This window comes from Equus quagga, chromosome 3 (genome assembly GCF_021613505.1).
Source record: "Equus quagga isolate Etosha38 chromosome 3, UCLA_HA_Equagga_1.0, whole genome shotgun sequence".
NCBI lineage: Eukaryota > Metazoa > Chordata > Mammalia > Perissodactyla > Equidae > Equus > Equus quagga.
Genome location: NC_060269.1, coordinates 96181745 through 96325923, shown reverse-complemented (window position 1 = coordinate 96325923; position 144179 = coordinate 96181745). Strand labels below are relative to the sequence as shown.

General features: G+C 40.9%; 4 protein-coding genes across 8 annotated transcripts; all 4 read right to left on the bottom strand.

Moving 5' to 3' along the window:
• Positions 1 to 3122: 3122 nt before the first annotated feature.
• On the bottom strand, positions 3123 to 28685 carry PPEF2 (protein phosphatase with EF-hand domain 2). The gene is made up of 16 exons (XM_046657429.1): positions 28631 to 28685; positions 24531 to 24658; positions 24321 to 24378; positions 23235 to 23410; positions 21827 to 21941; positions 20808 to 20854; positions 19852 to 20018; positions 18939 to 18975; positions 18697 to 18846; positions 14059 to 14445; positions 11872 to 12057; positions 10389 to 10531; positions 7810 to 7916; positions 6730 to 6893; positions 5891 to 5978; positions 3123 to 3373 (listed from the first exon to the last, which is right to left on the bottom strand). Exons 1-16 carry the CDS (start codon positions 28683 to 28685, stop codon positions 3123 to 3125), a joined length of 2259 nt encoding a protein of 752 aa, XP_046513385.1.
• Positions 28686 to 46290: 17605 nt separating this feature from the next.
• NAAA (N-acylethanolamine acid amidase) lies at positions 46291 to 67643 on the bottom strand. Of its 3 annotated transcripts, none has more exons than XM_046657134.1 (11): positions 67372 to 67639; positions 66538 to 66702; positions 63383 to 63509; positions 59254 to 59344; positions 55659 to 55735; positions 52689 to 52861; positions 52478 to 52540; positions 51652 to 51718; positions 51220 to 51248; positions 47644 to 47721; positions 46291 to 46782 (listed from the first exon to the last, which is right to left on the bottom strand). In XM_046657134.1, the coding sequence occupies exons 1-10, from the start codon at positions 67572 to 67574 to the stop codon at positions 47646 to 47648; spliced, it is 1071 nt and encodes a 356-aa protein (XP_046513090.1). In that variant the 5' UTR covers positions 67575 to 67639; the 3' UTR covers positions 46291 to 46782; positions 47644 to 47645. The 3 variants fall into 3 exon arrangements, with proteins under 3 accessions (XP_046513090.1, XP_046513089.1, XP_046513091.1); XM_046657133.1 differs by having other exon boundaries at positions 46291 to 46975; positions 67372 to 67638; XM_046657135.1 differs by lacking the exon at positions 52478 to 52540 and having other exon boundaries at positions 46291 to 46975; positions 67372 to 67643.
• A 10533-nt stretch (positions 67644 to 78176) lies between these two features.
• On the bottom strand, positions 78177 to 106607 carry SDAD1 (SDA1 domain containing 1). Of its 3 annotated transcripts, none has more exons than XM_046656966.1 (22): positions 106432 to 106607; positions 99868 to 99972; positions 99310 to 99408; positions 96633 to 96743; positions 95024 to 95095; positions 94793 to 94893; positions 93756 to 93813; positions 93040 to 93114; positions 91483 to 91584; positions 90328 to 90397; positions 89254 to 89357; positions 87197 to 87254; positions 86030 to 86088; positions 85340 to 85416; positions 84479 to 84576; positions 84300 to 84376; positions 83574 to 83703; positions 82021 to 82115; positions 81697 to 81887; positions 81506 to 81590; positions 80509 to 80670; positions 78177 to 79035 (listed from the first exon to the last, which is right to left on the bottom strand). In XM_046656966.1, the coding sequence occupies exons 1-22, from the start codon at positions 106519 to 106521 to the stop codon at positions 78988 to 78990; spliced, it is 2067 nt and encodes a 688-aa protein (XP_046512922.1). In that variant the 5' UTR covers positions 106522 to 106607; the 3' UTR covers positions 78177 to 78987. The 3 variants fall into 3 exon arrangements, with proteins under 3 accessions (XP_046512922.1, XP_046512923.1, XP_046512924.1); XM_046656967.1 differs by having other exon boundaries at positions 82021 to 82112; XM_046656968.1 differs by having other exon boundaries at positions 99310 to 99477; positions 106432 to 106450.
• A 12707-nt stretch (positions 106608 to 119314) lies between these two features.
• Positions 119315 to 125341, bottom strand: CXCL9 (C-X-C motif chemokine ligand 9). Its single transcript, XM_046656770.1, has 4 exons — positions 125221 to 125341; positions 123973 to 124099; positions 122632 to 122716; positions 119315 to 121519 (listed from the first exon to the last, which is right to left on the bottom strand). The coding sequence occupies exons 1-4, from the start codon at positions 125282 to 125284 to the stop codon at positions 121415 to 121417; spliced, it is 381 nt and encodes a 126-aa protein (XP_046512726.1). The 5' UTR covers positions 125285 to 125341; the 3' UTR covers positions 119315 to 121414.
• Between the last annotated feature and the right edge of the window lie 18838 nt (positions 125342 to 144179).

Here is a 144179-nt window from a genome sequence, read left to right as displayed (position 1 = left end):
TCAGCAGTACTCGAGCCTGGCTGCACATTAGAATCACCCGGGGAGATTTCAAACCTATCAATAGCACGGTCTCTCACCCAGAGATTTTGATTTAATTGGTCTGGAGTGGGGCCACAAGCTTCCTATGTTTTAAAGGCTCCCCAGATGATTTTAATTAGCAGTTAAGCCTAAATCACCGGATCAGAGGCATGATTTTGCTATTTCTTCCTAGCACAAATTTTAAATTCCTTTTAAATTAAAACTGCCTTGAAGCCAATGCCCTATTAATTCACTATGCTAATTGATGAAGGAATTTTCTCTGAGCCTCGAGTGTGTGCATAGGACTTGCCCACGGCAGGACACTGAGCCTGAAGGGTGTCAGAGAGCAAACAGTGAGGCCCCGTGAAGAACAAGCAACCAGAGCGACCGCTTCACAGAAAACTGGTCAGAGTGAGCAGAACAGCCTGGTGTGAATTTGTGACTGTGCTATTTAGTCTCAAGACGGGAACTGCGAGTTCAGCAATCAACCCCCCAAGCTCCACTACAACCAACCAATCCTGAATCGACGAGCCAAGGACTTGTTTAGATTGACCCCTCACCTTGCCTGGTGAAACTTTGTGGCTTTTGCCTTTATAAGCCTCACCCTTGCCTTTGGTTGGAGAGAGACGGTCGTCAGGGGCTGCTCTCGGTAACATATCCTGATACATGAGTAAATCCCCAGGGCACTAACTTGTTGTCTCAGAACAGTCGTCTTATTCTTTTGAAGCCCCAGAAGATATTTTCCCTTTAATCACAATGAAGTGGAGGATGTAGTGAAAACAACAAGCACTTTATTTGCTGAGTTCGAGCTGTTTGCACAGGATATGGCAGACAGATACAAACATGAATTCACTAGCATCCTTGCTCTCTCAGTTACTAAGTCAGGCAACATTAAACCCATGGGTCACATGTTTTCATAAGACATCTTGACTCTTCTCTGGATTGAACCCACTGGTGGAAATCCAGACTTTTCTGGAGTAGTGGAATATGAAAGTAAAGTTTTCCAAGAAGCCTAGTGTGTTCATTTTGTATGCCTTGGAACAAATGACCACAAACAGTGGCTTAAAACAACCCGCATTTATTATCTTACAGTTTTCCTGGGTGAAGAGTCTGGGCACAGCTGTCCTGGGTCCTCAGCTCAGGATTCCGCAGGCCTGTGGCTGGGTGTTGGCTGGGCTGCATTCTCGTCCAGAAGCCCAACTACATCTCAGAGAATCTGCTTCCAAGCTAACTCAGGTTGTTGCAAAATTTATTTCCTTGTAGCTGCATGATTGAAAGGCCTGCCTTTTGAGCCATCAGGTGAAGCTGTCTATAGATCCTACGGGCCACCCAAAGTTCCTTGCCATGTGCATTCCCTCAGCATGGCTGCTGGCTTCGTCAAGCCTGCAAGGAGAATCTCTTGTTCCAGTCGACTAACATGGAATTCGATATAATGTGATATAATCACAGGAGGAACACGCCATCACCTTTGCCATATTCTTTTGGTTCAAAGCAAGTCACAGATCCTGCCTGCTCTCACAGGGAGGTGGCCACACGAAGGCGTGAACACCAAGAGGCGGGAAATCACCGGGGGTGGGGGCACTTTAGGGTCTGTTTGCCACACAAGAAAAGAGGGGAGGAACCAGGGATTGTCTGTAGTCAAACCAACAGAAGATATAGTCATGGCAAAACTGGAAAACACTGGAAGGAGCCAGGGATCATGGGTTCTGGCCCTGGCTGGGTTATTAACCAGATCATATACCCAGTTAGTTTTCTGGACCTCAATTTCCTTACTTTACAAATAAAATGAGGTAGGGGAGATAATAATCAAAGAAATGCATATTAAAATAGCATGGAAGCACCATTGTTTACCTTTAGCAAAAATTAGAAATGATTGCACTCAAACTCGTGAGTTTATGGCGAAATTCGTATGCTCAGTTCTGAAAAGCAAATTGCCATAAAAAATATTCAGCCCTGTGATGGTTAATTCTATGTGTCAACTTGGTCATGGAGTGCCCAGATATTTGGTTAAGCGTTATTTCTGGGTGTGTCTGTGAGGGCGTCTCTGGATGAGATTGGTGTTTGATCAGTGGACTGAGTGAAGCAGACTGCCCCCTCAATGTGAGTGGGCCTCACCCAATCCACTGAAGGCCTTCATAGACCAAAAACCTGAGGAAGAAAGAATTCTCTGTCTCTGCTTCCCTGTCTTTGAGCTGGGACATCATCTTCTCCTGCCTTTGGACTCAGACTCAGACTGGAACGACGGCATCGGCTCTCCTGGGTCTCCAGCTTGCTACTAAAGATCTTGGGCCTTTTAGCTTCCACAGTCATGTGAGCCAGTTCCGTAATCCTGTTCCTGGGATTTTATCCTTAGAAAATGTATGATTTACAAGATTTGTGTAAAACGAGCTACATGCACAAAGTTATTAACCACAGCGTTATCTATAATAATGAAACACTGGAAATAATATACATGTTTAACAATTGGAGAATGGCTGAATAGACTATACTGCATCCATTTGAAAGAAAATTATGCAGGCATTAAACTAATAATCATGAAGACTGTGTAGCAACACAGGAAAGTGTTTACAATTAGATGTGAATTCATTAAAAACAAGCAGAACATTAAATTATACAAACACTACTATAGTTATAACAAGAAAAAGTAAACAATGAAAAGAATTCATATGTTTGGGTGATGAGATTACAGAAACAATTTTTGATAATTTTCTTTTACTAATATGACATTTTAAAAACAATAAAATAAAAGATACAAAATGAAAACAATAAGGGGGTTGAATTATCAGTGATTCATAACTGGGGTAGAATTCAGAATTAAAAAATACTTATACCTGGGTCCTACCTTGTGAAAATCCTGAGATGGGTCTGGGATGTCTATATATTTAAAAATACACACACATACAAACACACGCACACACATACACACACACACACACACACTAACCCCACGCCATACCCGCAAATACACAGGTGATTCTGAAGCATACTGGTAGGCAAACTCTCAGCATAAAGAACCACAGATCTATGGAGAATAAAGGAGATATTCCAGCGACAAGCTTGGCATTGCTTATGAGGCACCTTGGGCGGTGGAGACCAGGCTGTTGTTAGTGTGCATCTGGCCTGCTGTAGCCACTGTTAGCATTTGTGGCTTGTGGGCACTCTGAGGCATTGCCCTCTGAGCAGGATTGCTCCACAAGGCGGAAGGCCTCCAGGAACTCATTGATGTCAATGTGGCCATCCTTGTTGAAGTCAATGCTCCGAGCAAGGTCACAGATACAGTCATCCGTGATGTCAATCTTCATATGAGAGCTGAACAGTTTCCAAGTCTGTCTGAACTCGTCCAGTGAAATGAACCCTTACCAGAGAGAGGAAGTCATTTCAGTGAGTCAGTGTTTTCAACGTTCATTTCCTCTGACATTCTTGCAAGGACACCCGCTCCCTGCTGTTACACAGACAGACACCCAAGGCCCAGTACCTAGTTTAAGTCCCCAAGGGAATGGCACAAAACCACTGGATCACTAGTGGTTTCCAACTGGGAGCAATTTTGTTCCTCTCCCTCTAGGGGACATTTAGCAATGGCTGGAGACGTTTTTTGATTGTCATGACTGGGGTGGGGGAGGGGTGTTACTGGCATCTATTAGGTAAAAGCCAAGGATGTTGCTAAATGTCCTATAATGCATAGGATGGACCCCAAAACAAAGAATTATTCAGGCCAAAATGTCAATAGTGCCACTGCTGAGAAATCCTGCATTAAATCATCCCAAACATACACTAACATATTCTGCTTATAAGAAGCCTTTGGACCTATACATGTACAGTGAATTGATTTTTACAAGGGTTCCAAGACCATTCAATGGGAAAAGAATAGTGTTTTCAACAGATGGTAGGGGACGACTGGATAGCCCCATGCAGAACAATGACTAGACCCCTCCCTTGCACTATAAACAAAAATTAGTTCAACACGGATCAGAGACCTAACTGTAAGAGCTAGAACTATAAAACTCTCAGAAGTCTGTGTCTACAGGTATAAATTTTTGTGGTCTTGGATTACATAACTTTTTTTAGCTACGACACCAAAAGCACAAACAACAAAAGAAAAAAGATAAAATGGAATTTTTTTAATTAAAAACTTTTGTGCATCTAAGGACACTACCAAGAAAGTGAAAAGACAATCCATAAAATCAGAGAAAATATTTGCAAAACATAAATCTGATAATGGTCTAGTATCCAGAATATATAAAGAACACTTACAACTCAACAGTAAAAAGACAACCCAATTAAAAGATGGGCAAAGGGTTTGGATAGACATTTCTCCAAAGAAGATATAAAAATTTCTAATAAGCACATGAAAAGATTCTTAACATCATTAGTTATTAAGGAAATGCAAATCAAAACCATGATGAGATACTTCATAACCAGAAGGATGGCTGTAAAAAAAAAAAAAAAACGGAAAATAAACAAGTTTCGGTGAGGATGTGGAGAAATTGGAACCCTCATACACTGTTGATAGGAATGTAAAATGGTATAGGCACAGTTTGGCTGTTCCTCAAAAGTTAAACATAGTTTTACCATATGATCCAGCAGTTGCACTCCTACAAATACATCCAAGAGAACTGAAAACATGTGTTCACACAAAAAGTTGTATGTGAATGTTCATAGCAGCATTATTCTTTTTTTTTTTTAAAGATTGGCACCTGAGCTAACATCTCTTGTCAATCTTCTTTTTTCTTTCTTCTCCCGAAAGCCTCCCAGTATATAGTTGTATACTCTAGTTGTAGGTCCTTCTGTCTGTGCTGTGTGGGACGCCACCCCAACACGGCTTGATTAGGGGGGCCAGGTCCACACCCAGGATCTGAACCAGCGAAACCCTGGGCCACCGAATTGGGGTGCACGCACTTAACCTCTCGGCCACAGGGCTGGCCCCAGCATTATTCATAATAGTCAAAAAGTGGAAACAATCCATATGTCTATGAACTAATGAATGGATAAACAAATGTGGTACAACCACACAAAGGAATGTTATCCACTATAACAAGGAACAAAGAACTGATACTTGCTACAACTAGGATGAACCTTGAGAACATTCTGCTAAGTGAAAGAAGCCAGATATCAAAGGCCATAGATTGTATGATTCCATTTATATGAAATGTCCAGAATCGGCAAATCCACAGAGACAGAAAGCAGATTAATGGTTGCCAGGAGCTCGTGGAGAAGGGACAGGGACTGGGGAGTGACTGCTAACGGGTATGGGTTTCTTTTTAAGGTGATGAAAGTGTTCTAAAATTAGATAGTGATGATGGTTACACAACCTTGTGAATATACTAAAACCCATGAACGGAATGAACATTTTAAATGAGTAAACTATATGGTATGTGAATTATACCTCAAGAAAATAAAACAGTAGTAACATTGAAAAAGGCCTTTGGACCTTTGGGGGAACAGGTTGAGGGTATATAGACCTTTCTGCAATTTTTTTGTAACTTCTTGTGACTCTATAATTATTTCAAAATAACAGGATTTTTTAAAGATACTTCGGGAGGGAAACTGAAAGCGCCTTTCTGTCCTAGGCATTCTTCGTTACTTTGTATCTATCTCTGATAGACCCATACAGAATATCACATCTACTAACAACTCTTCTTCCTGGAGGAAGTTCTCATTCAGCTTGTCTTCACTCTTCTCCGCCCATCCCTCTTCTACACAGACTGCTGGTTTGCTTCAGTCCTTCTAGTGTCTGCCAGTTATAAGCATTGCCATTACTGACTTTGCTCCTAAAGTGCTTGAGTAGCGAGCTAAGTAATGAGGGAGGAGACTAAAGGGTGGGAGGTAAATACTTGTTGTGTGTCGAAAGTTATAGGATAACGAGCGCCTTTACCTGAATGATCGCTGTCTATGATCCTAAAAATGGTCTCCAGGTTGGATCGGTTTCGATACAGTGTTTCCAGCAAACTTGACTGTATGTTCTGCAAGAAAAAACTCACTTTGCTTCTATATCTTATATTTAGGCTTGTTCTAATATATACTTAACACACAATCAACCCCAAAGATAAGACACTCTTGAAAAAACCTGAAGATGTTTACCATCTTTCCACCCCCAACCCCATTCAACGTACCAAATAATCTAATGGTTTAAGAAGTATCTAGCCCGTGATGAAAACGTTCTAAAACTGACCATAGCGATGGTTGCACATATCTGCGAATATGCTAAAAACCATTGAATTGTATACTTTAAATGGGTGAATTATATGGTATGTGAATTATATTGCAATAAAGCTGTTTTTTAAAAAAAGTACTTAGCCCAAAGCTTCACATACGTTATACATTCAATAAATATTTCTTGAATAAATACTTGTTTACATGGAGCAAGAAGCTTGGTGTCAATGAAGCCGGACAGACCTGGGTTTGAAGCCCAGTTCTATAACTTAGAAGCTCTGTGATTCCAGGGAGGCTGCTTAACCTCTGTGAGCAGTGTCCTCATGGGTATAATGGTGCTGATGATACCTATCTCTTGGGGTGGTTTTGAGGACAAACTGAAACAACGTATTTAAATCACTTAACACAAAGTCTGGCACATAAAAACTCAACAAATAGTTGTTCCCTTCTCTCACCCTTCCCTTTTGGGTTCTCAATATTTGGTTGTTTCTGATTCAAAGTTCTCCATAAGGGACTTCATGGTCCACAATCTGCTCTCACCCACCATTTTCACACCATTACCTCGTGGCTCAGTTGTTCTTTGGCTAAGTCCTCCAGCCAGGACTTGTACTCCAGCATGTTATCTGTTGAGCTGTTCACCAGCTGTGGCCTTAGCATCCGCCATGGTAGTCCCAGATGCAACACGGACTCCACGGCGGCTGCCCAGTCACTCAGGGCGATCAAACCTACAGGAAAGAGCTCACTTGTTGACTTGCCACCTGTAAGTCTAGTTTCCTGCCCAACAGTGCATACCTTCTTATCCTGACATTCTTCTCACCATCTGTAGGCAATAGAAATAATGGGCACTGTCACTATTTTCCTTGGTCACAGTAGAGCTGGCTGGAAAATAGGGTTGCCAGATAAAATACAGGATACCCAGTTAAATTTGAATTTCACACAGACCATGAAGTATAAGCATGTCCCAATTATTGCATGGGACATACTTACACTTAAAAATTATTTGTTGTCTGTCTACTACTCAAATTTAATTAGGCATCGTGTTTTTATTTGCTAAACCTGGCAATACTATTGGAAATCACACAAGACTCATTAAAAAATCACGAAACATTATACATATACAGCATTGGTTGTTTAGATGTGTATGAAAAATTGTTACTATGATTTTATGACTGTTACTGCTATTTTTTAATAGAGCTACATGTAGTCAACGTCCATTAGACATTCCATTGAATTGAGAAAAGACAAAATTTCTAGCTTGAAGAGTAGAACACAGAACAGATAAGCACACACTCAACAACAAGAAGCCAAATCAATGGTCTTTTGCTCATCTTGGCTATACTCTTGTAACCTGCCCCACCTGTTGCTTTTTGCTTAGTTCTGGCCTTGTCATTCTTCCCTTGATTCCATTTCTTCTCACCATCTCCATCTATAGTTACCAAGTTCATATTCTGTTAAAAGCTTGGAATTTAAAAGTTTAGAAAAGATTACTGGGACGTTAAGTTGAATAAAATGGAAGAAGTAATCAAAGAGGTCTTTGGGTCATTCATTCATTCAACAAATATTTATTTGCTAACTATTGTGAGGCAGAGATTTTTCGGCTAGCTTCCTTCCTCTATGAATATTTTACTTAATTAGTCTTACCAGTTTTATCTTTATCATGCTTCTTAAATTCACCGAGAAGATCTGAGGAATGAGCAAATAACTTTCCCCGCAGAGCTCTCAGGGCTGACTCCTCGACTCTGCTAATCCTGGGACAGGGGACGAAAAGGAATGTTTTAAAAAATTAGTAGAGAAGAAATAGTCATGGGTTTTTACTACATTTCTCCTCCCTCTTTCTTAATGTCTCAACCTCCCAAGAGCTCAGTTTTTGACAGAAGAGCTCCGTCTTTTCTCTCTCCCCACTGGCTCCCGACTTTTCCCTGTTGTGCACAAATGGGATCTGTTTGGGGAACGCTGCTGTCCTTCCCAGTGTAGGATAGTGGTTAGAGCAGACATTCTAGAGAATGACCACGAGTGCAATAAAGTGATCTAACTGCACTGTATCTCAATTTCCCCATCTGCAGAATAGGGATAAAAACAGTCCCTACCTCATAGGATTGTTGTGAAGATTAAATAAGTGAAGTCATGTAAAGCACTTAGAAGAAAGCCTGGAACTTAGAAAGCACTCAACAAATGGGATCTGTTATCATAATCATATGCTTTCCTTGTAATTTACTATTATGTTAAACAGTCACAAGGCAAGATCTATATATAACAAAATAACACTAATTTAGTTTTCTCGTTCTTATTGCATCAATAGAGTAATGCTGGCCACAGCACTTGGCCCAAAGTAAGCGTTTGATAAATATCAGTAGTTGAATGAACAAGTATGTAAAAAGAGATAGGAGGCAAATATGTACTTTGTTCTGTCTCATTGAGGAACCAGCCATTCTATAAATAATGACCAGATAACCTATCTTGCCAAGGGCTAAAAGCAAAAGAAGAACAACAACAAAAACACCACCATTTTAATCACATTTGATGAAAATATTCCTTGCAGTTTAAGGTTTTTAGCATAACAGTCCTTCCATGGGCACCCTAGACTCCTCAGATAGTGTGAACTGCCTAAAACTCACCCCAAGTTTCATAGGTATGTGACTATACATGCTTTTTCTGGAGTTTATTGTTTTATCAGAGGCTAAAAGAAGTGTGGGACCCCCCAAAAACTTTAAGAACCACTGGTTCGGCAAAGCATTTAAACTATTTACTGGTAAATTGTAGTCGTTGATCGTTATCACACAGGGATGCAGTCTGGCGACACTCTTGGGAGCTCTCTGGGTGTGCAAGGCTCTCAGTCCCAACGTCAAGCAGCACATATTGAGCGCTTACTACATGCAGAGCTCTGCGTGGATCATCTCATTAACCCTCCAACACCCACGGAGGTGGGTATGACTATTATGCCCATAACAGAGTAAGTAACTAACCCAAGGTCACATAGCTAAAAAGGGGTGGGGCCAGGAATCAGTCTTGACAGGTAGACTCCAGTCTGGCTAAACTATTATTGGAAGATGTGGATTTAAACCAAAATTAAATGGGTTCTGCACGAAGGTTCCTCTAAGAAAAACACGTGATCCTGAGTTTATAGATGTTGAGACGTCAGTTGTGGTTGGTTGGAGACACTCCTCTCTTATTCGTTCTCCACTGTGCTCCAGATAGTTGAGGTTGTTGGACGAGCGACTTCTGTGTAAATTAGGTGATGCTATTCTTGCTTTAATGCAACCCATGAATATTCCCAAGCGCTGAGTGCTCTTTAATTACGTTATTAAAACATGTTATTTATAGGATTCCCTACAGTGACTCCTTTTGTAGTGACAACACCTAAATCACATAGAATCACTGCATTTGTACTAACTTCGTTTTGATTTCTAATTTAGCTCATCTGATAATTAAATAAGCTTGTTCATAGCACTACAACTGTATCTGTGAGCAGCTTATATATCCTGGGGCCATCTTCTCGATAGGAGGCAGTATCGCATAGTCATTAAGTCTGTGAGCTCTGAAATAAGACTGCCCATGTCAAGGCCAACCTTCATCACTTCTTAGCTGTGTGACCGTGAGCCAGCTGATTTAACTCTGTTCCTAATGATCTCATCTATAAAACTGAAATTAGTAACACGATGTATTTCATAAGTTCATTGTGAGACACTATAGATAAATTTTTTGTAACAACACTTAGTGTGTAGTAAGCTCTCAGCTAAGGTCAGAATTGTCTCAACAGAAGCCATTTTATTATTATACGCTTCCTTCCCAGGAAGAAAGGGGCATTGTTAACCAATGTGCCCACTGAAATCCCTCTGCCAAATCCCCAGAAAGTGAAAGAACCTTCCGCTGTGGTGTATGGGGTAACATAAACCCTGTAAGGATGAGAGAAAACAGAAGAGTGACCCTGAAAAGACTTAGTGGCCTCATATATAGACTTTACTGAAAACACACCCACTGAGAATAATTCCTGCAGGAAACAAATTAGTTGTTTTCATTAATGATGAGTAGGTAGAGATTTTAGAGTGGAGGGGAAGGAAGAGACCCCTGCTATAATGTATATTCTAGAGCTCACTGCTGACGTAGCTAAATTCTGAATTCTCACTTAGAATTTGGGTAAACGTCATGACATTTCACACTTCAAAGGTTCTATAAATACAATAATTCCATTTTTTGGAAAATCGTTCATTGAAAAATCTTGCCTTTGTCTCATGGTTAGCATGTGGGTTGCCTTGTTAGCTTGATACTGCACAATGTGTGGGGTCAGGGCCGGCCCCAGTTTGACATAGGCCCCTCGGTTACTGCCAACTTCATAATAGTTGGAGGCAGAGAAGATGGTTAACACCTAAATCAAAACAGAAGAGAGAGACAAGCCTTCAGGTTCACTGATGAACTCTTCACCCTCAATCTTATAGGGCCCCACCCGATTTCAGTGGCTGCTATTCCTCCTTGACCTCACCTACGGATGTTTTTTAAAAGTTACTGATGCTAGTAGGGCAGGAGTTGTGACTCAAGTTGTAAAAACTTGAATTCTGATAGGATATCCACCACAGGTTTTCTTCACATTTTTTTTTTTTTAAAGATTTTATTTTTTCCCTTTTTCTCCCCAAAGCCCCGCAGTACATAGTTGTATATTCTTCGTTGTGGGTCCTTCTAGTTGCGGCATGTGGGATGCTGCCTCAGCGTGGTTTGATGAGCAGTGCCATGTCCGCGCCCAGGATTCGAACCAACGAAACACTGGGCCGCCTGCAGCGGAGCGCGCGCACTTAACCACTCGGCCACGGGGTCAGCCCCTTTCTTCACATTTTTATCCCAAGTAAAAATAGCAGGGGTCATAGAAAACACTTGATTTGCTTCAACCTAGAGGCAAGCTAGGTCTAATAAACTGGGATGACCATTATAACTCGCGGGCACATCAGTTATTAAAGCTGGTGTGAGCTCTCAAAGCAGTTTCCTACAGAGCGTTGTACCTCCTGAGATGCTCTGTGAAAAAAGCTTCCCTTGTCAACACGTTGGGAAACGCTAGACACTGCAGCTTACCTTGGCAATTTATAATGAATGTAGGAAGTTAAAGGTTCTCAGAAGTCCTACAATAAGGAAACTTGTATAACTGTTTAACAAAACATTCTCACATTAGTTGGTCTCGATCTTTTTTTTGCCTGGAAATCTATTACTCTCCTGTAGAGTTAGTGTTCCTGGGACTACTCTCACCCTAGTGGCATTAAGCTAGGCAAACATTGTAGGATTTGGAGATGCCCAAAGATTAGTCTGGACATTAATTATGCTCCTGGGAAGACAAACGGTCCTGAATCCCTGCCTGGGGCACAGTGCAGAAATCTTGTTACCCTGTAGTGTTGTTTGTGACATGTGACAGCAAGTAATGTGACTTAAAGACTAGAGATGTGGCTGAGAAAACACTAGACCATATTTCCATCCATGACATGGGACCATATCTGCCCCTCACTCTCCTCTCAGGGTATTGGTGAGCTGTGGCCTCGATCAAATTTTGAGTTTTAAAGAGGCTATAAAAGTCAAGGATTAATGACTATAAAGGACCCAGTTGCTATGAGCAAGTGGACAGCAAATCCAAGGCACAGTGGACCATGAGAAGCCGAGCGCCTTAGCCCATCCAGGCCTGGAGGAGCAAGACAGACCACTCTGTGCTACCGCGGACAGTCCACCCACCTTGCGGCTGTGGCAGAATTCATAGCCCTCGGGTTTGCACTCGTGTGAGCGGATCAGGAACTGCAGGTTGTATTTCTGTAGCAACTGTTCTGTCACATTAGGCCCAAAATAACAGCCTCCTCCTCGAACAGTGTTGGCCTTGCAGCCCTCCTGGGCCATGGGATCACTCCACAATATATCTACAACCTGGAGAGACCAAGAGATGGTTTCTTTCCTAAAAACTAGACAGATATTCAGTCAGAGTCATTCCTATGGAAAGAAGAGGAAGATGAGGAGGAGGAGGAGCAGAAGAGGAAAAAGACTAAAATATTTGAATAAAAACAAGTGAATAAATTTCCATACAATCAATATTTGACATACATTTGTATTTATATAAATTATATATATAAAATATATAATTTATATTATTATATTTTATATCCTGAGGTTCCAGAATTTTTTTACTCACAAAATGAGCACGTGTAAGTGCATATTGTTTGACAAGGATATATCCGCTTTCTTGAAAATAAATCTTACATGAAAGCTCAATATATAAAACAGATAAAAAGGGGCTGGCCCAGTGGTGTAGAGATTAAGTTTGCACTCTCTGCTTTGGCGGCCCTGGGTTCGCTGCTTCAGATCCTGGGCCTGGACCTACACATCACTCTTCAAGCCATGCTGTGGCAGGCATCCCACATACAAAATGGAGGAAGATTGACATGGATGTTAGCTTAGGGCCAATCTTCCTCAAGCAAAAAGAGGAAGATCAGCAACAGATGTTAGCTCAGAGCCAATCTTCCTCATGAAAAAAAAAGGGAGCTGCTCTGGTAGAAGCTTTGATCACAGCCAGTTCTCTGCAGTCAGTGCCAGTGCTCCTGGACATTTGCCCAAAGAGAAGGCCAAAGATAGTCTCTCATGCAGATTCACAAGCCCCAGATGTGGTCCTGGGAAAGTGCAATCAGGCATTCTATTTCTTAAAGTAATTTCAGAAATTTTTGAAGAATTTTCAGAGAAGCTGAACAATTTTTCTAGCAATTAACATTTTACTCTACTGTTACTACTCAGGAAAACACTGACTGCCAGTCTTACACAACTCATCTGAAAAAAGTGGGTGTTTTTTGGTTGTTGACACCTAATACTTTCTAAATGTACTTTTAAGGCAAAAAATGAATTTGATTTGTAAATATCAGCACATTATTATCGAGTCATGTTTTGTAAAAGGAGAGACTTGCGTTTTAAACTGTCAAGTCTAAGCTGATGTTGAAGCCCAGATGGATAACTCGGAGAATGGAACCGGAGCTCCCCGTCTACCTCTCTGAGGTTTCCAGCCTCAGAGTCAGCTGCAAACCCGCGTCTGCCTCTCCACCCACCATCCAATCAATCAGCAAGTTCTGCTAATTTTAGCACTTAAATAATTCTGAATTCCTTTTCTTTATTGGATGAACCATAAGAAATTGCCATTTTTACAGGTCAAAATGGTCGAATACCAACAAGTTCACGTAGTTCTATTAACACTACTATACAAGATCACCATAATCATCTCCCAGTCGGATTACAACCGTCATTTAAGGGGTCCCCCTGCCACAGCTTTGCCCCCATGAAGTGTGCCCTCCATTTGGCACGTGCTGTGGGTCCCTACTGGGTACCCAGTCTCCTGCTTCTTCCCTGTGAACAGAACTCTGACTCCATGTTGGAGGTGGCAATGTGCCTGGCTAAATACTTGCTTTCCCAGTCTCCCTTGCAGCTAGGTGGGCCATGTGACACAGTTCTGGAGATTCTGGGAAAGCCTTTAGTTGCCTGATAACAGAGGGGGACAGAAGCTGCTGGACGTAGCCCTTTCGGCCTTGAGTTACAGCAGCCATCTTTTCGAAGCATTAAAACAAACAAAAAACAAAACATATAATAGCATCCCATAAATAGTGCCTTACCGTCTTACCCCAATGATGCCAGGTCACTAAATCAATTTATTCAGGCAATAGAGCCTACCTGCTATATCTTCCCATCCTTTATACAACTCTAAAATTTACGTCATTAGGCAAATACTAATATCTTTCTGGGGAGCTCTAACCCCAGGGAGAGAGAGAAAGGGGTCCAAAAAAAAATACCCTGAATTTATATAGAAGGAGGAGATTTGATGTGTTTTTCTAAAATTCTTGGTCCCTCCTGATGGTGGCACATTCTAGGGAGCCGCACCTGGCCACAACCCACCTGCCGCCACTCCTCCTGAGTGGGCTGCAGCAGCTCCCCAGCTTCTGAGTCTGCTTCTGATGAGAAGAGCAGGGGTTCCTCCTTTTTCTCCTTGATCACTGGGAAGCCTGCTTGCTGCCGGCACCGCTCCAGCTCCAGGTCCACAGAGCGCCGCACCTGCCGGGAGAGCTCCTGGGGGTTCGGGGGGATGCTGCAGGGGACACTGGAGGAGCGGCTGTCTTTGTGGGCCTTGTGGGAGCCAAGGCGAAGGGGCGAAGACGGGAGAGAGTGGCTTTGGGGGAGAAACCACGGGGAGGGTCTCCCTGCAGAGCCAGTCTGGTTGGCTTTTCCCTTCTCTGCCTGCTTCTCATTCTCCTTTCTCGTTTTGCACCTCATGGCGGAAACAATCTGAAAATGTCCAGAAAAGACACAGATGCTAGGATGAAACTGGGGGTCCTTTCTGAGTCGCATTTTGGCATCCAGGTCAGTGCTTCTCACACAGGGGTCCACAGACAAGGGCTGGTCTGTGAACAGTTTGCTCCTGGCCCACCACAAGACAAGCACAGAACGTGACAGTAAGCCTTTAGAGACCTGGATAGCAATTGGATATTGCTATGACATTCAAGCACGTGACCCGTGGGCTTGCATTCTTTGTTTGTATTTCATTTTTCTAGTAATTCATAATCTTGTACTTTACAAAAATGTTGGTCTGTGACAATATGGAAATTTATGACACCTCGTCCTTCACCACAGGTAATTTGAGAAATACTGAGCTAGGTCGTTGTCACCTCTTGGAGCCTGGTGATTTTAGGCCAAGATGGGAAAGGGCACTTCTCTCTCAGGAAAGGGAGCCTTCATTGACTTTTCTGTTGTTCCACAGATGCTAAAGCAAAGGAGAAGAAATGCACCCTGTGGTTGAGAAGTACTGGAATAGGAAAAACTTGACGCTTGCTGGGGGAGAGGCAGCCCTGAATGGTGTTTTGCAGGCAGTGCGATCTTACCTGTTATCTTCCCTGTTGAGGAAGGGCGGAGAGGAGAAGGAGCATCTCTTTTCAGCCTGGACTTAATCAGGAAGATACACTTCTTTGCCAAAAGGACTGAGTATGGTCCCTCTCACTGACTCAGGGTCATTGTGGTAGGACCAGGCTAAGAACATAGACACAAGCAGAAAAAATTCTGATCACAGGCAAGAGAGGGGTCAGGTCACAGAGCAGAGCTGTGGCGTCGAGCAAAAAGAGAGAGCAGGCATTCCTGGCATGCCTGAGTGCCACAGTGAAAACAGAGATGTGATGTCCACAAGGATAACAATGATAAAAGTGTCCAGTTCACAAAGGGAACTCTGTGCAACCGCATAACCAAAGAACGAGAACTTTCTGCAAATAGACACAAGGACCTTCAGGAAAGCCATGTCCCTTGTGGACTGGCTTTAGGACAAGAACAAAGAAAGACACTCAGAGAGGGTCAGCAGGGCCTGAATGATGTTTGAAGAGGAATCCAGATGGAACAGAATAGAACAGACGTTTACTCTAACTTTGGACAAGCACCGCTGACTTCCCAGGTGGTTCCGGACCTGGGCATAGAGCAGGAAAGGGCACAAAATGTGAAGGGAGTCCTAACCAGCTCCTTCTCTCCTCCGGGCCAGCTCACAGGCAGGGCTAGACCATCAGTTCCAGCCCTTTCCAGCCTCAGGGAACTTTCTTTTAAGGATGTCATCTGCTCCAAGACGCATCCCTAACTTTGATCCTTAAGGAGACTATTAGTGTTAATACGTATTGAGGTCCTTCCAAATAGGTGCTATTCTGGGCACTTCACAAGAATTAATTGATTAGCCCTCATTCTCCGGTGAGAATGCACCCCCATTTATAGCATGGATACGAAAACTGAGGCACGAGATACTAAAACTGCGCCAGGCCGGATTCCAGAGCCCTCGCTCCTCTGTGTTTCCCTCCCAAGCGGTCCCTGGACTGGGCAAATGGCTACGTCACCCTTCCCCAGAGCTTTGCAAACCAGCTGTTGGGAAGTTAGCCTTTGCTAAGCTACAGAAAATAAACTGCTCTTCAGCATTCTTTCCAAAGTTTCTACTTCTCCTACATTTGAGTAATTCAACGTGACTCTTCCCATGAGAGAGTCTGCTCTGTGATGACTTGCAGTCTCTACCTCCAGACATTGATACGGCGGAACCGAATGTTTGAGGTGAAAAAAAATCAAGTGACAGACATGTGGCACTGACAGAGGAAACACTAAGAGCTGGTTTTAGGTCCCTGGGTCCCCTCCCTCTCCATCAAGAACATGAAAGGAGTGAGAGTGTGGAGAAGTACAGGGGGTTTTATAACGAGGATTTTTGGAGGGAGCTGTTGAAAATGCTGCCGCTCTCCCTCCTCTGCCTCCGCTCAGGAGTGATCCTTCTTCCCTTCCAACACTGGGTCTCGGGGTGTGCAGGGACACATAACTTGTCTTTTAGTCACCAGATCATAAGGAGCCTTAGCCAGACCTGACAGCTAGGCCTTGAATCCAGAAACCTTGGACTTTGAACTGGATGCAATCCTTGAATGAGGCTTGAGTGTAAACTCCATTGGGGTGGGGATGAGCATGGTTGTACGGGAAGGAGGGTGTGCATGGAAATTTGGGGAGCCACAGGGGCAGACTAAGGCAGAGTCTTGCTACCCCAACATCTGTCTATTCTTCTTCCTTAGTAAGAAAAACATAGATTCTTACAGCTACCACCTGGAATGAAGATTACACTTTCCACCCTGCTTTTCAGCTGTGTTCACATATGACAAAGTTTGAACAGAAATTTTGTGTACAACCTAATGTCTGTAAAGGAAGGAAAACTGCCTTTCTTCTGCTCTCTAATTTATGCTAACTAGAATGTGGTCATGATGGCTGGAGATAAAGTAGCCATTTTGGGCCATGATGCAATATGGTGGAGCAACAAGAGAGCAGGAACCTGGGTCCCTAATGACTTTGTGGCGTTTCTGTACCAGCCCTGGACTGCTTGTTTCCAGCTTTTATTTATACAACAAAGAAGTAAGCATTAAGCCATTCTTATTTGAAGTTTTCTGCCACTTCAGCCAAATGTAGTTAATGCTATTTCCACTTATTGAGTGCAAATTTTGTAAGGCACATGCACATATACTTTCATTTAATCCTCAAAACATCTATGATATAGTTATTCATATCCTTATTTTATAGATGTAGAAACTGAGGTTACAATAAGTTAACTAATTTGTTCAATGTCACATAACTATAAGTAGCAGAACCAGAATTTTTATCCATTTCTATCTGACTTCATAGGCCATGAGTTAACCGCTCACCACACCTACTCAGGGAAAAAAGGACATACTTCCACACTCCAAAATCTGTGTGGCAGAGACTACCATTCCCCCAAATCTGTCTTCCCGTCTCTGTCATAGGAATGGAAACCCCAACTTTTGTGCTGGGCACTTGGCCAACCAGAAAGAAGACTGCATTTCCATCCTTCCTTCCAGTGAGTTGTAGTAATGTAACTATATTCTGAACAACTGGATGAGAGCAGAAGAGATGTATGCAAATTCTTCACTGTGTCTTTAACGGGCAGGAATATTTTTCTTCCCTTCCTGCCTCTATCCTAATGCTTGGAATACAGAGGTGGTGGCAAGGCGTGTTGGGCTACGCAGTTGAGGACATGGGAATGACGCCCCAAGGATGGCAGGGTAACAAGACATAAGAAGCCTTGGTCCCTGGACACCCTAGCAAAACAAAGCTGCCATACCAGCCAAGAACTGCATGTTGCAAGATTCAAACCCAGGTCTGTCTGATTCTGAAGCCATGCTGTTTCATTTATGTCTCATATAACATAGGCTTTTATATCAATTAGAGTTGCCCAAAGTAGACTGGTTTGTGTGGTAATGAGGTCCCTGTCTTTGGAACTGCTCAGCAAATGTTGTCAAGGATGTTGTAGTAGGGGTTCCTGTGTGTGACGGATAATTGGAGTATAGACACCATCATACACCGTTCAAGTGTAAGAGTCTATGATTAAAAGAAAATAGAGTCTTTGCTTTCTAGATTTCTATTCCAAAATGACATGGAAAATAGAGACTTATTAATATTGGAGTATAATACATTCTGTCTCTCCCACTCCACCTCTTCCTGCTGGCTATTGTAAATTCCTTTAGGGCAGCCACCATCTCTGGTTATCTTAGTATCTCTCCTAGCACTTTCCTTGCACAAGCACTTAAAACTAAGTTGTTGAGTTTAATTGAAATTGATCTTCATCTTTGCATCTGCCAATAGCATCCTCCCTGCATGAAGTAGGCACTCAATGCACATTTGTTGTCTTTAATTGAAGATGATCTGAATTATCTGGGAAATAGAGTCTCTTCAGGTGACAGTGATTGAGGGGTACTGAGAATTATCTATATCAGGAATGGCAGGTAGACAGCACTAACTGCCACTCCCCACTATCATGTCTATGGCAACATCACTAACTGATCACAGCATACTCGCTCCCTGAGCCCAGCTATGGATTCTCAATCCTTCTCCTATTACTGGTTTAATGGCTTTACTTAACAGCCCTTTTTAGTCAACTGCAATCAGCATGCAAGATGACATTTATTTTATGTTGGCAGTGAAACTGGGCATGATGGTGAAATTTGCACTGTCTCATTACTCAGTCAGTACCTTGTGCCTGTCTAGTTTAGACAAAAGCTCCAGGTCAGTCTTGTCTGACACTCCACCGTGAAGAATCAGGACTTTCTCATCAACCAGAGTGGCCAGCGGAAGCCAACAGAAAACATCTTGCAGTACTTTTAGTATTTTCTTGCCATGTGTCTAAAAAGTGATATTAACAAGATACTAAGTTTCAAATGATACACTCAACTTATCTGAATTAAGAGAAATTTTTGCTTATAAAGGCAGCCCACCTTATATTTATGCATCACTTCCTTGGTGAAGCCATAACTAGATTTAGAAGCAAAAAAGATATTAAATTTAGTGACAATAGTTATAGCATAATTGCTTTTTTATAAAAATGAGACTGTAGAATAATCACTAAAATGTTTATAATTATAACATTATCTCTGGGTAGAGAAATTATGGGATATTTTAATTTTCTTCCTTTATTAATTTGCATTTCTTTCTTTTTCTATAGTGAAACTTTATTGTTTATATGATAAAGAGTACAGAGGGGCCGGCCCAGTGGCATAGTGGTTAACTTCAGCGCACTCTGCTTCAGCAACCCAGGGTCGCACGCAGATTTAGATCCTGGGTGCAGTCCTACACACAGCTCATTAAGCCATGCTGTGGCAGCGACTCACATGCGAAATAGAGGAAAGCTTGGCACAGATGTTAGCTTACGGCCAATCTCCCTCAACAAAAAAAATCCAGTATGGATATATGAAAAAAAATTTAATGGTTTTATTAGATAGCAGGATAATGTGTAAATTTTTTTTTAAAGATTTTATTTTTCCTTTTTCTCCTCAAAGCCCCTTGGTACATACTTGTGTATTTTTAGTTGTGGGTCCTTCTAGTTGTGCTATGTGGGATGCCACCTCAGCATGGCCTGATGAGCGGTGCCATGTCCGCGCCCAGGATTCGAACCAGCGAAACCCTGGGCCATTGAAGCGGAGCACGCGAACTCAACCACTCAGCCATGGGGCCAGCCCCATGTGTAAATTTTTTAAAAACCTTTTTAAATGTTATATATTGTGTATTCTACTTTATAAAATTGGAAAGCTACTTTAAAAAGGCATCTAACAAATAAGAAGCTCTGACAAAATAACTTTCTACAATTGCAACAAGTAAACATCAAAGCCCCATGCATGTTTTGGTTTGTACCGTAAGTTCACCATATGGTCCTCATGGTTGCCTCGGTTAAGATGGAACTCTTTTGGGTAAACCAACATGAAGGCAAAAAGAACCATCAGGATCTCTAATGAATCCTTGCCTCGATCCACAAAGTCACCATTGAACACGTAGGCCCGCTCTGGTGACGGGAGGCCATTCTTCCCAACAAGGAGGCAAGTCCAAGAAGAGGCACCGAAGGGAGAGAACAGGAAATTAGGTCAAACCAATGTGCATTTGACAGTCACATCAGATCTAACACCAATTCTGTGCTTTCTGGCTCTCCTCCAAAAGTGAAATGTCAGTAAAAGATGGAAATATTTTCCATTGGTCTTATATTTCCTTTCCAGCCAGGCTGAGGTTATGACATGCTCATCAAAATGAATGTGTTATACAAAGCCAAAGCGTTGCCATGTGGCATGCACAAAGGGCACTGAACTTGTGATCCAAAGGCCAGTTTTAAGTTCTGGCCACACTGTCTTTAACTACCAATAATAACAATAGCTGCCATGGATTCCTCGAGATTAAATGTGACAATACATGGGAAAATGCTTTGGGAAGTGCAGTGTACATATAAAGCAGTACTACATTAATAGAATATTCTTATATGTTGTATATGCTCTACATTTTATAACCAAAAATGAGCATGAAAATAACTTTCCGTTGCTTTGATAATAAACTATTATTTTATTTGGAAAAAAGAAAATCAATTGCTAAATAATGGTTCCTTCTCTTTATTAACCTAAGACTTTTGAAAACAATTTACAGAAATGTACTAGAGTATAATGCAATGCTGGCTTTTATATTATGTACTTGCTACATAGTAGCAGATATTATTTAAAAATAATATTTTTAAAATCCAAGCAACGTTTAAGCATTTATTTAATAGATACTCTACTTGAACATCTAAATTAAGCCTCAGAACAAGAACTTAATTGGAACATTCATACCTTATAAAATATAAATATTAAGTCATCCAACTGGCCATGTAAATCTCCTAACAAAGACAGAAAAAGAGTATCAGTCTCAATTGGTCCTTACCGTTGTTTCTCATTTTACTATAAAAGGAAAATACCCTGAAAAATCTGAGTATGTAAAGAAACTTAGGGTGACTTATTTTTCCATATGTAACATAGGGATAAATATTAATTTCTCTTGTTGCAGGGATAGTTAATATTGAAAGAAGCACAATATTTTTCCTGCACAATTATCATAAATAGCAAATGACTTCTATTTTTACTGAAGCAAAGATGGAAGAGAATAGTGCAAGGTTGCAAACTCAGATGAGAACTGAGGCCTTACAGGCCAATGTTAGGAGATTTTTTCAAGAGAAGTTGGCAATCTGGATTTTAATACAAAATCCTCTGACTTTCAAATGTTGGAAACTAATTTTAAAAGTTAAGGACATTTCAGGGCAGATGAGACCATCTGCTGGCTGCATGCAGCCCTGGAATTGCCAGTTTACAATCCCTGCCTCCCCTAAGTTAAGGGTGCGATGTCAGTCTAGAAGGGATATTTAAATATCACTGAAAACATAATGAGATGGGAAAAAAATCATCATTAACAGGATTTCTTTCTGGGAGAAGGATACATGTGGACAGAAGGAATAATTCACTAGGAATTGGGGCCTGCTCAAGTAACATTAAATGTCTTCTAATAAGGGAGGGTCTGGCCATTTGTAAGGATTTTGTTCTGAATGGAGGGCATGGGTTTGGGGTCAGACATGAATTGCTTGGGAAAAGAAAGCAGAGGCTGGGCCCTCTTGCCCCACAGTTCTTCACTGCCCCACCTCGACTTTAACTTTAAGCGAATGTGGAGCGAATATGTAGATCCTGTCAGTGTGAAGAGATGAACTTGGCCTGCCGCGTTGCCCTACTGTCTCCGCCCAGCCCCGCCTTTTCTCCTCCCCTATCACAGGCCGAGTTTTCTTTGTGTCTAGCATGTAAGGCCGCTTCTGACTGGCTCTTACCACACACGGTGATCTCCTCGCTGTAACAGGTGGAGACCCGGTTGATGTTTGGCAGTTGCACCAGATATTTCCTGGTTTCATGCAAAAGATTCAAGACATAGCGAGCGTGGAGCTGCTACTAGGAGGAAGAGGAGGGAGCGAACAAAGCAACACTGATGTTCGTGCGGGAAGATGGGCCTCATCTTTACTGCTAACGACCCCAATCACCCAAGACCCCAAAAGTGACCCCAGTAAACTGCCCCTGGGACCCTGGGCACAGATCCTTTCTTTTTTACCCATCTTCTGCCCTTGTTTCTGCTTTTCATCATCCCCTAAATATCAGACTAATTTTCTCTTTCCTAGCTACTCTATGAAAGCCTTCCTTGCCTTTGGCCTGGGAGAAACACACCATTGTCTCAGTGAAGGATGAATAAGTGCATGCATGTTGATGGTACTGAGTGATGCTGACATTACTGGGAACATCATCTAAACTCCTCCTGCAGTGAATTATCTTCATTGAAAGAGGGGAAAGATTGGCATCTGACCACTTCTTGCCACTTCTGCCTCTACCACCAGGGTTTCAAGCCACTATCATCTTTTGCCTGGACTATTGCAGTAGTCTCTGGATGGTCTCCCTGCTTCTGCCCTTGCTCCTTACTCTCTGTTCAGCAACCAGAATGATTATTTTAAAAAGCAAGCAAGATTATTTTATAACATTCCTGTGCTCAATGTTGAATATCTCCCATCTCTTTCAGAAGAATAAAAATCCACCCCACTCCCTCTCTGCCTCCATCTCCTAATGCTCTTCCCCAGGCTCCCTCCTCTCCAGCCATAACGGCCTTCCAGAGCTCCCTGAGCCATCCAGGCAAGGTCCTTTCCATTTGTTCCCTCTGCCTGGAATGCTCTCCCCAGATGTCCACACGGTGCATTCCCTCACCACCCTCCACCTTTGCTCGGAAATCACCTGTTCAGTGAGCCCTTCACAGACCACTGTGTAAAACTGCCATCTCTCCCACCTAGAACTTAGCTCATTCTTTTCCTCAGCTCTCATCACCTTCAAATAAACTACAACATTTACTTATTTACTGTCTGTCTCTTGCCTAGACTGTCAGCCCCTTGAGGGCAGGGTCTGTATCTATCTCGTTCACTACTATATCCCCAGTGTCCAGAACAATGCCCGCACAGAGCGCTGCTCAATAATTATCTGCGGGATGGATGAACAAAGAGAGACGACATGATTAGGAGGGGAAATTTTCAAAGCATAAAAACTGGCTGATTGACCACAAGGTCCTGGCTAAGGAAATGGGGTGTGGACTCTCTCTAGTGGACTCATGACATGAAGACCTTAAATCTGGGGCCATGCCTGCTCTGAGGAGTCTGCTCTCCCCCGACACGTTCCGGGAGACCCAGGCTCCATGGGTGAGCGTACCTGTTTCAGTCTGAAGGCTTCCAGCAGGGCAGTTGCATGGTCAGGAAGCAGCGGGAATGAGAGGCGTGGCCCCGTGTAACTGTCCGGCACCTCTATGCAGTCATAGTCCCTGAACCCCTCCATCTCGGAGTCCTGGGGGAGTCTCTCCTCAGTGAACATGCGGCTCAGGAAGTCCCCTAGTCAGGACAGAAAGGGTGGGCGGCTCACATCCCACCTGCAGTCCACGGGCCACCCGGAATTCTCTCCCTGGACTGTGCTTCAGGTGGGACCTGGCCAGTCTGGCATCAGCTCCAACCCCAGAGAGGAGACAGGAAAGGGAAGTGACGACAGATGAGGATGAGCAGGAGGAAAAGGTTATGTTTTTACATCCATTCCATTTTACTTTTATTTTAGAAGATTAACTTAGAAAGCATAGAATTTAGGGGCCTAGCTTTGTAAGCCAGAGGAAGGGAAAAGCCACAGTGGAAGAAAAGTCCACGGGCATTTCTGCTGTGCTTAGTGAGAGCAGCAGATGCCTCCGTCTTCCAGTGCCCTTCAGCGACTGCCAACTGCCTGCCTGCGCTCTCAGCCTGAGGGCTTTCTTCCTGGTCAGTCCGCAGAGGGCCTGCCGCAGGCCAGAGATGCTGTGGAATTGACAACCCTGCTCACGGGCCCTCCCCGCAGGCTTCGACCAATGACTCTAGGGGCTGACACATGAAGACTCCAGTTCCCTCTACCGCCGGGTGGGATCATTCCCAGGTGTGCATTTTGCACTATTTCCCAGGCTCATTGAGTTATTGGCTTAGTAGCCCACCCTTTGTTGGCTGCCCTCCCTCTCCTGAATCCCTAGCCCTCTCCCCACCCTTCCCTGCCCTACAGTGTTTCCTGTATTTAACTAATAAATTCCTTGCGCTCAAATTCTTGTCTCCAGGCGTGCTTCCAGGAGAACCAGGATAAAATTCCGCTCTGCCATGTATTTGTCAGCCTCCTCACTCACTCCCTGGCTGTCACCGGATTCCTGTTTTCACGCCCTGTGGCTCTTCCACCTCACCCAGACATCTATGACCCTGAGACAGGAGGATGTGCTACGTGGCAGTTCATACTCACTCTCATTGTGACTGCTGGGGGTGAAGTGATCCATAAGGTAGCTGAAGAAATCGTGGAGCTGCAGAAGAACCCAAGACTTGGCTTTAGAGATGAGTGAAAAGAGAAACCAGGGGTGGTCCAGATCAGCTGTACCTTGTGGGCACCTGGGCCTTGCTGCCCAGAAGCTGGAAGGCAGAGCTGGAGGTGGCTCCACCCCACAGCCCACCGTACCTTGACCTGGTCTTGCTGCCCAGCATACTCTATGGACTGGAAGATGCTCCAGGTGCACCGCCGCCTCATCTCCAGGCGTGCCATGTAGCGCCGGTACCATCTCTGGATCAGGGCCGCTGCCTTGAAGGCTGTGACACAGATGGTGAAGCAAGCCTGTGAGCTGGGACTCCCTTGGCCTGTGGAGAGGTGGGGGTGCCTCTCCACCTGCAACATGGGATAAAATGGTGGGGAAAGGACTGCCCACAGGAAGGATTTGCATTACTGCTGGCCGAGGTGCTCTTTTCCTCATTTCCGTCCCCCATCCCACTCCCATTCTGATCTGGTGGTTATACTGATATCACTGGAGGTTTATTGGAATTCCCACTTATTGATGAAAACATCTATATGTGTAGAGATGCAAAGGTTGACTGCCAGGATTCTGAGAAGAAGATGTAACCTGGAGGGACTGCAAGGATGCAGCCCCCTTGGACAGTGGCTTAAGGCAGGGGCGTGGCAGGGAGAACAGTCATGCGCTGCATAACAAAGTTTCAGTCAATGAGGGTTTGCATATATGATGGTGGTCCCATCAGACTAGTACCATATAGCCTAGGTGTGTAGGAGGTTCTGCCATCTGGGTTTGTGTAAGTACACTTTATGATGTTCACACAAGGACAAAATCACCTAATGATGCGTTTCTCAGAACATATCTCTATCTTTAAAAGCGACGCGTGACCGTATAACAATAGACTGTGTCAGGAGAGCTGGGTTCTAGGCCTTGAGCTGCCTTGACCACAATGTGGTCAGGCAAGTCGCCTTCCTGGGCCTCAATGTCCTCATCTGGAAAGAGGGATGAACCAGATGATGACTGGGGAAAACAAACAATAGACAAACACACAAACTACTACTATAATGTCAGGTGATGATAACTTCCTGCTGGGCCCCCACATTCGTGATATCCCCATGGACTTTAAGTGGTAGCCTCATCACAATACTTCCATGACTGCGCTATCAAATCCAGCCTTTGGGCTTTTCCTTTTGCCAGGACCCACTCTAGGTGAGCGGGTACCACAGGATGGCATGGGTGGGTTTACTTCTTCACAGGAGCTTTAGGACCTGTGGTCAGGTACTGCTACCAGAGAAGAGGACAGCTGTCCGCATAAATAACTAGATTCTTCTTAAGTTCCTGGGCCTGAACGTGCCGCCAGTCATGAATGGGGTATTTGTGGATAAAGCCGGATTAAAAAGGAAACCCTGCAGCTTCACTCAGGTCAACCTTGTGAACAGTAGACAGATTGGTTTAATATATTTAGCTTGCATTAGAGAGCTAATAAAATTCTCACTGATTTCTCTAAGAGGAAAGACGATTGTAGAGTAGGAAAAGAGAACCTATGATGAATTTAAGCAAAATTGAATGTTCCTTTGAGAAAAAGGTCATATTTATTTCTTAAAGGCACTTACTAAATAATAAGTGATGTGGTTGAAGCTCTCCCAATTGAATTCTGTAAATCCATGATCAGGACAGTGCATGAAATGTCCAGAGTAAGCACTACAGGCTCCTTAGGAACTTCTGGGAAACACACAGACATCCGGACCTCACCCTAGACCCATAGCATCAGAATCTCTACAGGGAACCCAGGAACCTGCAGGTGTGACAACTCCAAGCATGCTTTTTACTTGCACTGAAGTTTAACCAACACTGAGGAATATCATGGCCACCAATCTCCCCTGAAAATGTTGTTTGCTAACACCTTGCCTCAAGCATTTTAAGGCAATTGCTGCCAATTAGACATCCTTACATCCTCTGTCATGCTTCTGCTCTGTACAGCAGGGAGGGCAGGCAATGCCTCTCTTTCTCCCTCTTTTTTTTGCCTCCCATCCTCTGTCTGGGGCCTGGGTTACCTATAACTGAGATGGCCACTCTGAGATGCAGCATAGTTTGAGATCCTCTACCCTATTCTCCCTTAACAGCATGATACAACATGCTTGGGCTCCCCTGGCTCAAGCCTTGTGTAGACTAAATCCTGGAGTGCAAGTTGTAAGTACACCTGGCTGTTAAGAACAAGGCAACCATGTGAGGAAAGAGGCCGAGGGACACCAAGGCACCAGATACTGAGTGACGAGCTGTCTCAGAAGCAGAACCTCCAGCCCCAGCTGCCCTGAGGGTTGTAGACAAACCACCCAGCTGGGTCCTTTGCAAAGGCCTGACCCATAAAATCATGAGCAGAATGAAATGGTTGTCTTAAGCCAATTTCAGGGATAGGTGGTTACACTGCAACAGATAACTGGAACAGGAATTGTATAAATGTTTTACAAAATTATAAAACGAATTTAAATCAAAATGAAGAAAAATCAATCTCTAAAAATCAAAAGCAAAAGTTAAACAAATGAATCTAATGTTGTATAAGTTGGTGGCATAACCACATGGAAACGAGTTACTTCAAATGACTTGAAAATTCAGTACTTTGCACATCCCCAGCGGATATATCTGAGGACAAACAGAACTGCAAAGAAATCTTAAAGAGTTTTCAGTAATCATATTGTTTATAATAGTATGTTATTATTATCATGAAACTATTATTTATATATGGTAAGATAACGTAAAGGATACTATTTTAAGGTCACTGGGAAAAAAGATTTTTAATAAAGAGAAAAGAGATATAAATAAAATATCAAGGTTGTTAAGTAAAAATATTGTGACCCTAAATATAAATTGGTGATGACTTTTTTTCTTTAACTAACACACATTTTCTGGATCTGTTCACTGAAAAGGTATAAAAATAATGACCAATCTGGTAGCAATAAACACCCACACCCTGGGGAAATAGCTCCTCCTGGTCTGCGGCCAAAAATGTGCAAGATGAGCCTGGGACACGCTGCCAAACTAGAAAGCAAGGAAGCCACGTGCTGACAGAGATGCACAGGCCCAAATAAACAAGGTGCTGCCACTATTTCCCTCGTTTCCTCCTACATCTCCAGCTCCTTGCTTCCTCCCACATGTCTGGCAGCCTCTCCTCAGCCTCCTGTGCTGACTCCTCTCCTTATGCTCAAGCCCTGGAGTGCCTCATGGCTCTGGCCTAGGCCCTGGCCTCTGATCTGTCTCTCCTCCCTCTAGGCTACTTCAGTGACCCCAACCACCACCCACACTCTGGTGCCTTCCAAATGTATGTATCTCCAGCCCAACCTCTCCTCCCAAGTCCAGATGTGAATATGCAGCTGTCTACCCAGCACTTCCACCTGCATGTCTCATGGGCATCTCAAACCCAGCATCTGTAAACTCATCACCTTCCCTCTAGTCACGCTTGATTCTCTTCCACTACCTTTATGTCGGTAATTGGCATTATCTTCTGACCAGTTTTGCTAGACAGAAACCTGGAGGTTCTTCTTGATCCATCCTTCTCCCTCACCCCATACATCTAATCAGTCGGATCCTGTCAATTCCACCTCTGAATATTGTTGGAATTCACCTTCTTCTCTCCATCTCTGCTGCCACCAACTCTGGACCAAGGTATCATCATCTCTTGCTTAGATGACTTTAGTAGCTTTTAAACTGTTCTTCTTTCTTCACAGAAGCAGAAGATCTTTTAAATTTGTAAATCTTATTATATAATTCCCTATTTTTAATTCTTTAATAGTTCTTCATGCCTTTAGGATAATTTAAAATCCTTTAAGACCCTGGGTAATCTGGACTCTGCCTACCTCAGCAGCCTCATATTGTGCCATCCTCCATCTTGTTCACTTCAGACCATTCAGTTTCTTGAATATGCCTCTCTTCTTCCTACCTCATGGCCTTTGTACATGCTGTACCCTCTACCTGGAATGCCCTTTCATCCCCTCTTTGCCCAACCTTATTTCATTCACTCGTATGTGTGTAGTTTGGGATAAACCCCAATGGACAGCACTGATTCCTTAGTAAATTTTAATTCTGTCAAATATAGTTCACCAAGTCCTACAACATTCAGCTGAGCATTCTGGTGGTCACATCAGAAGGAGGAGAAGCTAATTTTCAGGAGTTGCCTGAGGAGGAATATGATGGTTTCTTGCTCCTATCCTGAGAAGCCCCTCCATATGCAGTGTAGGCCTTGGGGTACACACAGCTAGTTTGGGTGGTGGGAAACACATACCTTTCTCTGCATTTTGGAAAGCAAAATGATGTTGGGTTGAGGTGCCACTTCCCATAGTGTAAATGCAATGTTTCTGCAGGTCCAAGATAGCAGGTCCAAGAGAGAGTGAATTGCTTGCTGACAAAAGGAAGAGGGAATCTGAAATAGGAGATTCAGGCAGAGTATTGGCTCAGGAAGACCAAATTATCTATGGGCCTTGTCTCCACATCATAAAAAACGTGTAACTATCTGTGAGATAACTATCCATAACTACCCTCTCCACCTCTCCAGTCTCAGCACAAAGGTTTCTTCCCTGAAGATACCCTCCATTTGTCATCTCATAGCCCTCCTGTGTTTTCAATCTTTCTACTAGCTTTTCCTTTTCAGCCTAGAAACATACTGAAGTCTCTTCTCTTGCAATCTCCAAGCAATTCATCACCATCGTCATCATCCTTTGACCTCCTATATCCCTCTAACTATAACCCAACCTTTCTCTTCTTCTAATCCAGATTTCTCTCAAGAGTAGACTACATATTTTCTCCTTAATTCCTCTTAAAACCATTTTTTTACGTCTTCACTACTGATTTAAAAAACCTTTCATGCTAATGTCACCAACGTCTTCATCTTTTCAGTCCTTACCTTACCAGAAGAGCAAGCCTATCTGTCTCCACAAGTCACACTCTGATGAAAATTCTACTCCTTGGGCTTCCATGATGCCAGACTCCCTTGTATTTGCTTCTACTTCTCTGACTATTTACTCTGCCTACTTCTTGAGCTCATTTTTCTCTGTCTATTCCTAAAATGTCGATTTTTATTTGTATTCCAGTCTTAAATGTCAGCTCTCCTGACTCTACACATGCTCCCTGGATGATTTAATCAATGCTCACATTTTCAGTTATCACTTCCCACCTCTCAAATCCATACCTCCATCCCAGACCATCCCTAAATGTCAGCCCCATGTACCCAGCTTCCGGCTAAACTTTCGCTGGGGTGCCTCAGACTCCACATACCACAAACAGAACTCATCCCCCGAAAAGCCTACTCCTCCAGCTTCATGTGATTTCTCTCCTCTCTCCAAACTCTGCTCTTTGACCACCATGACTTAATGTTTTTGCTCTCACCTGGAATGTTCTTCCTCTCCCGCCCCTCTTAACTTGGCTAACTTTACTCATTCCTTAAGGCTCATTTTAGGCATCACCTTCCTTAAAGAAGCCAGGTTGACGTGCCCCTCTTCTGGGCTCCTGAATATCCTGTGCACATCTCCATCACTGCAATGCCACATGGCAGTTTTCTATTTTGTGTCTGTCTACCGTTAGACTGTGGGTTCCTTGAGAACAAAGACTGTGTGTGAACAAATTCATCACTTTATCCCCAGGATTTGGCATGGTGCCTGTCACATAGTGGAGATTTAATAAACGTTAATTGAATAAACTTTATGCCATATTAATTTTTACACAGCAAAGATAAATCTTTTTCTAGCCCTTCTTCAGGAAGCAATGTGAGACATACTGACTTAACATGGAGAGTAGATTCCACTTCCATATTTTTTCCCCTCCTTCACTTCTACCTCGCTCTACTTCCTCTATTTTTGAAGGTTACTGGGGATTGTCAAAGAATTGTTACCTTCTTCTCTTGCAAATCAAAATGACAGGCTTACCTTGCTTATGTTGGTTAGCTTTTTATGAATAAATAATCAAAGGAAAAAAGGCTACGATCTCTTTTTTTGTATGCATAATGGTCCCCAGATGCAAGAGGTGTCATGAAACCAGAATCTGAGTATGGGGTAAAATGAGAGCCATCATGACCAAACCAAGCAAACTCCCCCTAGATGCCTGCAGAGTTTTAGAGCTGGAAGAGACGCCAGCAGTGACTGAGCTCACAAAGGACTCACAACTTGCTTTGATAACTGGTAACTTGCCTATAGAGCCACGTTGTGTGTTAAAGTGTTTGAGTTTTGGAAGTACACAGATGTGGGTGAGAATTCCAGCTCAGCTTCTCACTAGATCTTGGTCACTTAACCTCTCATAGACTCAGTTTTCTCATCTATGTATCTTTGAAAATAATAAATAGTATATTTAAAGTGCTCTCAGTATACACTAGAACCTCAGTATATGTTGATGGACTGAATCTGATATATTTATTTTAAAATATCAATAATCAAAAACATGTCCCTGGCTCAAATTTAGGAGGCAGTAAAAGACATACTATCTCAATGCAGCATTGTTATGAACTGACCGTGCCCCCCCAGATCCACATGTTGAAATCCTAACTCCCAATGTGATAGTATTTGGAGGTGGGACCTTTGAGAAGCAATTAGGTTTAGATGAGGTCATGAGGGTGGGCCCTCCTGATTGGATTAGTGTCCTTAGAAGAAGAGGAAAAGGGACCAGAGCTCTCTCTCACTCTGTACCATGTGAGGACCCTACAAACAGGTGGCCTTCTGCAAGCCAGAAAGAGAACGCTCACCAGGACTCAAATCTGCTGGCATCTTGATCTTGGACTACATGCCTCCAGAACTGTAAGAAATACACATCTGTTGTTTAAGCCACTCAGTCCGTGGTATTTTGTTACAGCAGCTCGAGCTGACCAAGACAAGCATAAACCAGTGGGGTGGATACTGATTATTGCTGGGTTGAAGATTGTTATTATTAAATAAGTCTTCTTTTGCCCTCAGGCACCTTGTTTCTTATGAGTTTGTAAATCTAAAATTTGTGGCAGAATAAGACAACCTTGTCAGTCATCTACCCTATAAAAAGGTTGTTGGAGATAGAAATCTGACACTGCTATAGAGGGAGTAGGTAATAACTATCCTGAGCCAATAGCTATTTGAAACACCCTCTAGGAACAAAAGAAATGAAGTCTCATCAGGCAGCACATCGAGTTGTAAGTAACTCTGGGACAAAAAAGATGTACTTTCATATATCGTGTGGAAGCAGGAAAGGGGACCCAGCCATCACCATAACAGCAAAGGTGCATGGGGCCCCTGCCTTAGGGCTCCACGGCCTCATCTGTTTCCCTGATGTGTATGGATCATGGTGACTCCATTACAGGATTGTTATGAGGGTGAAATAAAGTTATAGATGATGAATACTTTGCAAATGTTTGTCATTGTCATGAAAATCATAGATGAGGAGCCTTTTTAAATGAAATCTCTTAAAATTTCAGAAATCTCTTAAAATTTCTCTCCCTCCAAAATAGAGAGCATCTTCAATATTTATCAGTACAAAATTAACAAAATACATCGTGGCATGTTAAAAACAATGGAATAGTATTCAGCCATGACAAAGAACAAGACAAGTCTGTATGTCATGGTTTGAAAACATCCCTGAGATACATCTTTACTTGAAGAAAAGAAAATTGCAGAACAGCATGCTTACTAGGATCTCATCTGTATAAAAAAAGATCAGTAAGTGTATAATCAAAGAGCATACACCAAATTATTAACAGCAATTACCTCTGAAGAATGGGGTTGTGTGAGAAACTTTCAATTTTTAACTCATATAGTTCTATTGCAAGTTTTATAATTAAAAATGAATAAATTATATTTTTCAAAAAATTTTACATATAAGAAAAAAATTAGAAAGTGGCTCTAAATAAAAAAATAAATAAGTGACTAAATAGGTATCACATATGGCTGCCTTAAGAGAAGAAAGTGACATCATCTTCAGACCAGTAGAGAATGTTCTAGACGTCACTAAGAAAAATGAATAGAAAGGAGAACTAAAATAATTCTCAAGGGAAAAACTGAAAACGTGATAACGTCATAAGATCGAACTTGAAAAATGAGCTGGATGTAGCCTCAGACTGTTGAATCGGCACCTTTAGGTAGCGACTCACTGCTCTCCTGCTGGTGATTCCCCAGGTGAGCCATCTTCTCTGGTAACTAGCACATCTGTACCACGTGGGCGAGACTCCTGTCCTTCTAGGATTTGACTTAGCGTCACCCATATCTGACATTAACATTAAAAAAAAAAGTACGTAATTGTTTACCTGCCCACTAAGTGAACCCAAGAAACGGAAGGAAGAGTCATCACCCAGGACTTGAAGCCTCGAAACCCACACAGCAAAGACCCTCCCTAAGTGAGTTAATGAGATAATAAAGGGGCTTTCTCTGACCTCTGCCCCCAAACCAAACCTGTATGTGTTTCTTGTGTGAAAACATACATTTGTTGCCCTCCTGGTCTCACTCTTTCCTGTACTTTAGGCTAGGAAGAAAGCTCTTACCTTCTTCGGTATTTTTTACTATGAGACATAAGGAGGCAGAAACCTCCTTAATGCACAGGCATGACCCCATCCTGTCTTCAGACCTGGCTGCGGGATCTAGTCTGGCATACCTTCTCCCAGAAAGGCAACGATGGCATCCACAGACCTGGCCGAGAGGTCAGGGCTTCCCGCCTCACCGCAGTAGGTGCCCCTTGATGTCAATCAGGTCAGGACCGCCAGGAGGATTTGAAGGGTGAGACTGCGTAGTTGGGGTGTCTCCCTCACACCAGGCCCAACTCCTGAAGACGGTTTCTCCACTGCTTACTCTCACCTGTCTTTGTCCTAAGTCTTCTGACTCCCCTGGATTAGGAGGATGTGTTTCTGAAGCCACGGCTGAGAAGGCTGAGCTCCTTAACCCAGAAATAGAAGGGTGCTGACAAGACAGAGGGGCCCTGGGGGCTCCAGAGACGGCCCCAGAGCTTGAGTGGTCCTCTCCGGAGCCACACAGGGGGCTGAGGCATCCTTCCTTGTGATCGGCTTTTCTCTCTCTGCAAAACCTGATTGAAACATCCTGCCTTTTCTTGTTTACTCCTACTGTGGACACATTTTCCTTAGGATATAACCTAAACTATGAATATATTAAAATATTAATCATTATTTCCAGACACTTTTCAATTAATCTAAGATGTTTATGTGTGTGCTGGTAGATACTAAATATGCCATAGGAATTTGCAAAGAAGTTTATACTCTGTTTATTTACATATATTTAGTAGGTCAAGCTTGTTAATTATGTTACTCAAATCCTCTTTATCCTTATTTATTCTTCCTGATCTGCTCATCTTTGAAAGAAACATTTTGAAGATTTCTATGATAAGCATTGATTTAGCAATTTATCCCTGTATTTCTGAATCTTTGCATTATATGTTTTGTAGCTACGTAATAAATATTAGGCTGAACCATATGAAATTGCCATTGGCAATTATATAATTAAAATACATGAGGACGTATGGATGTTTTATTTTCTTGGTAGAGGGTGAACATCAAAATAAAATATCACTCTGCCCCCTAAATCCTTTTTGCCTTGAATTCGCTTTTTGTCTGATATTAATATTTTCATGTTGGCTCACTTTTTTGTTAGTGGTTGACTGCAAACATTGTTTCCCCAAACTGACTAAAAGTTAAAAGACTGATAAAATCCTGTATTATTGAGAGTATGAGAAAAAGGGCCCTCCCCATACTGTACTGGTGAGAATGCAAATTGTTTCACTTGTTTGGAATTAAACCAGATTAAATGTGAATTGTGATTTATTAAACTAAGTACTTAATTTATTAAATTATGGATTTGTAACATGTAAACCTTTTGGTTCAGAAATCCCACTTTTAAGAATTTTATAGAACTATACACCGACATAAAAAGTATGTAAGGATTTTCATTACCATATTGTTTATGATCATGAAAAATTGGAAATAACTTTTAACAATAACAAACACAAATAACAGAATGGTTAAATAAGGTATTGTACATATATCTGGGAGAATACTATGCAGTCGTTTAAAAAATGTAGATCAATATATCCCCTGTCATGAAAAGATGCTCACATTTTTTATGTGAAAAAGGCAACCTGCTGAAATATATATAAGCAAACCTCAATTTTTTTAAAAAAATTATACTGGATGAACCATGTTTTCTAGTTTCTGTATTGATGCTTTGACATGTTGGGGCCAGAGATGGACTGCCCGTCCCGGAGTTAGCTGATTCCTAGAGAAAGAAAGAGTTTCATATGCAAACCAACCAAGCCAGAGCCTGTACCCCCACCCACGTCCTTTAGGGGCTTTTACACTCAGGGCTGCTATTCCCAGACCCTGATCACCTAGGGCCAGTATCAGACAGCTAGGGTCAGCTCCTGGAGCCAATGGAATAATTCAGACTAGCCAATCCAAGACCCCTTTAGCCTGCTTACCCTGTGTTGCACACATTCCTTCCCTCAAAAACCATGAAAGGCTCTTGCACACAGTTCCCCACTCTCTCTCTCTCTGGACCAAACTCTGTGTTCTCCCTGTGGCCCTGCATGGAGGCATGGTGTGCCCCCTCCTCTTGGGAACTATAAGGAATAATCTGTCTTCTCAATGGCCATCGTCTCCTGATCTATTAGCTTCACCATAGCTGAAGGAAATCTACATTTTAAAACACATGCATAGGGGCTGGCACCGTGGCCGAGTGGTTAAGTTCGCGCTCCGCTGCAGGCGGCCCAGTGTTTCATTGGTTCCAATCCTGGGCGCGGACATGGCACTGCTCATCAAACCACGCTGAGGCAGCATCCCACATGCCACAACTAGAAGGGCCCACAACTAAGAATATACAACTATGTACCGGGGGGCTTTGGGGAGAAAAAGGAAAATAAATAAATAAATAAATAAAATAAAACAAAACACATGCATAAAAAAAGTCATGATGAACAGACAGACTCTATCTCTAGGGAGAGCTGTTGGAGAGTGCTAGTTATGAGTGGGGAAGACAGGCAAAGGATTACACTATGTCCTGCCTGGTTTATTTTTATAATAGGTATATGTTACTTGTATACTTCAAAAACTGAGATATTTAAAAAATCAACTCTCTCCATCTCCTATGCAAACACCATAAGCCCAGCCATGTTAATTTTGTAAAAAATTTTGTTAAAAAAATTTGGGGGGGGGAGCTGGCCAGGTGGTGTAGCGGTTAAGTTCGCGCGCTCTACTTTGGCGGCTCAGGGTGTGTAGGTTCAGATCCTGGGTACAGACCTAGTACCACTAGTCAAGCCACACTATGGCGGTGTCCCACACAAAATAGAAGATTGGCACAGATGTTAGCTCAGTGACAGTCTTCTTCAAGCAAAAAGAGGAAACTGGCAACAGATGGTAGCTCAGGAGAAATCTTCCTCACAAAAAAATTTTCTTTTGCTTTTTAAAAAATGTTGTTGGGATAAGAACACTTAACATGAGCTCTACCCTCTTAACAAATTATTTTTATTATTATTTTTGATGAGGAAGATTTGCCCTGAGCTAACATCTGTTGCCAATCTTCCTCTTTTTTTGCTTGAGGAAGATTAGCCCTAAACTAACATCTGTGCCAATCTTCCACTATTTGGCATGTGGGACGCCACCACACATGGCTGAAGAGTGGAATATGTCCACGCCTGGGATCTGAACCCATGAACCCCCAGGCTGCCAAAGTGGAGGGCACAAACTTAACCACTGTGCCACAAGGCCAGCCCCATCTACCCTCTTAACAAATGTTTAAGTGTAAAATACAGTACTGTTAACGATACTGTAGTATGGAATATAGGTACCATGTTGTGCAGCAGATCTCTAGAACTTATTCATCTTGCATAACTGAAACTTTATACCTGTTGAATAGCAACTTCCCATTTCCCCTTCTCCCTAGCCCCTGGCTTCTATGAGTCTATTTTAGATACTTTGTAGGAGAGGTAAAAGTTTTCCTCCACTCTCTTAGGGTCCCCTGTGGGGTCTGAAAATTAAACTGACAGAGATTAACAGGAGAAAAGCATAAAAATGTATTCAATATAAGTTTTGCATGACATGGGAGCCTTCATAAGGAAACGAAGTCTTAAAGAAACAGTTAGACCTGAGTATTTTGTGCTGGCTGTGAGGAAGAGTGGACAGGCATGGAGGACTAGGACAGGCTAGGGAGCTGAGGTAAGTGTGGTAAACTGGGGCAATCTTAGCAAGGCCTGTTGGTTAGGATTCTTCTTGACGTCCCTTTGTCTTCAGAGATAAGGATGCTCTCTCCTCTGGGTATAGGGAGGGGACCTCTGCATGAGGATATTATGACTGGTCTCAGAGAAGAAGGGTGAAAGGGCAACGAGGTCAGAGTGACCTTTCTGCTTCTGCCATTTTCTCAAACTCCTTCAGCTTGAAATATTCAATATGTCAAGGGGCCATATTTGAGGGTGCTGTGTCTTGAACCCCAACAACCTCATATAAGTGAAATCATGCAGTATTTGTCCTCTTGTGATTGGCTTATTTCACTGAGCCTAACGTCCTCAAGGTTCATCCATGTTGTCACATATGGCAGGATTTCTTTATTTTTTAAGGCTGAATAATATTCCGCTGTATGTACGTACCACATTTTTTTTTCCCCTCTGAGCCCAAAGTGGACTCAGTTTTTTTGTTTGTTTGTTTTTGGGAAGATCAGTCCTGAGCTAACTGCTGCCAATCCTCCTCTTTTTGCTGAGGAATACTAGCCCTGAGCTAACATCCGTGCCCATCTTCCTCTACTTTATATGTGGGACACCCCCACAGCATGGCCTGCCAAGCAGCACCATGTCCGCACCTGGGATCCAACTGGTGAACCCCAGGCCCAAAGTGGAACATGCAAACTTAATTGCTGCGGAACCGGGCCAGCCCCATACCACATTTTATCTATTCACCTGTCAATGGACATTTAGGTTTTCTCCAAATCTTGCAATCCATCTTAATTTCTGATCTGTTCTACTATGATGTCAAACTAACTGGTTTTCACTTTTCCATTATCGGCGCGCCAATGCACCCTCCACCCTACACAGAATGAACTTTAAAAAATAAAAATCACTTATACAGCTCTAGATATTTTGGAAGGACAAATATCCATAAAATACATTCCCACAACAAAACTAGAAATGATAAACATCTTTCTTAAATGCATAAGGCTTAGCTGAGCTTGCAAGTAAGGAAGTAAAACTGGAGAGAACAAAGGGAGTAAAGCTAGACTGGGAAATAAAGAGGGCTCTGAGGAGGTGAGCAGGCAGTGAAGCCCCGACGGCTCAGGGCACTTGCTGGTCCCAGGAACTCAGAACCTTGGGTTCTTTGACGTTCCCTTGGGCAGTGGAGGATAGAGGGACAAGGCCTGGGTGGATACAAGGGGAAGAGTTAAAATGTTTCAGCCTTTGCAGGGGGCAGAGCTCTTGCTATGAATTTGTAACCACACGCCTGTCCTCATACAACATAAATCAAGGCTTCAATGTATACAAGCTGAGTGTTCTGAGAACCCACAAACTGAGAAATTAACGAACACACGTCCTCTCTCGGGGGCACACCATCAACCGAGGCCTTCAGGATTTCAGAGAAATAAGAGTTCACAATCCAAAATCACAAGACACCACAGAAACCTCCACAAGGCAGAGTCAGAAAAAACAAACAGCAAAATCAGACACCGGAGGACTTGATGATGGAATTCAGAAGCAGAATATAAAATAAGTATAGGTTAAAAAGAGTAACAAAAGAGATACAAGCAAGGAACAAAGCTATCGAAAAAAGATGCTAGCAGATTTGAAAAAGTACCAAATAGACCATCTAAAATAAAAACATTATCCTTGATATTAAAAACAAATAAATCTATGGAAGAAATATTTCTGATTTACAGGAAAAAATTTAAATTACCTGGAATAGATCATTGAGAGAGAAATCCACTCTTTTGTTTTTTTTTATTAATGTTATGATAGATTACAACCTTGTGAGAGTTCAGTTGTACATTATTGTTAGTCATGTTGTGGGTACACCACTTCCCCCTTTGTGCCCTCCCCCCACCCCCCCTTTTCCCTGGTAACCACCGATCAGATCTCCTTGTCAATATATTAACTTCCACCTATGAGTGGAGTCATATAGAGTTCGTCTTTCTCTGACTGGTTTATTTCGCTTAACATAATACCCTCGAGGTCCATCCACGTTGCTACGAATGGGCCAATTTTGTCTTTTTTTATGGCTGAGTAGTATTCCATTGTGTATATATACCATATCTTCTTTATCCAATCATCAGTTTCTGGGCATGTAGATTGGTTCCACATCTTGGCTATTGTAAATAATGCTGTGATGAACATAGGGGTGCAAGGGACTCTTGGGATTTCTGATTTCAGGTTCTTAGGATAGATACCCAGTAATGGGATGGCTGGGTCATAGGGTATTTCTATTTTTAACTTTTTGAGAAATCTCCATACTGTTTTCCATAGTGGCTGTACCAGTTTGCATTCCCACCAACAGTGTATGAGGGTTCCTTTTTCTCCACAACCTATCCAACATTTGTCGTTCTTGGTTTTGGATGTTTTTGCCAATCTAACGGGTGTAAGGTGATATCTTAGTGTAGTTTTGATTTGCATTTCCCTGATGATTAGCGATGATGAACATCTTTTCATGTGTCTATTGGCCATATTCATATCTTCTTTTGAGAAATGTCTGTTCATGTCCTCTGCCCATTTTTTGATCGGGTTGTTTGTTTTTTTGTTGTTAAGCCGTGTGAGTTCTTTGTATATTATGGAGATTAACCCTTTGTCGGATAAGTGGCTTGTAAATATTTTTTCCCAATTAGTGAGCTGTTTTTTTGTTTCAATCCTGTTTTCCCTTGCCTTAAAGAAGCTCTTTAGTCTGATGAAGTCCCATTTGTTTATTCTTTCTATTGTTTCCCTCAACTGAGGAGTTATAGTGTCCAAAAAGATTCTTTTGAAACTGATGTCAAAGAGTGTACTGCCTATATTCTCTTCCAGAAGACTTATTGTTTCAGGCCTAATCTTTAGGTCTTTGATCCATTTTGAGTTTATTTTGGTGTGTGGTGAAAAAGAATGGTCAATTTTCAATCTTTTCCATGTGGCTGTCCAGTTTTCCCAGCACCATTTGTTGAAGAGACTTTCTTTTCTCCATTGTAGGCCCTCTGCTCCTTTGTCGAAGATTAGCTGTCCATAGATGTGTGGTTTTATCTCTGGGCTTTCAATTCTGTTCCATTGATCTGTGGACCTGTTTTTGTACCAGTACCATGCTGTTTTGATCACTGTAGCTTTGTAGTATGTTTTGAAATCGGGGATTGTGATTCCGCCGGCTTTGTTTTTCTTGCTCAGGATTGCTTTAGCAATTTGCAGTCTTTTGTTGCCCCATATGAATTTTAGGATTCTTTGTTCAATTTCTGTGAAGAATGTTCTTAGGATTCTGATTGGGATAGCATTGAATCTGTAGATTGCTTTAGGTAGTATGGACATTTTAACTATGTTTATTCTTCCAATCCATGTGCATGGAATGTCTTTCCATCTCTTTATGTTGTCGTCAATTTCTTTCAAGAAAGTCTTGTAGTTTTCATTGTATAGATCCTTCACTTCCTTGGTTAAGTTTATCCCAAGGTATTTTATTCTTTTCATTGTGATTGTGAATGGGATTGAGTTCTTGAGTTCTTTTTCTGTTAGTTCATTGTTAGTGTATAGAAATGCTACTGATTTATGTATGTTGATTTTATACCCTGCTACTTTGCTGTAGTTGTTGATTATTTCTAATAGTTTTTCTATGGATTCTTTGGGGTTTTCTATATATAAGATCATGTCGTCTGCAAACAGTGAGAGTTTTACTTCTTCATTACCTATTTGGATTCCTTTTATTTCTTTTTCCTGCCGAATTGCTCTGGCCAACACCTCCAGTACTATGTTGAATAGGAGTGGTGAAAGTGGGCACCCTTGTCTTGTTCCTGTCCTCAGAGGGATGGCTTTCAGTTTTTGTCCATTGAGTATGATGTTGGCTGTGGGTCTGTCATATATGGCCTTTATTATGTTGAGGTACTTTCCTTCTATACCCATTTTATTGAGCATTTTTATCATAAATGGGTGTTGGATCTTGTCGAATGCTTTCTCTGCATCTATTGAGATGATCATGTGGTTTTTGTTTTTCATTTTGTTGATGTAGTGTATCACGTTGATTGACTTGCCGATGTTGAACCATCCCTGTGTCCCTGGTATAAATCCCACTTGATCATGGTGTATAATCTTTTTGATGTATTGCTGTATTTGGTTTGCCGGAATTTTGTTGAGGATTTTTGCATCTATGTTCATCAGTGATATTGGCCTGTAGTTTTCCTTCTTTGTGTTGTCCTTGTCAGGTTTGGGGATCAGAGTGATGTTGGCTTCATAGAATGTGTTAGGGAGTACTCCATCTTCCTCAATTTTCTGGAATAGTTTGAGATAGAATAGGCATTAAGTCTTCTTTGAATGTTTAGTAGAATTCTCCAGAGAAGCCATCTGGTCCTGGACTCTTATTTTTGGGGAGGTTTTTGATTACCGTTTCTATTTCCTTACTTGTGATTGGCCTATTCAGATTCTCCATTTCTTCCTGATTCAGTTTGGGGAGGTTGTAGGAGTCTAGGAAGTTGTCCATTTCTTCCAGGTTGTTCAATTTGTTGGCATATAGTTTTTCATAGTATTCTCTTATGATCCCTTGTATTTCATTGGTATCTGTTGTGATTTCTCCTCTTTTATTCCTAATTTTATTTATTTGCAATTTCTCTCTTCTTTTCTTGGTGAGTCTGGCTAAAGGTTTGTCGATTTTGTTAATTTTTTCAAAGAACCAACTCTTTGTTTCATTGATCCTTTCTATTGTCTTTTTTGCTTCAATATCGTTTATTTCTGCTCTTATTTTTATTATTTCCCTCCTTCTACTGACTCTGGGTTTTGTTTGTTCTTCTTTTTCTAGTTCTGTTAGGTGTCGTTTGAGGTTGTTTATGTGAGCTTTTTCTTGTTTAGTGAGCTGAGCCTGTATTGTGATGATTTTCCCTCTTAGGACTGCTTTTGCTGCATCCCAGATGATTTGGTATGTCGTGTTCTCATTTTCATTTGTCTCCAGATAATATTTGATTTTTCTTTAATTTCTTCAATGATCCATTGTTTGTTCAGAAGCGTGTTGTTTAGTCTCCACATTTTTGCACCTTTCTCTGCTTTTTCCTTGTAGTCGATTTCTAGTTTCATAGCATTATGATCAGAAAAGATGCTTGATATTTCAACTCTCTTGTATTTATTGATGTTTGCTTTGTTTCCCAAAATATGGTCAATCCTTGAGAATGTTCCATGTGCACTTGAGAAGAATGTGTAACCTACTGTTTTTGATGAAGTGTTCTATATATATATATCTATTAAGTCCATCTGGTCTAATTTTTCATTTAATTCTATTATTTCCTTGTTGATTTTCTGTCTGGATGTTCTGTCCATTGGTGTTAATGGTGTGTTGAGGTCCCCTACTATTATTGTATTGTTGTTGATGTCTTCTTTTAGTTCTACTAAGAGTTGCTTTACAAATATTGGTGCTCCTGGGTTGGGTGCGTAGATATTTATAAGTGTTATGTCTTCTTGGTGGAGAGTCCCTTTTATCATTATATACTGTCCCTCTTTGTCTTTATCTGTTTTGCTTTGAAGTCTACCTTGTCTGATATTAGTATAGCGACACCTGCTTTCTTTTGTTCATTATTAGCTTGGAGTATTGTTCTCCATCCCTTCACTCTGAGTCTGTGTTTGTCTTTGGGGCTGAGGTGTGTTTCCTGGAGGCAGCATATTGTTGGGTCTTGTTCTTTGATCCATCCTGCCACTCTGTGTCTTTTGATTGGGGAGTTCAATCCATTTACATTTAGAGTGATTATTGAGATGTGGGGGCCTACCACTACTATTTTATGTCTTGTTTTCCGGTTTTCTTCAATTTCCTTTGTTTCTCGTCCCATGGTTTAATCTGTTCTGATGAAGAACTGCTACTCTCTGTTGTTGTCCTTCTACTTATCTCCTCTGCTCTTGGTTTTGTAGCCCCTTTCCTTTTTTTGATTTTTCAGGAATGAGAGTTTTCCTGAGGATTTCCTGAAGAGGAGGTTTGTGGCAATGAACTCCCTTAATTTTTGTTTATCTGGGAAAGTTTTTATTTCTCCATCGTATTTGAAGGATATTTTTGCTGGGTAGAGAATTCTCGGCTGTAGGTTTTTGTCCTTCAGATTTTTGAATATATCATTCCACTCTCTTCTAGCCTGTAAAGTTTCTGCTGAGAAATCTGCTGATAGCCTGATGGGGGTTCCTTTGTAGGTTAGTTTCTTTTGCCTGGCTGTCCTTAGTATTTTCTCCTTGTCGTTGACTTTTGCTAGCTTCACTACTATATGCCGTGGGGTTGGTCTTCTTGCATTGATAAAGTTTGGAGATCTATTGGCTTCTGTCACCTGAAGATCCATCTCTCTCACCAGATTTGGGAAGTTCTCAGCCATTATTTCTTTGAATAGGCTTTCTGCCCCTTTCTCCTTCTCTTCTCCCTCTGGTATACCTATAATCCTTACGTTGCATCTCCTAATTGTGTCTGATAATTCTCAGAGAGTTTCTTCATTTCTTTTTAGTCTTACTTCTCTCTCCTCCCCTGCCTGCAGCATTTCTATATTCCCATCTTCCAAATTGCTAATTCTTTCCTCCATATTATCGGCCCTACTGTTCAGTGCATCTAGATTTTTCTTAATCTCCTCTATTGTGTTCTTCATTTCCAGTATTTCTGTTTGGTTCTTTATCGTATCAAACTCTTTTGTGACATAGCTCCTGAACTCGTTGAGTTGTCTATCTGAATTCTCTTTTAACTCATTGAGTATTTTAATGATGGCTGTTTTGAAGTCATCATCATTTAGGTTATATATCTCATTTTCTTTGGGATTGTTTTCTGTGTATTTGTTATTTTCCTTCTGTTCTGGAGATTTAATGTATTTTTTCATATTGCTTGATGTTGTAGATTTGTGCCTCCGCATAGAGATAGAGTTTAGTTGCTCCTTCCCCTTGTTTCTGCTGGTGTGGTGGGGGAGCAGCTGTTTATACTGCACCAACCAGGAACCTATCTGCAGTTGCTAACTGGGCCTGGGCCCCTCCTCATAGTCACAGTGGTCCTTTGGATTCCCTCTTCTGCCGTGGGGGCCGTCACGGGGGGGGCTTCAGGCTGCTGGTGCCTACTGTTGCAGCCCACCTAGACGTGCTGCCTCCTTGGGGTCTGCAACGGTGTTATGGGCTTTTCCAGCAGCCAGGGATAGGATCACTTATATTTGCCGCTCCGTCACTGTTGGCACCCACAAAATCTCACTTGTCCACTATGGGTCGCAGCAGAGGTATTGGCATCTTCTACAGTCTGTGGTTAGCTCACCTAGCTATGCTACTTTTGTCCCGGGGTCTTCCAGCCTTGTGGCTCCCGGATGGGTGCTCTCTGCTAGTGCTGTGCAGAGGCTTTCCCTGAGGCTGCTGTGAGCCTGTAGGGTTTCCCCCTAGGCTACGGAGCTGGGTCGCCGGAACTCCACCCAGCCCCAGTCCTGTTCCCCAGGAACTCGGGGAGCCCTTTGCCCTGTCTGGGGGATAGCCGGAGATCCTGATTTCAGTGGTAGCTGGTCAGCTGCTGCCCTGCCTGATATTCTCCTCTCCGGGACCCTCCCGGTGTTGTGGATGCTGGGCGTTGCCCCTCCGCTAATGGCAGACAGAGAGTTTTGTCTGCTGCCCAGGCAGAACTCTGGAGCTTCCCCTCCGGGGCGCGGAGCCAGCCTCTGGTGCTTCACCCAGCCCCAGTCCTCTCTGAGATCTCCGGCAATCCCTTTCCCCACTGTGCAGGCAGTGGCAGCCAGGGGGCCGCCGTACCCTCTGTGATTCTCTCTGGACCCTCCGGGCGCCATGAACACTAGACAGGATCTCCCTGTCAATGGCGGGGCGAGACTCTCCCCGCGGGCTCAGGTGTGTAACTCTAGAGTTTCCCTCTGCATTTAGGAGTAATTGCGGGGGGTTTAGGTAGGGTTCTGGTCACCTGTTTCCACCGTCGCTCCTCTGGTGTGTGCTCGCTCCTGCCCTAGGTGTGTGTTGATCTTCTGGGGGCGTCCGTTGGCAGAAAGCGGCTTGCAGGTACTAGGCTGTTCAGTCGGGGTCGGAGAGTTTTCACCTATCTCCACATCCTCCCAGAGGGAAGTCCGTCCGCCTTCCGATGTATAGTCGCGTGGGTCTCTCAGACGTCCTGAGATGCTATCTGGATATCCTTTGTTAAGCGATGAGTGTCCAAATAATTGTAGACTCGAAGGGGGAGAGACAAAGAGGACTACTCACGGCGCCATCTTGGATCCTCCCTCCACTCCTCTCTTTTTATCCCCAGATACCAGAGGGGCTAAGAAAAATAAAGCTGGAGGGAGATGCAACACACATACTTGGAGTTTAGGAGAAAAGACACAAGAGAATATCAGAGAGCAATTCTTAGATGAAACTGAGCATTTTCCAAAATTGAAAAAAAGACACAAATTTGAAACTTAGAGAACACAACAAATCCCAAGCAGGCTAAATAAAAAGATATCTACATCTAGACACATCGTAGCAAAACGACATGCATGAAGGACAAAGATCCTCAAAGCAACCAGAGATTTAGATAAGTAATCTTCTCACTTCCTGCCCTTGATGGCTTCGCTTCACCTGGTTAAAATTCGGGCATTCCCCAAATTTCCATCCATAGGCCAAGGTACATTTTTAAGAAAACAAGAATAGAATGTGACTAATGAGTAGAAATTTCTAGTCTCAATTGCAGTGTAACATGTCTGGCAAGGGTAAATTACTCTTGATATTTGATTTTTAAAAGGGCACTGGATGAAATCAAAACTACACTAAGATATCACCTTACACTCATTAGAATGGCAAAAATAACCAAAACAAAAAATAAATGTTGGAGAGGTTGTGGCGAAAAAGGAACCCTCATCCACTGCTGGTGGGAATGCAAACTGGTGCAGCCACTATGGAAAACAGTATGGAGATTTCTCAAAAAATTAAAAATAGAACCATCATATGGCCCAGCCATCCCACTACTGGGTATCTCTCCAAAGAACTTGAAATCAGCAATTCCAAAAGTCCCATGCACCCCTATGTTCATTGCAGCATTATTTACAATAGCCAAGATGTGGAAGCAACCTAAGTGCCCATCAACCGATGATTGGATAAAGATGTGGTATATATATACAATGGAATACTACTCAGCCATAAAAAAGGATAAAATTGTCCCATGCACAACAACATGGATGGACCTTGAGGGTATTATGTTAAGCGAAATAAACCAGATAGAGAAAGACAATTTCTGTATGACTCCACTCATATGTGGCAGTTAAACATGTAGACAAAGAGAACAGATTAGTGGTTACCAGGGGAAAGAGGGGTAGGGGGTGGGCACAAAGGGTGAAGTGGTGCACCTACAACACAACTGACAAACAATAATGTACAACTAGAATTTCACAAGGTTGTAAACTATCATAATCTCAATAAAAAGTTAAGAAAAAAGAAGGGGGCACTGGATGACAGAAATTTAACTGTGTTGATCCAACACTGTCCAAGAAGAAACACGAATATTCCAGGCCCCTATGGAAGTGTGCAACATGGCATGGCATGAATGATCTGTACCCGGCTAACATTTCCCTCTAGACATTCCATTTTCCTTCCTTCTGCTGGCACACTGAACAAGAACATCCAGTCCACTCCATTGTGTATGCTTTTAACCTTTTCTGAGTTCATCCTCAAAGAAGTTTCTTTCCTGTACACGTGAAAAAAAATCAAATTCTACAAAGCAGCCGTGCACGCCTTTGAATGCTGACACTCAAAGAACTTAACATCTCTGAGAGCTGGTTCCTCAGGACAGCTGTTCAGAACCACGTGACTTCAAGCGTAAGAATGTAGGGAGAACACAAGACCAAATTTCTTGGAAAAAAATTTTTATTCTCCTTGCCAGCATCTCTTTCAACATCTTATGAAGTAATGATCAGTGACAATCAGAAATAATTTGGTTTCATATTGCTTTCAAAAACAGTATGAAAGTAGCTATTTAGAAAAAGGAGGGTCCATTAGTTTTTTTAAAAAACATTAGAAACATTATGAAAAATGAGAATCCCATCACACAGAAATACATGATCAAAGGTCAGACTAACAAACATTCAAACAGGCGCTATTCGAACTAGGTTTCTCCATTTCTTTCAGAAGCGTCTTTTTTCTCAGACTCTTCCAGAAGCACTTCATACTGAACCAAGAGGTCTGGCCAGCTCAGTTGATAAGCTGAGGTAGACAACAGAGCTATGCCTTATGGTGAGAAGCTGAGAATAAAGCCCAAGGATCTGGCCTGCCCTCTGAGACCAGTCATCTTGGAGTTGCTCACGCAGGACAGAGAAAGCTTCGAGAAGCTCACGGCACACCCTGAAGGGAAGCGAAGGCAAGACGCCTGTTACCCACGTTACCAAAACAAGCTGCAAAGCCATCCTCCAGCCCTGCTTCACAAGCTTGACAAGTTTCAGGAGGAAGGAGCCTGGATTGTTCATAAAACAATACGATCCTTTTACTTGATTTTTTAAAGTGCAGCTCTTCAAGAATTTCATATTTAAAAAATCATCTGTAAAGGGAAGAAAAAAAAATAAATGAACTTAATTCAAACACTGATGTTAAACATCCCCGTAGTAAGTGGGTGACCAAAATATCAGGTTTACGGACTCCAGAAGGTCCTTGCAAGAGAGAAAGGTGTCCTTTCAGGAGGCAGCTGCCCAGGAAGTCCGATTTTAGAGAGAGCAGAAAGGATTCCTGCTGTTTCCTCCTGTCTGCCCTTATCTACAGGCTCACTGATGCCTAAAATACACTCTCTAAGTGGCCTTTGCCTTCAGTATCTGTCTGCAAAGTAAATGCTGCAAAAGTGCTGGGCCTGCCTCACTATCATCTGAGGACACACAAGGCTTATTCGACATTCACCCCTCTGCCTAAGCAAAGAGATGACACTTCGCCCTGAGAGGGTTTGAATAAGAGGCAAATGGCACTGGGCACCAGAAGATTAGCTTTCATACGAACAATTCAAAATAAATACCTATTAGTGACATCAATCTGACACAAATGACAATCATATGCCAGATGCCTGTCAGAAAATTGTCTGTACGTATAAATGTTGAAGACGCTGCCATCTTCTATGAAATACCAGCACATACTCACCTCCCCGTTAGCTGCCCCACCCCCCAAAAAAAACTTTAGCAAAGCTTTCATAGCACAGGTGAATTCACTCTTCTGCTTACTGACCTTTAACCCAGGTTTCGGATCCTAGTCATGTACTTGTCTGGGCTGGCAGCACTCATTACCGTGGTATAAATCGTGTAGCTGAAAATAATGAGAGTTTTTATATACACATCATTTTCCCTAATACTCCAAAGAGGAAAAAAAAATACCAGGCCCTTCCCTAACACTGGAGACCTGGGACGAGAATACAAATAGAGGCACACGTATGTCAGAATATTTAAAATTTACAATTCAAGCGACCACACAAAGTGTTCTTTCCTCCTATTTTGACAACACTGTGGAAGGCCAGGTTCAAATTTAAAATTCTCAGACTCCTCAGAGTTCCACGCTGTGGCAGTGAGGCAGAGCCGGCCTTGGCCCTCACCCATGCTCCGCCCTACCCCACAAGTGGCACGTATGTGGTCACTTTGGCCTTTGCATCTAGGCTTCATGCATGACCCCCAGCAAACAGCCAGCCCTTGGCCTCCCATCAGGGACAGGATGTCCACAATGGCTGCACGCCGCTGTCAGGAGAACAGCCCCAGGGAAGTTGACCACACAGGCCCTGGAAATGGGCTTGGCGATGAGAATTCCAGGGTTCTGAGTAGTTGGGCCAGACTCAGGGGGCAAATGCCCCTGGCCCAGTGGATTCCTTATTTCAAGGGAGGGACAGAGCAAGGCCAGAGTGGAGCCTATAAAGCTCAGGGATCAAGAGAGGGGCCCACTTGTCCAGATCTAAGGATGAAAACTACAGTGGCATTTATTCAACATTCTGCCTAGCAAGAGACCTTAACAACTTAAGCACAAGTGCACACATATGCACACACACACAGTAGGGCCCCTGCCTTGCACTCCCTTCATCTACCTCTTGTCCTGGACATCAGCTGGGGTGCATGCTCCAAGCATCTGGAGCTGGGCTGTTCAGGAATAGGCAGAATTAGGGCCCTAGTGCCCCACAGCAGAATCATAAGCCCAGCTGAAGATAGCACTATGAGCACGTGCAGAGCTCGTCCAAGGGTAATGGAAGTTCCCTGAGCAGGATCCTGGTTGCTTATTTACTTTAGTCAGAATTCTATTCTCCACCACTGTTTTAATATTTTCTCTGCTTATAGCCACAGCAGAGGATGGAATTCCAATGCAGGGGAGTGTAGTTTTGTAGCACAGCACAAGGGGGCAGTACAGAGTTAACTGCGTCTGTTCAGACTGACTTCTATTAACCTGACACCTTGTGAACAGCCTTGGTTGACAGGAATCATTACATGTAAAGGGCCTGAGAGTTAAGGCTCTGTGTTAATTCTGGCTCAGTGGTTACTATCATTTAAATGCAGTTCCTCTTGGGTTTCAGTTATACAGTAGGGAAAAATGCTACTCAGTAAACTGTCTCTAATTTCTAACAATTCTATTTCAACAAAACATTTCAGATGCCATTTAAACATTCATAGCCTTTTACTCAGTAACCTTACTTCTGGGAATTTAGCCAAGGGAAATAACTCAAAAGAAGGAGGGGAAAGGTACAAATATGTTTATTTCAGAGTTTTAATAAAGTTTTTTTAAGATACAAAATTTTTTTTGGTGAGGAAGATTGGCCCTGAGCTACCATCTGTTATCAATTTTCCTTTTTTTTCCCCTCCCAAAGCCCCAGTACATAGTTGTATATCCTACTTTTAAGTCCTTCTAGTTCTATGTGGGATCCCGCCACAGCATGGCTTGATGAGGTGAGGTCTGCACCCAGGATCTGAACCGGCGAACCCCAGGCTGCCAAAGTGGAATGTGCGAACTTAACCACTCAGCTACAAGGTTAGCCCCATTTTAAAAGTTTTACCGAGAGAATGCTTAATTCTATTACACTCAGTTACCTATGAATCAGCTATTCAAAATTATAAGGGCTGTTCACAGCATGAAAAATGCTTTATTAAAATAAATATAACTATTTTATTATAATACTAATTTTTAAAAGATACAGTCTTCACTTACATAATTATTTTGAAAACTGCAAGGACACAAAAATAGGTTTTTAACCCTTATTTTTAAAATGAATATGAAAAGGTCAAAATTATGCCCTACTGGAGCGGGTACAGCCAGGGGTGCACTGGAGCGGCTCCCACAGGCTGCCGAGAGCCGATCGTTCAATATGCAGGAAGTTATGAGCTCATCGTAAACGTGAAAAAGGCCAGGTCGGACTATTTACATCACAGAAGTCAATAAATGCTACAAATCAGGGGAGTCTTTTGTTTTTTGCTCCCTCACCTCTGAAGAGGTAGTTTACTAGCATCCCATCAGGTCTCATTTGTTACCCGAACAGCTCCTCTGTTCCAGTGGTAAAATACTAATTTGTTTTTCTGTATTTGGCTGTTACAATATTGTTTATGGAATAAACTTTTTAACAATAATCTTTTTATCAGGCCATACTTAAAGAAAAAACTTTCAAAGAGATATTTTGAAGATATATTCCTATTACGGTGCAAAGTGAAAAGAATAAGGCCAGTTTTAAAAACGTCATCACACCTAAGCAATCTTAAAGCACCCAGACCCAAAAGTGATTGTGGAGCCAACCAGGAAAACCACTATTTTGTATTTGTGTAAAAGAGGATCATTGCAAAGAAAAAAATCAATTGGGTATTTGAAACTAAAAATCACTGTGTAGCTTTTATCCGTATTAGGCTATTTCCTGAAGTGTACCATTTTGACCTTCTTGCCTTGGGGAAAGCAGAAGTGGATGATGAGAAAGTAAGAAATGCTGGGCTTGGGAAGTTACTGAAGGAAAAGAGGAGACCGAACTCTGTACTGACTTGCAGACGCTTCCTCTCTTATTTTAGTAAATTAAGTCCTATCTCACTGAGCAAAGGGAGGCGTCTGCGCTCCTACTGAGCTGGTCCTGGGTGTGCAGGACGCAAGTGGGCAACCTCTTGAGGGGGACGATGACAATCTGGGCTCTTCTGCTTTGCTGTGATGGTCGCAGTGGACCTTTAGAGTTACCTGTACACGGTCGGGGGTGGCTGCCTCTCAGGTTTAACTAGGAGCTTCCTGTGGCAGTGGTGGCCACAGCCCAGGGCTTCACCCGGAAGAGCATGTGGGAAAAATCCCAGGCTGTAGACCCAAGAAGCCACTGCTCACAGGACGCTACTCTCAAGAGAACAGGCTAAAAGGGAAACATTAACTCAGATACTGAATTATCCGTGGAACGAGCGTGGGGGCAGCAGAAACTCCCTGGGAAGATAAAGGAAAGCCAAAGGCGTCTAGAGTTTAGTTCTAAAAGAGTGAAATTAGGGAGCTCGTAACCAGTGAAGGCAGGCCCCACCTAACAGACTGATTCAGGATGAACACGTCACTGCCTCCTCCTTCTGGATCACTCTGTCCTCCTGACCTTTGTTTTTCTTCGTGGCCTTCTCACCTGCCTTAGGATATGCTTGATTATCTGCGCTCCCCCCAACCAGCAGTAGAACACTGCCCCTGAGAGCAGAGACACTGTTTTGCCCTCTGCTGTATCCACAGCACCCAGAAAGCCTGCCCCGCCGGAGCCCTCAGATCCTGCTCAGCCAGCGTGCGTGAGCAAGGCCACCATTCCAGGTGACGTACGAATGTGTTTAACATGCCACTTACTTGTTATTAACTGGAAACACGGACAAAACCTGCACAGGAAACAAGCATATCATAAAGACTATTAAAAGGTAGAAGAAACACATGTCGAATATCTATAGGAAGAAAATAATCACAATACTTCCACGTGTCTCGGGGTGAGTTACAGACTTTTGAATCCTTTCTCCTTCTAAACAAAGAACATATACGACAACTGTGCCCTTTTTTTAATATGCAGAAAAACTTAGGTGAAGATAGATATGTTCACCTAGACAGAAACAAGTTCAGCAAATGTCATCTGGTTTTTCTTTCAAATATTTTCAACCAGGTAAAACTTACTCTTACATTTTTATCTACCACATTTGCTTAAAGTCAGAGGAGAAAATTTTTTTTAATCACTCCTAACAAAGACACCAAACATCTCGGGTAAAAGCTGGACATTATGACACAAGTTACCTGGAAGAGCGTCTCCAGACTGAGGTTTGCCTGGCCCGTAGCGTTAAGGGCTTTGATGGCAGGTGTTCTGCAAGGACAACGGTCAAGGTCACTTCAGGAAACCTCGCACTCCACCAGCTCTCACTTTGGGTGGCACAATGCAAGGTCTAGCCTCATAATCTCCTTTCCTCAAAACAGATTCTGGCCCCCAAGCACGTGTCCCGCCTAGTCCCAGACTGAATGGAATTCATTCAGCAACTGGGCCCACTGCCACGTCTGCTCCGGGAAGCTGGGCCAGTGAAAACGCCTTGCTGCAGAATTGAGCAGTCGCCACCAAACACGTACAGCAGTAAAGCCAAGAGGGAAAATAGAACCACCTGCGCTTTGGGGATGCACCAATTTATAATTACAGAATCTTCAAAATTAGAAGGGACAGTGAAAGCCCCCAACTGGTTTATTTACTTATTCAAGTATGGGAAATGTTTTCCTTCCAAAAAAGAATTCCATAGAAAACCACGAATCTTGTTCTCTCCTTTCCTTTTACAGATGGGTGAAGAGAGGCCCATCTGTCAGTGAGTCATTAGCAGAGCTGGTGGTGGAATCTAGGGCTCCTGACCCAGAGGCCAGGGCTAGCCTTGCCCTCCCAACATCCAACCAACTGCCAAAGAGGCTCCTCCAGTGCTCTCCTCCACACGACACTCTCCCATCCCAGCCAAGGCACTGGCGAGGGGGCCCAGGTACATCTGGGAGAGGATGCCCCTGTAGTCCTCTCCAGTTCCTGTAAAAGGAGGGGTACATTCGCCCGACCACAAGAAAACACTGCAAACCAGAAAGGGTAGAGGCCCACCTTCGGTCATCGCCCTTAGGCACTGGCTTCCAGTGGTCATAATTTGTCTCAACTCGGAACCACCTACAACAGAACACACCGCCTTGTCTTATCCAAGGTCATTGGGACATAGTTAAAGAAGAAATATATCGGAATAAAAAAATGCCTGTATTTTCACCAATTAAAAAATGATAATTGGTACAAAATAACCAGGGCCTTTAATCCTACTCACGCTCCATTTAAAGGATCTAGAGGCCAAATGTCCACCGGGCCACCTCTGTTCCTCGTGATGACCACTCCTTCCTGGGGGGATGTGCCACCAACAATGTAATAAACATCAGCAATAAGGGGAGTCTTGGCCAATTTGTAAACAGCTGCTTCAAAGTTTTCTGATTCACTCAGGGTCTGAACAAAGACAAACCTGCGTTAGCATCATTACACATAGCAGTTCTTCACACCAACTGATGGACAAATGGTCCAAAGCACATTCTCCTGATATATTAAGCCATGAATCTTGAACTGCTCTGACCTCATCCTCTTGTCATCAGGGCTCCTGAGATGGGAGAAACCTCAGTGGGGAGCCAACTGCAGCGGGATTTTTCTCACAAAAGGAAAGAACTATTGACAAGTTCTAGGCCTGGCTCACCAAACATGGGCTGCGTGCTCTCTAAGCAAGTCACCATCAAAAAGGACTCCCCATGTTTCTTCACTCATTTGCTCTTTCAACAGGTATTCCTTGAATACCTACTATGTGCTAGGCACTGTGCTGGCATGGAGACAGAAAAGGGAATATGACTGAGCTGGTCCTCGTTCTCCCCATATTTCCAAGGATGAGAGGAAAGTCAGTAGGCAAGGGTGACACAGTGTAATGAGTGTCAACACAGGAGAAGGACATGCTGTGGAAGTCATGGCAGGGGACCCATCCTCACCCAGGGCGCTGAGGAGGCATCTCGAGGAGGAATCACAGGAGCTAAGGCCAAAGAGACAAGTTAGACTAGTGAGAGTGGTGGTTTTGGGGTTGGGAGTGGGGGTAGGGATGAGTTCCAGCTGGATGGAATAGTTTGGCAAAGGCTTGGAGATGAAAGAGAGCGTGCTACATTAGAGCAGTGAGCTTAACTGGTGTTCAGATACCCTGGGGCTCACGAAGACTTCCAGAGGTCTGTGGCACGGACGGTTAAGGGGATCACTTTCCAAATCTTCAGCTTCCATAGGTGCTCCTCCCTCAAGCTGATCTGCTCGAGACCATCCTGGGGTACAGGGCCTGCCCTTCCCAATCACTCTTCCACCACTTTTTGAAAGAAGTACATTTTCTGCTCACTCATCCTGAATACCGCCAAGACACAGTGTCAAGGGTGGGGGCGGGCATAGGGTCAAACAAAAGAAAAATTCAAAATATCAGTGTCTGCAGAGGTGCTGTCATTCAGCACCATAAACCATCAACCGACAGCAGGGCCTGTGGCCTCTTCCCTGCCTTATACATACTGCTGTCAGGGTGACGTATTTAGACTTGAGTTGATTTGTTCTAAACTCAGTAAAATTATAAAGTGAGGCAATAGGAGCTATGAAATACTTTTTTGATTATATTGCCTATACCATCCCCAACTACTATCAAAGAATCTATTGCCTCAAACAGAATTCTACGAGAACGAAGCAAAAGAACATCAGTAAGAAATACTGCAGGCAGTGGCGGCTTACTTCCCTCAGGCAGCAAAGTCAGGGTGAGGCAGGTACCTTACTGTCTATCTCAGGAAGTGAGGAGATGGGCAGTGACTGTTAACGGGAAAGAGTTCCTTCTTAGAGGAACGAAAATGTTCTAAAATTGCTTGTAGTCATGGTTGCACAACTCTGAATAAACTAAAAACCAGTGAGTTGTATACTTTAAATAGATAAATTGTACAGCATGTAAACCGCATGGCATTATACCTCAATTAAAGATCCTTCTACTTATGACCCAGCAATTCCACTCTTAAGTACTTACCCAACTGATATGTTTACAAGAAGACTCGTACAAGAATTTCTATACCAGCCTTATTCATGATAGCCCCCCAAACTAGAAATCAACAGGAAAATAAATTACGGCATATTGATAATATTGACTATTCTTCAATAACAACAAGGAAAGAGCTGGTGATACAAACAAGGGTGAATTTGAACATTGTGCTGAGCTATTGCAGAAAACTCTAGGTTATGATGAAGAGTCTCTCTGTGACTAAACTGTAGCCAGTTCCTCTGAGCCCTCTTTTTGATTAGACCTTAACCTTGGCCTATAAAGACTTGAACAAATGATAACATAGTTTCTAACACCTCAAGGCCACATCCCTAAAATGACCCTAGCCCCTCTTAGAATACCTGCCAGAGGAAACTCAAAGCTGTCAAAAGACTTTACTGTTTGTTCCAGGCAACACCTGGAGATAGGGCCCCTGGCCCCAGTCCCTGCAGGAGAGTAGGAGGCTAACTTCGATAAGAGCCAGTGAGCAATCCCAGATAGGGTTCACAAGGACAGCCCCTCCTTTTTGTAATTTTTCACTTTTCTGACTCTACTGAGGCCCTGCTCACCCCCTCCCATTCCCTCATTCTTCCTTTAAAACACCCAGTCACCTCTGTACAAATCAGAGTTCAGTTCAGTTCATGTTGGACACGTTTCCCTATGGCAACAGTCTACTACTGATTAAAATCTGTCCTAACCACTTTCTTTATTTTTCTTGAGGTATAATTGCCACATAACATTACATTAGTTTTAGCTGTACAATGTAATGATTCGATATTTGTATATATTGCAAAACGACCCACCCCAAATCTAGTTTACATCCATCACCACAAATAGTTACCCAAAAAAATTTTTCTTGTGGTGAGAACTTTTAAGATCTATTCTCTTAGCAACTTTAAATATGCAATACAGGATTATTAACTATAGCCCCCATGCTGTACATTACATTCCCATGACTTATTTATTTTATAACTGGAAATTTATAATTTTTTATAATTATAATTTATAACTCTCACTTTAGTGTCCAGCCTTATTTTATCTTTAATACGTATTATCACAAAGGTTGATGTGCATTTTGCAAACCTTTAGATGCCTATTCTTTTAAGGAGCTTCTTACATTAAAGACAACATTGTTGAGTGACACAGAGCATCCCCACACGAACACAGTGTAGAAGATGAGGTCGGGGGAGGTGGCTGCACAGTGAACATACTCACAGTGCGGATGACCCAGCTGATCGGAGAGTGTCTCTGAAAGAGGGCAGCGATCATGTTCTCCCACCACGAGCCTTTAGCTGCCGAGTCGAGGAAGGAACAATAAGTACATACACAAATTGCAGCCCAAGTGCCACTTTGAAAAATTCCTTAAATCTCGTTTCTTCCCACAGTACAAGCTGATGGGAGAGAAAGGTTGCTGGATGAGGAGTGATTTTACTAGCATCCAGTTTTCAAGATTAAGCCCAAATTTCACGGCAACCATAAAAACATGTAAAAATATATATTTGAAAGCAGAACCTTTTGTGCCTGGAAACAACTAGAATTATGTTAAAGGAAATCATTCCTGATTAATTACCCCAGGCAAAATAAAATTACGTAGCTGTCAAGAGAAGTGGCCCAATCAGTATTAGGAAGACTGTAGAGAACTCATATCTTTCAGAACTTTGTTTGATTTGGGCTTACATTTTTCGAAAAATGCAAATTTACAGGGCTGTCCCTGTTGCCTAGTAGTTGAGTTCACCGTGCTCTACTTTGGCGGCTTGGGTTCATGGGTTCGGATCCTGGGTGCCGACCTACACCACTCGTCAGCTAGGCTAGGCGGCGACCCACATACAAAACAGAGGAAGACTGGCACAGATGTTAGCTCAGGGCTAATCTCCCTCAACCAAAAAAAAAAAAATAAAGAGGAAGATTGGCAACAGACATTAGTTCATGGCAAATCTTCCTCACCAAGAAAAACAAACAAATAAACAAATTTATAATTAGTCTCCAAAATTACTTTTTAATGTCTTTAAAAATCTCTGTAGGGGATTTCCAAAGAAAAAATTTCATTCAAGAAATAAGCAATGAGCATCTAACTATGTGACATATCCTGATCTCATCCAGACCTTTGGAAATTAACAGGGAACAAAAGAAACTAGTGTACCATTAACTAAAGAAAATTTTGATAACTCTAATAAAGAAAATAAAACAGAACAATGTAATCGTGAATGACGAGGGAGGACTCCTTTCAAGAGGAGCGTAAGAACAGCCTGTCTGGGTTGTGGACATTTAGCTAAGATGGGTAGCACATTCCAGACAGGAGGCTGGAATGTGTCAGGGCCCAAAGGCAGGAACAAGCTTGGCAGATGTCAGGAAAAGAAAGGAGGTGAGGTGAGGTGCAGGCAGAGTGAGGGAGAAGGACAGAGGCATAAAATGTGGGGTGCAGGAGGTGACGGGATAGAGTTTGAGGTCAGAGTCAGGACTTTGGATTTGGTATAAGTGCAATGGAAAGTCATGGTAGGTTTTAAACAGGGGAACAGCCTGCTAGTGCCAGCTGCTGGGTAGAGAAAGAATCAGAGGAGGATGAGAACAGTGGCAGGGAGACCAGAGGGACAGCTGCTGCAGCAGTGGAGGCGCGAAGGCAGCTAGCCCAGCCGTAGAGGTAGAGAGAATGGACAGGTGGAGTCTAGCTGTGGTGGAAGAGCTGACAAAACTTAGGGACTGAGGGGTCAAAGAATTCTCCTGGTAGCAACTGGTTGAAGAGAAGTGCCATTTCCTGAGACATGGAAAACCCGGAGAGAAACAGATTTGGGTGGAGGCAGAGTGAGGGCAAGAAAAGGGGAAAGAAAAAAGCAAGAGATCTACTTAAGCAGATCAAGTTTGAGAGACCCAACAGACATCAAAGCGGAGATGCTGAGAAGGTGGTCGGGTACTCCAATTCGGAGGGAGGTCAGGCCTGGAAATGTGACAATAACAACAAATGCTTCTCTGGCCCTCGCTCTGTGCCAGGTAGTGCCCTGAGTACTTGACATACATGAACTCATTTCATCCTCACAGCAGCCACTATCATCCCTGCTTTCCAGATGAGGAAACTGAAGCACAGAGAGGATAAGCACCTTGGTCATGGTCACCTAGCTAGCAAGTGATAGCACCAAGATATAAACCCAGGTAGGCTGGGTCTGAGATCTTAACCACCAGGTGGTCTGCTGAGCCTCCCACACTTGGTGCCATTTGTTAGTCCTCCTCAGATCCCCTTCCTTTCCCAGGGCAGTTAGAGGCACTGTTGGCACTCTTCATTATGTCCAGAAACTTAACTAAATATCTTAATTACCTATACTAACCAAGACATGTTACCTTATTGTTCAGGTGTTTGAACTCAATCATAGCAGACAAGTTTTCATTAAAATAAGGTTTTAAAAGTTTTTAAAAAGTGGTTTGACAATATTTAATTAAATTTTTATGTTACAGAATAACTTGGTTATTTTTAAACTGCTCATACCTTCTACAAACAGTTAGCTAAATAATTTGAGTCACAAGATAATGGAAACAAAGCCCATCTTTTTAATAAATATACATGTGTTTACAGACATTCTGTGTAAAATATTAGTAACTGGCATGCCATGGTTTGGGTACCACTGGTTGAGAACCAATCTCACTCACAGCTGACATTTGAGAAAATGTTGCAAATATACATTAGGGTGAAGACCTGACTACCACGAACATTGATATATACCCAATCAGCATCTTGCTGGGAAAGCCTTATGCAAACAGGTAAGAATAAACCTAACCAAAGGAAATAACAACAACATGAAGTCGACCAGGGGACCATCAGATGACCAACACTAAACTTTAAGAGTTTCCTCGTGTATGTCTTTCTCCTCATCCAGCCGCATTTTCCTGAAGACAGAGACAAGAGTTAGCTTATCTCTGGGCTCCCCACGTACTGTGGTACGGAACGACATACCCTGAGATGGAGGGAATGGCCGTAGGTTGTACAACAAACACAGCAACTGGGCCACGACCCCAGAGATCAGTTGGAGAACCACTTCTCCCAACTACTAGCTGTTATTTCATCTCATAGCCTTATTTTCTTCCTCTGCATGATGAATAGGGTTAATAACATCAGCCCTGGCTATCTAACAGGACTGTTGTGAGGGTCCAAAGAAAAAACTTAAGAGAAAGTGCACTGTAAAGTGCTTTACAGATGTTGCCTGTATAATGCCGTCATACAACCTCAAGATTACTGCAATAGATTCCTCAGTCTTCTGCTTCCATCCAATCCCAACACAGTCCAAGCTCTACAGAGCAGCCAAAGTGACAGTTAAAACATCTAAATCACATCTGTTCATTCCCTGACCTAAAATTCTCCTAAGGCTTCCATTATGCTTACAATCCAACTCCTCATCCTGGCCCTTACCATGGCCTCAGCCTTCCTCTCTACCTTTACTGTTACTCCCCCCTTACTCCATGCTGTAGCCACATTACCATCTTTTATTTCTGGAATCCACCAAGAATGGTCTTCCTCCAGCTTCTGCAGACCTGGCTCCTGGATGGTGTGAGTCCAGCCTTCCCTGACCCTCTACCTGTAGTAACCGGCCCACTTCCTCCTTCATGATCACATCTTCCTGTTTTCCTTTCTAGGTAGCATGCAGCACTACCTGAAATCAGCTTCTTTCCTTCATGTGCACTGCCCGTCTCCCCCCAGGATGGAAGTCCCTGCCAGGTAGTGTAGAAGGTGTTCCTCTACCATGCTATATTGGGTGAGTGAAAGAAGCACTCAAGTAAAACTGAACAGGAATATGGCTAAAAACACTCGGGAGTTTGTTGTGATTACCTCGTTCGTCACCAGAAATGGTAAACTTGTGCGGACTCTGACCAGTCCATAATCCTACGTAGCCAATAAAAGTGGTTCCTGTGAACGCAATCTGAAATCAAGAGATAAAGTATCATTTTAACATTCCAACCAAACACACATTAAAATCACCTGCTTTGTCCCACAATTTCATGGATTTTGTTTCTTATAGGCTCATAATATGAATAAATAGAATAAAAACTCTGAAATGGCCTTCTAGAAGGCTTAACCTTGGGGCCCATGGACAGAATTCAGTGGATCTGTCACCCTGAATGGGAAAAAAGGTCCATCTTTATTTTCACTAACCTCTAACTGCAACTTCGCTCCTTCTATAAGGAATGTAGGCAACAAATCGTGCAGTCGTGGCTGTGCCTACAACTCTGTCACCAGCAGAAATCATTATGTATTTTCACAGACATCATGGTGGTGGCAGATAACTTGAAATGTCATTCATACTTATCACTACTCTGGAATCACGGTAGTTATTAGACGCGCTGCTAAACATTACTATTTAATGTGTTAAGAAAAAGTATAACATTGAAATGGCTGTATTTCAACATAACTGGTTTTCTTTATAATCCTTCTCACTTTACTTTATGTATTTATCAAATATTATTCTGAGAAGGGATCAACAGGCCTCACTCAGGGGTCCATACACCTTAAAGAAGCCCCATCCTAGAAGTCGCAAATGGGCTCCGATTTAAAAACTTGTGTTGACTTTTTATAAGAGATAAATATCATGCATCTTATAAGTTTTGTGAAGTAAATGGGAACAAGTGAGATTGTTTATCAGTGACAGTCATATTTAAATTTTAATGCTTAAAAAATGATTTTGCATACACCTTTCATTTAATCCTCACGATGTTCCCATGAGTTATAAGAATTGCTCCCACTTTAAAGTAATGAGTGCTAATGATTGCAAGACACCATTATATGGCCCTGAGGAGAAAAATCAAACTCTAGCAGTTATTTCGGATGCTAGACTTCTTTTTTTGAGGAAGATTAGCCCTGAGCTAACATCTGCTGCCAATCCTCCTCTTTTTGCTGAGGAAGACTGGCCCTGAGCTAACGTCCGTGCCCATCTTCCTCTACTTTATACGTGGGACGCCTACCACAGCATGGCTTGCCAAGTGGTGCCATGTCCGCACCAGGGATTGGGGCCTGCGAAGCCCAGGCCGCCAAAGTGGAATGTGCGCACTTAACTGCTGAGCCACCAGGCCAGCCCCTAGACTTCATTTTTAAAAGAGGTACTTAGAACAGTACCTGGCTCATGCTGTTCAATAAAGGTTAACTAAGATTTTTATATTTGAGAAATGAACAGGCCTAAGTTAATATTTTTTGTTAGAAAACTGAATCTTAAGTCAGTAATCTTTCTTATTTAATCATTTATTTCTACCTCATCTGGGTGTAAATTACAAAGTGGCTAAATTACAAGGGAAAAATGCAGTGGCTTTATTTTTATAAATGACCTTTTCCCCTAGACTCACCGAGGGCCTTCCATGAATTCTCCCATTTCCATTCACGGCAGTAAGACGGCAGTAAGTCCACCTTGCTACTAAAGCCCTTACAAAATGTAAGCCCTCACTTTATTTGCTTGATACACTGATCCTGGTGTTAGCGTCACTCTTGAAGGACTGAGCAAATTAAAGTTATGAAAATTAAAATCACATTGTAGTTTCCAAGATATTTTATAATACATAATTATAAATAATTATAAGATGTAATTTGTAAGATATTGTATCGTGCAGCTCTGAAAAACTGACTCTATTTCTAGATGTCTGTGCTTTCCAATTGTCTCTGGCAGGTCAGTTAACATACACCCTTAGCTGTGGCAAGAGACTCTAATTTACAGTCTAAGGCCAAGTTTTGGGGAAGAAAGCTAACAGCAGGCTGAGGCCGGGGTTCGGTCCCACCTCTGCCACATCTCCCTCATCTGATTTGGGGCAAGTCAGTCTCTGTGAGGCCTGGCCCCCTCATCTGGAAAATAAGGATGAAAATGTTGACTCGTGCCTGCCTCACAGGGCTGCTGGGAGGATCAAATGAGGTCCTGTATGTGAAAATACTTTTAAAATTATGAACACCCAACAAGGATAAGAGAGCAATTGTGTGGATAATCTGTTCTTAATTTAGCAAAACAATTTCTTAGCCAGGAGCCTCAGCATAAAGACAATACCCAAGTGTAAACTGCTAAGTTCGGCATAATAACCGGAGCACTGAGAGAAAAGCCACACCAATAGACCACTTCTCACGGGAGCTCCAGGAGAAAGAGACACAACTGAAGCAGCAACTGTTACTTAGGCTGAGTTCTGGAGAGAACAGTTGAAATTATTTATTTATTTATTTATTTTTCCTTTCTCTCTTTTTTTTTTGAGGAAAATCACTCCTGAGCTAACTGCTGCCAATCCTCCTCTTTTTGCTGAGGAAGACTGGCCCTGAGCTAACATCCGTGCCCATCTTCCTCTACTTTTTATATGTGGGATGCCTACCACAGCATGGCTTTTTGCCAAGCGGTGCCATGTCCTCACCTGGGATCCGAACTGGCGAACCCTGGGCCACCGAAGGGAACATGCGCATTTAACCGCTGCGCCACTGGGCCAGCCCCAGAAATAATTTATTTTTATTGCATTTAATCCTTTGTCTACTTATAAGAATTTTGCTCACTGTAGAATCATAGAGAAAAGCTAAAGTAGTAAATGCAAATAATTATTGTCCTATCATTTGGTAATAACCATGTACATTTTAGCAGATTTCCTTTCAGAATTTATTTTGCATGTATATTCTGTCATTGTCACCACTTAAAACCATTTTTGGAGGCTGGCCTCGTGGCCGACTGGTTAAGTTCGCGCGCTCCACTTTGGCAGCCCAGGGTTTTGCCGGTTCGGATCCTGGGCGTGGAGATGGCACCGCTCATCAGGTCATGCTGAGACAGTGTCCCATGTGCCACAGCTAGAAGGACCCACAACTAAAAATATACAACTATGTACTGGGAGGATTTTGGGAGAAAAAAGCAGAAAGAAAAAAAAGAAGACTGACAACAGTTGTTAGCTCAGGTCCCAAACTTTAAAAACAAAACAAAACAAAACCATTTTGAAGTAAATCTTCAGCTATAAATCAAATTGTTAATAGTGGTGAAGTAAAGGTATGAAATTGGGAAAGGAGAAACTTTAACTTTAAATTTCGCTGCTCTTTTGAATTTTTTATGAGAAATTTTTGTTTGTAAAAGCAGATGACCAAATGACTATTTAGTAAATGAGTTTTCAGTATTTGGGAGTCAACCCCTAAACGCAAAGAGCACATGAAATGAGGTCCTCGTCCTTAAACAATGTCCTACCAAGCCAAAATCTGGCTTTTGTGTGCTCTATTCTGTTTCATTGCAATAACATGCTGTGTGTACTCAGTGAACATAGATTAAGGCTATCTCGCTAGACGTTTACACAGAAACATGACAAAAGCACATATTAGATTATACTTCTAAAGGGACTGTGTTGAAAATAAAGTGATCCAGGTATAATTTTTTAAGGATGATACATAAGAGAGTAGTGAGTGAAGGGCCATTTCTTATTTGGCCACTATTTTCCAAGCATCTACCACATGCTTTCCACAGATTACTTCACTGAACCTTTATAACTGTCTCCATAAAGTAATTATTAACCTCTCTGAGCTGTCGTCTACAAAATGGGTTTAAGTAATCTCTCATGTTCTTAAAGGAAGGAAGTGACAGAAGCAGGATTCAAACTCAGGACTGTCAGACCCCAAAGTTGGGTGTTCCTAGCCGTGACACTATGCCGCCCCTCCCTATTCCAGAAGCAGCCAGGACATGGGAAAGCAGAGGGAAGAGCTGACTCAGCAGAGCAGTGGACAAATGATCATCCCCGATGGAGATTTCCCTAAGGAAAACTGATTGACCTCTTTAAGGAAAAGTTCAGTAATAATTGACCCTTCTTTCTCTAAGCTTAATTGATGTAACGGTCTCGTGGTTTTGTTTTCCAGGAGTTTGATTTTTTTGTATCTTAAACCAATAACACACTTAAGGAGCAAGCCATCCAAATGATTGCTAATTTGGGTTAGCAAGTCGCTCTGATTTCTGAATCTTATAGTCTACGGACAATACCTGCCCATTCTTTAAGAACTGCACATCCACGGTCAACTTGCGTAAGAAAGTTCCAAAAGTATAATCCAGATTCCGGCCATGGTAAATGTGGCCTCTGGAGTCTTGAGCCACAATACTGGTGCAGAATCTGAGAAAAGGGAGAAGTCCAACATGAACGAATGAGAAAAATAAGAAAAAGGAAAATGAGTGTTTTGTTTTTAAAATAAGTCCTTAAAGTAAAACAGTTTTTCTTCCTTATAATAGACACACACACCACATAATCCTTGTACGAGAATAGGGACTCACAATTCAAGATGAAAAGCACTACTGGACACAACTCACCAGTGTTGGTTCCGTGTTACTTGACCCTTGCCCTCAGCACACGTGGCATTGAAAACATACTGAACGAGGATTTCATCCTAATCTAAATCTGAAAGTGACCCATTCTGGGGCTCACCCTGACCTCTGAACTTTGCTCTGCTTGGCAGAGTGTCATCTATTTAACACACCATTCAAAGCCAGCTCAAGCTCACCTCTCCACTGAATTTCTCAGAGCAAGCGCAATGGCACTAAACCATTGCATCCCACAAAGGTTTTATTTCGTCTCCTTGGGAAAATGGTCACCTTTTTAGGGGCTTGGCACTTTTCCTGTTCCCCTTAGAGCTCCCTACACAGAGCTAATAAGAAAAAAGGATACTTTAAGAACTCCCAGCCAGAGAGAAGTATTTTGAGGAAAAGAAGAAAAGGTTTGTTAAGATATTTAAATGTCCATTTTCTCTGGGGATATGTAATGTTATGTGGAACATTATTTACATACAGCATGTCCACTTCTGGGGGGTGGGAGTGGGGGGAGACATCTCTATCCACACAAACCCAAATGAGAGGAAATACCTTGATGGATTGACAGTCATTTCTTTCTTTTCTTTTTTTTTTTTTTTTTGAGGAAGATTAGCCCTGAGCTAACTACTGCCAATCCTCCTCTTTTTGCTGAGGAAGACTGGCCCTGAGCTAACATCCGTGCCCATCTTCCTCTACTTGATATGTGGGATGCCTACCATAGCATGGCGTGCCAAGGGGTGCCGTGTCCACACCCGGGATCCGAACCAGCAAACCCTGGGCCACCAAGAAGCGGAACCTACGAACTTAACTGCTGCGTCACCAGGCCGGCCCCTGACAGTCATTTCTGAGTAACAGGATTGTGGTTAATTTCCTTCATACTTTTCTGTATTAACTAATGTTCTATAATGATTACATATTATTTCTAAAATTAGGAGAAAACAAATGTTACTTAATTTTTTTGTTTAAAAAAGGAAGCTTGGTCAAGTTTTAATTTTTTCCAAGGTTTCTGATCTTAACTTCAAAGAGTTCATGTCCAGGAAGGGACTGATAAAACACTGGAATTGGCTAAAGCAAAGTTTGTAGAATCTCTCTCAAAGATGATTTTTCAAAATGAGCTTCCATGTCATGCCCAAACGTTGTAGCGTGAGGTGGCCCACAAGCACAGGGCCTCGCAGGGCAGTGGGGACACGTGCTTCTAGTACCACCTCTGACCACTCACCATCCAACTGACTTTCAGCAATTTGTCCCTCTTGAGGCTTAGTTTCCACATCACAGCAGGTAATACCGTCTCCAGTGCCTGGCACCCAGGGGGCTCAAGAAAGGGTAGCTAGTCTGACTCTGATTCAAAAAGGCTTACATCAGAAATGAAAACAGAACGTTTCCTTTGTTAATGCTGGTGGAGTCTGATGGTGCTTTCTGTTGTCATGAAATTCAGTATATACCTTAATATCAAATCCAAAAGTTAGAGTGTTTTTACTGGAACTTTTGCTTTATCTGCTTGAATACAGTGACTCCAACAAAAGAAGGTGAAAGTAAAAAGTGATAATTTTTTCATTGAGAAAGCCACATGATAGACTAGGAAAAAGATGGGGGTAGGAGATGAGGAATGGCAAAATTAACTTAGTTCAATTGAAAAGCACTTTAACAAGCTCGTGTTTTAAAATATTTCCCTAAAGAGGAAGGCAGTCACAGTGCTTTTTTTTTCTTTCTTCTTTTTTAAGATTGGCACCTGAGCTAACAACTGTTGCCAATCTTGCGTTTTGTTTTTTTTTTACTTGTTTCTGCTTTTTCTCCCCAAATCCCCCCAGTACATAGTTGTATATTTTAGTTGTGGGTCCTTCTAGTTGTGGCATGTGAGACACCGGCTCAGCATGGCCTGACGAGCAGTGCCATGTCCGAGCCCAGGATCCGAACCCTCCAAACTCTGGGCCGCCGAAGCGGAGCACAGGAACTTAACCACTGGGCCACGAGGCTGGCCCCCACATTACTCCTTAACCTACTCTGCCAAGGTGTTCCGGGAAGATGCCAGGGGGCAGTAAGGTTTCCTTATCCCAAGCATATATATATATTTTTTAAATCACCTTTTGGCTGCCAGAAGCTATAAGTATCTACAAGATGTTACTGGATGAAGTTGGTCTGGTGGCAAAACAAGTCCTGAAGGCAGAAACCAAGTCAAACCTCACTTAATTCCAGGATCTGTTACTGAGCCATTAAAGACTTACGGCTTCCCTTGCACTTTGCCTGGGATCAACCACACACTCCCTATTACTTTCCGTGTGCCATTTTATCCTGCCCACTCTGGGTACCAAATCTTGGCCGGCCTTGTTAGCCAGAACAGTGTTCCCTGAGACCCCAGCCCTGGAGGGAACAGACTCGGAAAGAGGAGTCAGGCTCACTAGCCGTAGGAAACGTGGAGGACAAAATACAGGGGACAAATAAGTCCTGGGACGACCCCTTGCGTTATAAGGCTGGAAGGTCACTGGGTTAACTTAGAGGGTCCATACTCCAGCGGGGTTTGTTCCAAAAACTTCCTGGAAAAGTACATGTTGAGCAGAGTTTCGAAAGTGGGATGCTGGCTGGATAGGTAGAGGGAGAAAAAGGGGCTTCAGGCAGAGGAGAAGTTCAGTACTGAGGTCAAAGAAGTTGCTTTCTTTCTCGAAGCCCATGATCTGCTGCTCAGATTCACCCAGAGAAGCAAAGAGGAAGCGCTGGCGGTTTCTGGGCAGCCCAGTCACCACCCTGTTTTTACCAAACTGAAAACATGTCTCCTCCCACTCAGGTGTGGCAGGAGTTCCCAGGAAGTCCCACGTTAATCCGCGCCAGCGTGGGGCACTCACGCGGAGCACTCGTAGGCCAAGTTGATGAGGAGGCCGTCGGCCAGGCTGATGTTGAGGACGTCGCACATGCCGCGGATCTCGTCGGTGAAGGGCTGCGGCAGGAAGCTCTCCAGCACTCCGACCGCCTTTTGAAGCAACGTATGGACCCACTTGGGGACCCCATCCCTAGAAACGAAGAACCACGAGGGTGTCTGATCTGCTCAGAGGTCGGAGGGGTGCGAGTGTGTGTTTGTCGGGGGATGGGAGGGCGGCGGGAGGGGTTGGTACCTAAGGCTCTCATCCTTAAGGAGTGAATGCTAGGTGCCTCCCTTCCCCAGAGAGCAGACAGTCCAGGCCCCGGGTCACCCAATCTTCAGCGTCCAGGAGGGGAAAAGAAAACTCCGACACAGGGAGCGAGCATGGTCCCCAAAGGGGCGGTCTTGGAAGGCCAGTGAGGCTTGCAAAGAAGACGTGGGCTGCGTCCCCTACTAGACAGCCGAGCAGCCAAGGGCAACAACTCGCGCGCCACCCTGACCCGGAGTGGCTCGAGGACGGGCGGGCCACTGGTGACACCGAACTTGAAAGCCAACCCAGCCGCGCCGGCTCATCGCTAACCCGCACGCTGCCCAGCGCAGCCGCAATTCTGGTTCTGGTCCCCGCCGCCCCTGCACACTCCAGAGGCCAGGGGTGAGGGGGAGGGGATGGAGGGCAAGGCTGTCGCAGAGGGAGGGGACAGCTAAGGAGTCTCGGTTTGGAGCACATTGGGCAGCGCGCGTCTGGGGTTTTCCGCACTCCGCCCCCGGCCGCCGGTGATGTCCCCGAGATCCCGAGCCGCGCCCCGGCGCCCGCGCTCACCCGAGGATGTGCGCCATCGCAGCGCGCAAGAAGTCCGGGTCGAAGTGCCGCAGCACCGGCAGCCAGCGCAGCTCGGGGGCCGCGTCCAGGCTCACGTTGAAGAGCGGCGGAGCTGGGGGCGAGGCGGCGGCCGCCACCCCGGCCCCGGCCAGCAGCAGCAGCAGCGCCAGCGCGGGGCGCGCGCCCGGGTCCACGGCTCGCATAGCTCGGGCTCAGGTGGCCGGAGTTACGGCCGCTGCTGCCACAGCCGGCGCCCGGGGAAGCGCCGAAGCAGAAGGAGGAGGAGGAGCCAGGGCGGTGCTAGGAGGGCTGGAGGCGGAGCCCGCGCGCGGCCTGGCCCACCAGGTTATTTGGTGCCCCCATCCCTCCCGCCCGGGCTCTCCTCCCGCGGGGGCGCTAACGCTGCCAGCCGCCGGCTCCTCACCCCGCCTCCCCACCCCATCCCAGCCACGTGGACCGACAGTGTCAACCGCGGCCTGGAGCGAGATGAAGTAAATGATTTTCAGTAGCGAAGAGGTTGCAGGAGAGTCCTACCGTGGTAGGAAAGGATCCCCCACCCCCACCCCGCCGCCTCACTTGCTCATATTTAAATTATTTAAAGGTTTATCTGGATTTTATAAAGGAAGAGAGAGCTTTTTCAGTTCAACACTTACACCTCTTTTAGTTTAAAAAAAAACTAAAAAGTTAGCTAACGTTTATGTGCCAAGTATTTTTGCCGACTCTATCTCATTTAACCATCAAACGGGGATGAGTTAGTTCTGCCCGTTTTCGTGATGAGGAATATGAGGCTTGGAGAGGTAAAGTAATTTGCCCGAGGCCACACCTGGGGAGCCTCTGCGCTGGCCTCCCAGCCAGGCTCTCAGAATCCAAACTCCACCTTCGTAATCACTCCCCTGCCTCCTCCTTGAGTTCCCAGGATCTGAAAACTTGCAACGTAAAGCTTGTAAGTCTTAGGAAAATCACCTGACTTAGCAAGGCTGGGACGTTCTTAATGGTTAGCATGTCGTCTGTGGGTAAAACAGAATAAATGTGTACAGGAAACTGAGAAAGGTCATTTCCTTCAGGGTTTTTTCCTGTCAAATAGAATACACGATCACTACCTCTGATGTTTCCCATTTATGACCTGCCTGTCACGGGGCTAAAGTTTTAAGTCTCTGTTCTTGCTTCATCTTGATCTTTCCATTAAATCTAAGTCAAGACCGAGTCTTAATTCGCTCGTTTGCAAAACCAGAGTAACTGAGTTGCCTGCTTAAGCCGTAGGTGCATTGAGAGAATCACCCAGGGAGCAGACAGATCAGTGAGTTCAAAGAGGTGCGCTTGCATTAAAAAAGAAAAAAAGTGACTTCCAGTCTGTTCAAGGCTGATATTAAAAAGATAAAAATTAAAAATAGGAGCTGGCCTCTGACGTAGGGCTACGTTCCGTGCACTCGGCTTCGCGCCCGGGTTGGGATCCCTGGCTCAGACCTACACCGCTCGTCAGCTATGCTATGGCGGTGTTCCTCTCACAAAATAGAGGAAGATTGGCACAGATGTTAGCTCAGGGCTAATCTTCCTAAAAAAAAAAAAATACAGGACTTTTTAAAACCATTATAAAATGTATTGAATGAACATATCTACAACGTGGTAAAATGGGCACTATTCGCAATTAAGCTGAGCTAAATATAATTTTAAATAATCTATTCATGTACTAGTAAAACGTTATACATATGCTATAGAACAGTTTAAAACAGAGATTAAAAGGGAGATCTGAAATTACAAAACTTCGAGCCCCCCTTTCTGCTGCTTCTATGCCATGCACATTTCAGAGATGCCATATGTTGATTTCATGGCTTGTCTATGGATCAGAACCTACAGCTTAAAAAATGCTTCTGTGGGGAATGCAAGAAGCTAGATGATTGTATCAGAAACATGGGATACAATGTTTTTTTATGGCTGGTATCTCATTTTGTTCAGTTTAAAGGCAGTGTGATAGTTTTTAAATATAGCCACATACTCCTTCAGTACGACTTCCTTCCAAAGCGGAGCCTAATTCCCCTCCTCTTGACTGTGGGCTGTACTTAGTGACTTGCTTCTAATGAATAGAATATTGCCCAAAAGATGGTGTCTGACTTCCAAGACTAGGTCACAAGGACGTGGTGGCCTCCTGCTTGCACTCTCTCTTGGATTGCTTATTCTGCAGGAAACCAGCTGTCATGTGCCGAGGACACCAAAGAAGCCCTGTGAAAAGGTCCCTATCTTGAGGAACTGAGACCTCCCACCAAGAACCAGAGAGGAACTGAGGCTTCTTGCTAATAGACAATATGGATGAGCCATCTTGAAAGTCGATCCTCCAGCCGCAGCTAGGCCACCCCAATTCCTTACCCACAGAAACTGTGAAAGAATGTTCACTGCTTTAAGCCACTAAATTTTGTGGTGATTTGTTAAGCAGCAATACATAACTAATACAGATTTGGGTAACACGAGTGGAGTGCTACCATGACAAATACCTAAAAATGTGGGTGTGGCTTTGGAAGCTGGAAGGACTCAGCAGGGTGTAAGTGAAAGCCTAAAGTTCTTTGAACACACTATTAGAAGTCTGACAGCCTTTAAGGGACTGCCAATAGTAGCTTCAAGGGAGATGAGAAAAATGCTATTGGAAACTGGAGGAAAGTGGTTCTTTGTTATGTAGTGGCAGAACATTTAACAACACTGTCACCTCCAGTAATATGGAAGGTAGAAAATGTTCCCAAGGAACTGGATAATCTAGTTAGATTTCCAGGACACGTTGAAGTTGCCACCCAGCTTCTTCTTGCTGCTTACAGTAAAATGTGAGAGGAGAGAGAAGCTACAGGGAAGACTTAAAAAGGATCTAGCAAAGTGCTACAGCCACTTTGGAACACAGTTTGGCAGTTTCTTACAAAAATAACATACTCTTACCCTATGATCCAGCAATCACTGTCCTTGGTACTTACCCAAAGGAGCTGAAAACTTATGTCCACACAAAAATCTGCCCATGAATGTTTATAGCAGCTTTATTCATAATTGCCAAAACTTGGAAGCAACCAAGATGTCCTTTAGTAGGCGCATGGATAAACTGAGGTACATCCAGGCAATGGACTATTATTTAGCACTGAAAATAAATGAACTATCAAACCATGAAAAGACACAGAGGAAACTTAAATGCATATTACTAACTGAAAGAAGACAATCTGAAAAGGCTACACACTGTTATGATTCCAACTCTGTGATATGCTGGAAAAGGCAAAACTCTAGTAAAAAGATCAATGGTTGCCAGGGGTTAGGGAGAAGAAAGGGATGAATAGGCACAGCAAGAGGGACTTTTAGGGCAGTGACAATGCCCTGTGAGATACTACAATGGTGGATACGTGTCATTATACATTTGTCCAAACCCACTGAATGTACAACACCAAGAATGAACCCTAATGTAAACTATGGACTTGTGGTGATGATGATGTGTCAATGTAGGTTCATCAGTTGTAACAAATGAACCACTTTGGTGGAGGATGTTGATAATGGGGGAGGCTATGGGTGGGGGGGAGGGGCAGTGGTATATGAGAACCCTCTGTACATCGTGCTCAATTTTGCTGTGATCCTAAAACTGCTCTAAAAATAGTCTATTTATGGGGCTGGCCCGGTGGCGCAGCAGTTAAGTTCCACTTCAGTGGCCTGGGGTTCGCCAGTTCAAATCCCGGGTGCAGACATGGCAATGCTTGGCAGGCCATGCTGTGGTAGGCATCCCACATATAAAGTAGAGGAAGATGGACACAGATGTTAGTTCAGGGCCAGTCTTCCTCAGCAAAAAGGAGGATTGGCAGATGTTAGATCAGGGCTAGTCTTCCTCCAAAAAAAAAGTCTATTTAAAAGGAAAAGGATGCAGGACTGGTTTTGAAAATTCCCAGGTCCAAGGTATAAATGGGAACTTAGTTTATAACAGAGATAGCATTGCCTATCTGAAGATATTTGCAATATAGTTGACCATAGATATATATATATATATCTCCAGAATATATAAAGACCCCCCACAAATCAATAAGAAAAAAGAAAAACAAATGGCTGTAGAGGAAAACTACATGGCAAAAGTCCATGTGAAACAATTTCAACCTCACTAGTAATCACTGAATTCCAAATTAAGACAATATCATTTATAAGTGACAGACTGTGTAAATTTTTAGAGTCTAATAACACCAACTATTGACATGGATGTGCTAAAATAGGAACTCCTATGAGTTACTGTTAGGAATGTGCAATTCAGCACTGCTTAGTAAAGTTGAAGAATCATGGCCCTACAACCCAGCAATTCCATTTCTAGGTTTCTATTTAAACTTTGGATAAAGAAAAAACTCTTAAGACATATGCCCAAGGAGACACGTACAAAGATGTTCACTGGGGAAAATTTTTTACATAGCAAAAAAGTGGAAACTAAGTGCTCTTTGGTAGGGTAATGATAAATTGTGGATTTATGAATAAACAATGGGAAACTATACAACACTTAAAATGAAAGAATCTCCTTTTATCAAAAATCTAATGTTGTTACATAGTCTCCAAAGAATATACACAATGATACCATATGTGTAAAAATTTAAAAGATAATAAATAATACTGTCTACTATATACACACACATCAACATATACATGCACAAACATAGTAAAAGAAAAAATGACTAAAGGAGTGATAGGTATTAATTTCAAGATAATCATTATCCCAAGAAGGGAGGAAAAATGGCTAAGTGGGGCTTTACACTCTTAATGTTCTATTTCTTTAAAATAAAAAAAAATGGCAAAAATTAACATTGAATAAATCTGGGAGATTGGTATCTGTTTTGTTATTTTCTATATTTTCCTGTATGTTTGAAAATATCACAGAATGGTAAAATCTTTATAAAATTTTTTGAAAGAGGAAGATTCAAGTATCCTTAAAACAAGAAGTTGTGAAATATAATTTATTGGTTTACTTTCCATGTAATTCCTTTAAACTTCCCCTTTTGTAACATTTTGCAGAATTAGGTTCCCATTTTGTCCTTAATTTTCCTTTAACCCTTGGTCAAATTCCCTTTTAAAGCACTCCTGGATCTGATGTTAACTTAGATATTAGGAATAGCAGGTACACCAAAATTGGATCTTGCTAAGAATGGAACTAGAGGTTTTATTAGAATTTTTTAAAAGATGTTTAGTATAAACGTTTTATAGCAACGTTACAAAATATTTTCTGATGATTAATTTTATGTGTCAACTTGACTGGGCTAAGGGATGCCCAGATAGCTAGCCGGTAAAACATTATTTCCGAGTGTGTCTGTGAGGATGTTTCCAGAATAGCATTTGAATTGGTAGACTGAGCAAAGAAGATCACTCTCACCAGTGTGGATGGGCATCATCCAATCCCTTGAGGGCCTGAAGAGAAAAAAAGGCAGAGGAAGGGCAAATTTGCTCTTTTTGCTTAAGCTGGGACATCCATCTTCTGTCCTGGGACGTTGGCACTCCTGTTCTCAGGCCTTCAGACTTGGAGTGAATCATACCGCTGGCTCTCCTGGGTCTCCAGCTTGCAGAAAGTAGATCATGAGAGATCTTCAGCCTCCATAATCTTGTAAACCAATTCCTATATAAATCTTCTCATATATACATAGGATATATTATATATATATATATATATATATAATATCTCTCTTTCCAATTGGTTCTATTTCTCTGAAGAACTCTAATACATGCTTAATATATACAGAAAAAGAAAACCCAGTCAGCTATATTCCCACCACACAAACCCAGGAACTATTTTCATATGCATATTATATTTATAAAATTTTAAGTCGGAGTATTATTTTATGCATCTTAAAGAAAAACTCGCTGATATTTAAACTACTTTAGTTTGCTTTCTTACTAGAATTTAAAAATGTGTATGTATTGAAAGAGCTCTCAAGTTTTTTTGTCACAGATATTTAAAAATCACTTACCTACTCTTGTACATGTTTTAAAAAGTGAAACCAATTGGTTAAGGTGCTGCATAAGCTTCTTTGCATTCAAAATTAGACTCTTCTGAACCACCGTTTGATGTGGCATCATAGATGCCCATGTTTTTCCACACGTCACTCTGTGTGCCATTAAGAACCTGGGTGATGCAGCATTTCTTGAGTTCTCCACTCATAAAGGAGGCTTCCAAGGCGTCGGTAATGTTGTTTCTTTGTTTGGATGCTGATAACAGGGATGCATTGAGCTTAAGTACACTTAACAGTACTTGAACTTTTCTTTATGTATATATTACACATCAATAAAAAGTTGAAAAATTTAGAAAAATGTTCCACTATTTTTTTTCTGGAATTTTCTTACAAGCTACTGACACTCCTGCAAGTTTTGATACTCGTCCTTGCTTGGTCTTAGCAGACATCAACTTAAGATTTTTAGACTATGAATGTGAAGTCAATGACAATTATGTCAAGACTGTCATTTGGCTGCAAAAATTTTAAGACAAATCCCAATTTCATCAATTAAAAATGTGAAAAATGTCTTAAAATCATTTTATACTTTGCTTTTGAAAATAATAGCATAACATTTTTTCACATTACTACAGTGTTTATACCTTATCTTTGATAACTTTTTATCATATTGATTGTTTAATAGTTGAATATTCCATCTAGTAACTATATACCAAGTTGTTTATTTCCAAATTTTAGATATTTTCTTGCACCTATTTTTGCCACTATAAATTATGTTGCAATGAACATTTCCCTACAGATAGCTTGTAGCAGACATTGCCAGTTGCCTATTCAAAATCCATTTCCCTCTCTTCCTTGCTAACAGAAGCCCAGTTCTGTTGGGGTGGTTATGGTCCATCTAAAGTGAGAGGTCAACAATCCTATTTTCTGCTTTCTTGGCTTCCCCTTTTGGTAGTGTGGTCATGTAACTCAGTTCTGGCTGACACCTAAGGGAAGGCTGTCACACGGATCCTGCGAAAGCTTTTTGCTTTCCTAGTAAATGGGATTGAAGTGGCAATGCCCCTTCTTGTTGCCTTAAACACAGAAGAAATGTCTATAAAGGTAAGGTATTATCATTATCTCCATTTTACAGACGAGGAGACCGCAGCACAGAAATGTTGTGTAACTTGCATGTGGTCATACAGTTGTGTCAGAGTCAGCATTTGAATCCAGATCCTGGCTTCAGTCCACTAAGAATGACAAAGCAGAAAAGAAGCCCAAGATCTTTATGGCATCACTGAGCAGCTGAACTCAGGCCAGCAACTTGTCTTCCTCCAGACTTATGTGAGACTCCAGTTTGGTTAGACTATTTTTAGATGCACATTCTGTTACTTGTAGCAGAACAGTCCCAAACAGACCTCTTGTCAGATTTTGGATCATTTTCTTTGACTAGACTCTCACAAGTGGGTTTGAGTCAAAGGTATGACTATTTTTTAGGCTCTTGGTACACACTACAAATTATTTTCCCTAAGAATTATACCAACAGCACTTTTGCTAACATTGGGTATTGCTGGCTAGAGTCAGAAGGTCTCAAAACTAAAGATGACTCCAGCACCTCATCAGCAACTAGTGGAAGAGAGTAATGAAGAAGGCAAGACTACAACTCCTCTGGAGAATTTTCAAATCAATCCTTGCCTTGGTTTAAGGTGCAATTTAAAACAAAATTCACAACAGAGTCTTAAGTCTAAAGCTACCTTTATTCCCCAGCCTCAAATAGTTATTCTGTCTCTTATACAATGACATAAGTAAAAACACGTACACTCTAAAAGATTCAGAAAGTAAAGTAAAAAGAAAAAAAAACTCACACATGAACCCAACTCCAAAGAACCACATTTAATATTCGGTATATTTCCTCTCAGGCTTTTATTATTCCCCATTTTCTTATATGTATAATTGGATCCTACTATAAACACTTTTGTATTTTGTTCTTCTCATTTATAATAAGCATTTCCTATTGTAAACATTTTAACAGCTGCATAATATTCCATCATGTGAATAAATCATAGTTTAACCATTTCCATACTGAGATCAGATTGACAAAACAACGAAAGCAGAATTTACAGAAGGAAATAAGATTACCACATTAGGAGTGCCCTCTACAAATACATGGTATTTAAATAGTACAGAATTAGCTGTGCTCTCTGTTTTTGCTTGCATTTTTAAACAAGTACAGATCAAAGACTGTACTAGGAAAGAAAAGAGAAAAAAGAGAAAATTTTCCACATCAGTGTCTTACTTTCCTATTCATATTCAAGATCTTTTAAAAATCTCATATGATACATTCCAAAGCAACAGTTAATTTTTAGTTTTGTTTTTATACAATGAAAGGATGTCACTTGCTACAACTGTTTTATCGCTTGGTAGAATGCAGTTTAAAAATGTGTATCTAAAATAGTTTGAAGAACAGAATATTCTGATTCCTTAAACATTCTGGTTAATACAGAGTTGCCATGCAACACTCTATATAGATCATAAGTTTTCAAAGAATTAAAATATGAAGTAATGAAAACAAAATTTATATCAACCCTAACATTAAAAAAATTATGCCAACTTTTAAACCCTAACTTTCTTTTATGATTCAGATATATTTCCTACTGCTGCCCTATTCATCGTAAGCATCAGTTTGTTGGCAAAGAGACATTTCACCCTCCTGCCAGCTGAACTGCCCCTTCTTCAGGGTGCCCCGAGCCCTATGCTGTGCCTTTTTTGATAGCTCTATAAGTGGCCTTGTATATTATAGTCATTTTGTAAGTCTATTCCCTTCATTGGATTTAAAAGTTTCTATACGGCACGAACATTGTGTTTGCAACCCACACAGCACCCAGCAGAGTGCTTTGCACACAGTGAGCATTCAATATACATTTTCGTATTTCAAACTAGTTCCCCCCAAAATGGATGGGAGGTAAAACAAATATTTGTAGCAACTGTAACTGTTATTTCAAGTAAATTAAGCAAAAGATAAAATAAAAACTGATATCTAATCTTTGATTTACTGAATGCTTGCTTCATAGCAAATACCACGCTTAGTGCCTATAAACACTAGCTCTCAAAATTCTCAAAACAATCAGTGAGGTAGGTGGTATTATATTTTCAGAGAGAAAATGGACAGAGATTAACTTATGTATACAAACATTTGCTGAGCATCCACACACCAGGCATTGAACAAGCACTGGGGATACAGCAGAGAACACACTCTGCCTTTTATGGAGCTTATTTTCTAGTGGAACTTGCTAAGATTACATACAGTCACACGTTGCTTAACAATGGGGATACATTCTGAGAAATGTGTCGTTAGGCAATTTTGTCATCGTGCAAACATTAGAGTGCACTCACACAAATCTAGATGGTATAGCCTACTACACACCTAGGCTATATGGTACTAATCTTAGGGGATCACTAAGATCATACATGCAGCCTGTCACTGACCAAAATGTCATAATGTGGTGCATGACTGTACATAATATATCAGCATTGTAGATTAACATATCATTTTATATATATTATGATCTTGGACAATATGAGTTCTTCCCTGAAATGGATTCATTCTCAATGTTGACAAAAATTTGAAACTGAAAAGCTAAAGCTTAGACTCTGATGACTTCTTAAAAGGTAAAAGTTACCCTGAAAGGTCATTCTGCGTTTACTGGCAGCATCCGACCTTGTGAGGATCTGATCTTCAAATTTATAGTAAAACAGGAAATGTTCTCAAGAGAAGATTTATGAAATAATAAAAGGGGGCCGGCCCTGTGGCCGAGTGGTTAAGTTCGCGCGCTCGGCTGCTGTGGCCCAGGATTTCACTGGTTCGGATCCTGGGCGCAGACATGGCACCGCTTGTCAGGCCATGTTGAGGCGGCATCCCACGTGCCACAAGTAGAAGGACCAGCAACTAAGATATACAACTATGTACAGGGGAGATTTGGGGAGATAAAGCAGAAAAAAAAAAAGATTGGCAACAGTTGTTAGCTTAGCTCAGGTGCCAGTCTTTAAAAAAAATAAAAATAATAAAAGGAATCAGAGATAAGATACCATGGGATTAAAGAAACAAAAGAGAGTTAAGACTGCACCTTTTTAAGCCAGATATTTTCTATCTTGCATATAAACCTCAGTTAAGAGCAGGGTGAAGCCACAGTAGAAGAACAGGAGTTAGAACACAGAATGTACTTTGGCCTCTCGGCAGCTAAGTGGGGTGGGAAAGTCCAGGGGAAGGCTGAAACATCCAGGCACCATCACAATATACTCAGCAAAACTGTGGACCATAGCTGCTATGCCATTTTGAATTTTACTTACTTCTCTCTGGAGCTAGACACATAAGGAGATACCCAGCTGAAAAATGCAGAAAGAAAAAAGCAGTTTTGGGTCTGAAATATTCAAATGCACATCGGACACTTCCTGTGAAACACTGAAGTTCCTGGGGTTGACTGAGAGCTCCCCTCACTAGAACAGTGCAATTTAATCATTAAACCTTAAGGTTTTCACAACTAATCCTCACTGACTGGGGGCATCTTAAAGAAAGTCATGAAGTTTCATTCAATAAAAACTGAAATTGAACTCGGAAAGTGAACAGAATACTGGAAAGGGAACAAGAAAAGTGGTTTTAGAAGCTGTTTTCTAATTCTGAGTGGGAAGAAAACTGCTTTTACTCTAATTTAAGTAAGATAGAGCAATTTTCTCATCTACCACAATGTTATCTAAGAAATCTGAGGCAAAAGCACGGAACTATTTCCAAATGCAATAACTTGCAAACAGAGAGACAGACCATGGCTCTCGTGTCCCCTGAAATCTACTCAAGCATGCCTAGGGAAGGGAGACCAACATGCACCATTCAACACACAAGAATACCTATTTGACATCAGAAACCCTTTATTGAGACCAGGCAAAGAGTGGGCTGAAAATATTTCAGGGAGAAGGAAGGCTGAGGAAACCAATCTGATTTCTTTTTCCTCTGAGTGGGCAGCGCAAATGATGGACCAAAGACACTCCAAGATTACTCTTTACACTAAGGCAATTTAAAAAGTGAGGTCTTAACCAAAAAGCCTGTACTTGCATTCAAAAAAATATTCAAATCTTTTGGATGGACTAAAAGACCTAAACTGTCTACCCAAAATCTGTACAGCAGGGACCTGTTTTCAGCAGGTAAGCCTATTTACAAGTAAGAACCTCTTACTCTTGTAACATTGTCCTATTTCATTTTTAGAGAATTGTAACTCCCATTCTCTGCAGAGTTAGTCTGTAAGGCCTCAGAGACCCCATAGAAATATGAACCTATTTCTATTGGAGAACTATTTACAGTGCACTATAAATACACATATACATACTCGCTCCCCTATCCCTCAAATAGGCTGTGAACACCTTGAGTGAGGGGTTATGGCTCATTCATTTTGGTATCTACAGTGACAATTAGTAGGCACTCCACAATTATTTTTTGCATAAATGCTAAATGCAAATGATTTTACAATACCACTACTGTTTACATTTCAAATGTTCCCACCACTACCCCAAATAAAAAACATCAAATTGCTACCAAGTCCATAGTATTTTTCACAAAATAGTGCTTCAGGAGTTTTTAATGTTAACAAACATTCTTGATTTGCTAATTTTCAAAATAATGACACAAATTTGGCTTTCTCTTTGGAATGGAAAACTTGTTTGGAGGTTACTTCATTCTTTTTCTCTTTTTTAAAAGTGCATCTCGTAGTGCCAGCTGGAAGATAAGAAAAAAGTATTTAAACATGGTAACTCTTGGGTACCCCATCACAGTAATTTGGTTATATGGAAGTATACCAAGATGGAATCACTAAGTCAATACATCATCCTGAAAAACTACAAATAGTGAAATACTCTATAACAGATCGAATCAGTATCCAGGTTGGGGCCTCCTCACTGCTAGGAAAACAGGCAAAGCTCTTGACCGCTGTTCCCACATCGTGGGACAAAAGCTCAAAACAGGAACAGATAGAGAATGCAGAGACTGGAGCAACATGTGTCTCCAGGGATGGTACTTCTCTGATGTACGCAGCTCTTAATATTTTAGAGTTCATCTAAAATTCTTAACAGTCTCATCCAAATTAAAGCCAACAGGAAAACAGATTTTTCTTCACAATCACCTTTTCCAAGATTACATATATTCCACCAAATATGGCATATATGGACCATTTAAAAATTTGTAAATGGCATCCAGCGTTTGTGCAGATTTAAGATAACTCTATATAATATACAATTTGGAAAACAGAAAAATGTCCCCTTAGTTGCAGATTTTCAAGTGGGTTTGTTTAATGCAGTAAATGAACTAAGAAAACTTTACAACAAGTAAATGCTAACACTTATCCTTTATCATGGCTCAAATATGAAGAAATTAACTCAGAAATCAAAACGCTGACAATTGTGGCTTAAGGCAAAAATAGTTATTCTAGTTAATAAGGACTAATTTGAAACTTGTTTAATTCAAAGTGAACCCATGAAAGCCTTTAAAAAAAAAAAAGTTTTACGGTGCTCAAAATAAACAATATTAAACAAAAGATTATAAAGAATAAACTCAAATTTAAAAAAAAGATAACCAAGGTCAATGTACACATCTTAAGTGTGTGATGGATACTATTCCAATAATTCCCAAGCACCACTCTTTGATTCCTAGAAACTCTGAAAGATCTCTAGCTTTTGAATTTTCACAAGATACGTGTTAATTTTTTTGCTTTGTTAAAGCATTTTTTGGGGTGGAAGTTGCCTGGCCCTACATCTAAATGTTCACACTTTCTGGATATTATGACTTTAAGTTATTGACTCCTTGCCTTTAGCTTATATCTCAGTCTTGGTACGTCTTTGCAGAGGCAGAACAGCTGGGATACTTAAGGTAGAAAAAAATTAACAAATTCATTTTAACCTAATTTGCATGGCTAAGGAGATATTTCTCAGAATCATCTGTGTCTGATTTTCTCACGTAAAATCAGTTTAATCACAGTACCTGCTCATGTTGTCGTATATTGATTAAATGAGTTACATGCCCTGACCACTTTCCACCTCTCCAATCTCTCTCATAATGCTCCCCATTAATCCTAAAACACACCTAATACAAGGTCTTTAGAAGGCACACCTCCATCTCAAATGTAAACAACTCTTAGAATGGTAACACTATTCTAGCCAGCCAAGCTTCAGCCAAGTTCAGCCAAGTTGAACTCACCTGCTTTTCTCGGAAGGAACGCTTATTTTTCGACCGGACATTATGGCTATACCGCATCATCATAAAATTCTTCTGTTTTTTCTTCTCTTTATTTGTGGAACTTGAAAATGGATTCATTTTGGTTTTCTTCCTCACAAATTCTTTTCGGTCTGTCTTTCCAGCCTATCACACAAATAGATTGGTATTTCTTCTTAAACAATGTACTTTAGGAGTTATCTACTCAACACACATCTCCTCTGTGCCAGGTGCTCCACTGGATGCAAAGGACACAAAGATGGATGGAACATAGTCCTTGCTCCCTAGCAACTCAGTCCAGCGAAGAAATAACCATGATGTATTGTAATGGGACAAGGGGAGTTCAGTGGAAGAAAAGGTCGTAATTCAGGCTGATGAGATCAGAGGAGGTTCCCAGAAAGGGGGAGTCATGAGCTGTTTTTTGTAGGATGAAAGCAGGGAAAAGGAGGGGAGGGGTAGAGCATTTCAGGAAGTAGGGACAGTATATGCAAAGGTGTGGAGGAGAAAGAACATGGGTTTTTAAACTTATCTAAACAGGTTTCAGTACAAATGGAATGCAGAGTGATGTTAAGCCAGTATGGGATGGTGCTTAAAACAAGTAAAGGAACAGGAAATGAAGTAGGAAATGTAGGCAGTTGGAAATGTGCAATCACAAACAGCTACAGCACTTGGCAGAGGCTTTCATCAACGACTGTAAGCATTTCTCTGCTTTCCTGATAGCTCTGATAAAGGTACTGAGCTTCCCTGAGACAGAACATGTACTAGTGCATCTTGTGTTGGATGGTGGTTACATGGCTATCTAGTTGTTAAAACTCATCTAACTGAACACCTAATATCTGTGCATGTTATTCTATGTTAATTATACCTTTATTTAAAACACCAAAATAAAATACTGCCGTTCTGTGGCTATCCAAGTTCTGGGTCCTATTTCATTTTGTTCACTTTCTCGTTAAAGAACTAGGGAACCATGTGCCTCACTCACCATTGCAGTTGCTAGTCTTGTCTCCTTGTCAGACTTTGGCTTTTTATGAAGGCGTTCAATGTCCCGAAGAGAAAGTAATTCGCCCCTGAAGTGAAGGAAAAAATATAGTATGAAACAAGGGTGGAACTCCTTCCCTACTACTTTCATTACCATGGCAGCTGACTGAAGACCTGATGGATGTGCCATTTTACCTGGGCTCCTCATCACTGTCTATTTCAATGTATTTCCTCTTTTGGGCTTTCCCAGGGGCAGCATCGAGTTCTTTCCTCATCTGGGCCATGCGGATTTTCTGGAAGTCTTCCTGAGTTAAAACTCGGCTAGTGCTGATGGCTGCAGCTTTGGCTTTCCGCTCCTCCATGGGCATGCTGTTCAGCTTCCTGGACTTGAAAGCACACAACAAAGGCTTAAATGGCTATGAGCTCAAGTGAGAGCTTAGTCCCCCAACAAGAGCCAGCAGAAATGAAGTCTTAATAAAAATCAGTCATGCACATGTAAAAGGAAATTTTAAGACTTACAATTTCTTGCTGTTCTTCATCGGAAGAGTGGTGCACATCAACCCACTCACCATCAGCATCTGACTCTTCACTGAGACTGGTACTTTCCCACCCTTCTGAGTGAAAAAGAGCACACCGTTTGTACTACCACTTTATGTTGAGTACTCATAGTAAGTTGAGGTAAATTAAGCAAAACGAAAGTTAGGTAATGAACCTCAAACAGATGCTCTACCAAGTAAGAATTGAGCAATAGTTACTGATGAGTAAGCCATATCACTTTAATTAATTAAAGGAATGGGGAATAAACACTGACCTAGTATCTAGCATGAGTCAAAACTTCACAATCACTTCCTCTAACCTTCACAACTTGACAGAAGAGGAACAGACTCTCAAAGCTAAGTAAACTGCCCCAAGCCACACTGCTAGAAATGCAGCTTACAATGAAATCATGAAAATCATGTCTGATTCTAGAGCCCATGTTCTTTCCACCAAACCAATTGTATCCATCAAAACTGCACTTCTACATTTATCTTGGCCACACAGCAAATATCTAACTAAGTATATTTATACATGTTTGAGAAACTGGCTAGAAACAAGTCATTTGGAGAACTGAGGTAGAAGATTCCGGATGTGAAAGAACCTTGTAGATACCTCAAAAAAGAGGTATTAGAGTTCCTAATGGAGCCACCGCAGTAAGCTTTCAAAATCAGATATGTGCAATCTTTCAGTGGTTACCCATATTCTATCTGACAGTGCCCCAGCTCTTTCTTATGGTATACACACAACCACCCGTGATAAGGTCCCAAGCCTACCTCTAGTCTCCTATCTTGCTATGCCTCACCCTGTATCCTACATTCAAATAGTTTCCTAAATCCTTCAGGACTCACAGTTTGCCTGGAAAGTCTCAACTTTTCTACCATTCCTCACTCATCATTCAAGACATAGCTCATTGCTCACCATCTCCTTGAAGCCTCTTTTGAACCTCTGAGGTGGACCTGACCTCTCCCCTGCCCTTATGCCCTACTCCAATCATAAAGCCTGTTAATGCTTTATTGGATGTTTATGAAAGGCCAGGGCAGGAACGATATCATTCATCTTTACTTTTACAGTGGTCAGCTCATAACTAATGCTTAAAAAACCTTTGTTGAAATAATGAATGAACAAATAGGAAGAGACAGGACCCTAGCAACCAATGCAATAAACACTAACCCTGGAAATCAACAAGCATTCTCCTTCAACAGGAGAATCTGGAGGACTGCTAAGGACTAATCCTCATCATTTTTTTCTAGGCAACAAACAAAAAATCATTATCTTTCCCAAGTGCCAACCAGGAAGCTTTGATAAGGGGCAGCCACTTTGAAGGACATGAAAAGGCATCTCCTACACTAGAATGTAAGTTCCCCAAGAGCAGAAACCATGTCTATTTGACCCCCAATGCTTGTAACAATTCTTGGCAAGTAGTTATTGCTCAGTAAATATCTGCTGAATGAACGTTCAAACGGCATAAAGATTTCAAGGTCAATACAGATATAGAAGTGACTTTTGTCCTGAATAATGGTGAAATAAAAACGAACCTTCATCATTTTCAGCATTCTCTTCTTCTTTTTCAACTTCCAGAATTTCTGCTCCTGGAATGTAATCTTTAGCATCTAATTCTCCATATTCTTGCACTCTTGCTTCTATGGAGGCCTCTGTAGGTTTACCCTAAGGGAAAGAACACTGTTTTTAATAAGGTGCTTGGATTGCAAAACATTATTCATGTGAAGGATTCTCTAGCATTATAAATTTAGAAGGGAAAATCACAAAAAATGGAAGTAATCAAATGACAAAAATAGTTCACTTATGTCTTGGGTCAAAATATATCCTCTAGCCAGGACTCTGCCCACTATTTTCGTGCTTTCTTCTGATCCAGATCAAGAAACTGGCAGTTATCACAGAGTAACTGCTGACTCTTAAGTCTCAAGATCACCATCTGTTACACACATGCAGCTTCCCTCCTAACTTGAAAGAGGTGGAATCTGGCTGGGGAACAGCCTGTTAAATACTGGCATCAGCTAAAGACTTGAAACAGCCTATTAGGTCTATAACACTCACACATCACCAAAGAGCATGAATCAACTACAAAATATTTAAGGCAACGGTATTCAATCAATTGTATTCTGAGCTTAAAGAATAAAACTATATGTATCACAAATACTTATAATGGAAAGACCACAAATACTAAAACTCAAACTGTAGAAAATTACTCTCACCTTTCTTGAGACCATACCTTTAGATCAACACATGTATGCTTTACCTACCCGGAATTTCTTCTGCAACATCTGAGGATTCAGTGTTCGGAAGAGTTGAATCAAAGTTCTAGCAGACATCATCACATCTGTAAAATAGTATCTTTAATTAGAAACTTCAGGGCAAAGAATCTATTGAGGTAAAAATGAATCACTCTATACTCTTCAATCTACCAAGAATAAAAATTTACTTTTATCTTTGTGGGTTTTATACTGAGCCAGGTCTTGGAGAAGTTCTTCAGTCATGGCTAGAGGACATCGAGCTGTTATCTCTTTTATAGCATTGATTCTAGAAAAGGAAAAACAAATGAAAAAACCAAAAGAGCAATTTCATGTGGTTCAACCCAAGAAGGTTCCCTAAAAAGACTAAATCAAAAGGAATATAGGTTGGGTTTATAGGGTTTGGGTCTCTAAAACTGTAGCATGGTGGAGAATGTGAGGGTGGGCAGCCTTAGAGGGCTTGTATTCTAGACAGTTTATAGCTATTTATTCTATTAGTGGAAAAAGAAACAGTGTCTTCTCTGTAAAGTAAATCATGGCAGCATTTATTTGCCAACTCTAAGGGGAAAAAAGTACTAGGTCAAGTAAGAAAAGTTGAATGTCTTTAGGGCTGTTACCCCAGTTGCTCAGCAAAGTAGGACAGATTAGACGATCCTTAAACCATTGCTCACACTTATTTTTGAATTAATCAAAAGGGCCACTGGAATTAAAGAGTTATTCAATAATAAATCACTTGTTCCAGGGGAAGATATGAGTTCAGGTTAAGAGAGAGGAGAAAAACAATTAGATTGCCAAATAATAATTCATTTGAAAGAGTAAAGCTAATAAAAAAAACAAAGTGTTCATTAAAAGAACAAATATCTTTTCCTTAGCTCCCTCTTCTAAATTCTGACCAATAAAATGAAAATAATAAGCCTTCTGAGAAGACTGAAGTATATTTAAACTGCTTCTCTAGAGGCCATATTGCCAGCTGAAATATTTTATCTTGGTAACATAAAGCAAACCTGGTACATTAAAAATATATCCACTGCCTCTAGCCACATTTTACATACCCTACTGTCATGACTTCCCCAGAGTTCTTGTCGGTAACAAAATTGTTGGCCACGGTCATAAGCAATGACTGAATGATCTGAATGGAAATAAAAGAAAAGAGATGAGTGCTGGTAAAACGTCTGCACCTACTCAAACACTTGAGGATGAAGGGACAACAGATTATGCACAATGGAAAAACAGCCCTCCACTTTTGGTGGAATCAATTTGGAAGCAATCACGACTGAGGAGGACAGACATGAACATACTCCACTATGAGTTTCAGTCTTCTTGACTTTTCTCAGATTAAATTTTCCTCTCCTTTATTTTTCAATATGGATTAAAAAAACTGCTTTGACTCAGGATAATCCAGCGCTATTTTAATCAAAGAAAATAATTATCAGCTTTGAAAAATAATCACTATAAATTTACTGATATTCTTGACATCCCCATCATAAAATCTGGCAATTAAACAAAATCAACAACTTATCCAGAATGAACTTTACTTTCTAGCGTAAATTTTCTTTCGTTTCTATAACTGAACTTCTGTGTCTATCTCCTTAAGAGTTAGTGCCTCTTCCACTCACTTTATTTAAAAAAAAAAAAGGAAAGGAGGGACAGACAGTAATCTCTGTGGGAGATTACTGGCACTTAACACTGGCACTTTTATGCATGCATCAGATCCAGACACAAGTAGCTTTGAGAGTTCTCACCTCTGGAGGTACTAAGTGATGAGATGCTTGTGCAGCAAAAAGAAGGATCTTTGTTACTTCTAAAAATGTAAGAGATCAGAAAGGTCATAGTCAGTTTATCACTCTGCCCCTTAGGCCTACAGCAAACATGCAGGCACATGCTGGCCTTAATGCTATTGCTGCTTACTCCATCTGGACACCCAATTCCCACATATCTGCATGGCTCACCCCCTCGCTTCCTTCAGGTCCTCATTCAACTGCTGACTTGTCAAAATGTCTTTCCTGGCCACATAATCTAAAACAGAACCCACCCCAGGACTCCCTATTGTCCTTACTCTGCGTCCTTTTTCTTCAAAATCTTTATCTTTACTTGGACGTATTACACACAGCACTGTCTAGATCTCCCTCTAGAATGTAAGCACTTTGCTTTATGGTCACTGTAGAATTCTTGGGTGTGTAGCGCAGTACGCAGCATAGTAATTACTGAATAAGTGAATAAATACAAACATACACATATACACACACATTCTCCCTTTTAAGGGGCAGTATATACAAAGAATGAGGTCTATGGCAAAAGAAAGAAGTGAGATAAATCCTTATTTGTCATTTATTTGCTGAATGACCTTGGTGTTTTTTCTCTCTTTCTACACCTCGCAGGACTGAAGTGAGGATTAGATGAGATGATATATGTAAAGCATTTACCACAGTACTTGGCTCATGTTAAGTGTTAATGAATGTTTGTTTCCTTCCTACAATGATTCAAGTTCAAAGGGAAAAACAACCATCTCTTCTTCCTGCTTTTATGTTGTTTTTAACTGAGAATATACACATGGACAATGAAAGCACCAAGATAAAATCCTGATATCTATTACAAAGTTACAGTAAAAGATCGAACTTCTTTTAAGGAATTTGCCACAGGAGCATTTATGGTATTACAAAAAGACTTGCTTTGAGAAACCAATTTTTGTTTTTTGTTTTTCCCTAAGATAACTGTTTCTTAAAGTTGATGAGCAGAACAATTAATGCATGGCAAACTCTGGAAAGAAAACATAAGGGTATCCCTCCTCTTCTCTGATACAGAACACACTTCACTCCTAACTCTGTCTTTAATAACTCCAGAACAAAAGACTTTGGATGGTTATTCTAACCCCAAGGCCACCAAAGGAACACTGCAAGTAGGAGGCTTACCTCTTTGGTGCGGCTGCAGAAACCTTTGCACAAAGGGATAGAAATTGAAGAGAAAAAGCTGTGAAAAGAAGCATGCACTCACTTTAATATTTACGTAACCGAAGCTGTAGAGTTTCCTATTTCCATAATGCAATTATATCATCAAGCTCAACTAATCGGGAATCATTTTTCACTTTTGTTTTTTCTCAACAAGCATTCACATCCCAGGATGATTCAATGTGCCGTATTAACCAAGGCAGGCTACGCTGCTATCCTCAATATGTCAAGAAAGAAGAAAGTGTATGGAGAATAAACTAAGAGGAAAAAAGGCAACCAAAAGGTAACATTTTTCTACTTTTAAAACTAGTGTGGCTGCAGAACTAATTTTTTAGTCTTCAACGATAAAGAGGATTACAGGAAGGAACAGCATTGATACTAAGGCTCCAAAGCAAGGGATAAAATAGTAATTCAAATCTGAATAGCACCTAGTATAATCTGATCACCAAAAAACGCACAGTTCTAGTCTTACTATTGGATACCAGTCCACCCACAATGGAGGGATCGCTCTGAGCTCCATATCTTACAGGGAAAATACTAACACGGGAGTCTACCTAGACCAAGGGGACAAGGGTCTAGTTATTAAGCAGTGATAATCTCTAACTGCAAGAGGAACTCTGGAGATGGGCTGGTCTTTTTTAAAGTTCATCATGTGAGAATAAATTAGTTTTTTCTATTTTAGCCACAAAGCAAACCCACGGCCAGAGAAGTAAGAAGTAACAGGGAAGCCTTGGGCTCAATATAAAGACGGATGTTCAAGTGTACTCAGTTGTGAAACTCCAGTATCACTCCCATCAGACCATGCTTAAACCACAAATCAATTTTGCTTTCCTATCAAGCCCAAATTCAGGTCTGACATGACATTACGGCACAAATGTAACAAGACTTGAGCTGATAATCCTGCTTTAGGACTGCAGCCCACAGAGAAAAAGAAATGTATTCACTAATATGTTGACAAGTTTTTCTTAGAGAAAGGGAACAAGTGGTTTCACTCATGCGTGTACTTTCATTTTTAACTTGATGTATGTCTATACTGTGTGATTTTCAATAAACAAGCCTGTTTCACTCTTCTTGTTTTATTTAAAAAAACTTTCTGAAAAAAGCAACACATTCAGTGATGTTCGGCACAGCATCAGTCACAAGAACAAAATGATAGGGAACAACCTCAATGGTCACTTCTTTATCGCCTAAATTTGTGGGAATCTCTCCTTTTCTACAATGGCAATTAGTCTAAGAGTATGTGTGAAGTTTCCATATGTATACAGAATATACATACATAAATACTACCAAGGAGCTCTTGCAATCTAAATAAATAAGCAGAGAATTCAGCTTTGCAAACAAGACAATCCCCTACTAGAGTGGTCTGGAAGTCAGGAAAGCTACGAAGGGATAAACAAACTGCAAAGTGTAGTAATAATCAACACAAATATATGAGTTATATTGGCTCAGAAAAAATGTGTATGTGGGACAAAGTTGAATAGATAGAAAGTAGAAAAACAGAACACAAAATAGTCTGTCCAGGGGCCGGCCCCGTGGCTGAATGGTTAACTTTGCATGCTCCACTTCAGCAGCGCAGGGTTTCGCTGGTTCAGATCCTGGGGACGGACATGGCACTGCTCATTAGGCCACGCTGAGGTGGCATCCCACATGCCACAACTAGAAGGACCCACAACTAGAATATACAACTATGTACTGAGGGGATTTGGGGAGAAAAAGCATTAAAAAAAAAAAAAAGAAGATTGGCAACAGTTGTTAGCTCAGGTGCCAATCTTTAAAAAAAAAAAAAGTCTGTCCATAAACTGAATACATGTACAATATAACATCCATTCTCATTGATAAGAAAACAAAGTGATAAAAAGAGTTTTTTTCAGAATGAGAGATTTTATTCTTCTGTAAATTGTATGGGTTTAAATGGTTTTGGGGCATAAAGTTAAGCCACTGCTCTACCTTAGTAGCTTTCCTTTTACCAAGAATAATTCTACTTCTAACATTTACCAAGAGAAGCATAATGTAACTCAAACCTCATGAATTCCCACCAATCTGGAGATGAGGTTCATGAGCATCATCTTCACTTCAAATCTCTCTTTAGAGCTCTCCAGTTGCTTTAGTAGTTTTTCTGCAAAATCTAGAAAGGAGAATATCAGGGAAGTACACTGTGGATCCACGGTCTGTATGACATTATCTAATAGGTGTAGAGAAAGGCAATAGTCAGATCACTGACTCTGGGACAGCTGTGCCTGCAATCACTCTGCTGAACCAGGATAAAAGCAGCAGCAGGACAGAAGGTGAAGACTCACACACGGGTGAATCTACTTCCAGTGGTGCCCAACGTTAAGTCTTAAGGATTCCCAAGATGTTTTGGATCAGCATCTTAAGTGACTGATAGGTGCTCCACTTACTAGAGCCTTGCTCTCCAAGTGTGATCTGCAGACCACCAGCAGCTGGTCTACCTGGGAGCTTGGCAGAAATGCAGAATCTCAGGTCCCACCCCAGATCTACTGAATCAGAATCTGCACTTTAACAAGATCCTCAGGTCATCTGTATAAACATTAAAGTGTGAGAAACTGACAGAGAAGAGGAGTCAGCAAACAATGCTGTACATTAGAGATAGAGAACATTTAAAAGTCCCAATGCCCAGCTGCACCCCATACCAACGAATCAGTGTCTCTAGGGATAACACGGCCCAAGCATCAGCATAGTTTCATAAATTCCCTAGGGGAGCCCAATGTGCAATCTAGTTCAAGAACTAGTGTTCTAGAATAGGGTTCCCCAAACTTTTGGTTTCCACAGACCAATTTAAAAAGAACAAAAAACGACCAACAAAAGATTGTCAATTTTCAGCGTCCACCACTATTGTGTTGTTAAAGACATGAATTGCAGAGTTGTTCTTCTACATTTGTCCTATTTTGTTGTGCACTGGGAATCACTGCTTTAGAACATAATTCTCCAGGCGACAACCAACTGGCAACAACTAAGTATTTACTGACTACTAATTAAGTGCCAGGGATCTGGTATACCCTAGTAACCCTAAAGGTAGAGAACTAAATAGGCAGAGAGAAAGCCAATAAGGACTTTGGAAGTCATAATTATAGTACCTTGGGGATCATGAATCAAGTGAATAGCTGAAAAATTAAACACCTCTGGTTTTTTCTTCTTCTTTTGTTTCTGAAAGAAAGGGAGAGGAAAAATGTTTACATCCTGAATTAGTGATGAGGCCCCTGGGATTAAATGTGCTAACGTGCTAAAAGCTGTTATCAAGTCTACCATACTACTTAAAAAAAAAAATTTCTGTTCCAAAAACCTTTCTTTAAACCAGAAGAACTAAAGGTGGGATCTGTCTTTTAAGATTAAACCTTGAGAATGCTCAGTGTCTTCAATAAGTGGCGTTAGGAAATCTAGACAGCCACATGAAAAAGAATGAAACTGGACCACTATCTTACACCATACAGAAAAATTAACTCGAGATGTATTAAAGACTTGAACACGAGACCTGAAACCATAAAAATCCCAGAAGAAAACATCGGCAGCGGCCAGCCCAGTGGCGCAGCAGTTAAGTGCGTAAGTTCCGATTCTCAGCGGCCCGGGGTTCGCCGGTTTGGATCCTGGCACCGGTTGGCAAGCCATGCTGTAGTAGGCATCCCACGTATAAAGTAGAGGAAGATGGGCATGGATATTAGCTCAGGGCCAGTCTTCCTCAGCAAAAAGAGGAGGATTGGCAGTAGTTAGCTCAGGGCTAATCTTTCTCAAAAACAAAACAAAACAAAACACATAGGCAGTAAGCTCCAAGCTTCTAGTTCAACTAGAAGAAATAAAAGTGATTTTTGCCTTTTAAGATTAAATCTTGGAAATGTTCCAATTTAAGGCTTAAAAGAATTTGGAAACATAAACATTAAAAAACACACAAGGGCCAAATTAATGATTTTCACAATAATCATTACAAAATATAAAATGTACTTCATTCATGCATTCTTCTGAGAAGACATATCTAGGACAGATACCCTAATACAGGCCATCTTGATCAGAACAAGTGAAAAGTGAATTTAATCAAATTAATTATTCAAGTTACTGATTTTGCTAGAGCTGAAAACATGTATCCATCTAAAAAATTAGTGCTTAAAAATTCATCATACAAGTTTAAGTCTTTCAAAAATGCTATTTTTTTAATTTCAAATTCTTAAAAGCTTTTGCTAAAAAATACATTATTTTGCATTCTAATGATTCCTATCTCATTTCCCAGGTACAAGTCTCACCTTGAGCACTTTCATAGCCTTTTCCAACCTCTTCTTGTGTTTGGAGCTTTTCTTCCCTGTGGCATACTGCACTAGCAGGTCTCTTGCTGTTGGTCCATCATCCTGAAGAAGAAACTACTTTGTAAAAGTGTAAACAAGGAAAATCTGCATAAAAGCAAACAGTAATCCTTTCAACCACTTCTTTGTACTTATACTCTTTGCACACAGCTATTAAAAATAAATATGACTTAAAATTCAATAAAAAATATTTGCCCCCGTGCACAAACAGGCACATACAGAGATCTTTCACTGCAGCAGGATTGTTTTTACATTTTGCTTTTAATTTTTATTGCAGTATAATATACAGACAGAATGCAACTTTGTTTTTTTGTGAAAAAATAAACTGGAAATAAGTATGTATCAATAGGGAAATGCTTAAACTATAATACATTCATATTCTGAAATATTATGTAGAGGTTAAAAGAATGAGATAGAGCCATATGTACTAATGTAAGAAGACTGAAATGCATTGGTACATCTCTATAGATCGATACAAAGAAAGCAGGCTGCAGAATAGTACATATATTATTTATGCAGTTTTTAAAAATCTGCTACACATGTAAGGCAATATACACATACAACCATATATAAATGTGTAGGAAACAAAATGGTTATCTGTGAAGTGGAAATCTATCTAGGAAGTGGAAATAAGACGTGGTAAGAAAACTATCTATCTATAGTGTCTGAAATTTTTACAATAAGAATTACTATTCATAGACAATAAAATAATAACAAAATGAATTAAAAGATGTTATTATGTACTCTAGTATTCTTGTCACCAAAATGCTAAAACAGGAAGAAAAATTTTTCTTTTAGAATTTCCTCCTTTTACGTTTTTTTGTTTTGGTGAGGAAGATTGCCCCTGAGCTAACATCTATTGCCAATCTTCCTCTTTTTGCTTGAGGAAGACTGTCCCTGAGCCAACACCTGTGCCAATCTTCCTCTATTTTATACATGGGATGCTGCCACAGCACAGCTTGATGAGCAGTCTGTAGGTCCACATTTGGGACCTGAACTCGCAATCCCCAGGCTGCTGAAGCGGAGCGCACTAACTTAACCACTACGCCACTGAGCCAGCCCCTCCCTTTTAGTTTTAATAAGAAACATCTTTTAATAAAGAACATTTCATGGTATCATAAATCTTGATTTTTCCTTTTAAAAATGCCATGATATTACTCCTCTCCTTTTCCCTACTCTAAACTTCTATGATGTCAACATGCTACCTCAAAAACATGCTGGCAGCAATCTTCATTCTAAATTTATACAGTGAGATATAGGTATAGCTTTAGAACTAAGAACAAGGCTGAATGAATCTAAGTTTTATCAGTTATTTAACCAGTGTTACTAAATTAAGTGACAAACTCTAAACAGAATAAAATCTCCACATGGCAGTACTCAATAAAGGATGAAGGTGACGTATAAGTTTCTATCTAACTTGAGCAGTCACCGATTTTATAGTCTGTACTGAGAGCAACAATGAAATCTGCAAAGTTCAGAAACATCTAAGGTTAAACTAACTTCAGATTCTGAGTCGCTGTCCTGTTTCTCCTCTTCATCTTTCCCGAGGAAGAATGTCAAAGCAGCAACTAATATCTAAGGACCAATCAGAATAAAGTCAATTACTTAACCCAGCTTACAAAAAAGAATAAACACTTTCATTTATTTTTAAAAGTATAAATAAATACTTTTATACACTTTAGACATACATATGAAGTAGGATCTGAAGAAAAAAAATCAGAGTGGTGGAATTTGGGTTCATTTTTCTTAATTAAAATATAATGTTTTTATAATGTTATGTGTCCTATAAATATGTAATTAAAAAAATCTTTAGATAAAAACAGCCAGATTCTACCTAGTTGTTACCCTTCAAGTAGGCTGTCAAGAATTTTAACAACCTACACAAGAAAAGGGACATTACAGCCCTTCTAACAGAAAGTCAAACCCAGTCCTTAAATTTCTTTCAGCTGTGCCTGAGCCCAATAGAAGAAGAGTCAAGAATTACAGACAAAAACATGAATAAACGCTAAGGCTATCGTTTAATACGCATGATAATTTTGTGTGACTCCTCTAAAGCAGATGACCCAGGGAAGCAGTCAAAGCACAAAGAAAGCACTACTAAACATGCACTGCACGTCTGCACACTACTGCCTCCTCACAGCCCCGTCTCCTTCACCTTCTCTACGGAGAAGCAGACCATCACAGACAGGCCTTCACACAGGCCTACAGGCGCTCACCTTGGTGACCTTAGAGAAACACGCAGTTGTGATCACGTTGACAGTTTTGGCATCGTTCCTGGGGAAAGACAAATGAGTGTTTTCAAGTAAATTTTCATTCTATTGTATTTTATAGCATAGACAATGACACAAAATAAACAATATAATAAGTATTTCTGACATGTTAGAATTCATAGTGGTAATATTTTAAAAAGTCATGGTTGCTATATAATCAACCACAGGTGAATATTCAATCAAAGTTTAGCCCAGTTTTATGTCAGAAAATTACACAGCCATTAAGATGGACTTTTTGAAGAGTTTTTCATGACATAGGAACCTACTCAAGTGAAAAACAGTAACAACAAAAAACAGAATAAAAAACTATAATACAGCAAAAATTCCAACCATATTCAAAAATTCATGTTAAAGAAGAGACAGGAGGCAATATCATAAAATATTAATGGTGATTGTCTCTGGGTGGTGGGGCTATCAATAATTTTTTTAAAAAACTTTTCTACCTTCTCCAGATTTTCTGCTGCAATGAAAACTACTTTTATATTAAAAAAAAATAGCGATTAAGAAAAGCAAGAGACAAGAGTTGGGGACACTGTATCAACAAGCCAAAGTTTATGAAACATGATTAATTTACAGATAGAGGATAAATTGACTTGAAAATCTTCAGAGAGGCAGAGTAGAAAGAGCTCAGATTTTTGGAGTCAGACAGATATGCGTTTAAATTTCAACTCTGCCCTTTATTAGCTATAAAACCTAAACTCTCTGAACTTCCGTTTCATTACCTAAAAGATGGGGATAATTCCAGATAAACTGCATTACACTGTTCTGAAGGTTGAAGGAGATAATGCGAAGTGCAGGTGCTCAAGAAATGGTAGCCAATGTTATTAGTTACTTGGATTATCTCTGTATTTTTACTTATAATTTAATCTATGACAGAGATATATTAAAGAGCTCAAGATCAAAAAAATAAACTTATGTGCTCTGTAGTAATTACAAATGAATAAAAGAGTCTATTTCTCAAGAGACAAATACATATATGTTACCAAATGTTTCTTCTGTAGAGTTCGATCATCACATCCAAAGATATCTTGGCTGCAGTTGCATTGCTGTCTCTTAACATGGTGTACATGAAATTCTGCAATACCTGAAGAAAAAGAAGAGAAAGAAAAAACCCACATATTATATGACTCCATTTATATGAAATATCCAGAGTAGGCAAATCTAATATACTGATGGTACAATGCTCTTAACATGGAAAACAAAAGAGTACTTACTATATTCACTTTATTATTCTTGTGTTTTGCATTTATATTCTTGATATCAGTCACAATATGAGTGTATAAAGTCTGAGGAAAAGAAACAAAAACATTTACATATAAACCAACATTTCTCACCTTGCTCAATTTGGAGAAAAGTACAAACGTACAGAAGGATTTACTTTTCATTCTATCACAAAAGACACCAAAAACAAATAAAACAAAAAGCAACAGCTAAAGCAAAAGGAAAACTACCCTGAAAAGGTTATACATGGAGCTACCATAGGGAGCAATTCCACTCTCAGTTATATACCCAAGAGAAATGAAAACGTATTTCCAACTAATATTCACACAAATATTCATAACAGCATTACTTGTAAGAGTCAGAGTAGAAACAATCCAAACGTCCATTAACTGATGAATGGATAACAAATGTGATACAACCAGACAATGAAATATTATTTGGCAACAAAAAGTAATGAAGTACTGATACATGCTACAACATGGATGAACACTGAAAACATTACGCTAGGTGAAAGGTCAGTCAGGAAAAACCACATATTATACAACTTCATTTAGATGAAATATCCAGAGTAGGCAAATCTATAGAGACCAAAAGTAGATTGGTGGTTGCCTATGGTTGGGATAGATGGGGGGATGAGAAATCACTGCTAATGGGAATGGGTTTCTTCTGAGGGTGGTATAAATGTTCTAAAATTCACTGTGGTGATGGCTGCACAACTCTGTGAACATACTAAAAACCACTGAATTGCACACTTTAAATGGACAAGTTTATATGAATTATGTCTCAATAAAATTGTTATTTAAAAAAAGGAAAGTTACTCCATTTATTGAGCCCCTAAGTGCATGCAAGAAGATACTGGGACTTACGTAGATATCACTGGTACCCAAAATATTTTCCCATGGACCACTTTTATTCCATAAGCTAAACTAAGAAGTACAATTGCTAAAATCACATGGTTGAAGTGTCTTAATACTTTGAAAAAAACTTTAAGTTAATAAATGTAAACTTAACTTTTATTTCTTAAATTTCTCTGATAAACCTTTAGTTTCTGGTCTTATATAAGCAAATACAAAGTCATAGGGAAATACTAATAACAACAAGAAGTGAGTTGTTTTGGGGAGAGGGTGGGAGCAGTTATAGCTATGAGTGTCCAGTCCATGCTGTGATTTAGCTAGTCGGTATAGTGCAGTGGAAAAGGGCTTGGGTTCTAGAGCCACACTGCCTGGGTTTACGTTCTGGCCTTACCACTCAGAAGTTGTGTGACCCGGGGCACATTACTCTATCACTCTGTGCCTCAGCCTTTCCAACTGTAAAATAATAATCCTCCTCCTCCTCCTTGTTCTATCTCATGGGGTTTTGTGAGTAAAGAAATAAATATGTACAAGCTCTGAGAATGGTACCTGGCAAAAAGTAAGCACTCAATAAATGTTTAGCTACTATCACTACGATGCATGCACACAATGATTTTTTCCTATTAAAATGATTCTTAAATGTATCCAATAATGTGAAGCATCAAGAATTCAAAGGATTCCAAACTCTAGAAGTTTTATGTTACTGCAAGGAAGAGTGACATAGAACAAAGAAAGCAATTTTGCTCCTTACCTTTCGCAGAAGCTTATCATGGCAACGCAGAAGTTCAAAGAAGAGTTCTAGCAAACTTGATGGATTGATGAGATTCTTATTTCTCAGCAAGATCAAAGCTTTGCAAAATGTCTCAGGGAGGAAAAGAAAACATACTATAAGACAATGACAAAGTTAAGATGAGAAAATGGAGCATGTATATCCCAAAAAAGCATAATGTCTTCTACTAACTAGGCATTATTCTAGGCATCAGAACAGAACACAGAGTCTCTGCCCTCATGGACCTTACACTGGGGGTGGAGCAGAAGAGGGGACAGACAACCTAGTAAGCATATAAACAGGTGTATCTCAGATAATGATAAGTGTCACAAAGGAAGTAAAACAAGGTAATATAATTGATACATAGTGACTGAGGGAGGGCTATTTTATACAGGGAGGTCAAGGAAGTGTCAACATATGACAAACTCTAGTGATCAATGAATCCACAAAGATAAGAAAGGTGGGGTAACAATTACATAACACACTAAATTGAAATAAACAATCTGAATAAGGCATTCTTTTGAAGTACTCTTAGTTTTAAGAACGGCCCAGCAGCAGTGGTAGCACTCTTGCTTACCACCAACTTTCATGAGTACCCTTCTTACCCAAATTTTGGCCTCTAATACTATCCTCCATTAGACAGAAGACATAATCCTTGGAGAATAGTTGATTCCAAGTCTTGGGGCAGGAAAAACAGTAAGAAAAAGTTTGGAACTATTTCTGCCAGAATGCAAAGATGCTTCCACAAACATCAAGGGTATTGCTAAAGGGACTAAAAAACTCCCACTGGCCAGGTAATGACAACTTGAACATAAAATAATAAAAATAGTAATGCTTAGAGAAGAAATGAATAAAAAGTACATAAAAAGGTAATCACAATGTCAAAGAAAGAGAAATGTAAAAAATTCATTTTATTGATTTTATTAAAGTTAATATATACATGGGTATTTTGTTTCTTCCACTAAGAAATACAGTCTGTTTCCATCAGTGGCAGGAAAGAGGGAACAAAAACTTGGGAATAATTCAAAAAGCCCTAGAAAAATAGGATATATACTAGGTAGAAAGAAAGTCCAGCAGTCAACAAGGACTGGCGGTTATCATAAGAGCCAATTAAAAAGAGGATCTACCAGTGTGTTCTAAATGATTCCTCTAAAGAGAAATGCTAATTACACACTCAATCCCTTGATTCCTAGCAAAGGAAAGCTCTACTATTATTTTTTAATAATCATCATAAAACATTATAAAGAAACATACCCACATATTTATTTATTCATTAATGCCTGCAGACCAGTTTGGTTGGGTACTTTTGGTCACACAAAACTTAAAGAAAACCTAATTACTTGGAAAGACACTAAATCTCTATACTCAAACTTTCAAATCTGTACAATATATAGGAACTTGAAAAGTTCCATGACATAAGTCAGTCTTCCGACTAGTGGTTCAAGTTTGAAGCCTCTTGGGCTGTGCTGCCAGGTCCAAAGTCCCAACCGAGAGTCAGTGAGTTGACAAGCCAGAGCCTGCAACCTTGACTAGTCTGAGATGGTATTCTTTTTCTTTTGGGTCTAATCAAATTAATAAAATCCTAGAGAAGTAAAATAACCATAGAATTACAGAAAGCTGGGGGAAATGTAAGAATAAGAAATGAGGTTGAATCTATGGATTTAGCATTTTTACAAGTTTTGGCATAGGATTAATATGTTTTGTGATCATAATATTTGTGTTAAATTCTACCTGCTATTTGACAAGCAGATGTATGAAATTTGAAAACGCCTTAGGTTGGGTTCCCTAGAAACAGAGTCGATTCATTATAGCGATTTGTCCAGAGTATGCTCTCTTCTAGAAGGGAAGTAAAGGAAGCAAGTTAGGACAGAGAAAAGAAAAGCTGAGCAAGGATGTGTCCTTGTCTGGAGACTAGCTTTAGCCTGATCACAGAGAAGCTCTGGAGCGCAGACTGTAACACAAAGTTGGACCCATCCTGAGGAAAGGGGCTGTACCTCTGGGTTAGTCAGGTATCAGGTGTGGGCTGGGAAGGCACCATCCCAGGTGCTAGGGCTCACATTTACCTGAAGACAATGCTCAAGAGAAAGGGCAGCTGGGGGCCATTCGCAGCCAACATTTACTGCAGGTGGGGAAAATGGGAGCACTGGCCTGGTAGAGGGGATCTCAGCCAGGACCCAATGTCAACCACTAAAGTGACAATGTTTAAATGCTCAAGCTGGTTATGTAATGGATAAATTTATAAATTAAGCATTCTAAAAAGTTTAAGTTGAATTAGGGTTCCTGAGGCATATGATATTTGAATAACTAGAAGGATGCATATGAGATTTGAATAACCTATTCCAAAGAGGGAATAGAGCATCCTGGCAGGGTTAGCATGCTGAAAAACAGAAAGATCAGAGAGAGAAGTGGAGCAGAAAAGGAGATGAGGTCAAAAACACAGGCAGGAAGCAGATCATATAGGTACTTACAGGCCACATTAATAACTTTGAGTTTTATTCTAAGCACAAATGAGAAGACATAGAAAGATTTTAAGGAAGGGATGATACATTCCCATTTACATTTTAAAAAGATGTTTACCTGAGAGGCTGTTCTCATTTAAATACGTATTACACACACATATGAACACCACACAATTTATCAATCCAAATACTGGTCCTACCATTCGAAGATCTGGATCCAAGACAGTGTGATTGTAGGAGAGAAGATCTTTCAGCTCTTGAGGAAAGTTACTTAAATGTTCTGGATAGCAGTGACCAATCTGTAACAAAGCAAAGGCTCTTCTGAAGTTTCTCTCCCTTATAATTCATATGCACATATTTAGGATGTTCTGCAAAAGGAGAGTAAAAGGCTCTGTTTCATAGAAGTAGATGGTTCCAAATCGTCTCTTTTTCTTCTACATGCTGACTTCTCTGACTTCTTTCATATTTCCTCTAGTCTTAGTAAATTAAGTGTGACATGATTCAGAATCTGCTTTTATAATGAATTTGATAAAAACAAGTAGTTTGAAAGTTTTGCCCTAGCTGGTTCTGAAATGCTCTGGTGAAATCCTCTAACTTAACATAGAGAGAAAATAAAATTTGCAAAAAGGGAGTTAAAAAAGTTTTTTTAAATTAAGCTTCCAGTCCCAAATGAAATGATATTGTATATTACCAGAAAAATACTCTGCAAACTACGTCTAACAACTGGTCTTTGTTTCACTCAGAAATTATCTTCTTACCTGTGCCATAAACATCACCAGCTCTGCCAGTTCTTTGCTAGGTTTATTTGGTTGTAATTTGAAAATCTCCACATTGGATTTGTAGTGATTGTACTGCTGTAGAAACTGTAGAAAAATAAAATTTAAATTGGTCACCTATTCAGTACAGAATGCAAAATTATTTAGTAGAAGTCTGATAGTGGCATGGAGAAAAAGATGTGGCAAAAGTATGTAGAAACACTACATTTTCCTTATCTGCATTCTTCAAATGAGTTTTGTAAATGCTGAGCACATCACAGGTAATCTAAAGACACTTTCCTTTATCATCAGAAATGTAGGTGGTGTGGTGTAAAGAGCAGTGAAGCAAGAGTCAAAAACTCAGATCCTGGCCCCATTCTGCCATTTACTATCCAAATGACCCCTACACTGTCTATGTATATAGAGCACTCGTATCAGCAGAAAACTACTGGGTCAGAAAAAGTAAATTATATCTCAAGTACACCAAGCTCAGCAGTCAAAATTCCCCTCTTCTTTTAAATAATTATTAAGATTTTATCCTGGAGTTCTAGATAGGATGTGTTAACAGCCAAAGGCAATAGACACACAGAATTAATGATAATAGCTTCCATTTATTCAGCACTTGCAATGTGCCAAACTTATTATGTACATTATCTCATTTAATTATGTTTAATCCTAACAACAACCCATCAATCTAATGTTAGAATTCACCAGGCCTCAGTTCCATGCCCTACATCTACTCTCCCTTCCTAGACCACAACTGGCCCTGAGCTAACATCTGTTGCCAATCTTCCTCTTTTTACTTGAGGAAAATTGTCGCTGAGCTAACATCTGTACCAATCTTCCTTTACTTTATGTGGGACGCCGCCACAGCATGGCTTGATGAATGGTGCTAGGTCCACACCCAGGATCTGAACCTGCAAACCCTGGGCCGCTGAAGTGGAGCACATGAACTTAACCACTATGCCACCAGGCTGGCCCTAGACCACGGCTTTAAATTGTGTGTGGGTATGTATGAGAGAGAGAGAGAGACTCTATGAGAATGAGTATTTCTTTATATTACCAGCTCTAACTGGTCCACTGAACTCCAAATTCATACATCCAATTGTCTGACATCTCTATTTAGATATCTAACAGACTTCTTAAACTTAGCATGATCAAAAAAACATAACTCTTGATTTCCCCAAGAAAACTGCTAGGCCTCCAGCTTTCTCCAACAGTTGGAGTCAAGAGGGAAACCTACAGCCCTTATATGCTTCACATGAAACTCTCTCTCGACTTCACACTGCCATTGACAGGAATGAGGAGAGGGCCCCAGAACTCAATGTGCTCCTGGTAAGATCCTTATCCCACTTCTTTCCCCATCTCACCCATGGCCCAGCCACCACTATCTGCCTTGAGATAATCAGGACTAATTTCATTATGTCCTTTTGTTCATCAGTCACCATAAAAGGCTAAGACTCCCAAGCCATCCTTCATCCCCCTCACTCTAACCCCCATACCAGGGGAATCAAGAACTCTCAGAAGGGGCCAAGGCATCTATATCTTTTAAAGCAGCCCAGTTACTCTGATGCTCTATTGAAATCCTGGCTCTCTTCTGACACCGTGCCACACCATTTTCTTTCCCCCAGCATTGCTGACCCAAAAGGTATCTTCTTTATTTCCCAATGCAACTTCCAGAGCATGAGCATCCTTCCAGATCAGCACCCTTTCCTCCTTGTTAAGCATCCCACTGCCAGCTTTGAATCTTATGTCTTGAGACTCATTACGCCATCTTGTTGTAGTCATCTATGATCTATGGTCATTCCCTACATTCCCTGAACATTTCAGTTCTTTATTCCTTGTCTTATCACTCTCTAACAATTCCTGTCATAATTTTTGGGGATTTCATATCCAAATGGGTGGTCTTTCCAATATCCTGACCCATCACTTCCTTGAAGTCTCCTCCTCTAATCATCTTGAAGTCTTACTCCACCTTAGCCCTCACCTCCATGGTCAGTCACACCCCAAATCTTGCCATTACCAATAACTACAACTCCATCATAATCTCCACTAGAAGCATGCTCGTCTCTAACCACCATCTCCTATTTTCCATCTCTTTTCTGATATTATGCCAACTCCAACAACCCTTCAATCTCACCAGAATCCGCAGTCCATTGAGCTTACTACCTTCCACTCTATCTCACTAACCTCCCCTCCCGAACTTCCCTTCTCATCCAGCTCCAGTTCCAGGACCAATCGTTATAACCACCTCCATGCATGTACTTCAATGCACTTGCTCCTTTCTTTCATCACTGTTTGGCAAATGTCCATCTTGTGCTTTCCTTCTCCATCACTACACTCTCAGAGCTGAGCATGGTTGAAGAAAATCAGCTAACTGGTTTCATTTTAAACTCATTACCACAAACCTCAAAGAGGCTCTGAAGTGTACTCTGGCAATCTTATGGCACTTTCCCCTCTCCTAGGCAACCATTTCATAGTTTGTCTTCTGTCCTCAAACCTTAAATACTTTCTCCACTATCCTTACTCTCAACTGATAACCTTGTCTCCAATTTCATTAAAAGAATATGGTATAAGCAATCTGAGAATAATTTCCATACATTAGTATTCCATTTAACCATCTAGCTCCATCTGAGCTCATATACTTTACCTTCTCTCCTGTTACTAAGAATAAATTATCAGGCCACCATCTAAAGCCAGTCCAATCTCTATACCCTATTCAGTCTAGGTCTTTGCTCCATGAGTCTCCTTGCCCATTTTCTGCCTCAACAATTTCTGCCCTGTCGGTATGCAGACATGCTGTTGTTTCTGCCATCCTTAAAAGAAACCTTTTCTTGATTCCACTTCAGTCTTGAGCTTACACTCCATTTCTCTCATCTTTTCAGAAAAGCTCCTTTAAAAGAGTTGTTCATACTTGTTGCCCAATTGTTTTCCTCTTTCAAAAAAGATTTTTTAATTGAGATATAACTCATATAACATAAATTTACCCTTTCCAAGTGTACAATCCAGTGGTCTTAGTATATTTACAAAGTTGTGCAACCATTACCACTATCTAATTTCAGAACATTTTCATCACTATAGAAAGAAACCCCTATCCATGAATAGTCACTCTCTATTCCCCGCTACCCCCAGCCCCTGGCAACCACTAATCTACTTTCTGTCTCTATGGCTTCACCTATTCTGGACATTTCATATAAATGGAATCATACTCCCTTCACTTTTAAACCTACTCTCAGATTTTTGCACCCATTCCTCTACTCAAACTGCTCATATCAGGGTAGCCAATGACATCCAAATCGCTAAATTTAAAGGTCAATTTTCAACATTTATCTTATTTGACTCATCAATATCTGACATGCCTGGTCTCTCCCTCCCTCGGGGAACACCTTCTGTACTTGGCTTCCAGGACACTAACTGGTTTTCCTCCTACTTCATTGGCTTCTTTCTTAGTCCCTTTTGCTCGTTATTTAGCAACTCACTAGCCTGTAAATGTTGGGGCTTCCCAGGACTTTCTCTACCTGCCAGATCTAGAATCTAATCACTTTTCATCACTGTTACCATTTTGGTCCAAGCCACCATCATCTCTTGCTCCTAACTGGTGTCTCTGCTTCTATCTTTGCTCTCCTACATACAATCTATTCTCAAAACAAGGCAGCCAGAGTGATCCTGTTCTCATACAAGGCAGTTCATGTTTTCCTCTGCTCAAAACCCTGTAAAGATTTCCACTTAACTCAGAGTAAAATCCAAAGCTCTTGAAAACAGCTAGGTCTTATAAGATATGGCTCTATTTCACCTCATACTACTCCTGCTTTCCTCATTCCCCATACCAAGCCACACTGGATTCTTTCATAGCCCTCAAACCCACCAGGTACATTCCTGACCCAGGATCTTTGTATCTGCTGTTCCTTCTGCCTAGATCGCTCTTCCTCCAAACATCTGCATAGCTCTCCCTCACCTCCTTCAGGTTTTTAGTCAAAGATTATCATCTCAAGAAAGCCTCCCTTCACTATCCCATTTAAAATTGCAACACCTGCCTCATCCCCAACATATATACTGGTACGTTACATCTTTTCCCACAGTATTTACCATCATTTGACATCCTCTGTATTATATGTCAATGTACGTCCCCTCCTACTAGAACATAATTTAATGAGAAAGGATTTTTATCTTATGGTTCACCACTATAGTCCCAATGCTTAGCACATACTGAATGAACCTCAGGAAATGTCACTATCATCTACCTAGATGCAGAAATAAAAAACCTGAGTCATCCTTCATTCCTTCATTTTCCCTTATCTCCCACATCCGCTCCACCAGGAGTCCTACCAGCTCCATCTCCATGTAGAGCTAGTCCCATTCTGTCCACTTCTCTCCACTCCTGTTGATAACTACAGTGGCATCACCATCCCTTGCCTAGACATTCCAACCGCTATTATATTAGTTACCCTGCTTCCAAGCTTGCTTCTCTACACTCCATTCTATATTTAGCCTCCAGAGTAAATTTTTAAAAATATAAATCAGATCATGTCACATCTATGCTTAAAACTCTTCAATGGCTCCCCAATGCCCTAAAAGAAAACTTTTAACTCTCTACCATGGTCTAAAAGGCGCTGCATGATCTGACCTCTGCCTGCATTTCCCACACCATTTTCCACCACCCTCTTCCATGCTCACTACACTTTAGCCACACTGGCTGCCTCTCTACTTCTTTTCCACCAAGAGCTTCTGCACTTCTTATTCCCTCTGTCTAGAATGCTCTGTCTGGCTCAATATCATCACAGCAGAGAAGCCTTCCCAGTTCATGGGATCTAAATCAACAGCCTCCAATTCTAATGTATTCCTATCCAGTTTTACTATCTTGATGACAACTTATTTTTTTTTTCTTTTTTTTGAGGAAGATTAGCCCTGAGCTAACATTTGCCGCCAATCCTCCCCTTTTTGCTGAGGAAGACTGGCCTGAGCTAACATTCGTGCCCATCTTCCTCTACTTCATATGTGGGACGCCTACCACAGCATGGCTTTGCCAGGCAGTGCCACGTCCACACCCGGGATCTGAACCGACGAACCCCGGGCCACTGAAGCAGAAAGTGCGCACTTACCCGCTGCACCACTGGGCCTGCCTGACCAGTTTTACTTTCTTAATAGTCCTTACCAGATATGTCTACCATCACCAGAACATAAGTTCAAGAGAAGAACGCTCTCATTTCTGTCTCATTTATCATTGTATCCCCAGTGCTTAGAATTATACTGCCACACAGTAGTCACAACACGTGTGGATTTGCATAAATATTTAAGTGAATGAACAAGCAATCCTGCGAGGTAGGTATTATCTCTTTCTTACATACTAAAATGCACACACAGGCTCAGTGAATAACCCTCCATGGTTACACAATTGGTCAACGGTAGGACCAGGATTTAGAGTTAGTTTTGAAACCAATGCTTTTAAACACAGCGCTAGATGGACTCTCAACTATTACTCTGTCAATGGTTGTACAGTGCTTTACACATCTCAAAGCCTTGCATATATTACTTAATTTCCTGTATTTATTCCTAACTCTTTATTTTGACCACCTTGATCTTTGGAAAGGCTCTCTCCACTGGTGACCTAAACCACTGCGACTATTAGTTAAGAAGCATTTATGTAAATATTTCTACGTGAAAATCTGGGGGAGGAGGGAAATGAGAAAAGCAATCAAAAAATAAATAAATGTGTTAGCCATTGAATAAATCACAACCTAGTGAGAACGAAGCACAAACAAGTAATTGCAGAAAATGCCCAGCAGAGATACCTGTCTAACGCGTGTCAGACAAATGAGTGTCTGAAGAAAGCACCTGACAGATGACTATATCAAAACCACCGTTTTCATCTTCTCATTTCTCTGCTCAAACGCCCTTAATATTCACAATTTGTATCAGGTCAGTATACAAAGTCCCCCCACAATCTGGATCTAATCTAATTTTTCACCCTCATCGTTTCCCGAAGCAAATTCTGACATCCAGGTCATGCCAGCTTCCGATGAGATTGAATCCTGGTTAAACTAGATATACTAAGCTCCTGTGTCTGCCTCTCATACTTGAGAATCCTCCCTCCTTCCCAAAAGAGCCCATGGCACAGAGCGTGCAGGCTCTTGGAAACAGACACCAGTCGAAAGCATTCTAACATACAACTCATCAAGTGTTACCGACTAATTCAAGTTAGAGGACTCAGAAAGGAAAAGGCTGAGAAACCTTCATGGAACTTGGAAGTTGGGGGCGGTCCATTTCTCTCCACCTCTATGAGGTCGGGAGATAAACCCTAAAGCAAAAAGAGGTCTTTAAGGGTGTTTTCGTAGCAGCGGGGTCCAGCGAACAGGCATAAAAGCCAAACCGACAGCAGATTTCCAAACGGTAGGGAATGAACCCTGAGGCACGTCCTTTCCTCAACCCCTTCTCTCCCCGCGAGGGACCCTGAATCCAACTGTAGAACACGCGGCAGGCCGGGATCCCAGCTCCACTCCACGCCTCCTCTCCGCCAGGGTCTGAGCCAGTCCCGCCCGGGCCGCTGGCGTGGCCGCGCCGCTCTCCCACCTCCTCCACGTAGGCCGGCGGGTCCCGCTTGATCAGATTCTGTAACTGCGGCAGGTTGCTGGGCAGCTTGTTATTATTTCTGTTCGACATGATGGCTACAGACTGGCTCCCCAGCGAGGAGCTTCAAGAAAACTCACACCGCCGGCAACCGCCAACCTCCTCAGCTGCGGCTCGGAATCGCGCTTCCGGGCATCGCCGGAAACAGCACGTGGGACGCTCGGCGGGCAGCGCCACCTTGGCTCTTAAAACTACACTATGGGGGCCTCCGAGTGTCAAATTTACTCTCACTGCCGAAACGCTCTGTAGCGGTTTACACGAGATTTTTTTTTCCCCCGGGGCCAACAGCTGCTACTACCTAGTATTTCTGAAATAGTCTGAAATCCAAAGATTTTTCTTTACACACATTAGTTTATTTCATCATCGTGACACTCACATGAAACAGACAGATGAGGATTAATAGTTTTTTAAAAATCCCACAGCCTAAAATTAGAAGCTAAAAAAATTCGTGGGGAGTAGATAGTGCTGTCCTATTTTAGAGAGAGGAAAAAAAGCAATGAGGGGCATAAGTTAGTTTTTCTGTATAATTTTAAATACCTATTTTTTTTTGTTTTGTTTTTGGTTGTTTCAACTCAACAGAGACAAGGGAAAAGGATGTGGACTGTTGTTTAAAATGTGGTCACGCTGATTGGTTTAAAAATGCAAATTAACTTGTATTTAAAAGTTCACCATTGTTATAACCTTTGTAAGTAGTCTTCAGCCAGAGTTTTAAATTCAGATCCTGGTAATTCGAAGAGAATACATTTCTACAATCTCACATGGTGCAAAAAAAATAGGTGGGGAATGAATGAATGAGATAAAATGTTAATGCAAAAATACACTTGATCATTCACCCTGTGCCAGGCACTGTTCCAAGCATTCATTTGTATTAACTCCTTTAATACTCAGAACAGCCCTCTAAAATAGGCATAATTATCTGCACTTAACAGATGAGGAAACAGGCTCCGACAAGGTTGACTGCCCAAGTTCCTAGCTGGTGAGGAAGCTGGGATTTCAGTCCAGGCAGTCTTGATTGTAACTAGATGAAGAGAAAAGTAGCCTGACAGCTATCAGCTTGTAGCTGGTCTGGCATCAATAAATGGGTAGTGGTATTCTCCTGCTTAAGATAAGCAATTTCACAGAACGTCCACTGCTGCCTGGGTCTTCAGTGGCCGTGATAGAATGAGTCAAAAACAAGACAACTCTGTAATCACATGTGAGCACAAACAAAATCAAGAAGACTGTGCAAACTACAATTAGTTTTTCAGCTGCATTTGGAGAATGGCTAGTCTGTTTATTAGTTATTGAATCAGGCACTTGTGAAGTTTTTAAGAAGTAAATGTAAGCAATAAATCTTTTTTTAAAAACCCATTCATAGATTTAAATTAAAAAAATGTATTTTGGTTAGGTTGTATTAGTGAGGAAAAGAAGAATTCTGAAAACAATATATTGAAATTATTTAATATAATTCCTGTCAAAATCATAAGCTTATGTACTATGAATATTTATCTTGAGTCACCAAAATGTGATTTATGAATAAAACACTCAGGCCATGTCACAAGATGCAAAATTTATATGTCCGGCACTTGGGGAGGTGCTGGGAATTCATAAATAAATAAGGCATGGGTATTTGCCCTTAGGAAACCTACAGACTAATAAGAGAGACAAATAAACACATTTAAAATGAACAAAAGTGTACTTACAATAGAGCAGTGGGGGCAACAGAGACGATAAGCCGGGCTAGAGGAATCAGAATGTTTCACAGTTATGGTATGGTTTGATTGAAATCCTGAATGAGGAGGAATTTTTCTGGAAGAGGGAAAGAAAGGCTTTCGACATAGAGAAAATAGCCTATATAAAGGTACAAAAGCTTGAAAAAGTCTGGTGGATTTAAGGGACGGCCAAAAGTTTGATGTGACTAGAGGCTGGGAGGGGAGGGTGCAGCAGGGAAGGAGCTGAGGAAAATGAGTCAGGTGCATTTATGCAGTCCTAAGGATGAAAGGCTTTACAGGCTAATCTAAGGAGGGCATAGAGGTCAGCTCATTTTACCCCTAAACACCCGAAGGCAGGATTTTTTTTTTTTTTTGATAAACGAGAAAACTAGGGCTCAGAGTGGCTAAATGAATATGTATTTAGAGTGGCTCCCTGAATATGTATTTCTTAAATGTTAAATATGGCCATATTATGTGTAATGTGATGCACATATGTTTAATGTATATTAGCCAGATCCACACCAAGAAAACCCCATTTTCATTTCTATATTTAGTCTTGAATTGGTAAAGGAACTTTCCATCTTTTTCTGATCCCCAAATGATTTTTAACCTGAAGTGAATTATTCTGAAAAAGAAAATCTCCTTTAAACCTTTGCAAAAGAGACTCTCTGGTAATTATAAGTTGGATCCTAATATCTGGATTCAAATGGATTAAAAATTTGGGGGGGGTCTTGCCCTGTGGCATAGTGGCTAAGCTCAATGTGCTCTACTTCAGCAGCCCAGGTTCATGGGCTCAGATCCTGGGTGTGGACCTACACCGCTCGTCAGCCATGCTGTGGTGGCGACTCACATACAAAACAGAGGAAGATTGGTACAGATGTCAGCTCAGGGTGAATCTTGCTCAGCAAACAAAATAAAATTCTTTATTGAAGGGGCCTAGACTTGAGGACAATTTTAAATTTCAATTGCCTAAGAAGCACACTCTTTTTACTTGTATTGTATCTTCGTTTGGAGTGCCTTTGAGTCGAGGGGTCTAGACAGCAGCTTGTGCACCAGTTTTGAGTCATTAAGTCTCTATCACAAGTAGTAGGAAGGAGTAAGGTGGGGAAGGGCACCTCCCAGCTGAATTAGCCCTACGAAAGTTCCAAGTAATATAATACTTCTGCATATATCTCGGACAGAATTTAGTGAGATGGATAGTCCTACAAGGGAGTCTTTTGGCTGAGCACAACGAAGCTTTGAAAAAAGCAAGGAGAGGTCATGCTTTTTTTGAGGAATAAGGAAAGGTTTCATGAAGATGGATGAATTTGGGATAGGTCTTGAAGGATGTGAAGTGTTTTGATATGAGGGGTTACATAGAGGATAAAGATACAATACCTCAATAGGGACAGATAGTAGTCTCCGTAAAAGTTTATCTATATCATTTATTTCAGAGAACTTTGTGGGATTACTTAGGGAGTACTTCCTTCTTTGTAAAATGAGAGTGTTGAATAAAACCAATTCTCATGGCAACTGCATGACTTTATTATACTGCCCTTTGGAGGTGCAATCCATATGATGATCAATTGAAGTGTTTCTTTAAATTGATGCGAAATATACTCTCTTTATTCATTTAACCTTATCCAAAGCAATAATATCTGGGAATGATGGGTTAGATGTGCTGGTTATATTTTTTGAATACACGTAAGAATAGAATGAAACATTCCTGAGCCTATCTATGGCCAGCACCTCTACTTCCACATGAGGTCCCATCCTTTATTTTTTTTATGATAATGTATTTACTTATTGTACAGCTTTGTTAAGATAGAATTAATGTACAAGAAACTGCCCATAAAGTGTACAATTTTGAGTTTTTATATAGGTATGCACCCATGAAACCATCATCACACTCAAGATAGTGATTATATCCATTATCTCCAAGTTTTCTTGTGCTCCACCATCCACAAACACCCGTCTGCTTTCTTTCACTGTAGATAAGTGTGTATTTGCAGAAATTTTATATAAGTGATATCATATAGTATCTATTCCTTTGGCTTCTTTCACTTAACATAATTGTGTTTAAATCCATCCATGTTGTTATGCATATCAAGAGTTCATCCCATTTATTCTTGTGTAGTATTTCATCATCTGGTTATACTACAATTTGTTTGTCCGTTCACCTGTTGTTGAATATTTGGATTGCTTCTAATTTTTGGCTATCCCTATTCGTGTTCTTTATGTGGACATGTTTTCACTTCTCTTGGTAAATGCCTGGGAGTGGAGTGGCTGGATCATATGATAGGTTTATATTTAACCTTTTAAGAAACTGCCAGTCAGTCTTTTGCTTTCACCATTCCACTAAAACTGTTTTCATCAAGATCACCAATCACCTTGATGTTGCTAAGTCCAATGATCAGCCTTCATTCTTCATGTTACCTGCAGCATTGTTTACAGTTGGTCTCTCCCTCCTTCTGGAAACATGTCTGGTAATTGGCCTTTTACTGATCTCTCTGCTTCTTCCCTTGTCCTGCTATTGTGTATTTTCTTGTAGTGGTGGTCAGAAGGATCCTTAAATGAATCAGGTTACTCCTCCAGCTTCCCTGCTCATTCAGATTTAAAGCTAAAGTCCTTCAGTGACGTCAAACGCCATACATAATCTGACGCCACGTTACCTCTCTGGAGTCCTCTCCCATCACGCTCCCCTTGGTCCATTCTATCCCAGGCAAAATAACCTCCTCAATGTCTTCAATGTATCAAGCCTCAGGGCCTTCACAGTTGCTGTTTCCTCTGACCTAAGCACCACAAGTCTTGCTCTCTCACTTTCCTTGGGTCCCTGCTCAAGTGACATCTTATCAGGGGGCCTTCCCTGACCTCCCCTCCTGCTTTCCACCCCACACCCACTTCTCCTGCTTTATTTTTCTCCATAGCCCTTATAAGCCTCTGGCATAGTATTTATTCACCAGCTTAATTGCTCGTCTGTCTTTCTGCAGTAGAACGTGGGTTTAATGAGGACTTTGTTTTGTTCCCTGCTCTATCCTCCACACTTGGAGCACACACGACACAAACAGGTAATCAGTTAATATTTGTTGAATGAAGGGACATTTTCTAGTCTCTTCCACTTCTTCAATTGTGTGATTTTTAAAGTAAAAACTTAAAATATCTTAGACATCCACAGGTGAAATTTACCTCAAATCAGTAAGTGACTAATATACGAATTCTAGTTATTGTTTCTCTCATTAGAAACCAGCGATATTGACTGTGTTCAGAAAAGCCAGGCATGTGTGAGTCGTTTGCTAATTAAAACATTGTTTTTAACAACTATTAGAGTAGCCACTGGAGGGAGCACTTGCTTTTCTTTTTAACAAGAAAATTACACCGTTTGACAAAATGACCACGTAAGAAGTCGACAGGAAAGTTCTTTTCAAGGCTAATTTAATTTTTCATTGTTCTTTATCTCTCCCGCCCCCCCGCCCAGCTTTATTGTGAGTTTTGCCCACAATCCCACCTATCCTTTCCTCCTTGTGGACAGTGAGAACTATTGGCTCTGCCTTTGGACAAATCGACCCCAGGCTCAAGAGGGAGTAGTTCCACCATCCTTTTTGGATTTTTTTCTCTTAAATCACAACAGTCAAGTTTTTAAGGTCAAAATGTTTCTCAAGAACCATCTAATGGTTTTTATTTTTTATGTCTTTATACTTAAAACCTCAAAGGATGATAACATTTCAGATTGCTTTGAAAGATCTTCAGTGATTTTGTGAATCTAGAGAAGAAGACCAGTTCCTTTGAAGATAGACCACTGCACATTGTATCAATAGTTAATCTCATAATGGGTAACAGAAACAAAGGCTTGCTCTCATCCTTTTGCTAGACTTCTTGAGTATGCCAGATGAACCTGATGCAATACCTTATATTGTAAGATCTGCTGTTACTGTTGGATTGATTCAAACTACATAAAGACTATTAATGTGGCTGAGTTTGGATGCTCATGATTTTCATCGTTGTAGGAACCCATTAGGAAAATTCCCAGCACAGTACTCAAGATCTTCTAATACCACTATATAATTTTTCCATCTCATAGGAAATATAATAGGCTATGGCTAGTATTTTTTATTTTTAAGCAAGGTATATAAGGATTTTGAGGTGCGTTTTCAGAAGACAAGTTACAATAAGGGGAGAGAACATGTAATGTATATAAGTTCCCTATTTCTTTCTTTGCTTATAAATCACGTTGGCTTGCTTTTTTTGTTTCTATAAGTTATTAGGAAGAAAATTGTTCCTCTGTAACTCAAACGATATGAAAGTTGTGGTGAGATGTCTTCGAGGATCCACAAACTCAAGGATTTTATTTATTTCAGGAAATAAATAAAATTGGTGAGAATACCGCTCTCTCCTCCCCTGGAATGTTCTCCTGGTTAGATCCTCAGGGACTCAGTTACAAAAGGAATAGCACCCCGTCTGTTGTCTGCCCCCAACCTGAGGGACCCACATGGGGGTAACTGGACAACTGGAGAATCTCACCTTCAGACGGAGGAATGGAACTATGTGGGAACTACCTGGACATTAGTTGGCATTGCATTTGATAGGGAATAAACAAAGAATGAAACCTTTTGGAGTCTTCTAATTTCCATCTCACTGTTATCAAAATAATCTAAGACCGGAGAAGTGGCCTTCTCACATTTTGGCAGTCCCAAACTAGTTCCCTATGGCAGTTTATTTTAAAATAGAAACATATTTAAAGGAGTACAGGGAATATCATTGTAAAAGGTGGTCAGGTTAAGCCATCAGATATCCATTAAGCAAAAACCATGGTGTATAGGACGGAACAGTGAAAGGGGATAGTGTTTTGAGAAAAACTTCAGAGATCATAGTCTCTTGTGCTTCAGTTTGCAGATGAGGAAACTGCTACTCAGAAGTATGAGACTTGTCAAGGCTGCTCAGCCAATGAGTGACAGGACCAGAAATATCTTCCAGTCTCTTGATTTCCAGGGTCCTGGTTGTACTTCTATCTGTAAGGTTTCTCCCAGTGTTAAAAGTCTGTGTTTGGGGCTATAGGAGAGAATAATAAAGATAACAGCAGCTAATACTTATTGATCAAAATAAAAAGTGTATGTAACCTACGTCGCTTGGGTTCTCCGGGAAGCAGGCCCTGAGACAGAATCAGAAGTGCAAGAGGTTTATTGGAGGTAAGTTTATAAAAATAAAAGTGGGAGGAAGCAGAATTGGGCAGACACTGCCTCAGACTATGAAGCAGATCTGATAAAGTCTTAGTCAACCCAATGGGTAACTCCAAACTAAAGATTGCCCAGCAGGGAGTCCCGCATTGGGCAGAAATGACCAGGCTTAAGTATTCCTTCTAGACTCAGTCAGAGGCTGCTGGCTGCCCAGTAAGAACGTGGCCTCAGCTTGAAACCTAAGGTAAGTCCAAGGTGCTGCAGCTGGAGGCTGTCAGCTGACTGCCCTCCTTGCAGCTGAACAGCAAGTTCTTTGTTGAAGGGTAATCCAAGCAGCACACCTCCGTGGCTCCCACATAACCCAAGTGGCCCCAAAGTTCTCTAGCCTTCTGGAGTCATCTTCATATCCAAATAAAGTGACTTAAGTCTCTATCCTATCAATTATGAGAGATCCAAAACCTTTCCCAATATTTCCAGAGAGTCCCAGGAAGGCTTGCATTTAAAACCGAATGTTACACAGCAGTGTTTTAAAGCTGATCATCCCAACACTGGAAATTTCTCACTGGTCTTCTTTACCTTTACTCCAGCCTGTTGTCACTTTTACAATCCCCCCTCCCGTCTCCCCCTACTGCCTCTCTTTTTGCTGTTCCAGGATCCCCAACACCCTCCCTAGCTGCCAGAGATAATTCCTGTTTCCTTATTATTCAGAGAAATGTAGCTCACTTTTAACTTCCAGTCCATAAAAACTCCTACGTGTCTGGCCTGAATCAAAGGCTCCAAACTAGAGATATCTGCCTTGAGGTAAATTCTGCTACTTTTAACATTGTAGAAATGATTGCTGACATTTCTCTTTTTAAGTAAAAAAAGTTTTTCCTGTTTTATGGCTTATTTTGACTTTTCTCCTCCCACACTTAGAGATTTTGATGTTTACTTCCTCTCTCCAGAGAAAGTTCAGGTTGTCTACTCCTGTGTTAAGGAAAGCTAATGATAGCTGGCTGGGCCTACTTGTTCCCACACTCTACACAGAAGGCAGAGGCCGAGGCCTGGTTCCGTGCAGATGGAGATAGCCACAACTCTTTATTTCTTTCTTTTTAAGCAAAACAAATTCTTTATGAAAACTGTCAACTTGAAACAGTATAATGAAATACTACATGTAAAGGGTTTCTTTATTTGTATAGCAAACTTTTAAAGAACACAAATAGTTACATATAATTTGACACCTTTCCCTCTCATCTTTTATCAGTTTGGCCCGGTTCATAATCTTATCTGCACACTTAGATTTAATTGCTCCTTTGTGACTGACTGACTTCTTTAAAATGCAGCATCAAAAACCCTCCTGGGAACTTTACACTAACTTGGTATCAAAATGCCTCAAGTGATCTCTTGGTCTGGTGACTACTACCAAGGAGCTAATTAACTCCTTGTCAGTAAGGAAGGTTGCTTGTTTTCCCTTCTCACTTAATTTCCTCTTCTCTGTATACAGGCCAAAAAAGAAAGTGACAGTATTCTAAAGTACCTGAGATTGCAATCTCTCTCTTTATCTTCCTTTCTAATAAGAAAGCAACTTTCCATTTTCCCAGGAGGGATAAAGAAATCTCAAATAGCTTTCTCCCAATTAAACTGACTGAAAGATCACTCGTCTTTAAGTTCAAAAGTACAGTTTAAAGATTAAACATCTTTACTGATTTCTTTACTGGTTGCTCTAATATAAACTTTGTTTGGATACAGACTGCTTTCTGGTATAGCAAAATAATTTAAGTTTTAAATCAGAGAAAAATTCTTAATGGTTAAAGTCACTTTACGACAGGGCAGTCACAGGGGTAGGATTTCAGTGTCACCAGGAACATTCTGGAATGGAGTCATGGAAAAGCAAGACTTGAATCCTGTAGAGGTGGGAGTCAGATAGATGGTGGGGGGCATTGAAGGGAGCAGTGAATAAGAGAACATGAGCAAAGCTGAAGGTGGAAGTGAGCATGGTATGTTTAGAGGATTGTGGTAAGCGTAGCTGTGATTGACTGGAAAAGGCCTGTGTCAACCGAAATAAAGAGTTTAGGTGATATTAGTGAAGGAGTTTGTTTAATAATCAGCGTGAGGGGTTTGAATCCTGGGAAAACAGTGCAACGGAGCGCTCTGATGGAACTGCTGCGAGGTGTGTCAGTTTAAGTGCAGCTTGTATCTCTTTCAGAAAACAGTGCACGTGCAGGGAAGAGGAAAAGGAAAAAAGCTTACTACTAGATTTCATACATGTTAAAAAAAGGGATAGAATACATCTGGGCTTTTCTCTAGATTAACATAAACAAAATTCTTTGGTTATACATTAAACAAGTTCAGAGATGCTGATGTTATCCATGTGTGGAGGGAGGCAAGGACCTGGGTCATTAATTACTCTCTCAATCTCTATGAAATGCAGCTGGAAAGTGTAAGGGCGAGCTACCCTTTATCTTTTCCTGTTGTGGCTCTGTCCAGCTGGCCTTTTCAGTCATGAGATGTGGGGGCTGCAAGGTCATCTTGACACAGGCTGAAGATGGCCTGCACAGCTGCTTCACAGGACAGCATGGATTTTATTGTACTGACTTAAAGCCTATGCACTTTGCTTGCCAGATTTATCTGTTAGACCAGAGTTTGTGTGTGTGGGGGGATCCCAAAAATCTGTCCACACTTGGAAGAAAATTTAGGGTGAAGCATAAGTCAATCAACCAGAAAATACATACTCTATGCTTCCTAAGTGCCAGGCACTGCTATAGGCACTATGGATGCAGTAGTGAAGAGGACAAAGTTTTCTGCAGTCAAGAAACTTAATGTTTGTGGTGGGGTGGAGGACAGGGAATAACTATATAAACATTTTTAAAAGATAATTTCAGCTTGTGATGAAGTTTGATTGATTTATCTGAATGTGATAAAAGAGAATGAAACAGACTATCGTCACCAGATTTTTTAAATTGTGTGCCCTTCTGGGTACAATTAGAACAGGCATCTCCCGTGTGTATGTTTTATTCCTTTGTTAGTTTACGTCTGCATTGTTACTATTATCTTCCATATGAATTTCTTTCTTTTTTTTTTTTTGAGGAAGATTAGCCCTGAGCTAACATCTGCTGCTAATCCTCCTCTTTTTGTTGGGGAAGACTGGCCCTGAGCTCACATCCATACCCATCTTCCTCTACTTTTTGTGTGTGAGACGCCTACCACAGCATGGCTTGCCAAGTGGTGCCATGTCTGCACTGGGGGTCTGAACCGGCGAACCCTGGGCCGCCGAAGCGGTACATGTGCACTTTTAACCGCTGTGCCACCGGGCTGGCCCCTTCCATATGAATTTCTTAGTAGGAATCTTTTAAAGCCACTTGGCCATTTTGTGAAGTTTGGGTTAGTTAGCACTCTATTTTATAATCCTCATAATCCTGGTTCTAGTTTGGAGTTAGTCAAAGAGGACAGTTACCCACATAAGTGACAATCCATTGTTGCAATGTGCATAAAGTAACTGGCTGAATGAGGGCACGTGTCAATCTCTCCTAGTTGTGGAATTCCCACTTTATCAGCATGTGACATATGACCACCTGACAAATGTATCAAGTGAAGCTGCCAGTCTCAATTCCTGGGTTGGGATTTATAGTAAGTTTTCAGTCCTTTTTTATACTTCTAGACAAAAAAATGTTTAAATACTCTCACTTCATCCACCCCTTACGGTGCACACACTCCACTTTGAAAAGCACTACAATTGAGAGGGTCTGGGGCGAGGATGGCTATTTCACTAAGGGTGACAAGGGAATGAGATTCTGTGACATTTAAGCTGAAACTCAAATGATGAGGCAGGAACAGCCATGCACAGAACAGTGCTTCAGGCCCAGGTGTATCAGCTAGGGAAGTAGAGCCACTCTGAGTATGATGGGAATAAAGGATTTACCACAGGAATCAGATCTGACACAGATGAGAGAGGATCTCAGAATGTAAAAGTCTGGGGGGGACAGTCAAGGGATTGGAGAAAGATTCACTGACCAATCCTACAGAAGTACTGGTACAGTTGGACAAGTCAGAGTTTGTGAGAAAATCCAAGAAGTCAAGCTCATCCAGCTGCCAAATTGGGACTGCTAGTGGCCTATGGGAAGCTGTTTCTGTGTAACTACTGCCTCTGTGGGTCCACTTCCAAGTACCTGATGGAAGGCCTGGGAGCACTGGTGGTCACAAAACCAGCAGTCATGAAGATGAGGTGAATGCAGAAGAGAGCAAGGGCAAGATGGGCTTCACTGGATATCACTGTGTCTGTCGCTATATCTAATCAAGAGTAATGGCCATTCCTTCACTTCTGCCTTCCAACTCTCACACAAGTGTCTCTTTGGCTAACTATAATCTAGACCTACATAGGCAGAGGATTCTGGGAAACAGAGTTCCCAGCTTAACCAAGCTGATATAGCACAACCCAGCACAACAGGGAACAGCATATGCAAAGATCCTGAAAAGGAAATGAATTCTGTGTGTTTGAGAGACAGAAAGAAGGTGAGGCTGAGGCTCAATAAGTGAGGGGGAGGGTGAAGGCAACATGGTCACAGAAGCAGACAGAACCCAACTCATACAGGTCTTGGTAGGTCTTGGTATGTTTGACTTAATTCTTTTGTTTTGTTTTGTTTTGTTTTGTTTTTTGAGGAAGATTAGCCCTGAGCTAACTGCTGCCAATCCTCCTCTTTTTGCTGAGGAAGACTGGCCCTGAGCTAACATCCATGCCCATCTTCCTCTACTTTATATGTGGGACACCTACCACAGCATGGCTTGCCAAGCAGTGCCATGTCCGCACCCTCGATCCAAACCGGTGAACCCCGGGCTGCCGAAGCGGAACGTGCGCACTTAACCACTGCGCCACCGGACTGGCCCGTTTGACTTAATTCTAAATTACAGGATTTTAAGCGAGGCAGTAGTATTCTGTGAGTTATGCTTTGAAAGATCATTCTGGCTGTCATGAATGGGAGGGAAGCAAGGGAAAAGTTGAGAAAAAGAGGCAGCAGGGAAAATAGGAGGCCATTGAGATAAGCCTAGGAAAGAAACAATGATGGCCTGGACTATGAATAAAAATGTAGATATAGAGAACTGGTCAGACAGGCTTTTGGTCTTATTTCTCCAACATATTTTTTCAGTCCTGGAAACATCTGTCCGGGTATGAGATGTGGAACACTCTCTGCTGCGAGGAAGGTGCCGCAGAGGTAAGAGGTCAGGGAGGGTTGGGACTGACACTGAGTACTTTCTATGCACCAAGATCCATGCTAGGCCTGTTTCTCACAATAATCCTGAATGAAGAAACTGGTGCACAGGGACGTTAAATAGTATACTTGAACCAAGGTCACACAGCTATAAGTGGTGGGCTTCTGATCTTAACCAGGTATGGCAGAATCCAGAATCTTTGCTGTTTCCACAGCGTCCTGCTGTTTCTTAGGTTAAGGCTCTTGTGGGTAGTCATGTCCATCAGCAGCAGCTGCTTCCTGCCCAAACGTCACACCTGTCTGGCCTCTCAAGGGTACCTCAAAGGTACAAGACTGATATTCTCCAGCTTCTTACAGACTCCACACTGCATAATACTTCCAGCCCAAGTTTCCTGGACTCTTAAATAACTTATCCTATGTTTAGGTCCCCACTATAACTACTTGAGGCTTTATAATATTTAAACATATATACTTTTAGGATATGGAAAACAGGACATTTTTGGTTTCCTGGGTGTCTATCTCATTGGAATAGCATTATCCTTCAGGATTAGGAAAAAAGTTGCATTCCACATAACTCTTACAAATCAATGTTGTTATAAGGCATTGTTGTCATATTTTCCATAGAAGTTTTTTCTGTCCCCAAAGAGCCCCTTAAAGGGCTTCCATGTCTTTATCTCAATTACACCTTATCTAGGATGAGAGCAAATGAATAAGGACATGTGAGAATTACTGTTAAACATGTAATAGTTGAGGTGCATGTTCAAGATGTTAAAAAAATCAAGATTTATTTTCTGATAAATGGTCCATTTATTGATACTATTGTTTTTTAACAAAGAAAATATTTCAAAGTACAAAGTATATATGTTAATACTTTTTTCAACTTAATTATTTGCTTAGAGAGTATACATGTATATATAAATGCTGAGTGATTATCATGTATATATATACGTCATACTTAGTCAAAACATGTGGTCTTTGGTTATTAGTTATATACAGTCCAAGTTTCCTGTGAGATGCATAGTAACTGGGTCACAGACTCTCCAATTATGAAACATTTAGATATTTTAGGGGAGTTACATGGAAGGAGCTGAAGAGTTTTATGAGAAGATCTTGTTTGGTGGGATTATCACTGGGCAGCACTGAAAATCATCTGCAATGTAAGAAGTGACAAAATTTGGGAAAGTAGGTCTAACTTTAAATTCTGGCCAAAGACATCCTCTCCTACACAATTCACTGCACCTCCTCTTTCAGGGGGTTTCCAAGCCCCGCTGAGGCTAACTGGGCACCAACCAGGCCTCCACTACCAGGATGTGCTACTCCACACCCCCTTTCTTCATGAGAGCTGATGTGGTAATCAATAATTATAATACTTTATAGACTCTGAAACAAGTTAAACTAACAATGAAATTCATATCTACCTAAAATGAGTTTTCAAAAGGATCTTGGTGTCTTTCTTGTCAGATCATAGAAAACTGAGGCTTGTCAGGAATGGTATTGAAGGAATTTTTGAGGGAAAAGGTTGGACACTGGTTGGTCTCTAAAGCCCCTTCGCATTGTAAGATTCTATGATTCTAGGAATCCTGTATATTTTATGAAAACAGTTAACAATATCCACAAATGTTTAAGTATTTCTTGGGAGAGGTCAAGTTAACATCCTGCCATAATAAGTCATAGATGTTGCATCACCCCTGGTCCCTGCAGTGACAAAGGCCTGAAGCAAAGAGTCAAAGAGCTTACCAGGGGTTAGACAATATGGAGTAGCCAGTAAATAGCCAGCTCCTGCTCTGAGGAGATGGTCTGGTTGCCCGCCTATCTCTAACAACTGCAATTAAGAAATTATTCAGAACCTAGTTCCATAGTCTATTAGGAATTGTGGCAGATTCATGGAAACAAACTGTGGCTCCTGCCCTCAAGGAGCTGACAATTTAGTTGGAGAGACAGAATAAAGACACAAAAAATAATTAGAAAACAATTAAATGCTCACCTGTGTGGTATGGAACACAAGTGAAATAGGAATTTTAAGATAATCCAAGTGTCCAAAAGGTTTTATTTAAGAGGCAGTATTAAACTGAGCCTTGAAGACTGGATCAAGTGAGGATGAGTGGGGAGACGGTGGCGTTCCTGTGGGGTGTTGGGGAAAGAGTGAGAAAGGAGTAGACCCAGGTGAATGAGAGCACGATCAGGGTAGTAGAAGAGGCAGGCATTGAACTGTGGTAGGACAATGAGGAACTGGCTGGACTGAAGGAGAGGGGAACAAGAAGAAACAAAGTGGTCAGCCTGGGCAGGCAAGATGGAGTCGCATGGCCTCAAAAGATAGACAGAAGGTTCTGAAAGCCAAGTGCTAGTGTTCTCCAGTGGTGGTCCCCTGAAACAACCGGCATAGGTCTCTCAGATACATTGTATGGGAGCCCTCTAGACTGATTCAAATACAGACGCTGATGGCCATGGCAGCTTGGTGAGGTCCAGCTCGATTCCGAGCTGCTTGGCTTACCAGCATGCTGACGGGCTGGGGCTTGCTGACATGTGCCTCAGAATACTCTCTGGGGACTGCAGTCTGTGGCCTGGGGAGACTAGGGCTGCTTTCCCAGGCAGCTGTTGTGTGTAGGATGTGGCTGTGTGGGCACTTGTCTAGATGTGGGCGTTACTAAGATTGTGGTCTTAAGCATGATGAAATTCAGTTGGTTGGAGTCAAAAACAAAGACAAACTATAGCCTCTAACAATTCTTAACATTTGGATTTTAAAAGCACTTTCTAGCTTTAATTATAATTTCATAATAAAGCTTTAAATGTTCTAGTCAAATCCACAAGCTTATGTATTAAGATGGCATCCCTCTTTGAAATTATGTCAGTATAATTAAAAAGAATCTGTTCAACAGAAAATACTTGTTGGTAAAGGGGTGGCTTATGTAGCCTTCTTTTGACGAGGACGTTGCCATTTTTTAACTTTTGGAAATTTCTTGTTTTTCTGATGTTTTTTCCCTTTCTTTTGCTTTTTCTTTTGGCTGACCTGTGAGGAGAGGAAAAAAAGGGGTAATGTTTCTTTATCTTACCATTTTTCCTTCCTTATATTATAATTGGACTCTCCAGACCGTACAGGTCTCAAAAACTGTTTAAAGTTGCCTCACTCTCAAAGGGGCTCCTTTTGATTCTCTCAACTTCATTCACTTTGAGAAGGAGGCAACAGCCTTCTAATGGGTCTTCTTTTGTCCATTCTCCTGGTTTATTACAACCCTCACTCCAACCTGGCTTATGACCCACCTGTCCCAATTACAACCATCCGAGGTTGACATTGTTATCATGCACTTTTTACACATAAAGAGACTGAGGATTGGAGAGGGTGACTTGCCCAAAGTTGCACAGCTAATATGTGGCAGAGCACTGTCTGTGAGATTCCAGAAGCCAGGCTCCCAACTACATATTCTGTGGCCCTCTTCAAACTTCACTCCTTAGCATGCCATACAGGATTCTTCGCACTTTGTCCTCGTCTGCTTTTCTACCTCAATCCCTTCACTCCTTCCACACAAACTCCAGCCACATCACTTGAGGTTCCCTGAACACAGCAAGCTCTCTCATAATTCTACTCTTTTTTTCCATGCTGTCCTTACCCTCCTGGTAAACTACTTAGCCTTCAAGACCCAAATTATGTGGCACCCAATATGAAAAGACTTCCTTAAACCTTTCTCCCTGCTCCTCCCTCCAGCAAAGTTAATTACTCCTATGATGTTCAAGATTCTTGTACTTTATACGTTTCTTTACTTTATATTTCTCACATTGTACTATAATTAATTGTTAGCATATTTCCTACAGCAGGAAGGGACTATATCTTATTACCTTTCTATCCTACAGGTCAACCATTCAATTCAATACATATTTACTGTATTAAATAAGAAAGACAAGCTCCATACCCTCACGGAACACAGATTCTAGTGGGGGAGATACCCAACTGATACTATATGCAGGAATACAATTATACCTCAAGGGGATGACAACATTCTAGGAAAAACATAGGAGCATAATAATATGAATGAAAAATGTATCCTTAAAAGAACTACATAGAGACTTTGTCTTCCACAGTTAATTTCTAAAAGAAAGAAAATTTTCTTTCTCCCTTTCACCAACCTGTTTCTCCCACTCTTTAATCAATTCTTTCACTTCTGCTGAATCTGGGTTTAGACATGTTTGGTCTCCATTCTTCATTGTAGCACTGCCAAGGAAACAGCAATGAGATTTTTTTTTTTTTACTTTCAATAATTTAAATGCTTCGTCTTACCCCCAGAATTCAAGTCCCCAATTAGAATGTATTTGTGTCAACACTATAAGCATCTGAGACTTCCAGTCTTTTTCCTGCCTTTTAATTTTCTAAGTGAGTGAGGGGACTTAGATAAATTTCTAGGATAGCCTATAACCCCAATTTTGAAAAATCCAAAAGGTATATGCAATGGGAGAAACTTACGTCTAAGGATATTTGTTTTGTTGTGTGAAAATCGTTATTTACGCTTAAGTGGAGAAGCAAAACAGAAAGTTGTCAATATATCTCCTTTTTTTTTTTGCATAAACAATGAAAATAAGCATGAATCTTGCTAAATTTTCTAATGAAACTACTTAAAATGTAATAAAATGTTTTCCTAAGACAAGATTAACAGAGTGGTTGAATTTTTATAAATTACTTACAGTTGAATTCCAGGAATAATGTAAAGATTTTTTTGTATATATCATCCTTGATTTAGGTTTCAAAAGACTTGAAATATGCATATCCTTTAACCTAGCAATTCTAATCTTACAAAAGGAATTATTAAGAGGAAAGAATTAGAGACACAATATTGCCACAATAGCAGTTCAATTTCAATAGAAAAATTGGAAGTAACCTACATTTAGGCATAGTTCATTAGATTATGGTACATCCATATGATGAAATACAATTTGGCTATTAAAAATGACATTACTAGAAAAAAAGGTGTTATTACAGAAGATTTACTGACATGAGAAAATGTTCATGATATAGTGTTAATGAAAACGATTATAAAACAGTATGTAATGTAAGACTTTATCTTTGTGTATCTATATTGCGTATATAAATATATGTATATATATCTTGTGTCTATATATGTACACACAAAGCAAATGAGACAGATTTGGAAAACTATATACCAAGGGCTTAACAGTATTTGTCACTGGATGGTAGGATTATAAATGATTTTTATTTTCTTCTTTTGGATTATCTGCATTAAACATTTTCTACAATAAACATATATTACTTTGGTAATATATCATCTTTGCTTCCTAATCTCTACCAGAAATTCCTTGTTTTTTAGAAGAAAAGAAAGAAGTACCAGATTTATGGAGGGGCAGCCATCTGAACTTTAAGTGTCTGTATGGGCAAGCGTACTGAGGGTAATATTCACACTAAATTTAACGTTCCTGCCAATACGGTGCATGTGACTTGGATAAGTGTTTACTTACATGATTTCAGTTGTCTCACAAGAAGGGCCTGGAGCAAACTGTTTAAGGTCCTTTAACAGTTTTGGGCGGATCGTCCCTTGGCTGGTCTTGATGCAGGAACAGCGTCCCTTCCTCATTACCGGAGCTCCTAAGGGAAAGAGAAAAAAAAGAACACACTGATTTAGCGTAATGTCTCAATTTAGGTGATCCATCAAAATGATACATTTGACTTAGACTATCATTTACTGAGTGTCTGTTAATCATTACCACAAACTTTTGAAGTTGGTATTATCTCCATTTTACAGATAAAGAAGCCAAGGTTCAGAGAAGTTAAGTAAAGAACAAAGTCATTCAGCTTTTAGGGAGCAGGTGCAGGGTTTCAGTGCAGGTCTCTTTGAGTCCAAAGGCATTGCTCTTAACTACCATACCTTACAACCTTAGGAAAAGACATTTTCACAATATCTAATAAATGCCTATGACAGCTCAGACACACAGATACCTAATTCATGTGTGCTATGCGGACCGCAGTTTCTTAAGCAACTCCTAAAGCCATTTATTATCTGACCTCAGTGGAATAGAGTTGTTGTTGGTTTGGAGAGAAAGCTCCACTTATAATAACCAATTACCACCACCATCCTCATGCTCCCCACTGCCTTGCTTTTCAATAGTGCTTTAAATTTTTAAAAACTCTTTAAAATACACGATCTTCATTCCTTAATTCTTTTATTCATTCAACATATATTTACTCAGTGCTTACTATATGCCATGCATTGTGCGGTAGGTAGAAAAAGCATAACTATAAAAATCTCCATTTTACAGCTGAGGAAACTGAAGTCTAGAAAAGTTCACTAATTTGCCCAGGGTAACAAAGGTAGTTAGTAAACAGATTAGGGACAACCTCTCTGATTATCGGATCCTTAATTGGTTAACCACAGACATACTTATCAAGAAACAACACATCAGGGTGACAAAAATAGTTTAGGAGACAGAGTTTTTCATCTTATTATCACCCAGTTCAACACATGTTTATTGAACACTTCCTACATGCCAGCAACTGACACACCTAGACCAAGAAGTCTTGTGTTTGTCTTGGCAGGTCCAAGATATGAACTTTGGATAATCGATCACGTCACCGAGAAGCTTTTATGAGTGACTCACATCACATTCCAATGCATACAAAGCAATCACATTTACTGAGCAAATCAAGAGGCTTTTATAGTGATTGATATCTCTGACTTAATTAACCTGATATAACTCAGAGGCCCTTACCTTGAACTCCAATCAGAGTCAGGAAGATGATACCCAAAACGAAAGGAACACCACTTTTCTTCATAGTGGTAGAATGGAGTTTCTCTGAGTCACTCCTGTATTGGATTTCACGCCTGAGAAATTTTTTAGAGAACATGCTCTTGGAAATCACATTTATTTAGGAAGTCCATTTCCCTCCTAAACTCTGATTGGCTGGTGTTCTTAGCTGATCTAGCTAAACTGACCACAAACTTAATTGTGCTGGGGGAAATCCTACTCTCAGATCCAAGGGAATTTCTGCATACTTCATTTCAATTTCACATAAATGGGTGGTTTATAGTAAGAGATGTGAAACCAGCATCACTGTCAGCCTTTAGCACACTTACAGCTGTTTACCTGGGTGAAGAATAGGTTATATAATGAATATAATAATATCATACAACAAGGGTTGGAGATATGCTTTCCAGATGGGAACTATTAAGTCCAGATAAGTAATATACTTTTCAAATTTCCTCACTATTTATAAAATATCCTCCTGTATAATACATGGTTACATTTATCTTTTCTTTCTTTTTTGAGCAAGATTAGCCCAGAGCTAACATCTGCTGCCAATCTTCCTCTTTTTTTTTTTTTTTTTTGCTGAGGAAGACTGGCCCTGAGCTAACATCCATGCCCATCGTCCTCTACTTTATATGTGGGATGCCTACCACAGCATGGCTTGCCAAGCAGTGCCATGTCTGCACCTGGGATCTGAACCGGTGAACCCCAGGCCACCGAAGCAGAACATGCGAACTTAACTGCTGTGCCGCTGGGCTGGCCCCTACATTTATCTTTTCCTTTTTTAAAAAATTTTTTAATTTTAATTTTAATTTAATTTTTTTTGAGGAAGATCAGCCCTTAGCTAACATCTGCTGCCAATCCTCCTCTTTTTGCTGAGGAAGACTGGCCCTGAGCTAACATGGTGCCCATCTTCCTCTTTATATATGGGATGCCTACCACAGCATGGCTTTCCAAGTGGTGCCATGTCCGCACCCGGGATCTGAACCAGAGAATCCTAGGCCACCAAAGTGGAATGTGCACACTTAACCACTGCGCCACTGGGCTGGCCCCTACATTTATCTTTTCTTATATTGCCTACTCAACAATCTTAAACAATCAAAATAAATTAAAAAGCATCTTAATTTCCTCAGTTTTCTACTGTAGTAAGCTCATTTTGTTTTTTATACCATTGCTACTACTGTTCATTATTTTTTTTAATGGTTAGATTAGTTAGAATAAGGAATCAGTTGAAAATAGACAAATGGGACTACGTCACACTTAAAAACTTCTACGCATCAAAGAAAACAATCTACAGAGTGAAAAAGCAACCTACAGAACAAGAGAAAATAATTGCAAATCATTTATCTAATAAGGAGTTAATATCCAGAATATCTAAGTAACTTCTGCAACACAACAACAAAGAAACTCAAATAATCCAATTGAAAAGTGGGAAAGACTTGATAGACATTTCTCTAAAGAAGATATACAAATGGCCAAGAAGCACATGAAAAGATGCTCAACATCACTGTTCATTAGGGAAATGCAAATCAAAACCACCTCATACCAATCAGGATGACATTATCAAAAAACAGAAAATAATAAGTGTTGACAAGTTTGTGGAGAAGTTGGAACTTTTGTACACTGTTGGTGGGAATGTAAAATGGTGCAGCCATTATGAAAAACAGCATGGCAGTTCTTCAAAAAAATTATCAGGGGCCAGCCCTGCAGCAAGTGGTAGAGTTTGCGCCCTCCGCTTCGGTGGCCCAGGGTTACGCTGGTTTTGATCCTGGGCGTGGACATGGCACTGCTCAACAGGCCGTGCTGAGGCAGCATCCCACATAGCACAACCAGAAGGACCTACAACTAGAATATCAACTATGTACTGGTGGCTTTAGGGAGAAGAAGAAGGAGAAAAAAGATTGGCAACAGACATTACCTCAGGTGCCAATCTTAAAAAAAAAAAAAATAGAATTACCATATGATCCAGCAATGCCCCCCAAAACTCAAAGCAGGCTCTCGAAGAGATATTCACACACCCATGTTCATTGCAGCATTGTTCACAATAGCTAAGAGGTGAAGCAACCCAAATGTCCTTTGACAGATGAATGGATAAAGAAAATGTGGTATATACACACAATGGAATATTATGCAGCCTTTAAAAGAAGGAATTCTTGTCACATGCTACAACATGGATGAACCTGGAGAATATTATGCTAAGTGAAATAAGCCAGTCATAAAAGGACAAATACTCACACGAAGTATCAAAAGTCATATCTTAGAAACAGAAAGTAGAAAGGTGGTTGCCAAGGGCTTGGAGAATGGGTGAGGCAAAAATAAGTCTTTAATGGGTATAGAGTTTCAGTGTTGCAAGATGAAAAAGTTCTACAGATCTGTTGTACAACAATGTGAATATACTTAACACTACTTAACCATACACTTAGAAATCGTTAAGATGGTAAATTTGATGTTATGTGTTTTTTATGACAATAATAAAATAAAGAGTAAGGGATCAGTTGCATGTGCCAGAGACCCAAATTAATAGTGGCTAACAGAAGTGTATCTCTCCCTGACAGAAGCAGGTGGACTAGGGCTTTTATGGTGGTTCTGTTCCATGAGTTCTCCCAGGCTCCTTCTATCTTGTTGCTTTACAGCCATTTCTAGGTTACTGTCCTCATTCACATGACCCAAGGGGACTTGCAACCATGTCAACCTGCCAAGCACAGGATGGTGAGAGGGCAGAAAAATGGCTTGTCCCTCACTTTTAGACCTATCCTGGAAGTTGTACGCACCACTTTCCATCACCTCCCACGGGCCAGAATTTATTTGTATGGCCACACCTAGCTGCAGGGGAAGTTAAGAAATGTGATCTTTATTTTGGTTGATCCACTAAAATCTGGAGGTTCCATTACCACAGAACAATGTTTCTTGACCTTTTTCTCATTATTGTCTCTCCTGAGATAAATTAAATTTCATTTAGAAATTTAATTTCTTCCTAAAGAGAAAAATTAAATATTAAGATTGTGTTGGGTAAGGTTGAATGTCAGTGGACTACTAACCACTGTAATATCTAAGATTTTTTTAGCCCCCCAGGAACCAATTTTTGTCTCCTTGAGGGCAATCTCCTCCCCTCCCAATTGAGAATGCATGCTGTAGAGTAACGGGGGGAACAGATAATAGCATTTTCTGCCATATGATGCACATTTTGGACCAGTTTCTAGATGGACTATTAATGCTTACATACAATACATAATTCTTTTTGAAGAAAACTTGTGGTGACCTTTGATACAGCTTATTTATTCGATTATGCTTAATTTTGGTAATGATTGTGACCATATATTGAGTGGAGCTGGGTTCAGGTCCGAGTTTTGCTACTTAATGATTGTGTGCAAAACACTTCTGTAAGCCTCAGTTCCCTCAACTGAAAAAACTATTACTGACCTCACAGGTTGTTAAAATTAATAGCAACAATGTATTGTGAACTGCAAAGTGACATAGAGCTAGCGATCATTCTTTCTAGCAAGGAAAGGAAGATGGAAACTTCTTAGGATAAAGACTAAGGCCCAGCATGGTCTGCCCTTGCCCACCTTTCTAGCCTCTGCTAGCATAACTCTCCGGTCCACCGCTCTTTCTTTCCTCAGTTCCTCAAAGGGGTAGTGCTCCTTGCCATCGCACTGTTTTTGCTCATGCTGCTTCCCTGCCTGGAATGCTGTGCGCTAACCTACTGCTTAGTAATTTTACCCACCTTAGATATCCAGGTTGCCATTATTTCCAAAGACTTTCCCGATCCCCAGACTCGGTCAGGTCCCCCACCTTGTGCCCGATGTCACTGCACGTCTGCCTCACTCAGCCCATACTGAAGGCCATGTTAGTTTCATCTGCAATCCTGTGGTTACCATCCCCCTCTGCTACTGAAACAAGGAAGGCTGTAGGGCTTCACGTGTGACCGCAGCGTGAGCACACGACCAGGCACACAGTAGGCGCTCAGTAAATCCATGCAGAGGCGCGAGCGAAGGAACGAGGCAAGGCTGCTTCCCAGCCCGGCTCAGCGTCGCGCCTGCGCAGCGCCGCCTGGCTCCGTAGGGGGCAGAGCAGGCGACCTCCTGAGGCTGAGGTGCGCACACTGCGCATGCCCAGCTTGCCAGCTTCCAGAACCTTCAGTTGCGAGGCTACAGCCACAGCTTCTTCCGCTCGTGCCACAGCTGAGTGTCCGTGCTGTCTGCGCTGACCTCACCGAAGACGCGCTTGGAAGGGAAAGGTAGTGGTGGTGCCCCTCGGCCCTGTCCCCTCCGCCCCCTGGCCGTCCCACAGCCTCCGGAGCCGAGGGGGCGGCCGGGAACGGCCTGTTTGCAGTTTCCCCACGAGGCCCGGGTTGAGGCTGGAGCAAACGGCGCCCTCAGAAAGGGCATGGTCGTGGGGCGGCGGCCGCATGGCGAGGCCTGGGAGGGTCCTGCGACCGTGGGCCGCGGGGACGGGGACACAGGCCTTTTGGACAGGAGAAAGGAGGTGTGGGGGACAGTTAGGAGTCACTCAGGGCGCGGCCTTGTTTGTTATCCAGAAGGGCTGCTTTTCTGGGGTAACAAGCAGAGTGAGGGGACCCTCTAGGTCCCGCTGAGAGGGTTGCGCGGCCTGTGGACGTCGAGGCGGGGGCCGCCGTCAGCCCGGTCTCGGCCGGCGCTGCCTCCCAGGCCTCCCGGTGGAAGCTGTCTTGAAAACGCCGAGAGGAAGCGTGTTTCTGCCCGGGCGGGAGGACAGACGACCCCCCGCCGCAGCGGCGTTTCTGGCCAGGCAGGGCTTTTAGGAGAAACGGAAAGCTCGTGAGAGGCTGCTGCGGGCTTTCCCACGGCCCTGGGCAGGCGGCCAAGGAGCATCTGCGGCTGTTGGCCAACAGGTTAATTCCCAGTTTCCCTTCGGACACAGTTTTGACCTTTTTGCCTCAAAAAATTCCAGTTCCTGTCCCCGAGGAGCCGAACGCTGATGTCACCCTCGAGCCTTGCAGAGCAGGCTGCTGTTCTCACGTGTCCGCCCAGGCGCCTTCCGCGGTTGCGGTTCTGGAGCCGGGGTGCTCTGCTTGGGGATAGCCACCGCGTGACACGCTGTCACAGTGAAAATGAGAGTCGTCCCGTTCAGTCGGGAAAGGGGAAGTTTCTCTCAGAGTGAAACCTCCCGGCCTGTTTCTCACAGGATGGACTTTCCCTCCTGGCTGCAGCGCCTGCTAGTATTAAAGAACGCTGACTTGTACGGGGGTTATTTCTGGAAAGTCTCAGAAACCCCTCGTTGGCATTCTGATTCTTCTCTTTCCATCTTTTCTCCCCATGCAGGGAGTCAACCCTTCCTTCCAAAGTATTATAGGGTCAGCTGGCTGCGAGCGCATCAGAGTCGTGGGGGGTTTCATATCCTGGCTGCGTCTCAGGTAACAAAGAGAAAGGAATCTGTTCTTCCTTTATTCATCTCAATTTCTGGCCTCCTGGTTTATATTTTTTGTCTAAAGTTTAAGGACTGGATTAAATCTGTGAACAAATTATCCTGAGAGGGAATGTCAGGACATCATTTAAAGAACAGCTGTGGCTCAATGTTGGCAGTAATACAACATTTTTGCTCTGTGACTTGCAAATCAGCTTATAGTCTGATGACATGTAACCATAGTCATTAAGAAGCTGCTGCCTCACTTGAAGAAAAATGATCCTGAAAAGGGAGAAAATATTTTTGTTTAAAATAGCTGTATTTATTTAAAGTGATTTATATTAAAATTGCTTATGTAAGTAACTTTAGAGGAAAAAAATCCATGTTCTTGACACCTTTCTTTTATTGTTTATCATTCACTTATTTCGTTCATCAAGCTTTTATTATGATTCTAGACTCTGAGGACACAAATATTCATGAATATGAATAATCTCTGCCCTCAAAGAAGTCACAGTTTAGGGGGGGAAAGCAGCCTGTAAATCAGCAATTAGATGCTGTGATTGTAGAAGTGTATGATAAAGGGTAGTACACGGTTGTTGGAGGCGCGGAGAAGGTCACAGCTCTGGCTGACTGAGCTCAGACACAGCTGTTTGAATTAGGTCTGGAAAGGAGAGTTGGTTGGAATTTGTTACTAGGAGAGGGGAGGCATCCTGAACAGGAGGCATCAGAAAGTATGCCAAATATCAGAAACTACGAGAACTTTGGCGAGGATGAAGGGTAAAGTGATAATGGGGGGGTGGTGAGAAACGAGGCTAGAAATGCAGCAGGAACCGTAGGATGAAGGGCCTTGTAAATCCCTACGTAGTGAGGAAACATTGAAGGATTTTAACCAAGGGAGTGACACAAGGAGATTATAAACACATAACACACATGTATCTACATCTGACCCTTGTCACTAAACAGTATCTTTTAATTTTATTTTACGTAAACATTTCCTTGTACCTAGATCGTTTATATATTTTAAAAAATAGTTCTTCGTATTTGTCGTTTGTTTGCGCTGAGTCCTGGGCATTGGAGTTGTTTCTGTTATTTCAGTAATGCAACAAATGCTCTTATTATATTTTCAAAGATTTTACTTTCTTGGGATATTTTCCTTCTTTGGAAGTGTAGAGACAAAGACTTAAAAACATTTTTATATTTTCTGTAACATTTTGGCGGATTACTTGCCAGAAATATTAGACCTATTTGTTAGGCCCCTGTCTGTATGTATATGTACTGCTTTCCTAATCCTCTTGTCATTTGTATTTACTTTTGTTCATTTAACATGTGAAACTTGGCACCTGAGATCAGTGTTTATTTAAATTTCTTTACTTATTGACGTTTTAGTTTGTGTTGGCTTAATATCTGCATCTTCCGCCTTTTCAAGGTCACTTGTCAAGTGGAGTCGGTATTAGCTTTATAAATGTATGTCAATTCTTTACATATTTTGAATAGGAAGCTTTAATCCATTTTCAGTTAAAATATCTGGTTTTTCTATTTTGTTTCCTTCACTTCTTGCATAATTTTTTACTGAAGTATAACACGTTATAGGCTGATTTCTGTCCCTCCCAAATTCATATGTTGAAGTTCTAACTCCCAGTACTTCAGAACGTGATGGTATTTAGAGATAGGGTTTTTAAGGAGGTAATTAAGTTAAAATGAGGTCGTTAGGGTGGGCCCTAGTCCATTACAACTAGTGTCCTTATAAGAAGACATTAGGACACAGACATGTACAGAGAAGACAATTTAGAGACACAGGGAGAAGACAGCCATCAGCAAGCCAAGGAGAGAGGTCTCAGAAGAAACCGACCCTGCCAACTCCTTGATCTTGGACTTCCAGTCTTTAGAATTGTGAGAAAATAAATTTCTGTTGCTTAAGCCACACAACCTGTGTTTTTTGTTATGACAGCCCTAGCTAACTAATACCTGTATACAGGCAAAAAAAAAAAAAAAATATGTACATGTATAGAAAAGTACACCTGTATGGCTCAGTAAATTTTCACCAAGTGTCAGTGAACTTCCCTTCTTCCCCAAAGGTCACTCATATCATAGATGACTGTTGCCTATTTTTGAACTATATACATGGCATTATATGCGATATCCTATTTAGTGTCTCATTCCTTTCACTAAATATTATATTTCTGAGATTCTTCCATGTCATGCATGGAGGAGTGGTTTGTTCATTTTAATTGCTTTATAGTATTCCATTGTATGACTGTACCACAAGGTATATATCCAGTTGATGGACATTTTGACTGTTTCTCATTTTGGGCTAAAATGAATATCGCTGTTATGAGTGTTCTTGTGCATATCTTTTGGTGCACATATATATGCATTTCTGTTGAGTGTATTACTAGAAGTGGAATTGCTGGTTTATGGGCTGTGTGTTTATTCAACTTAAGAAGTTGTACCCTTTATGCTTCCACTATTTATTTCTATAATATTTAGATATTCTATAGTTGATTATTTCAGACTATGAATTCTTGCCAGATATTGTATAAAGTGTGGATTTAGGTTACTTGATCTCCAAATTAACATCTAACTCTTCCACCAAAGTTTGTTAAATAATGATTTGTCTCCACTTATAATCAGATAGTGGCTGGGGCTGGAGTCATCTGAAGGCCTGACTGGGTTGGATGTACAAAATGACATCACAGGCCTCCTCCATGTGGCCTCTTTCTCCAGTGGAATAGCCAGGCTATTAAATGGTCCCTGAAGACTCCTCCATATGGCCTCCCTTTCCAGCAGTATAGCTTAGGCACTGGCAATGGTGGCTGCTGCTGTTGCTGCCACTGCCACCACCACCACTGCTGCTACTGCTGCTTCTCCTCCTCTTTCTCCTCTTTTTCCCTCCATCTTTCCTTCTCCGTTTTCTCCTCCTTCATCACTGTGTAGTTAACTTTGGTGTGTTTTCTATTCATTCTGCTTCAGTTTACTGTCTGGTGTCCTTTCATTTTAGCCTGAAGGGCTCCCTTTAAGATTTCTTGTAGGACAAGTCTATTGGTACTGAACTCATTTAGCTTCTCCTCACCTGGAAATGTCTTCATTTCGTCTTCATTCTTGAAGGCTAGTTTTGCCAGATATAGAATTCTTGGTTGACAGATTTTTCTTTCTTTCAACATCTTAAATATGTCATCCCACTGCCTTCTGGCCTCCATGGTTTCTGATGAGAAATCAGCTGTTAGTCTTATTGAGAATTGCTACTTAGTGACAAGTCACTTCTCTTGATGCTTTTGAGATTCTCTCTGTCTCTGAGTTTTGACAGTTTGACTATTATGTATCTCAGTGTGACTCTCTTTAAATTTATCCTGCTTGGAGTTCATTGAGCTTCTTGGACGTGTAGATTCATGTATTCCATCAGATTTGGGAAGTTTTTGGCCATTACATCTGCGAATATTCTTTCTGCCCCTTTCTCTCTTTGTCTTCTTCTGGGACTTGCATTATGATTATCTTGGTTCACTTGATGATATCCCATACATCCCTTAGGCTCTGTTCACTTATCTTTATTCTTTTTTTTCTTTCTCCTCCTCAGACTCGGTAATTTCAATTTTCCTATCTTCACATTTGCTGATTCTTTCTTCTCCTGGCTCAAAACAGCTGGTGAACCCCTTTAGTGAGTTTTTCAATCCAGTTTTTTGCTTTTGAGCTCCAGAATTTCTGTTTGGCTCGTTTTTATAATTTCTGTGTCTTTCTTGATATTCTCGTTTTGTTCACACATTGTGTTTCCAGTTTCCTTTTATTCTTTGTACATGGTTTCCTTTTGCTCTTCGAGCATATTTAATACAGTTGATTTAATGTTCTTGTCTAGTAAGTCCAATGAGTATCTGGGCTTCCTCAGGCATGGTTTTCTGTCAGTTTATTCTCTCCCTTGGACTGGGCCATATTTTCCTGTTTCTTTGTATGCTTTGTGACTTTTTGTTGTTGAAAACCAGACACTCTGAATATTATAATATGGTAACTCTGGAAATCTGATTCTCCTACTCCTCAGGGATTGTTGATTTTGCTTGTTGATGGCTGGAACCATCTATTTGTGACTTATACAAATATTTTTGCAAACTGATATTCCTTGTTATGTGTGGTCACTGAAATTTCTCTTTCATTTTCTCTGTGGTCAGCCAGTAACCTGACATATCTCTGTAAATAAAGGTCAGTAGAAGTAGAATGACACACAAAGACTGCTCATGTGTGTTAGGGTAAAATTTATTCAAAGTAAATTTCAGGAAGTTATCTTTGAGAGCTGAATCAAAGTTGAATTCCAAAAATTACTTTTGGATATCTCCTCTCAAAATGAGGAAGTTAGATCTCATCCTTTGTAGTATATACTTAATTCATACCTGAAATAAGTAAAGATTTTGTTTCCTTTTTTGTATATCTTTGTCCACAACTTAATAAGCATTACCTTCTGATCCCACCACTTAATGGTTCCTCATCAGAATCTAAATGGGCTTATTTTGAAAATGCTCTTGTTTTCTACCTTGCAAAGTCAAGAGAATCCACAGGTCATGAAATAAAGGAAATAGCAGATGCAACAAAAGTTAGCTTTTTGGAACTAAGAGCCCCTTTTGTATTGTACTGTAGTATCACAAAATCAAACTTGATTTTAAAATAAAACATATACTTCCCTTGAAACAAAAAATGCCTATTATGTTTTTAAGAAACAAATGTTATTATATTGCATTAATAGTAAAGCTTAATCTAGAAACTTTTTCATTCTATCTTCTGAGACTCCTCACCTACCAAGAGGATTGTATAAACTTTGTTTTTTGTAGTTTTTATTACAAAAATAATAGTTGTTTTTGTTTTGTTTTTAAAATTACAAAATTGAATGTGGATTTCCTTTTCTTTTTCTTTTTTTTTTTTTTTTGAGGAAGATTAGCCCTGAGCTCACATGCACTGCCAGTCCTCCTCTTTTTGCTGAGAAAGCGTGGCCCTGAGCTAACATCTGTGCCCATCTTCTTCTATTTAATATGTGGGACGCCTGCTATGGCATGGCTTGATAAGTAGTGCATAGGTCCATGCCTGGATCCAAGTCAGGAAATCCCGAGCCACAGAAGCAGAGCATGCGAACGTAACCACTACGCCACCAGGCTGGCCCCGTGGATTTTCAAACTATATTTGCCCCTTCCTTCAAGATTCAAAGGTACTTCTCCTGGTAGGAATGATGGTGAAATTTGTGCTCTAGCAGTTTCATCTCATGTTATGATATCTGCCATTGTGGATATATTCTTCCTATCTTACTTTGGTATTGTGGTATTTGTTAATTAGGCTTTGTAGTTACTCTCATGTCATTTGTGAAAATTCATTTGTTCTTACTTTGGTTGGAATTTTTCTTTTTTTTGCTGAGGAAGGTTAGCCCTGAGCTAACATCTGTGGCACTTCTCCTCTACTTTGTATGTGTGTCACTGCCTCAGCATGGCTGATGAGTGGTGTAGGTCCGCTCCTGGGATCTGAACCTGGAACTCAGGATGCTGAAGTGGAGTGCACTGAACTTAACCACTACACCATGGGGCTGACCCCTGATTTTAAATTTTTATTTTGAGTGATTTAGCTAGATGTAGACATGATGCTATTACTTATACTTTTGTTTTCTAAAAAATGTGTAATTCTAATTTAATTAGTTTTTGTTTTTATATTCCAAAGACATATAGGATACTTCAGTATCTGAGGATCTGTCACTTGGGATTTTAATGTTTCTGGTATTTTGTATCACAATTCATTCTTTCTTTCCAAGCTAAATAATTGTTTTACTTAGTCCCAGAGGTATGTTGAGCTATTTACAGAGGTCCTTACATGTATATGGATGGTCTATGTCTGCAGTGCCAATTCTGTGATTCTTGTTCTCTGGCCAACCTGAACTTCTGCGTGCTCTTCAGTAAGAATTTCACTTAAATTATTTTGAGCAAACAATTTCTTCAAACATTGTTTCCTTTGTCAAATCTTCCCTGAACACGCCACAGCCCTAGGTCCTCTCTCCCTTTCCTAAATAACTCTTACCCTTATTTTAGCATTTATAATGTTGACTCTTTTACCCTACTACTCTTAGCCTTCCTTCTGGGTAACGAGGAGCATCAGCAAGAATAGATGAGACACTGTGGATCCACATGCATTTCATTTATTTATACAGATTACCAGTTATTAGGAGATACGACTCCTCCGTAAGACCTAAATTCATTAGCTTATATAGTTAGTATAATTCCTTATAACTGTAATGGAAGATTCTTTTATGAGTTATAAAGTAATTAAACAACCAGGCCGTTAGATTGAGGTGGCTCTAATGCCCTGGTAGTCTATGCAAACCAACCAAAACCTAAGCCAGAGTCAATGCACTTGAATCTGAGAAAATGAGACTTAAGAACAATCAATCGCGAACAGCCAACTAGGCTTTCTGGAATAAGGCAACTGCTTAAGCTGTAGCCGATCAACTAATTTCCTTGCTTTGCTTCTATATCTTCTCTATAAAAACCCCTCCCCTAGCTCCTGTCAGTGGAGCATTCCTAACCGCCTTTGGTTTGATGCTGCCCAATTTGAATTGACGTATGCTCACATAAACTCTTGAAAAATTTCAGTGTGCATCAGTTTATCTTTTAACAGGATTATGCTTGTTCATTATACAGAAGCCTTCCAAACTCCTCCTCAGAACTACTATTTTTCCCCCCTAAAGATTGGCCCTGAGGTAACATCTATTGCCAATCTTTTTTTTTCTTCTTCTCCCCAAAGCCCCGGAGTACGTAGTTGTATATTCTAGTTGTAGGTCTTTCTAGTTCTGCTATGTGGGATGCCGCCTCAGGATGGCTTGATGAGCAGTGCTAGGTCTGCTTCCAGGATCTGAACCAGTGAAACCCTGGGCTGCTGAAGCAGAGCACGTGACCTTAACCAGTTGACTATAGGGCTGACCACTTAGAACTGCTTCTGAGGTGGAGCCAGCTAGACCACATATCATGGTTGACTAGACTGTAGTAGCTAGTCTGCTACTTATGGTTGACTTCATTACTGCATGAGCTTTTCTTAATAAAACATCATTAACAAGATGAGATGTCCTATTGCCTACGCAATTTAGAGTGGCACATTCATGGTTTAGTCTCATTTTTACCCTTTATTCCATTTAGTCAAATTACAACTTTGATCTCTGTTCATCTTGCTCTTATGATTGCAAGAATATAAGCATTCTTTAATTTTTTTTGGCGGGGGAGAGGGGGGAAGATCAGCCCTGAGCTAACCACTGCCAACCCTCCTCTTTTTGCTGAGGAAGACTGGCCCTGAGCTAACATCCATGCCCATCTTGCTCTACTTTATACGTGCGATGCCTACCACAGCATGGCTTTTTGCCAAGCAGTGCCATGTCCACACCTGGGATCCGAACCGGCGAACCCCAGGCCGCCGAGAAGCAGAACGTGCGAACTTAACCGCTGCGCCACCAGGCTGGCCCCACATTCTTTAATTTTATCTTTAAAAAATTTACCTTGTTTTATATCTCTATAGTGTTTTAGTGGTATTTAATGTTCCCCTGATTTAACACATTATATTTTTACTAGCTGTATCTAAGACGTCTATTGCTTCGAATGCAATAGATTTCTTTTTTGATCAGCATTACTTACAAATACCACTTAGCTGAATATTAGTATTTCCTTTTCTACCTTTTGTTGTTAGTGACATTTGGTTTATATATGTGTTTTGTCTCCTCAGCTAGATTATAATAAGTTTGAGGTCAGGTACCATGTCTTAAATGTCTTTGCCCCATTGGATCTTGAAGATAGTAGGTCCACAGTAAATATTTAAGTTGAATTTGATTGAATTGAGAATATTCCAGGAATCTTTCCCCTTCGTCTCATATAATAATTTGAAGGAAGTGTTTAGTTTCTAACAAAAGAATAAGATTGTGCCTCAGTGGTTCTAGAGGTAAAAAAAAAAAATGTATATTATTATAGTTAATAAGATAGTCCAGATAGTCTTGGAAATTTTAGGAATAACTTGGAAATAAGAACCATTTATGTCTCCTAGGGCCCAGATCTTTGAGGTCAACCCAGGTTTCTTCCAAACCAGCCAAGTATTTCTAGTGTCATGTGCGTGTAAGATTACCCAGACATGAGGTTTATATATTGGTGTCCCTATGGCCCGAAGTGAATGCTTTCAAACTGATATGGTCTGTTTAAGGTCTATGATGAATTAGGACACAGTCATGATTTTTAACTATTTGGAGGTTATAGAACTCTGAGAATCTGGTAAAAGCTAAGGATATGTGTACATTTATACATTTTGCTTATAATTTTAGAGAAATTTAGTCTTAAAAAATCACACATCCCAAGATAAAAATCTTCTGCTCTGGGAATGATGGCATTGCAGAGACTCTGAACTCTCCTTAAACTCAGATTGTTGTTGAACATTTTCAACTTCTCCTTTTTCTTTTCTCCCCCTCACCCATTCTAAAATTAACTGAGGGAGTTTCTCTCTCATCTGAGCCTAGGAAATGAGATGGCCGTCCTATTCTGGCTGTAATTAGATTTGAGTGTCCTGGGAAAATGTTGCATAATATGTAAACAACATGCTTGTCTCTATCACAAGTGAAAATAAGACAAGTTATTTTCTATTTTGAAAGAAGTGTCTCTTAGAATGAAACCATTAGGGATATGGATTTCCCCTCCTCAACATCTGTTGCTGCTATTAAAGCATTAAACGTAGTTTTGAAACATTTTTCTTTTTGAAAGTCATCTACGCCCCTGCTTAAAACCTTAATTCTCTTCCCATGTAGGGGCTCTCATAGTCTGGTAAGCAGTTTGCCAGTACACATAATGGAGATTGTAATGAGAGAAGGTCATCGTTCTTCTGTGCCTATCTGGTGATTTAACAAAACTTTTCAGTAAGCTGCTCTTTATTTCCAAGTTTATTTTCTCCTAAGGTTTAAGAACTATCTAAAGTTTTTGGAAAGTTGTCCTGTCCTAAAGGATTCTACCTACGGCATATGGCAGTATCTCATTTATTCATTCAGTCAACAAGTATTTAGTGAGCATTACAGTGTACCTAGACCAAGGATACAGTAGTAAATAAGACAGGTGTAGTCCCTGCTCTTGAAGAAATTTGTGGGGCAAGAGAAATAAAGAAATAAATGTATAATATATTTAGAGATAATGATAAAGGCTATAAATTAAAGGAGGGTAAAGAGATTGAGAGTGATAGAAATGGTGCTATTTTCAGTAGATTGGTGAGGAAAGCCTTCTCCTAGAAGGTGATAATTAAGCAGAGGCCTGAATAAAGTGAAGGAGTGAGCTTTGGAAATGATGGGAATACATTTGCTGTGCTTGAGGAGAAAAAGAAGGCCAGTGTGGCTGGAGTAGAAAGGTGGAGGGTGAGAGTGGTAGGAATGAGGTGGGAGAGTTCTGTAGAGCTTTATGGATTATGATAAAGGATTTTGGATTTCATGTAAAGTGTGATGGGATGCTATTGGAAGGGTGAGAACAGGGGAGAATCATAATCTCATTTGCGTTTTAAAAGTATTGCTGGGAACTGGCCCCGTGGCCAAGTGGTTAAAGTTCTGTGCCCTCCGTTTCATTTGCCCAGGTTCACAGGTTCAGATCCCGGGTGCAGACCTGCTCCACTCATCAGCCATGCTCTGGAGGCATCCCAGATGTAAAAAGTAGACGAAGATTGGCGCAAATGTTAGCTCAGGGCTAATCTTCCTCACGCAAAAAAAGAGGATTGGCAACAGATGTTAGCTCAGGGTAAATTTTCCTCACACACACAAAAAGCATTGTTCTGGCTGTTGTGTAGAGAATAAGTGGTAGCAGACAAGAGTTTGGTAAGCAGGGAGACTAATAATGACTAACACACTATTATCTGATAACCTGAAATAGATCCAGTAATAGTTGAATGACTTTTAACACAAGCCATTAAGTTATAGCCTAGCAAGGAGAAAGAAATTCTGGTATGTATATGACTCTATTTTCAGTTTGAATCTTTCTCAGAGATGAGTCATTTCATGAAGGTTGCCGAGAACATAAATCCTAGCCCTTTAAGGTTGACACTTAGAATTTAGTGTCTTTGAAAATTGGTTTCCATTTGTTTAAAATTTTTTCCTTCTGAATATAAACAGTAAAAATGTTCTTTGTAGAAATTTTGGAAAATAAAGAAAAACAAACAGAAAATCATCTACAATCACCTAGAAATAGTATTTTAATTAACTCTTGACAGTTATTTATCTTAGCAACATTTCTGGATGATTGCTATTTCTCCTCTTTTATAGGTAAGAAAGCAGGCCCAGGCAGGCTTTAATGACTTGTTCAGAATGACCAGAGTAGTTACTGCATGTTCTTACTGCCCTGTTGAGCTTCTCAGCCAGCTCTTGAATGGAGGGAGAACAGTTTTAGGCAATTATCAAGGTGTAAATGTGGAACAGTGAATTAACTAAGTATGGTCTGGCAAAGAAAATTGAAAGACAAAATTACAATCATTTTTCCCTTTCCCTGTTCTCTTCTTTGTAGGAGGCCAGTGTTCTTAAATCAAGCAGCAACATTTTTTTTCTTTCTTTTTTTTGCTGAGGAAGATTCGCCCTGAGCTAACATCTGTGCCAGTGTTCCTCTATTTTGTATGTGAGTCACTGCCACAGCATGGCTGCTGATGAGTGGTCTAGGTCCGTGCCTGGGAACTGAACCTGGGCTGCTGAAGTGGAGTGAGCTGAATTTAACCACTAGACCATGGGACCAGCCCATGTTGCAACATTTTGATCATCGTGGGCCATAGATTTTCTCAGAAAAAGAGATTCTCCCTTTGAGGTTTGTAACGTGACCTTACCACAGTATATGTGTCCATTTGTTCACTGTGTACATCAAATTTTATTTACATCAAACAGTGTAGACCTTCTATCCAGAGAGAGAATTATTCTTCACCTCTGATCTAACTTCCCTAAGAAGGTAGACTTTTGTTCTTATAAATATCTGTCTAGATTTCTTTTTCTGAGCTAGATTTCTGCATGAGCCTTATTTTCTGGCTTATAATTTTTAAAAATCTTACTTAGAAATTTCTTTATTTGTGGCAGAGACAAGTATACTTTCTCTTATATTTTCTATCCCTCATTGCAATTAAATAAGGCAATAGCTTGTTACAGACAAGGTAATGTGGACTGCAGCATTTAAGAGCCAGTATGCCATTTCCATCCTTCTCTTTCCTGTCATGGTAACCCTCAATTGAGACAGAGAGAGACTGTGTTCCTGAGTTAACATAGAGGCCTTGCCAACCTGCATGGAATTTTGTGGAGCAAGAAGTAAACTTTCATTGTATTAGGTCTTTAATATTTTGGGAGCTTTGTTACTATAGCATAGTCTAGCAATCTTATACATTATTTTTTGTGTATGTTTTATAATACATATATAGTTTGTAAATATATATTAATGGTGATGGCATACTTAGCATACATAGAAAGGCTTTCATAATCTAATTTCTGTCTCTCCAGCATCATTTCTCAATATTTATACCTCTAACTTTATACTTACATTCTTCCAGATTAAACACACTGTGCTGTCTCACACCTGTGTATTTGTACATGCTCTTTCCTCTACTGGAATTCACTTTTCCTCTTCTATCAGATTCTGTTTATCACCTATCAGATAGATATGCATCTTTCACATTCCAGATCACTGTTACTTTCCCAGGAAAGACTCCCCTGATTTTCTCTATTTTCTTTACACATTTGGAGTTTTTTCAGTTTAAATTTATTTACCTTTATCTCTGTCACCAATAGTAAATTATAAGCACACTGCATAGTCATTTTTTATAACCTGGTATATGATGGGCATAAATAAATGTTAAATGAATGGCCTGCTTTTGACAGAGAGCATTTTAAATCTTTATTGGTTAACACTTTATTGAAAATTAGTTGACAGTCAGTTAAGAATAAGATAAGTGACCCTTTATACAGATTTAGCGGGTCAGGAAGAAAAAGAAAATGAGGACAAGAAGGAGAAATAATGCAACTTCCAGTTTTGCTGTGATGCAGTCTAAAGCCCCCATAGTAATGGTCATATACTGTATTTCTTTGTCATATACCAGAATGCGGATAGCGCTTTCTCTCCTTTTGTTTTGGTATTGATTAGATTTTTATTTATTTTTTTCCAGTTTCTCCCATTGAGGTATAATTGACATATAACATTATGTTAGTTTCGGGTGTACAAAATGATGATTTCGTATTTGTATATAGTGCAAAGTGATCACCAAAATAAGCTAGTTAACGTCAGTCACCATACATAGTTAGATGTTTTTTTTCTTGTGATGAGATCTTTTTTTTTGAGGAAGATTAGCCCTGAGCTAACATCTGCCGCCAATCCTCCTCTTTTTGCTGAGGAAGACTGGCCCTGAGCTAACGTCCCTGCCCACATTCCTCAACTTTATATGTAGGATGCCTACCACAGCATGGCTTGGGATCTGAACTGGTGAACCTTGGGCTGCCAAGTTGGAACATATGCACTTAACGCTATGCCACCGGGCCGGTCCCGTGATGAGATCTTTTAAGATATGCTCTCTTAGCAACTTTCAAATATGCAATACAGTATGGTTGATTATAGTCACCATGCAGTATATTAACCTCCCCAGTGATAGCTTTGTTATTCTTTAGTTTTGCTTTGTGAAGTTGCTTGATATTCATGAAGACATCTCACAATTTGTAATATTCTGGAGTTCTTTGTTTTCTTTGCTAGTTCATTTTGCCTGTTTAATGTAAAGTAAAGCATGTGTTCAAAAAAATTAAAATGTGTATGTACAGATTAAAGAACAAATTCTTAGGTACCCACTATCTAGGCTAAAAATAGAACTTTACCAAAGTCCAGAAGCCCCTGTGTGCCCCTCCCTGATTGCGTTCCCTTCTCACCTCCTGAAGTAATCACCATCCTGAGTTTTATGGAAATCATCCCTTTGTTGTTGTTGTTTTTATCATATATGTCTTTACTCCTAAATACAATATTGTTTGCATGTTTTAAAACTTTATAGTAAATGGAATCATGCTGCATGTACGTTTCTGTGACATGCTTCTTTTGTGCAAGATTATTTTTGAGATTCATCCATGTTGATGTGTATAGTTGTACTTCATTTATTTTCCTTCCATTCCTTTCCATTTATTATTATTCCTGTATAATATTCTATTGAGTTAACATACTTTAATTTACTTATTCATTCTACTTATGGATATTTGGATTCTGTCCAGAGTTCTGCTATTTTAAACAGTGTTGCTATAACATTCCCTCATACTTGTCCTATGCAAGAATTTATCTGTGGCATATACATAGTAGTAGAATTACTAGGACATAGAGTGTGCACATGTTAAGTTTTATAATACCAAACTGTTTTCCAAAGTAGCCATAGCTATTTTCTGTTTGACCAGCAGTGGAAGGGTATTCCTCATTGCTCTTTATCCTTCCTAATACTTGATATTATCCAACTTAAAATTTTTTTGCCAGTCTGGCGTTGTGAAATGGTATCCCATAATGATTTGTATGTACATATCCCTGATTACTAATGAGGTT

Excerpts from the sequence above, each read along its gene's own strand:
- PPEF2 (XM_046657429.1), bottom strand. The coding sequence starts at position 28,685 with ATGGGAAGTGGCACCTCAACCCAACATCATTTTGCTTTCCAAAATGCA. Across the intron at positions 20,019-20,807 it reads TAATATTTATATTTTATAAG|AATGGCCTCCCGTCACCAGA; the intron begins GTATGAATGTTC and ends CTTGTTGGGAAG. Across the intron at positions 18,847-18,938 it reads AAGTGATGCATAAATATAAG|ACACATGGCAAGAAAATACT; the intron begins GTGGGCTGCCTT and ends ATCACTTTTTAG.
- CXCL9 (XM_046656770.1), bottom strand. The coding sequence starts at position 125,284 with ATGAAGAAAAGTGGTGTTCCTTTCGTTTTGGGTATCATCTTCCTGACT. Across the intron at positions 122,717-123,972 it reads TGTGAGACAACTGAAATCAT|TGCTACAATGAAGAATGGAG; the intron begins GTAAGTAAACAC and ends TTTCCTTGGCAG. Across the intron at positions 121,520-122,631 it reads TTAAAGAGTGGGAGAAACAG|GTCAGCCAAAAGAAAAAGCA; the intron begins GTTGGTGAAAGG and ends CTCTCCTCACAG.
- SDAD1 (XM_046656966.1), bottom strand. The coding sequence starts at position 106,521 with ATGTCGAACAGAAATAATAACAAGCTGCCCAGCAACCTGCCGCAGTTA. Across the intron at positions 90,398-91,482 it reads AGGCTATGAAAGTGCTCAAG|AAACAAAAGAAGAAGAAAAA; the intron begins GTGAGACTTGTA and ends CCTTTCTTTCAG. Across the intron at positions 79,036-80,508 it reads GTTCCTTCCGAGAAAAGCAG|CTGGCACTACGAGATGCACT; the intron begins GTGAGTTCAACT and ends CTTATCTTCCAG.
- NAAA (XM_046657134.1), bottom strand. The coding sequence starts at position 67,574 with ATGCGAGCCGTGGACCCGGGCGCGCGCCCCGCGCTGGCGCTGCTGCTG. Across the intron at positions 55,736-59,253 it reads CATTTCTGGTGACGAACGAG|CTAAAGGCTCGTGGTGGGAG; the intron begins GTAATCACAACA and ends TCGACTCGGCAG. Across the intron at positions 47,722-51,219 it reads GTGTTTCCAGTTAATAACAA|CTACACGATTTATACCACGG; the intron begins GTAAGTGGCATG and ends CATTATTTTCAG.